At 55.5% G+C, this 114062-nt stretch overlaps 6 protein-coding genes and 1 long non-coding RNA gene across 19 annotated transcripts; 4 read left to right on the forward strand and 3 right to left on the reverse strand.

The window, feature by feature from the left end:
• Positions 1–7781: 7781 nt before the first annotated feature.
• Positions 7782–26420, reverse strand: SF3A1 (splicing factor 3a subunit 1). The gene is made up of 16 exons (XM_069557259.1): positions 26193–26420; positions 22468–22589; positions 18252–18459; positions 16903–17160; positions 15815–15889; positions 14641–14791; positions 14098–14291; positions 13139–13256; positions 12690–12875; positions 11872–11993; positions 11531–11776; positions 10811–11018; positions 10149–10303; positions 9122–9223; positions 8939–9010; positions 7782–8288 (listed from the first exon to the last, which is right to left on the reverse strand). Exons 1-16 carry the CDS (start codon positions 26253–26255, stop codon positions 8187–8189), a joined length of 2382 nt encoding a protein of 793 aa, XP_069413360.1. The 5' UTR covers positions 26256–26420; the 3' UTR covers positions 7782–8186.
• On the forward strand, positions 26098–39787 carry CCDC157 (coiled-coil domain containing 157). 4 transcript variants are annotated; one of them, XM_069557262.1, is made up of 13 exons: positions 26112–26585; positions 29551–29682; positions 30684–30942; positions 32636–32807; positions 33690–34314; positions 34963–35040; positions 35411–35601; positions 35953–36129; positions 36221–36389; positions 37452–37591; positions 38043–38131; positions 38232–38496; positions 39700–39787. In XM_069557262.1, the coding sequence occupies exons 3-12, from the start codon at positions 30695–30697 to the stop codon at positions 38479–38481; spliced, it is 2139 nt and encodes a 712-aa protein (XP_069413363.1). In that variant the 5' UTR covers positions 26112–26585; positions 29551–29682; positions 30684–30694; the 3' UTR covers positions 38482–38496; positions 39700–39787. The 4 variants fall into 4 exon arrangements, with proteins under 4 accessions (XP_069413362.1, XP_069413363.1, XP_069413361.1 ...); XM_069557260.1 differs by lacking the exon at positions 39700–39787 and having other exon boundaries at positions 38232–38565; XM_069557263.1 differs by lacking the exon at positions 39700–39787 and having other exon boundaries at positions 34963–35019; positions 38232–38565.
• A 629-nt stretch (positions 39788–40416) lies between these two features.
• Positions 40417–44583, reverse strand: RNF215 (ring finger protein 215). 4 transcript variants are annotated; one of them, XM_069557266.1, is made up of 9 exons: positions 44180–44583; positions 43795–43938; positions 43208–43279; positions 43042–43127; positions 42440–42596; positions 41917–42036; positions 41680–41823; positions 41336–41438; positions 40417–41246 (listed from the first exon to the last, which is right to left on the reverse strand). In XM_069557266.1, the coding sequence occupies exons 1-9, from the start codon at positions 44468–44470 to the stop codon at positions 41224–41226; spliced, it is 1140 nt and encodes a 379-aa protein (XP_069413367.1). In that variant the 5' UTR covers positions 44471–44583; the 3' UTR covers positions 40417–41223. The 4 variants fall into 4 exon arrangements, with proteins under 4 accessions (XP_069413367.1, XP_069413369.1, XP_069413366.1 ...); XM_069557268.1 differs by having other exon boundaries at positions 44237–44579; XM_069557265.1 differs by having other exon boundaries at positions 41680–42036; positions 44237–44555.
• A 4817-nt stretch (positions 44584–49400) lies between these two features.
• LOC138422392 (uncharacterized) lies at positions 49401–53726 on the forward strand. The gene is made up of 4 exons (XR_011249859.1): positions 49401–49929; positions 51006–51147; positions 51655–51760; positions 52144–53726. It is a non-coding gene; the product is annotated as an uncharacterized lncRNA (long non-coding RNA).
• Positions 53727–57818: 4092 nt separating this feature from the next.
• SEC14L2 (SEC14 like lipid binding 2) lies at positions 57819–83568 on the forward strand. Of its 6 annotated transcripts, none has more exons than XM_069557248.1 (12): positions 57819–59766; positions 61904–61979; positions 66776–66819; positions 67167–67226; positions 67767–67955; positions 71173–71268; positions 71406–71466; positions 71875–71958; positions 75837–75943; positions 76031–76170; positions 76318–76487; positions 81979–83568. In XM_069557248.1, exons 1-12 carry the CDS (start codon positions 59713–59715, stop codon positions 82107–82109), a joined length of 1212 nt encoding a protein of 403 aa, XP_069413349.1. In that variant the 5' UTR covers positions 57819–59712; the 3' UTR covers positions 82110–83568. The 6 variants fall into 6 exon arrangements, with proteins under 6 accessions (XP_069413349.1, XP_069413350.1, XP_069413352.1 ...); XM_069557249.1 differs by lacking the exon at positions 81979–83568 and adding an exon at positions 81399–81531 and having other exon boundaries at positions 59574–59766; XM_069557250.1 differs by lacking the exon at positions 57819–59766 and adding an exon at positions 59827–60060.
• A 1413-nt stretch (positions 83569–84981) lies between these two features.
• MTFP1 (mitochondrial fission process 1) lies at positions 84982–88692 on the forward strand. 2 transcript variants are annotated; one of them, XM_069557257.1, is made up of 4 exons: positions 84982–85652; positions 86413–86540; positions 86972–87135; positions 88081–88692. In XM_069557257.1, the coding sequence occupies exons 1-4, from the start codon at positions 85586–85588 to the stop codon at positions 88151–88153; spliced, it is 432 nt and encodes a 143-aa protein (XP_069413358.1). In that variant the 5' UTR covers positions 84982–85585; the 3' UTR covers positions 88154–88692. The 2 variants fall into 2 exon arrangements, with proteins under 2 accessions (XP_069413358.1, XP_069413357.1); XM_069557256.1 differs by having other exon boundaries at positions 85259–85652; positions 86903–87135.
• A 4582-nt stretch (positions 88693–93274) lies between these two features.
• LOC138422396 (SEC14-like protein 3) lies at positions 93275–102925 on the reverse strand. The gene is made up of 12 exons (XM_069557255.1): positions 102717–102925; positions 101770–101845; positions 101460–101503; positions 101294–101353; positions 99893–100081; positions 98931–99026; positions 97999–98059; positions 96761–96844; positions 95828–95934; positions 95296–95435; positions 95024–95193; positions 93275–94161 (listed from the first exon to the last, which is right to left on the reverse strand). Exons 1-12 carry the CDS (start codon positions 102768–102770, stop codon positions 94040–94042), a joined length of 1203 nt encoding a protein of 400 aa, XP_069413356.1. The 5' UTR covers positions 102771–102925; the 3' UTR covers positions 93275–94039.
• Positions 102926–114062: the final 11137 nt, after the last annotated feature.

A 114062-nucleotide genomic window follows, 5' to 3' on the forward strand; every position in this document is an offset into this window, starting at 1 on the left:
AATCGCCCATTTAAAGTATATAATTGTGTTTTAAGTATATTTGTATTGTTGTGCAGCCATCACCGTAACCTAATTTTAGAACGTTTTCATCACTCCAAAAAGAAATTCATTCCTATCCTTACCAGTCACTCCCCATCATTCCTCCCCCAGTCCCTGGCAACAGCTAATCTGTCTCCATAGGTTTGCTTTTTCTGGACATTTCATATAAATGGAATCATACAGTATGTGGCCTTGTGTCTGGTTTCTTTCACCTCAGATGTTTTCAAGGTTCATCCATTTTCATTTCTCTTGGGTAGATAGCTAGGAGTGGGAACTGCTAGGTCTTTAACCTTTTGAGGAACTGGCAAACTGTTTTCCAAATTGTTCACACCATCACACCATCTCTTGCAATCTTTCAGCAAGGAGGTAAATACTATTTTTAGGTTTCGCTGGTGGCTCAGTGGTAAAGAATCTGCCTGTTAATGCAGGAGACTCAAGTTCAATCCCTGGGTCTTGAAAATTCCCTGGAGAAATAAATGGCAACCCGCTCCAGTGTTCCTGCCTGGGAAATGCCATGGATGGGCTACAGTCCATGGGGTCACAAAAGAGTCCAGCATGACTTACCGACTAAACAACAACAGAGACTATTTAGTCCCATTTTACAATTAAAGAAACTGAGGTGCAGGGAAGTGATATCAGCTGCCTGAAGTCTCAGAACTAGCTTGTGGCAGAGCCAGGATTTGAATCTAGCTCTTACCAACAGCATTGTTGGCAGCAGATATTCTTGCCTGGAGAATCCCATGGACAGAGGAGCCTGGCGGGCCAGAGTCCACGGGGTCGCAAAGAGTCGGACACAACTGAGTGACTAACACTACTACCACTACTACTTACCAACAGCTTCTATTGGGAAGCACAGGCTAATAGTATTTATATAGACTCAGCTCCTGGCAGCCAACCTCTTACCCCAGGGATTATCAACTCGTAGAATCGTAATGGTAACTCCTCACCTCAGTCCAGTACTTTATGGCTCATAAGTCACAACCATATTGTCATGACATTTTCCTGCAGACCTACTGGGAGACAGACTTAGAGAGGAGAAGGGACCAGAAGACCCAAGCCTGAGTTGCAGAGCCTGGGACAGGCTGCTAAGGGGCCCAAAGCAGCCCCAAGAAGGAAGGTCTTAAGCCATGTCTTCACCAGCCATTTCCTTAATGCCGTGTGGCTCAGACATTCTTGAAGACTTCACTGTGCAGTCTTGACATTCCATAGGCTTCTGGTTTTCCATAAACAGGGCAATAACAGATACAGGGGTGAGCACATGCTATTTTGGTCTTAAACTCTCAATCTGGGAGGATGTGTTCCACCTCTCTAGCAGTTCCAGAGTGGTGAGCTCTTAGTCCCTGCTCCCAGGAAGGGCAGAGTACACCTGGCCAGAGGATGAGGGCCTATCCCAAGGGAGGGAGAAAGAGTCACATGCCTGGATCAAATGTGCAGCCCAGGTCTGGCAAAGTATCCACAGCCCTTTGACTGCAGTTCTGGTTCTACACTCATATCCCAAACACGCTCAGCTCTATGAGGCGCCTGTACAGTTCACTTCAGGGGCATTTGGTGGGGGGGGGCGGGGGCGGCGGGGGCAGGTTAGAAGCATCCAGTGTCCTTCCTTAGGAGACTGGAAGATGTTGATCTCAAGTTAAGGCCTTGAGGCTCTAGCTTCTAATTTTCTTACATAAGACCATCCAAGGGAGCTCCCTGGTGTTCCAGTGGTTATGATGGCACTTTCACTGCCGAGGGCACGGATTCCATGCCTGGGCAGGGAACTGGGATCCCGCAAGCCACAAAGGGATGGCAAAAAAAAAGGACCACCCTTGATTCGAATCTGCTGTCACTGTGTGAACTTGAGCAAATCACTTCTCTCTGAACCCATGTCCTTACCTGTAAAATGTAAATAAATGAAAAAATGTCTCCTTGGAGTTGTTATCCCTGAGACTTTTAGTGTGATAGTATGTGGTAAGCATCTGGCACATGGAAATACCCAGTCAATGGGAGCCAGGAGTGGTGGCATCTGTAGTTTTCCAAACATTTGCAAATTCATTACTGTCTTGAGTGTCTCCCACCACAGTCTGTGGCTGCAGCAGGGGAGTTTTCCTAATTTTTGGCTTGGGAGACTTCGCTTCATAGCTGTGCCCCTTGGTAACTGGATGTTCTCATGCAAAATTGCTTAGCTTGGGACTTGGCTGGTGGTCCAGTGGATAAGACTGAACTTCCATTGCAGGAGGCAGGTGGGTTCGATCCCTGGTCAGGGAACTGAGATCCCACATGCCCTGCATTGTGGCCAAAATTTAAAAAAATAAAATAAAATTGCTTAGCTTCTCAGATCCTGTTTCCTCTTCTAAAAAATAGGAATGTCAGTCATTACTGGTGAAGAGTTGGTGGACCATCTCTGAAGCCTTCAGCATACAGTAGATAATAAGTAAACGTTACAGTTCTTTACTTCCGACTCCAGAGCTCTAACTTATCTGATGTTACTCTAGTAACTCTGGGGAAGGGCTGGGGAGAAGTGGAGGCAGAAGGAAATGAGGAAGTCTCTCTGCAGTGCTCTGGGAGAACAGTGTGCAGCGAGCACAAAGGCCCTGAAAGGGAAGCAGGTTCAGAGACGGTGTAGTTGAGTGGAGTAAGAAAGCAGAAGTGAATGAATGGATGGTTCAAAGGAATGCCCTGCACAGCCACGTGGTTCACTGGAGCACAAAATAGGAGGCCTTTGGCAAGATTGTGAAATACCCTGGTAGACAAGCTGCAGTATTCTTTAAAGGATAAGAGGTGCATGGCCAGGCCTACCGGAATGTGTTGAAAACCTACGAGTCTCATCTTACTGGCGTCATAAGTAGGAGTGTATGAGGCCCTGACACAGGCCTCCAGTCAGCACCCTGACCTGGATCCTGGAATATGCTCAGGAAATGTCAGTGTTCGCCAGGAGCAAACAGATGTCCAGATACCATAGTCTTTATCTATAATGAGAGCAGAGCTGACGTTTGTAAAGTAGATAGCTGGTGCCCAGGAGCCTATGAAGAGCAAACAAACTATAAAACCTCTTCATCCCTTCGGTTCAGTTCAGTTGCTCAGCTGTGCCGACTCTTTGCAACCCATGGACTGCAGCACGCCAGGTTTCCCTGTCCATCACCAACTCCGGAGGCTTACTCAAACTCATGTCCATAGAGTTGGTGATGCCATCCAACAGTTTCACCCTCTGTTGTCCCCTTCTCCTCCTGCCTTCGATCTTTCCCAGCATCAGGGACTTTTCCAATGAATCAGTTCTTTGCATCAGGTGGTCAAAGTATTGGGAGTTTCAGCTTCAGCATCAGTCCTTCCAGTGAATATTCAGGAGTGATTTTCTTTAGGATGGACTGGTTGGATCTCCTTGCAGTCCAAGGGACTCTCAAGTGTTCTCCAACACCACAGTTCAAAAGCATCAATTCTTTCAGCGCTCAGCTTTCTTTATAGTCCAGCTCTCACATCCATACATGACTACTGGAAAAACCATAGCTTTTTAGTTAATAAAGTCTCTCACTCTTTCCATTGTTTCCCCATCTATTTGCCATGAAGTGATGGGACTGGATGCCATGATCTTACCTTTCTGAATGTTGAGTTTTAAGCCAACTTTTCCACTCTTCTCTTCCCCTTTCATCAAGAGGCTCTTTACCCCTACACTGAGGATAACAGTTAAGACTGTTTTGGCAGACAACACAAATGGGGTTAGCATAAAAGTGCAGTTAGTAGGTCCCACAGCTTAAAAACATTCACTTTTTTGTATATAAGCTTCAGGAGCAGTTTGATTCAAAGGTTGTCACCAAGAATGTCAGCCTTGTTTCCCCCTTTTCTCTTTGTCCTCCTTCCTCTGGTCACTTCATCCTCAAGCTAGAACTCCTCATGGTAGCAGCTCCAGGCTCACATGCTTCCTCCATCCATCCATCCAGTGGATGACTCTTCTGGTAGCTTCTGTTCAATGGTGGGAAAGGAGTACGACAAGGCTGTATATTGTCACCCTGCTTATTTAACTTATATGCAGAGTACATCATGCGAAATGCCGGGCTGGATGAAGCACAAGCTGGAATCAAGTTTGCTGGGAGAAATATCAATAACCTCAGATATACAGATGACACCACCCTTACGGCAGAAAGCAAAGAGGGAACTACAGAGCCTCTTAATGAAAGTGAAAGAGGAGAATGAAAAAGCTAGCTTAAAACTCAACATTCAAAAAACTAAGATCATGACATCTGGTCCCAACACTTCATAGCAAATAGATGGGGAAACAATGGAAATAGTGAGACTATTTTCTTGGACTCCAAAATCACTGTAGATGGTGACTTCAGCCATGAAATTAAGACACTTGCTCCCTGGAAGAAAAGCTATGACCAACATATTAAAAAGCAGAGACATTACTTTGCCAATAAAGATCCGTCTAGTCAACGGCAACCCACTCCAGTACTCTTGCCGGGAAGGTCCCATGGATGGAGGAGCCTGGTAGGCTGCAGTCCTTGGGATCGCTAGGAGTCGGAAACGACTTCACTTTCACTTTCATGTGTTGGAGAAGGAAATGGCAACCCACTCCAGTATTCTTGCCTGGAGAATCCCAGGGACTGGAGAGCTGGGTGGGCTGCCGTCTATGGGGTCGCACAGAGTCGGACACGACTGAAGCCACTTAGCAGTAGCAGCAGTCAAAGATATGGTTTTTCCAGTAATCATGTATGGATGTGAGGGTTGGACCATAAAGAAGGCTGAGCAATGAAGAACTGATGCTTTTGCACTCTGGTGTTGGAGAAGACTCTTGAGAGTCCCTTGGACTGCAAGATCAAACCAGTCAACCCTAAAGGAAATCAGTCCTGAGTATTAATTGGAAGGACTGATGCTGAAGCAGAAGCTCCAATACTTTGGCCACCTCATGTGAAGAACTGACTCCTTAGAAAAGACCCTGAAGCTGGGAAAGATTGAAGGCAGAAGGGGACGACAGAGGAGATGGCTGGATGGCATCACTGACTCAGTGGATGAGTTTGAGCAAGCTCCAGGAGTTGGTGATGGACAGGGAAGCCTGGCGTGCTGCAGTCCACAGGGTTGCAGAGTCAGACATGACTGAGCAACTGACTTGACTGACTGTATTCCTTCATTCTGTACTAGGACACAGGTCTCTCTAATTTAATCATCGCCACAGCTCAGAGATAGGGAGCACCAACTTGTTTAGTTGACCTCAGCCTAAGACAACAGCAGTGTCCTCTCTTTTCCAATGCTGTAGTCCATGGGGTCACAGAGTCAGACACGACTCAGTGACGGAACCGAACTGAACTGAGTAACTTCTCTACACTACGATAAGGAATAAGAGTGTGTCCTGTCGTGCATCGTGGATTGTATGACTTGGGTATCAGAATTGTTCACTTACATGTATTTTAAAAATAAAACAACATTCACAGTTAAGATCAAATCCCCATATCAGATAGTTAATAATCTTAAGAACTTACATTTCACTTTTATTTTAAAGAAGTAAACTTTTTAAAATCTTACATACTAATTCATGGACTTTTAAATGAGCTATATTGTTTTTTTGCCTTTTTGATTTCTGCATTATAGGAATAAATGGAATATTACCTATAAGGATGGCTGTAATTACAGTGTACTGCATATTTCAAGTATTCTAATTTTTGTACACATTCTCTTAATACATAGTTTTAGAACGTGAAATGGGTCTAATCATTAGTGGCCTCCAATGGGCTACATGGTTTTCATTTCAAGCAGCTGGTGGAACTAAATTTCCTTAGTGTCTACTACTCATAGAATCCTCTTCTTGCAAGTCTTCAAAATCAGTGAGGCTGAAAGCACCGCGCCAGGCTGTTTTCCCAGAAATCTCACAGCAGGAGCATTTCTCCCCATTTCACAGTCCGGCAAGGTGTGCGGATGCTGTGGTCCCCAGGAACACAAGAGCAGCTTTAGCCTTCCAGAGCCCTTGCTGGCCTCGGGGTATCCATCCTATCTAGAAAATGGGCCAGATAATCCCCAGAGGAATGCAAGTGAGGTCAGAAAATCTGTGCAAGCAAGGGGCTGCCTACACGCTGCAGCTCCACACAAGAAGCACAGAGCTGGGCTGCACACTGGGCCTGCGGCCACTGGCGACCACAGGGCCGCCTGGTCAATGGGCCTTCTGCAACTGAGTGAGCCAGAACAGATGTTCATTCAGGAGCTCCGGGAAGCTGAGATCGGGCCCTGGAGGGCGGCTCAAAGGACCCATTCACGGACATTCCGCCAGCAGCATTCCGAACATCCAGGCGCAGCCTCAGTCACGGAAGGCCTGTGAGATCTGCCCATCTGTGGAGAGGCTGGTCCCAGAGCCATACAGGGAAGAGAGGAGAGCTTGGAGTGTGGGACTCCCCCAGCTCTACTAACCCCCTTCCCTCCTGGAACAAGACCCAGGGACTGTCCAGGGGGATTTCTGGCGTTGGTCATGGAAAAGCAACCAACAGCTGGCTTACTTCTGGCACCCAAACCTTGGCGCTTCAGGAAGCCACATTTCAGTCCTGGCCCCTGGGGGAAATTTCTAGCTACCAGGTGGGAAGTAAATGTCAGAGTGAGGAATAACATCCCACTGACCAAGTTACAAACGTGAGCAGTTTGTAATGGAGCCACATAACAGGCAGTCGAAGGGCCACTTGAGCCCAAGGTCTAGAGCTGGAAACTGAGCTTGGCGAGGCAGCAGAGAGAATGGTGACTAGAACTCTGTGACTTCAGGGATGCCTTCACCCCTCTGGGCCTGGGAAATGACTTCTCAGGATGAAATGGAAGCACTGAAAGGAAAAGGCACTGGGAACTCTCGGGGGGAAAGACACGAGATCTTCAGAATGAAATCAACAGGAGGTTTAAAAGCAGGAAACGGTTATCAACAGGCTCTCACCTTCCTCCCTGGGAACACCCACGCACAGCAGCGCCTGCCTCCCTGTGACAGCACAACTTCAGAAATACCCGCCTGAGCCTGGCCTCACGAGGGGCGAGGGCTGTGGCAAGTGCTCTGCACACACTCTCTATCTTCTCACTGTGCGACAGTGGGCATGTGATTCAGCCTCTGTGCCCAGTTCATCCACGTGTAAAACACATCGGGAACGCCCACATCAGGATCACGTGACTCCGGGAGTTCCCTGGTGGCCTGGTGGTTAGGGTTCTGGGCTCTCACTGCCTTGGCCCTGGTTCAATCCCTGGCCAGGAGCCAGGGTCCTGCAAGCCACACAGCACTTACCTGATTAAAATTGATCAAGTGCTTGAAACAGTAAGGAGTAGTTGGATAATTTTATAGTTTAACAAAAACGGTTCATGGCCTTGGAACAATAGTTTTAAAATAAACACATTTTTGGAAAAAAAAAAAACCTCATCATATACTTTTGCTCACTCCGCATAAGCCACTTGCTCAAGGTCACTTATCAGGTGATGAGTGAGCCCTGGCCTGGGAAACCGCCACCCTCTGGTCTCATCTGCGTGCTGCCCACTGACCCAGGAACTGCAGCCCAGTGCTCTGTTCTGGGGTCCTGGCATGTTGAAGGTGTTCCGCGTTAGTCTGTTATATGCACAGGGCTATGCCTTTTGAAGATCCGTGTGTTTCAAAAGGGCAATAAAAACATACCTAAGAAAGAGTCATGGAAAACTTGACGGAGGCAAGAATTCAGTTAGAAGCCCAGCATTTCTCAGTGCAGAAGAGGAGCCACAGGCAGCGTGCCGTACTCCTAGACCCAGACAGGGCACGGGTGGCCGGGAGGCAAGTCTCACGCCACTGATTTCACAAGAGGGGTTGGAGAGGTTTATTAGCCCACGGCAAAATACAAAATGATCGACGATGACGAGAGCCACACCTATGAGCCACTTGGCACTGTGGTCACATCCTACAGGACATCCCTGGTTTCACGTTTCCTAACAGGCTGCCTGAAGAAGTGAATGCTCTCAAACCAAGACCCGAGCACAAAGGGATTCCAGGGACCACTGGGGAGGAGAGAGCCTGAGAAAGCCCTCTGCGATCAAGGTTGGGGGATGGGGGTGGGGAACTCTGCCAGCCAATTTGAATTTCCAAACTTGGTAAGTAAGAGGGACACAAATGTGCAAGTCAGGGTCTCCCGGCTCGGGGCCAGGGGGTGGGGGGCAGGAGAGGCAAAGCCGCAGTGGCAGGACCTGACAGCAAGTTTCTCCTACTTCTTCCTTCCGCCTCTCTCCTTGAGCGCCAGGTGGATGACGGCACCGTTGGCCATGTTGTAGTAAGCCAGCGAGTTGGAATCCTTGATGAAAATGCCCTAGGAAACAGAAGGAATGCCTCAGCCCGGGGCAGTGTGAGCACAGTGAGCTGCCTCACAGCTCCCAACACTCTTAGCAAACACAGGGGCTTGAAGGCAGGAGGGGCAGGAACGGGAGTGGCGCAGGGCGGGAGTGAAACACTCCCAAGAATCTGGCCCCTGATCAACCTAGGAATGCTGACTCTCAAATCGTAAGATCTTGAGAGGCCAGCTACTCCGAGCCTCATTTTACAGAGGAGGAAACTGAGGCCTGGAGTAGGGATCAAAGTCCAAAAAGGGCGAACACAGCAGCCCCTGATCTGGCAGCACCAGGGTGGCTGGGCCGCCACCTGTGTCCCAGCACAAAGCCGGGCTGCCCGAGGCCACGCTCGCTGGGGTGGCGCCACCCCCGGGGCAGGAACCTGCCAGAGCAGCCCAAGTCTTGTCCCCAGATGTCACTGAGATGTCCAGACCCCACACAAGACTGCTGTGACCCTGCCAGAGCCTCACTCACCCTGTCAGACTAACCTGCCCCAGCACCCGGCACCAGCAGCATGGCTTCTAGGATGGACTCACAGGGCCACAACCAGGCGTCTCCCCACTCCTGATCCCACAAATGACTTAGCTTCTGGGACAACAGAGAGGACAAGGGCGGCTGACACCCAACTCACCTCGTACTGCAGCTTCTGTTTCCCTGCTGGCATGCCTGTGGCTTCGTGAATCTTCACCTTGATGACAGAGACCTGTGGGACGGAGGAGTGGTCAGTCACCCCTCGCTAAGGTCAGCTGGAGAAAGTGTCCCCGAGGCCTTGGTGGCCCTGCGCCTGAGGCCAGTTGGGGGCAGCAACTCTTACCTGGTCTGTGAGGGGGAGGGTGAAGACCAGCACCTGTCCGTTCAGTTTCCATTCTGTCTTATCCTGCATGTTGGGCACCTGGACTTTGATAGACACTGGACCCTGCAAATCAGGAGTGGCCATTACACCCGGGAAGTCCTGGGTCAACCAGGAACTACGCTCTCTAGTCCTGGGCCCTCGAGACAATGTCACTTGCCCATCGGGACTCCTGGACTCTGGCCTGATTCACTACTGACACCAGCTGTGACATCGAGCAACTCACTCCCCTTTTCAAGAACTGATCTCTTTCTTTAGAATGATCCCTAACCTGCCTAACAGTGAGGCTGGAGCTGAAGAAGGGACATGCAAGTGCTCTGCAAGCCTCAAGAAGAACCACAGGGGCAAGAACATGAACTGTGAGGTCAGAAGACCTGGGTTCCCAACTCGGTGAAGCGGCTGATCACAACTGCTGGCCGGTGAGGCTGCGAGCCTTCAGTAAAAGGTGTGGTTCTATCCCAGCACTTGAGTAGGTACTCAAGAAATGGAAACTACTGTCAGAAATGAAAAAAAAAAAAAAAAGATCTGCTCAAATGCCCTGGGGCAGTGGGGCTGGGACTGTTTCTGCCTCCTCACTAGAGCCTGCCAGCTTCCCCAGGCCCCGGAAGTGCCGAGGTTCCCAGCTCTTGTTCCTAGTACCCCAACAGGATCCCTACAAGACTCCTGAGGGCGGCAACTGGAGGCAAAGGTCACAAAGAAACGAAGAACTGTCCCCAGGATTTCCTCCTGCGTCCTGAGCCCCATTCATACTGGAGTCCGGCTGCCTGTGCAGCTGGGTCCAGGGGGGCCGCTGACAGCTGACGGCTGACCCCACATTAGGCATGCTGGGCACTTGGAAGCCTCAGAAGCCTCCTGGGCCTCCAGCAGCTGACCTAGGTCCCAGCAGCCAAAACCACGGGAGCAGCTCAGGGTGGGCCAAGGCGTGTAACGGGCAGGATGGTTCCGCCGACCTGTCTGGACACTGCAGTGTGGGCAACTCTGGGTCACATGCCTTGTTTCTGCGCAGAAACTCCTCCTCGGGCATGAGGCTGTCCTCGGTCTTCAGTTTCTTAGACGCAGGCTCGTCTTCCATGGGAGGCGGGGGGTGGACAGGCGGCATGGGGGCTGGAGCAGGGACAGGCGCCACAGGCGGGGCGGGCACAAAAGCTGCAGGGCAGGAGCGAGCAGCCACATGAATGGGAGGAAGGCGCCCAGGACCCTGGGGGCTGACGGTGAGGGGAGACTGCACAGGTTTCCACCTTCTCCCCGTCAGAGGCGTGAAAGACCACTCCTGGCTGAGTCTGGCAGCCAGTGAGCTCCCCGGCAGAGGACCTGGGCACCTGCCCAGACTGGGTAGCAGGAAGCTGGAGGAAGGGCGGGACTGATGGAAGGAGCAGGGGCTGCCCACAGGATCCATCGTCAGGCCTCAGCGCCCGTCCAGGCCTGACCCCACTGGGCACACATACCCCAGCTCTGCCTCATCAGCCTATCTCCCCCAGGAGCCAGGAGCCCAAGCCCCTGCACCCCAGGGATCTCTCACAGAGCTAAGCTAAGGCTCTCCTCTGGGCTGGAGCCACAGCTGGAACAGCTGGTGCTCCCCTTAGCCACTGCCCTGCTCAGGGCTTGCCCTGTAGCACCGACCCAGTGGCCTGGAAAGCGACATGAGACACTGACCTGTCGGCACAATCATGGGTGGTGGGCGAGGTGCCATGATAGGAGGGGCCGAGGGAGGCATGGGCACCACGTTGATCCTGGGTGCATGGATGATCGGCGGCATGGGGGCGATCACCGAGCCTGGGGGCAGCCGGACAACGGACGCCATCGGGGGCCGGGGCATGACGGGTACCGCGGACACAACCGTGGTGCGGACGGGAGGCGGCATCTGCGGGCGGAAGGGACCCACGGGTCACAGGAAGCCAAGGCTACACCCCAGGGCACACCAGCCGGCAGCTGACCCCCTGCAGCCTCTGGGGATGGCGCTGGATAGCCTGGAGCTGAGAGCGCAGCCTCACATGGGGCTCTGACAGAACCACACGGAGAGAGACCCAGGGCGACACTCTTGCCACTTGGGACTCCACCCACAAGAGAGAAACTGAAGATGCCCTTGACTCAGTCCACTGGACTCAGGCCAGCGGTCCTCCAAGGCCCCTTCAGTCCTCCTGGCCTCCCTGACCCAAGCCTGCTTCTCACATTTGCCACCCGCCTCCTTCCCAGTTCCAGCCCTCCCACACAAATGGAAGGCCAGGTTGGAGGTTCCCACTTCTAACTAAAAGGTTCTTTTCTCGACTTGACCCATTCTGCCCTCGGGCTCCTGTGAGACCACTGCCCTGGGCTGGCACCATCCAACCCAGGGAACCCAACTTCAGGGGCCCGTCGGGGTGGCTGCGGGCTAACCGCGGGCGGCCGGGGCACCGACGTAATAGGCGGGGCCGAGCTGGGGATGTTGGTGGCTGAGGACGGCGGTGGCGGCTGCTGGGGGATCTCGCTGGGCTTGCTAGGGCCAATCTTCTCTTTGGTGTCATCCTCTGGCACCAGGCCCTTCGCCTTGTGGATGGCCTCAATCTGCTCCTGGAGGGTGATGTTGGCCTGGGCGGCCTGCTGGGTCCGGGCCATGCTGCCAGAGTGGCCGTCCCAGGTCACCTGCACGGGAAGCAAGGCCACACTGGTCAGGGCTCCTGGAACTGAGCGTGAGTGGGGTGCTGGCAGGAAAGGCGGAGGCAGTCACCGAGCCGCACCTTCTCTTCCGGCTTCTGGATCTCCTCCTCGCCAATCTTCTTACCGATGGCTGTTTCCTCCACACCAAAGATGTCTGTACGCCGCTCAGCCAGCTGCTTCAAGCTGCTCTCAATATCCAGACCTGGATAGAATCAGGGAACAGAGAGGAAAACTAAACCCGGTGCCAGTCCAACAAGATGGCGGCTCAGTTGGTGCAGGTGGAGGCTGTTCTTACGGGACACAGCTGTCTGTGGGTGCCAGGGCCTCGCGCCGGCCCTCTGAGCCTGGGGAAGGCCGACGACCACTAGGCCTGGAAACCAGGGCGTGTCCAACCCCCACTTGATGAAAGGCATCCGAGCGGACAGGGCCACATGAGCAGCGTGGCAAGGGGGAGAGTGCGGACTCTGGGAGGGGCCTCCAGCCTCCGGGACAGTCCCTCCCTCCCTGCAGGGCTGCTCCTCACAGTCAAGGGGCCAGTGTGTCTCAGTTCAAGATGCTCAGCGCCCTCCAGCCGCCACAGCCTCTACTCTAAGACGGCCTGGGAGTGAGCACCCCTCCTGGCTGCAGTCAGATCCTGCTCCAGGATGCCGATGGGCACACGCCACCCACCTTGGGTGCCCTCCTCTGCAGGAATCCTCTGCAGGGTTTCTAGGAAGCGGGCGGTTCTTTTGTGGCTTCCTAGACCACACCTATCCTCAAAAGCTCCTGGTGACCTCAAAGCTTTCTACGTTTGATTAAAGCGTGTTGACTATTAACTTAAGAGATCCCAATGGGCCAAAGTGAGTTAGGGCTGAGTCAAAGGAGGAGTGTGGTCCGAGTGGGGAACACCCCGCCTTACCTGGCGCGTACACCTCGTCATCGCTCTGCTTCTCACGGATGGAGCGATCCCGCTGCTCCAGCCAACGGGGGTCGAGAAGCCCAATGCGCATGTGCTCCTGCATCTTGCTGGCAGGGATCTTCTCCCCAGTGATGGGGGACACAAGATACTCATCGGGAGCGGGGGCCGGAGGCAGCGGCTTGGAAGCTGAAAGGCGACAGAGATGGCCGAGTGAGAACCCGGGTGGCAGCCTGGGTTGAGAGGGTGCTGCTTTATCCCTCCACTGCCCACGCAGTGCCATGCTTTAACAGGCCCTGTGTGCTGAGCCAGGGCACCACAGATGACCAAGTCCCACGCCCTGCCGTGAGGCCCACAACACAGGGGCTCTCAGTGCCTATGACAAGCCCCCGCTAGCCATCCTGGAAACAAACACAGGTCTGAGAGACACAAGGCATAAAAACGGAACCCACCTTTTGGGTCATAGTCCTTCCGGACAATGACCTGGTCTGGAGTTGGGGGCAGAGGAGGTGGCATGGGTGTCTCCGGGGGGGGCGGCACTTTCTGCCCTTCCTCTTCATCATCCGAACCCTGAAAAGCAAGGCAGTAGTGTGACTCAGGGCAGGAACGAGAAGCCACCTCCCTGCAGCTGAGCCCGGCAGCTCGCAGGGCGGCAAGCAGCCGAGGCCCCTGCCGGCCAGCATCCCTGTGCTAAGCTCCCCGGGCAGCCGGGGCCAGCCGGCAGCAGGCCAAGCAGCTTCCTCACAGCATGAATGGCAGTGCTGGGGGCTGTGGTGCTGACACTCTGCCCAGGCATTTCCAGCAGCTGGCACCAAGCAGTCCCAGGAGGCCAAGGGCACTTAACGTGCTGGGGAGGGCCACAGAGGGCGAGTCAGCGCTCAATGGGAGCCACGCAAGGAGCAATGCTGGGAGGGAGAGAAAAAGTCAATTCCCACAGACACGTGGGCCTTTCTTCTCAGGCTGCACACAAATTCTTTCCGAGAGGAGGAAAGTGGCTTGGCTCTGGAGACTCTAAGCCTGTGGGGAGGCCTGGCTCAAAGGGGCAGAGGCACCCAGAGGAAGCACAAGCTACAGTCAGAAAAGCTCTGGAAACTGCTAATCATTTGGACCTAGGCTCAAAACATCCAAGTATCCGGGACAGAGGGTTCCCTAAGGAAAGCCAGCCTGGGGGGAATAGCGAGCGGGACCTCTGGGCAGAGGAGGACGGTCACCAAACAAGCCGACGCGGCTCGTGGACCCTTGCCTATGAAGGAATCTTTGTTGCCCGAGCTGGAAAAAGGGGCGCCTTACTCAGGACCCAGGTCTGCTCTCAGGGTTCACGAGGGGGCTGGCACACTCAGTCTGATGGAGGAGCGCACCCCTTTGCCCTTGGCTCCAGGGAAGAGTCACCCCAGACCCCCCAGGAGCACACCTCGTCCATGTCTTGTACTTGGGTGTCCTGGTCCAGCTGGGACGGAGGCTCCTCCGCCTTCTCCTGTTTCTCATCCTCCTCATCGGACTCGACCTCCATCTCGACCTCCTCGCTCTCCCCAAACTTCTCGTAGCGCTCCTGAATGAGGATCCGGGCCCCCAGCTCCTCCGGGGTGGTAGGCGGGGGGAAGTTTCCTGGCAGAGGGTGAGCAGGAGTCAAGGGAGGGCTCCACAGACACTCCTGTCAGAGGCCCGTCAGGCGGCCTGCCCCACGCCGTTGGCTCTCACGGCTGGGGCCGCCTGGTCTCTCTCCCACACCCAGAGGCCCACCCAGGGCCGGGCACAATGCTATCTGTTGAACTGCGAGTAACTGGGGCAGCGGGAGGACCGAAGTCCTCTGGAAACAAGGAGGAGACAGAAGCCTCACTGGGATCCTCCCGCTCCCCGGGGATAGCCTGGCCTGCTCCCCAGGAACAGCTTGGCCCACTCCCCCAGGACGATGGCGCCAAGCTCCTGGCTCCGCCAACAGGAGTCATAGACCAACCTTGCTCGTTGGGTTGGAAGTCCACTGTCTCCACCACCACGAAGTCATGCCAGTCGATCTGAGCATAGGCGACCCGCTCCTTCTCCTTCTCCTCCTCTTCCTTCTTCCTCTCACGCTCCTGGAACTTGGCCCACTCCACGCGGTAACACACCTGAAGGGAGGAGAACGGCGCGATGCTGAGCTGAAATCAGGGTTGGCTCCCAAGGAGGCTGTCACCTCCAGGGCCTTCACCAGAGTCAGCGTCTCCTTCAGAACAGGAGGCTGCTCTGCCCACCAGGGGGACTTCCTGGAACAGACTATGGAACCTGCATCTGGTTTTAGCCAGGCCCAGAGTCTGGACAGGATGAAAATCTGAATGCCAGAGACCTTTGTCTGGGCCCCAAGGGCAGCTCTCTGTTAGAACCTCAAAGTTTTCTGCTTGTGTTGGCGGGTGGCGAGCAAACTCCTCCCTCCCAGGAAGTCTGTGTGACAACCATGTGCCCATAGGAGCTGCGGCAGCCTGACCGCCTGCACAACAGAAGGCTTCAAGCAGCCTCCCAGAACTGCCAGCATCAACACACCTGGTCTCCTGACTCTGAAAACCGGACTTCAAAACCGGACTTGGGCAATTGTCGCCCAAGAACCCATTCAAAAGCTGGCTTCTAGCAAGAGAAGAAAACCGGAGACCGACAGAAGTGAAAAGGAGAGTGGCAAGTTAGGGACCAGGGAACCCAGGTCTCTCTGGTCTTTGCAGCCTCAGTGCCCTTCTTCCCTCCAAGACTAAGGTGTCGATTCAGAGGCCATCTGCAGACACACAGCAGGACCCACACGCTGGGACCTGTGCTGTCAGTAACTGGCCGTAAAAAATGCAGTTTAGGACTTCCCTGGCGGCACACCTGCCAACGCAGGGCACGTGGGTTGGAACCCTGATCTGGGATGATTCCTCATGCCTCAGAGCAGCTAAGCCCGAGCACTGGAGGGCCCATGTGCTGTACCTGCTGAAGCCCACGCGTCCAGAGCCTGTGCTCCGCAACACGGGAAGCCCCCACGCTGCACCAAAGAGCAGCCCCCACGCCGCACCAAAGAGCAGCCCCCGCTCACCACAAGCAGAGGCAGCCGCACCAAGTGACGGGACCCAGCACAGGCACAAAGAACAAGACGGTCAGAAAAGAAGAAAGGAAGACGGTCAGCCTACCTGGTCCAAAACTTCCCGGGGGTTCTCTGCCTCTTTCTTGAGTTTGGTAAATAAGCCTTTGGGTGGAATCAAGATCTGAAACACAGAAAAGGTGAAGCAGCTGTCAGTGCAGCACAACCCGGGACAGAGTGGCCTGTGGAGGAGAAGGGAGAGCACGGGCTCACGGGGCCAACCTCCTTAGCTGGGCAACGCCAGGCACGTGCCTTTACCTCTGTGACTTGGCTCGCTTCTACAAAACGGTGACACCGCCACTTAAAGGTGGCACTGTCAACTTAAAAGGCTGCGAGGATTCGCAGGGAGAAAGCAAAAGCATCTGCAGATCACCACGCACACCGTCAGCATGCAGTGACTGCCCCCGGGGCGGGTCTGCCTTTCTGCTTCTGCACACGCCCCCCAGGATCCCCAGCGACCTTGCTGAAGACTGCAGCCCACAGGTTCCCCCTCCCTGGACTTCCACGCCCTGCTTTCTCTGGAGCATTTTATCCACGGTGTTTATCACCCCTGGACACACACTAATGGTGCACTTGCATGTTGCCCCCTCACTAGACCAGTCTCCACAAAGACAAGAGATTTCTGTCTTCAGTTCACTGCTGCATACCCAGAGCTTGGAACAGGGCCTGGCACGCAGAGCTTTTTTGCTGAGACAGCAAATGGTGGCCTCATGTAAAAGAGCTACTCTTTCCAACCAGCCCAACCGTACCCACGCTCACTGGCAAAGCGGCTCAGCCCCACTCCACCCTCCTTGTCCCCCTTCCCCAGAACCACATCTGTTCCTGGAATTCCCGAGTCCAGAGCCACATCAGCACCCTCAGGTTAGAGTGCTAAAGGTCCATACCCACGCTCTGCGGCAGAAGGACCAGGAGTCACCCCTGGAAGCACCCTGCTAGGGCTGGGTGTTAACCCAGCAAGCACCCAGCTAGCCCTGGAAGTTAACCCAGGGCTCGCTTAAAATTGACACTGTAATCCTAATAACCCTCGGGTCTGGTGACCTGAATGACTGTTCAAGGCCCTACCCAGGAGCGGGCCCCCTGCAGGCGGCGTGGACGGCGCGCTGGCAGCAGTGTGCGCGCCCCCTGGCCCCCAGGCACCTTGGTGTACTGCTCCACCAGCTTCGTGAAGTAGTTGAAGAGGCTGTGCTGCGGGCGCAGGAAGTCAAACTGGTAGTTGCGCTGCTCTTTCTGCATCAGCTGGGTCAGAAACTGGCGCCCATTCCTGGCCACAAACTGAGCCGTCAGCTTCACCACGTCCAGGTCGAAGGCTGAGATGGAAGGGGGGTCTGCGATGAACTCAAACTCGGGAGGGGGCTCTTTGGGCACAATGGTCTCTTGTATCACTTGGGCTTGAACCTAAGATGCAAAGGGAATGTGAGGCGAGAGGCAAGGGGTGGACTGGCTCCAGAGACGGGGCACGCACGCACCACCGGAGGATGGCATGGCCCCCTACTCCTCTGTCAATCACACGCATGCCCCAGCACGTGGCGGGAAGAGAAGCCCAACTCAAAGAGCGTCGATGTCTCGGCCAAGTGTGGCCTCGACTCCCTGATGGCTTTCTGAGTGAGAACCGTGTCTCTCTGCGTGTCCATTGCTGCCCTGAAACTGAGGACCGAAACTGGGTGGCAGAAGATCCAACAGGGATGGTTTATTAAATCCCACGCAAAGGGGCAGAGGATGTAGGAAGCCCTACACGTGTGCAGAGGACCTCCCCTTCTGGCCTCCACACGAACCATGAGGTGGCCACAAGTACTGTGAATTCTTTCTATACAGGAGCAAACTGAGGTTGCCTGAGGCACCAGGAGTAATCAACTGCAAAGTACGGTCTCAGAACCTTCTCCAACCTTTCCTTCCCACCGTCACACAAGGGGCAGCCTTTGCCACCACGGCTCGGGAGGCAGCAAAGAGAAAGGCCCAGTTCAGGTCTACACAGGAGGCAAAATGTGTCCTCACTGACGGCCCGAGCCACCCGCAGTGCTCCGAGGGCATGCCACACACAGGGGCCCGGGAGGCAAGACAGGGGCGAGGGACACGCAAGAAGGGGCCCACAAGCCACGCCGTGGCACTGCCCGGACGCCACGGCCAAGGCAAGGAGCAGGGGCTGGGAGCCTGGGCTGCAGGGTCGTGACTCCGCGGCCCTGGGTAAATTGGGCTTCCCTGGGCCTCAGAGTCCTCGTCTGAAAAAGGGTCATTTTACTGGCTTCCTCCCGCAGCCCCTGAGAGGCACCAGTCAGACAAGGCCGCCAAAGCTCTGCACACAGAGCTGGACAGGCCCTCAGCCAACGCCAACTGTCAGCAACCCTCTGCTGAGACAGCCTCAGCACGCACCTCTGTAAGATGCAGACAGAGGCCTCACGTTTCTACCCACGTGGCTGTGGGGTGTGGACAGCAGGTCATCGTCTCCCTCCCTCACCCCTGGGGCAGCGAGGCACAGGGCCGGTTCCCACCTTCTGGGGCAGCTGCTGCTGGGAGGCCTGCTGCTGCTGCTGCATGACCTTGGGGATGGCGGCCGAGGGCTCCTGAGCCTTGCCCTCCTTGAACTCGCTGACCTTGTGCCGGTAGTAGGCATGGTAAGGGTCGTTGGGGTTCAGGAAGTTGAACTTGGGGTTGTTGATCTCATTCTGTCGTATCCTCGCTTCAAATTCAGGTCCATTTCTAGTAAAAGAGAAAAAAGAGAAGCATCGATACTGCAGCCCTCTCAAGTGCTTGGACCAGAATACGGCTCACTCAAGTCCCGTTCTTGCCACCACCTACCACTCAAACGGGCCCCTCCCTTGGCTGGCACAGCAGACCACCTCCCCGAGACTCCTGGCATCAGCGGCCAGCGCCCCCGCCTCCTGCAGCCCATGCAGGCCCCAGCGACCCCAGGGCCTCAGACCTCCGTCATTCCTGCAGCACCTCCGCCAGTCTCACCCTCTCCAAAATCATCTCGTTATCGCTCTTCTAATAAAATGTATTCACTTCAAAGAAAAGTACTTTAAAAGGAAGGCATGGGAATCCCCTGACGTCTAGGGGTTAGAACCCCATGCACTCTCACTGCACTGCAGAGGGCTCCGGGGGGGGTGGGCAGTGGGGGTGCTGCGGGGGGAGGGGGCAACAGGGGGAGGAAGGTGTATGTCACTACTTCAAATAAAAGTCGTTATGGCTTTGCTGACAAAAGGCAGCCACACCAGGCAATACAATGAGAGCAATGCAGCATGGTTCAAGTTCAGTTCAAAGTTTGCTGAGACTGAAAGCAGTTCTTAGTCAAAAAGCAGGATGACTGAGTGCTTGGGAGGCATCAAGGGTGTGTTAACGCTAAACTGAGATACTGTCCTCTAACTAGCAAGAATGGGGAAAAAAAAGACAATGTGAACAGGATTTAACACCTTGGACAAGTATTGGCTGTAATCATCTCCTTTACTACTGGGTGGGACTCATACAGGAAACACTGCTCTCCAGGCCCGGGGGCTGAGCTGCAGCATAAAGCACGCTCACCGGACAGCGACGTGACGTCAGGGAGGCCCCTGTCTCTCTGTATCTGGAGGAGTTTCCCACACGCACCCTATGTCCCCAGTGTGTATGCCTTTAAACCCTCAGAATGAAAAACGTCCTTCTCATGATGTATAGGGAACCCTGATTTTTTAATAAAGAGTCCCAACAGTAACATTTCAAGGTGTCACACATCCACAATACCCGTATCAGTCAGAAAGTGCACTCACCTTAAAGACACAAGATATGGACGTGTTCAAGTTTTGGGTTCACTGCTGACTTACCAAGTTACTGAACGTCTTTTTGACCCAACTTCCCATGGTAAAATACGGCTAAATACCACCCTCTCTCTCTACTCTGAAGTATTGAGAGAACTGATTAGTGAATGAGAAGCCAAAGTCTATTGAACCGCACAGGCCTGAACACCCCAGGGCCTGTTGCTGCTCTGAAGGCTGGAAGGGGCTGCCCTATGAACAGGAGAGGTGACTTGGGAGCCGGGAGACGTCTGCGGGGCCTCCCTCACTCCTCTGGCCAGAGCCCTGCTCTCAAGAGCGCCCCGGACACATCAAGGGGTGGCTCCAGAGGCCGGGGCAGCCAGGCCGGCCCCCGTCCTCAGACTTGCACGCCCTGGCCTGGTCAGCTGAAGAGAAGGCAGGCCGCAGGCAGCGCTGCACCCCACCTGAGCCGCCGTCATCAACACCCTGGCCAGCTCCTCTGCAAGTGCTGGTCACGCTCGGCGGCGTGACTAACATCGCGAGGTCTGGGTGTGACCGTGTGCTGGTCCAGCTGAAACCCCATGCTCGAGGAAGGGTTCCCCCACCTTAAAATAATGTGAACCACACAAGGTCGATGTCCACTTAAATACGGCTAAACCAGGCCGCCACCCAAAGGGCTGCTAAAAAAGGGGCTCTGGGTGTCTCCTCTACCACCGCCTCCTACGCCATAACCTCACACCTGCTAACAATCCGAAATATAAAATGACGAGAGGACAGGCATGCTTATTCCAAGCTACTCTGTCGCTTTAAATTAGCTAAATGCTATGTTTAGAATTGTATTCTCCAACATAAGGAACAGATTTCAGCAGGAAAAAAAACCATGAGTCTGACTCAACCCAGCTGGTGGGGCTTTTTAAGGGTGATTTCCACTCCAGTTTCTTGACAGGAAAATGCAGGGAAGGGAAGACCAAACCTAGAGAGAAAAAACTCCTTTTTGAAAACCACACTGGGCTGGTGAATTTCACTCACTCAATACATGCGAACCCCACACAAGTAAAGCCGAGGGTCCTGCATGCATGCTTTAACCCAGCCTGAGAAACTGATCCGTCCCTTCACTGAAACACTAACGAAAGCAAGTTCAGAGATTTCAGAAATGCTTACAAGGCCATCGGGGCTTCGCAGGTGGCAAGGTGGTAAAGAATCCATCTGCAATGTAGGAGACAGGGCAGGAGCCATGGGTTCAACCCCTGGTTCAGGAAGGTCCCCTGGAGGAGGGCATGGCAACCTGCTCCAGTACTCTTGCCTGGAAAATCCCATGGACAGAGGAGCCTGGTGGGCTATAGTCCAGGGGGTCACCAAGAGTCAGACACGAGTCCAAGTCAAGATCTAGAGATGCGGACGTACAGATTTATTATTAAGGGAACTTGGAAAGAATTCTTATTTCTGTGGCTGGCACAAAATGACTGGAAAGCTGTTTGGCAAAATGTTTAAGAAATCTTTAAAAATGCTCTTTCGGCCAGCAATGTGCCACACAGAGTTTTCTTCTAGGAAAACATCGAAAAAGGGAATGAAAATACTCAGACTTCCTCCCAGCTTTATGCGCCAAACTGAAATGCTGGAACAACCTCCAAGGAAGACACAGAGCAGTGGGCCAGGCCAAGGAAGGCCAACGCCGCAACATGGTGTGTCTTCTCCAGAGGGGGCCATGCAGCAGACCAGGGGCGACCCAGGAACACGCGCACAGCACAGGCAAGTGGGAAAAAGCAGGGTGTGACAGCACCTCTACCAGTACAAGAGCCTAAAAAGAATGCCCGGAGGAAACAGGAAAAAGTGAAAGCAGCTGGGAGAATCTACTCTGGTTGTGAGACTGGCGATTCGTCCTCTAACACTTTCTTCCTGTTTATTGTCTTCAGAACATCCGGGGAAAAGGGGAAGAATGAGTGTTGCTATCAGATATTAAAGTTATGCACGCAATACCTGCTGCCCTAAATCGGACATGGCCCGATAACGTTTAACCAGGCTCAGAGCCGTTTTAACCCAGTGTCCAGGTTAATCAAAGCCTTGGAAATGTGGAAGGCTAATCTATACGGAGCCTGACACAGTGAAAGACGTCAACCAGAGGAACCTCTTTCTATGTTTCATTTCATAAGAAGAACCCATCTACTCAATGATGTTCTTGCCTTAACCAAAGCTAGCCCACTCCTAGACGGGGACACTGTCCCGGGGTCAAGGTGCAGTTCCCTGGAGAGCGCCGGCCTGACTGCGGGCAGCGCTCTGCTCGAGGCCGGCTACCGGTTCCATGCAAGCAACCGTCCAATTCAGCAGCAGCCAGAAATCCAGACTTACGGTGCAATCTCATTTCTAAACAGTGACAACCAGTTCAAAAGTTAATGCCCTAAACCAGGGATGGTTGACCTTTGGAGTCAAGTGGCCATCAAGGAGACTCCATCTGAGGAGGCATGGGTGTGCTCAAGTATAATGGAGAGGGACAAGAGGAAATCCAGCTGACTCCCATGCCATCTGGGCCGACAGCCACACGATGCACCCGACTGCACCTGGGCCCCTCTCTCCGGCCTCGCGGTAACTCTGCGAGGGGCATGTTATTCCATTCCGCAGCTGGGTCGGGAACGCAGTCCTTGCTCATGAGACGGTCCACTCCCTGTTCTGTCTTCCTCAGGCCAGCAGCTCAGACACGGACACACATCTCTGACAGAACAGTCTTCCAGGCACTTCTTCAGGCCTGGTTAGGAAGCACAGGTTCTTGGTGACGCTGGAGCTGGGTGGGCCTGTCCTCTGCCACTGCCAGACCGTGTTAGAGATGCCAGTTCTGCCCACAGCCGACCTTACATCACACTGTGGTCTCCAATGAGCTGACAGGCCTAAGCCGATGCCACTCTAAAAACCCAGGTGTTACCCTCGTGAGAATTCAGTTCTGTGCTAAAACTGTGACCCACGCGAGCAGGAGCAGCTACGTTACCTGGCCACGAAGCTGGCAGTCTTGTCAACGATGTTCCTGACCTCCGGAGGAGGATAAATAATACCCACCACGGGCTTGGAAGGGGTAGAATCCTCCTTTGAAGATGCTTCTTCTTCTGTGGGCTGTGAAAACAGGAAAAGGAAGGCCTTGAAGTTTCTGGTTTAGTGTCGGATGCCCACAGTTAAACTCCTCCAGGATGTTACTGAGAACACAGACTTTCTCCAGCTCAATTCATCACGACTTCCTGAGTTAGGAACCTCTGCTCCAGAAGAACCATTTCTCTCAACTGCTCTGGGCCTGCATGGGACTCTCCCAGGGACCAATGAAAAGAGCAGCCTCCCTGGCTCCCCCTCGCTGGACTATCTCTGTGACACCGGGAGTCTGCATTTTCACCAAGCGTCCAGGTGATTCACATGTGTGGGCAGGGGAATGATGGGACATGGATCTGACCACATTCTGAGAAACCAGAATCCAGAAGGCCATGTCTGTATCCCCACATCCTTGGATATGCCTAATATAGGATATTTCACCACCGTCTGCTGAATAAAGAAATGGGAAACTCCTTGCTAGCCACTCCTGCCTTGAATGCCCTTTCCCTCTACACCCATTCCACGGTCTAAACCACCATTCAACATTCAAGAGGTGAAACCATTGGAATGCTCAGCGTTAACTGCCCTGTAAGTTCCAATCCTCTTTCCTCACCAGCTTCTTCCTCTAACAAAGGGTCAAGCCTCTCATGTTAGAAAGTTCCTCCGCCGCCCTCACGTTCCTGACTGCCACCACCTTCCCCCCGCCTTCCTCTGGTAGCTCAACAGCCCGTGTGCCCTCAGTCTTGTCGCCCCCACTTCCTCACCTCCCATCTGATCCCCATTCCTATCAAGGGCTCTTGCCAAAGTCAAGAAAGACAGCCTATGGCCAGCTATTGTGGTTATCTGGCCGTGAGACCAGTGACCACCCCATCACAAGAGCCTCACCTCCCAGGCCCTATCCTCACCTGTCTCTCTTGCCCACCATTCCACCCAAGTCTCCCTCCTGGCTCTTGTTTCACCCCCTGACCTATATTGTGAGTGTCCCCCAAATTCTGTCCTCTTTTCAGACTCACACTGTCCTCAGTAGGCACTGACAGCGCATCCTCCACTTCCCCAGCACCTCTAGGCCACACCATCCTGCCCACACCAATGCCCCCCGTCACTCTCATGTGGCCACAGAGCTGTAAGAGCCCACGGTCCCGGGCACTTTCATCTCTAACCACCCTCCTCATGGACGGCCAACCGTGCCTCCAGTCATCCAGGGCAGAAACGTGGGTCTCTTCTCCTTTCCTCAACCTCCACTTTCAGTGATAAGGAACACTTCTCAAGCACAGAGTAGGTTCTACATCCTTCTCTGAGCACCTGAAGCAGATTACATCTATAAGCCTTACGGGCCCGCGACGTTAAGCATTCTCACTACTGTCATTCTACAGAGGACAAGCTAAGAAACGGAGACCCCTCCCTGAGGAAGCCCACGTGGCAGAACCAGGATCCCAGCGCATCAGTTCAGAGGGAGAGCTTGCACATCAGCCCTTCCGTGCCGTCAGCGTGCCGGCGCCCTCTGCCCCACGCCCCAGCCACAGTGTAGGCCAGGCCCTCAACGTCTTTCAAATAACATGACCAATCTTTCCTCCGAGCAATTCTCCACATCACTGTCTACCTCCATTTCTGCAACACAAACACGTCAGTCTCCAGCTTACATCCCGCTCTTCTCCCAAAAGCCTGCTAGGAAGAGTTCAAATCGCCAGTAATACAGCTCTTAAGTACCACTTTCCCAACTCCATGCTTTAACCTTCTTTACCCTTGACCAGAAGCACTGTCTGACTCAGACCTCGGTACCTCTGCACTTAGGTGGCTTTACCTGGCTTATTTTTCCACGAATACTGGGAAAATGCCAGGGTTACAGAGGTACTTGCAGTGGTCAACAGATAGGATATGCTCAATAAATAAATTTGCTGAATGAATAAAGAATGGTATTTGCCTGCCCCATCACCTACCTGGTGAACTGACTCATCCTTCTAAACACAACTTAGCTTACATCCCATGGGCCTCGCCTACCTTAAGCTCTCCTCTAGCCCATAAAAGCGACGTGGATTAGAATTGCTGCCTCCACTGTTTAAAATAGCCAAGATGTGGAAGGGCTTCCCTGGGAGCTCAGCTGGTAAGGAATCCGCCTGCAATGCAGGAGACCCCAGTTTGACTCCTGGGTCAGGAAGATCCCCTGGAGAAAGGATAGGCTACCCACTCCAGTATTCCTGGGCTTCCCTGGTGGCTCAGACAGTAAAGAATCCACCTGCAATGCAAAAGACCTGGGTTCAGCCCCTGGAGGAGGGCATGGCAACCCACTTCAGTACTGCATGGAGAATCCCCATGGACAAAGAAGCCTGGCGGACTACAGTGCATGGGGTTGCAAAGAGTCAGACACAACTGAGCAACTAAGCACAGCACACAGCACAGGACATGGAAGCAAGCCAAATATCCATCGACAGATGAATGGATAAAGATGTGGTACGTATATGTGATGGAATATTATTCAGCCACTAAAAAGAATGAAATGATGCCATTTGCAGCAACATGGACGGACTCAGAGTGTCATGCTGAGTGAAATAAGTCAGACAAAGAAGGGGAAATACCATATGGCCTCCCTTATATGTGGAATCCAAAATGAAATGACACAAATGGACTTACAAAACAAAAGGAGACTAACAGACTTCGAAAACAAATGTATGGTTACCGGGGGGAGGAATAGTTGGGGAGTTTGGGAAGGTCATGTACACGTTGCTATATTCCAAATGGATAACCAACAAGGACTTACTGTCTGTCACAAGGAACCCTACTCAAAGTTATGTGGTAGCCTGCGTGGGCGTGGGATGTGGGGGAGGACAACTGCGTGGATATGCATGGCTGAGTCCTTTGCTTTTCAGCTGAAACTACCACAACACTGATAATCAGCTATATTCCGATACAAAATAAAAAGTTTAACGTTTAAAAAAGAATTCCTGCCTCATTCCTAATACCCTGCAATTATCACTGCAATTATTGACCCCGTCCCTCTTCCTCAGCTGAATCTTTTTAAGGGCTGTCTGAAACAGTATCATTTGTGGTGACTGAGACGATATTTACTAGTATTCTCTCATATCTGTCTCCCCACTAGTCCCTGAGCTCCCTAAATAAAGCACGAATTGTGCTTCACTCATTTGGCTAATATCGTAGCCTGGCACGGTGCCGGGCTTACGGTAAGCAGAAAACAAACGCTGAGAGTTAACATTCAAAGATGTACCCTGCAAGCTGGGTAATTAGGGACTCCAGAGCAAAGGCTGGGGGCCGGTGGGCCCAATTAACCACACGAGACCGGAGGATGCGCTAGAACAGGGCTTCTCAAACGTTAATGAATCACCGTGGGATCTTATTAAAAACGCAAATTCTGATTTTAGAAGATCTGGGGTGGGAAATCAGCATTTCTAATCAACTCCCATTTGCTGCTGGTCCGCGGACCTCAGTTTGAGATCCACGGCACTAATAAGGCTTCTTCCGCTACCCGAAGGCAGGCGGGAAGCGCGCTGCCTCCTGGGACTTGGAGTCCCCCCAAATCCTCCTAAACGGCAGCTCCTTCCTGCACGAGTTAGGAGCGCCCGCGTCGGAGGCGAGGGCCCAGGCCTGCTCAAGCGGCCGGTGGAGGTGCAGAACTCGCCGTACCTGTTTGGGCTCGGTGGCCGCGGGCGGCGGCGGGGGCACCGCCTGCACGGGTCCGGCCGGCATGACTGCGACGCTCAGGGCTGCCAGTCCGCCTCGGTGTAGGTGAGCGGTGCGGCGTCAAAGCGCCTTACCGCACCAACAGTACGACAAGCTCTCAAGATGGCGGCGGCCGACCGAGTTGTCGCCGAGGGGGCGAGGCTGACGCACGTCCGGGCCCGCCCCTTCTCCGTGACATCACTTCCTGCCCTTCCCACGAGCGAGACGCCGTTGCCATGGCAGCGGCAGGGCAGCGGGGCTAGGTTTTGCACCGGATCCCCGGAGCTGCAGGAGCGCCTGGGGGCAGTTCCAAGAACCCGCCAGACACAGGGGCTGAGGCTGCGACGCCGGAGACTGGTGAGACTTTTTACATCTTCCGCCCCGACGCCCGGATCCCCCTCTCCTTTACTCTGCCAGGCCATTTCCCCTCTCCCTCCGACCCCCGCCTTCTAAATCCCGGGTTCTCTCCCACTGGGCTCCCACTTTGGCCAGATCTCCGCCTGCCTGTTCTTCCAAGCCCTTCTATACTTCAGGTCCACATCCTCCAGACCCCTTCCCAAGTCTCAATCCCTAATTCCCACTGGTCCCTTTTCCCGCGGTCCTGTCTTTTCCAGTTCCACCCCCGCCTTCCATAGTCCCGCCCTCCAACCGGGTGGACCCACTCAGATCTAGGTTTCTTCTTTAGGCTCCACCCCTCACGTCCGCAGGTTGGTCCCGGCGGGCCACTTCCCCGCCCCCTGGCACACCCAGATCCCCCTCTTTTCGCTTCTCCTCCTGGGGGCTTCTCTTCCCTTTCCCCTCTCCCCTCCCTCCTAACTCCAGAATGTGTCTGGCTCTGAAGCCTTGCCTGGACTTCAGTTTCTTCACCGATGAAATGGGGGTGTGGCGGGGGGAGTGATAGGAAAAGATGCCCTCCCAAGTCTCCTCCCGTGTCTCTTTCTCGCACCATAGCTGATTGATGTTAGTGTTACTATTAACGTTGAATTATAACGATAGTTAGGATTTGTTGAACATGTACCATGAGCCAGACTCTGTCCCAAACACTACATGCATTCCATCATTTGTTTCCCAGAGCAACTCATTTACAGATCTTCAGTTTACATGGTGGAGTGGGAATCCAAACCCAGGCCTTTCTTACTGTTCTACTGGTGCGCTTACTTGGTTACTTGCTTTGTCTTCACTGGATTCCTTCAGTATCCCCCCGGGGTATCCAGGCAGTTAGCAATCCTGAGTCAGAGACTGACGCTGCTATATAGATGGGTTTAGAGTTTCCAAAGCATTTCCATGGGTGCACTGGTCAGGATATGTGAAATCGCTCAGTCGTGTCTGACTCTTTGCAACCCCACGGACTGTAGCATACCAGGCTCCTCCGTCCATGGGATTTTCCAGGCAAGAGTACTGGAGTGGGTTGCCATTTCCTTCTCCAGGGGGTCTTCCTGACCCAGGGATCGAACCCAGGTCTCCCTCATTGGAAGCAGATGTCTGAGCCACCAGGGAAGCCCACTGGTCAGGAGGTAGGCATAATCTTTACCTGAAGGGTAGGGTCCCAGGGCTTAAGACAAAGAAGGGACTTGAATGTTGAACAGAAGCGAAGGAAAGGTTCCTTCACTCCTTTGTGGGTTAAAATCCACCTTGGGCTGAGGGACCTATGGAGAGGCAAGGTTACCAGCTGCTCCCACCCCAGGCTAGTGGTGGCTCAGTTAGTGCCATCACTTGTATGACCTCAGAAGCAGTGCAGGGCTGGAAGCTTCAGGCTAAGGATTCTACTCAAGACCCAGGAACGATGGAGAAAGCTTGTGTCCAATGCTCCTTCACTTGACACACACACACACGTGGTTCTCAAACCAGGCTTATATGTGCAAATTCCCGCTGTTCGGAAGAAACGATGCAGGGTAACCTCGGATGTCTTCTCAGTGTTGTGTTCTCCTCTTGTATATTCTTGCGGCTTTGGCATTTGCTGCTGCTCATCAGGATCAGAATCTGGGGCCTTCCCTGGTGGTCCAGTGGTTAAAAATCCACCTTCCAGTTCAAGGGTTGCAGGTTTAATCCCTGGTGGGGGAACTAAGATTCCACATACCAAGGGGCTAACTAGGCCCACCCACCACAGCTACTGAGCCCAAAGGCCACAACTAGAGAGTCAAAAATAAATAAAATTTTTTTAAAAGAACCATAATCTAACATCTGGCCCCAGAGGGCCACTGTAGTTATTTGAGGGCAAACAGGTTATTGTGTCTTTGCGTCTACACAAGCAAGCTCCTGAGTTCCAGGTCCTGTACCTCCTGAGAACCCCTCCTCCCAGGGTGGGATTTCTTGTTTGCTTTATGTATTTCCTTCTTGCAGTTCCAGGAGGGAAACCCAGAATGTTTCAGGCGGTTTTTGCATTTCTTTCTGCCTCATCCTTTGGGGACATAACATCTCACGGGTGACATCTCAGGAGACGTCATCACTGGGGCAACATATGTACGTGAGACGTTGACCTGTGTGTGTTTGTGACCTGTGTGCGTTTCCACCCATATCACCCCAGCTGTGGGTGGAACTGCTGTACTGACACAGCCATGACTTACTTCCTGCAGAGACCCTCAGCCAGAGGTGGTGCTTGCTGGTGGCCTGGGCTGTGTGCCCTGCTCTGTCCCTATTCTTTAAAGACAGTGCCCAGCACATAGTAGCTACTCAGTCACCTTTATTTATTTTTTTTTTTTGCTTACTGAACACTGGATCTGACCCCCGCCCCCTGCTCTGTCCAGTGCAGTGGCCACCAGCCCATGTGGTACTGTATTTGAAAGTGGTGGCTGGCCCAAATTGGGATGTGCTATGCATGTCACATAGACATTGGATTTTTAAGACAATATCTTTATACTGATTTCACATTGAAGAGATATTTTCAGTATAGTAAGCTAAATAATATATGTTATTAAAATTAATTTACCTCTTTTTACTTTTTTTTTTTTAATGTGGTGAGTATAGAATTTTCAGTCCCGAATGTGGCTCACATTGTATTTCTTTTAGACAGTGCTGCTCTAGAAGTAGCACTGCCTGAAGTCAGAGCAGAGATGTTGGACACAAGAATGCCAGCTCCCTGAGTGACCTCGGCCTAGCCCCCTAACTTCCCAGAGCCTCAGTTCCCTCATCTGTTTAAAGGAGGTGGATTTGGGGAGTGACACCCAGCAGGTCTCGTGGTCAGAGCCAGCGGCGCCCCGAGCTCAAGGCCAGCAGCCCTCACTGCTCCTCCCGCTTGGGGTAGCCCACTTCTTCCATGGCAACCTCCTCCCAAGAAGCCCTCCCAGAGTGCACACTCCCTCACTCTCCCTTAATCTACTCCCAGGGACTGAAGGGCTGGACCCGGGAAGCCAGGCAGCTGGCTGAGCATCTGACCTTGAGCCCCAGAGCCTGCAGGCAAGTCTGAGAGCCGGGCACACTCAGATGTCCAGCTCCACGGACAGACACCTATAGAGAGGTGAGGAGAGGGCCAGCCCTCTGGGAGGCTGGCTGGCCCTCAGGAACTACCCTGGGGCCCTCTGGGTTTCCCTGCCTCTGTGGGTACAGGCAGGCCCTAGGGTCCCTGCCCAGGTGGCCAGGTCACACTGCAGTGGGGGAGGTGTGACCCAGAGGAAACAGATGGGCACAGTTTCAGAAACGAGTGCCCGCATGGGAGCTGCTGCTTGTAGCTGACGGTGTGCGGAGTGGAGGGGACAGGGGAGCGGAGAGAGGACAAGGGGAGGGGTGTACTGAGGGGCAGCCTTTCTCCCCAGGGCCAGAGAGAGTCCCAGGGGGCTGTCAGCCAGTGTAATGTGGTCAGATAGGCTTGGCCCAGATCTCCATAGCAGATGTGGATCAGATTCCAGCGGGTAGGCCAGTGGCCCAGCTGGCAGCTGCAGCAGCGGCCCAAGCAGGAGGCGACAGTGGCCAGGGGTGGCCCAGCGCTCCCCGTCATGCTGTAGCTACAGCTCTCTCTTAGTTGTCAGCGGCCTGTCCAGGGTTTTGCTCAGAGAGGGGTGGCCAGCAGGTACATCCTCCTGCACAGCTGTATAAATAAATAAAAATAAACGGGCTTCCCCGGTGGCCCAGAGGTAAAGAATCCACCTACGATGCAGGAGACACAAGAGACAGGCTCGATCTCTGGGTTGGGGAGATCCCCTGGAGGAGGAAATGGCAACCCACTCCAGTGTTCTTGCCTGGGAACACAGCTGTTAGGCACCCAGCATTTAGCAGGGGCCTGGCACACAGGTCCTCAGAGGAGCTGTGGACCAATGGACTCGGCCACGTGGGCATGGGGTGGGGTGGATAAGAGGGAGGCTGGTGAGGTCACCCACAAGCAGGTCCCGAGGGGGCCAGGCAACAGTCTTCTCCCCGCTGTCAAGGTTAGATTTTAGCAGGTTTTCTTGGGCTTCCAGAAGCTTCCCCCAGCAGCAGCCACATGGCTTTGGCTCATGGGGGGCCCTCTCTGCCCCACCCCAGGAGCCACGAGGATGGCGCACCTACTGGGCAGCCCGGCCTGCATGGACAGCCTGCGCAAGGACCTTACCGACCTGCAGGGTGCCATCGTCGACGTGTTCTCCCGTGCCGGGCCCGTGCGCTTCCCCTCCTGGAAGTTCCCCGACCGCGCGGCCTGTGACCTGGATATGGTGGCCCTGCTGGAGCATTATGACCACGTGCCGGGCGACCCCGAGTTCACGCAGCTGGCCCACGCTGTGCTGCTGGAGCTGGTCATCGATAGGTGAGGGCCTCACCCGAACCCGCTCACCGCAGGATGCCAGCCCCCACCCCTCAAACCCCAGCAGCAGCCCTGGGACCCCCCTCCAGCACCGGCGGTGACAGCCATCACCTTTGAGTGCATGCCGTCCAGGGCTAGGTCAGCTCAGGCCCCTCAAGGCGCCCGCTTCTCGTGCCATGTCGCGCCGTGTCTCACCATCCATCTTCAGGGAGTTGCCGGCCACCCCGTTGGTGCATGTGGCACCGCGGCTCTGCCACCTGCTTCTCCAGCTGCCTCTTAGGGTTTCTGCACGCCGAGGATGCTACATCTGCTGCTCAGAGTCTCCACCGCAGGCTCTATCCTGTCCCTTCTCTGTGTCGTGGGACCAGACACGGGGTGCACTTGTCCACACCCTGGCCCTGCTGGGAAGAGGTCACTGGACTCCCCTCCTGCAGCACCATCGCTTTTATAGCGTCATTCATGTTAGCAGGGTCATCAGCCTCCACTCCCTGGGGACCGCAGCCCAGGCTCCAAACCTTGCATGCTAATGAGGTCACGGGGCCCAACAGGCGGGGACCCCAGGGGCTTGGGGATGACCTGCCTGGGGACAAAGAGGCCTGGGGTAACTAACCACTCAGAGGCCTAGAGGAGCTGTAGGCGGGAAAGTGCTTCTGGGACCCTATGAGGGGCGGAAGGGGTGTGAGCCCAGAACACACTCTCCTTCCTTCGCTGCTGCACCCTCTCCCAGGAAGGCCCCACACACTCCCTTCTGGTCTGGCCAAGGCCCACCCGCCCGGCACAGCCCAGTCTACCCATGGCCTTCTAGGAAGCTGATGCTGACATGTCTTCCCAGCCCTCGCCTGGCCGCTCTGTCCAGGCCACCCTCCACCCACCCCACCCCACCCCCACGCTGCTCATTCATTGTCACAATTCACAGAAGAGGACACCTCGGCCAGAGAGGGGCAGGGCTGGGAGGCGCTCAGCACCCTCTCCCCCAGGCCCTGTCTGCCCAAGGCCCTGGGGGGTTTGGACAGCCCTCCTGTACCTGCAGCAACTAAAAGTCACTTTTCTGCCTGGTCTGTCTTATAAACACAGTTCTTTCGTCTTCTTTTAAAACAGCCAGGTTCCCATGCAAATGCCTGTGTCTCTCCCCAACACCCCTTTACCTTAAAATTAGCCCCCTCACTCAGGGGAGGAGAGGGACCTACCTCTCTCCCTCCAGCCTCTGCTGTCACAGAAGCAGCCCGTCACACAGGAGAAGTTCCCCCCCACCCCCCGCAACACACATACACACACCTAGAATCAGGAAACCACAGGGCGCACTGCCCCGCACCCTTGCCCTGAGGCGTGTGCGGCCTCCCCCATGCGCGGCTTCATTGGTGTCCTCTGTGAGGTAAAGATTCTGAGCCCTGTGACGGAAGGTGGCCACTCAGCCAGCACGTCCTGAGCATCCAGCCTCCCAGAGCCTCCCAGTCCAGTGGGGAACAGCCAGGCAGAAGTGCTACCACCTAGGAGGCCCCAGAGAGGCCCCAAGCTTAGCCTTCAGAGAAGGCTTCCTGGAGGAAGTGGCTCTTGGGTTGTGCAGAGCATATTGTGAGATGCTCCGAGCCCCTGAGGCCCAGGCCAGCCTCACTGGCCGAAGGCCACTGGACTTGTGGTGCCAGGGTGCGTTGGCACCAGGCTCTGCCCCAGTCGACCCTACCGTCTCCGCCTGCAGGCTCCTGCTGCTGCTCCAGAGCTGTGCGAGCTACCTGGAGAACCTGACCTTGGAGCAGATAGTGCCCCCGGCCCGGGCTGCAGGGCCCTGCATGTCTGTGGGGCTCACAGTACGACGCTTCTGGAACAGTCTGCTGAGGCTGGGCATGCTTAGCCAGCAGGCGGCCCTCCAGGTGCGTCCACCACTCCCCTTCCCAGCTGCGGTCACCCTCACGCCAGCCCATCAGCCCCAGCTGCCTCGTCCACCACATGAGCACCGTGCCCGCTGCTGGCTCCACTCTGGAAGTTAGCAATGCAGGCCTTGAGGGTCACGCTGGGGCCTCCCGGCTCTGTAGTGTACACCTTGGGACTCTGGAAAACTCCTGCCCACTCTGAACCTCAGTTTGTTCATCTGTGCAGTGGGAGTGACGACAGTCCTTACCTCCCAGGGCGTGTTTGAGTAATGGGGATTATGAAAGTGTTAGTCACTCAGTCATTTTTGACTCTCTGCGACCCCATAGACTATAGCCCACCAGGCTCCTCTCTCCATGGGAATTCTCCAGGCACGAATACTGGAGTGGGTAGCCATTCCCTTCTCCAGGGGAATCTTCCAGACCCAGGGATGGAACCCGGGTCTCCCACATTGCAGGCAGATGCTTTACCATCCGAGTCCCCAGGGAAGCCCCGATGGGGTTTACGATGAGCCCCGTTTGTCCCGGGCCGCCCCGTCACCCTGACAACCACCTGTGGGCAGGACCACTGTCACCATAACGGGAAGGAAGCCAAAACCGAGAGTGGCTTCGGTGACACACGGGCAGATGGGTCCACTCAGCAAGGGCCCCGCGCCCGGCAGCTGTGTCTGTCACCGTGTCACTCTCCCAGTGCCAGGCGGGTACCTGCATTGACCTGGGCTTGGTAACGGAGGCAGCAGAGAGAGGCGCGCTCCCATGCACGCTGCTGCCATATCCCAGTGCTTGAGCATCGGGCGAGGCTGCTGTCACAGAAATCCCCGGGGAGCCGGTCACCACCCAGGCCTGTCTCCCTCACCTGCCTTCCCTTTCTTTCCCTGACCACAGAAAAGGGCAAATCAAGGAGAGACCCTCACCTCCAAGCCCACAGCCAAGGGCGAGCCTGCCAGGAGCCCGGAACTGGGGACCACCCAGCTTGTCAAGGCACCCTCCCCAGTGCCAGGCCTGCCCCAGGCCTGCCCAGAGCAGGACAGCCTCCCTGTCAGCGTCTCGCTGCAGCGTCCAGGCGGGACGGCCGAGAACACCAGGAGTGTCCACTCCCAGACTGTAGAGACGGCCCTGGTGCCCTGTGACGCGTGCACCAGCGTCCAGGGCAGCCTGCGGGAGGTGGGCAAGGTGGTCATCAACCTGTGTCAGAGCCAGAACCTGCCCTCGTCACTGGGCCGCTTCCAGCAGCTGGTGCAGGACAGCATGGGGCACAGGCCACTGCCGGCTGCCACCGTGGGCCTCTGGGTGGCCGAGCAGAGCAAAGACCTGGCGCGCCTCGGCAAGCTCATGGGGCCCCTCAGGGCCCAGCTGGAGGAGGCCGAGGGCCAGAAGGACGGGCTGAGGAGGCAGGTGGGCGAGCTGGAGCAGGCCCTGCAGCAGGAGGGGGCAGCGCGGCAGCGGCAGGCCGAGGAGGCCGAGCAGCGCCGGGCCCAGTGGGAGCGCGAGAGGCAGCAGCTGCTCGCAGGTCAGCCCCCGAAGCCGGGCCCTGGCGCCCTCCGAGCGCGGGCTCCCCCAGGAGCCAACCCTGCAACAAGGGGGTGGAAGAAACCTGGGCTGGAGACTCAGGGTACAGAAGGCAGGGAAAGGGGTGCGCTCGCCAGGCTGGTTACCCTGCCGGCAGCCTGAGCCCCATCCCGCTGGGGAACGCAGGAGCGTAGAGAACAGGAGTCGTCCCACCAGAGGGGCGAGGGGGCCGGGGGATTCACACACTCCTTTGGGTCACTGAAGGGAACTCATGGGAGCTCACCCCACTCTGGTACCCCCAGCCAGCAGAGGCGCCCCTCTGACCTCCGCAGAAGCTGTCAGGCAGAGAGACATGGCCTTGAGCCTCGCAGCGGGCCAGCCCCCGTGGAGGTCGTGAAGCCTGAGGGAGCTGGGGCGAGCTGCCGCCCTTTCTGAACAACCCTGTCGCCCCCCGGGAGGACATGGAGGCCCAGAGAGGTGCAGACACGTGGCAGCGCCCAAGAGAAAGCAGGGTGGAGGGGCCAGGCCTGCCAGCACCTCCCCAGAGCCCCTCCCAAGTGTCCCACCATGGCGTGGGGCGCACTAGGCATGAAACCCCCACCAGGCCCTGGGGAGCCTCTGAAGGGCCTCTCTCTTGCGGCTGCCACAGAAACAAGTGATCTCAAGACGAAGGTGGCCACCCTGGAGGGGGAGCTGAAGCAGCAGCGTGAGTCCACGCAGGCCGTGGGTGAGGAGTCCCGCCGTGGAGCCCGGCGCCTGAGCCCTTCGCTCAGTGGCCAGACCACCATCCCCCAGTCTCTGTCTCCCGGGCTTCGGGGGCAAAGCCAAGGGAACCACAGAGGAGGCTGGGACTGACCGGCCACACCGCTGGGTGATGCCACCTCCCACCCAGAGAGGGCCTTCTGTTTCCAGCACCCATCTTCGGGCAGGGCTTGGAGCCCCACTCTGTGGCTGAGGACAAACACCGAGGCCCAGAGACGTGCTGTGACAGTACCCCCCCACCCCCCTTCCCAGGTCCCATCCTGGGTCAGAGGCCGTGCAGGGAGTCCCCAGTGCTCCCGGGCCCTGCCCCTTCCCACACGCGCTCCTTCCTGCAGAGAGCAAAGCCCAGCAGCTGCAGGCAGAGGCTGAGCACCGGTTGGAGGCCGAGCGGCAGGTGCGGCAGCTGGAGCAGCAGGTGGAGCTGCTGGCGGGGCGGCTGGAAGGGGCCAGCCAGCAGATCCGCTGGGCCAGCACGGAGCTGGACAAGGAGAAGGCCCGCGTGGATAGCATGGTCCGCCACCAGGAGGTGAGGCTGGGCCCTCCTCCGCGCCTGGGCTCCCACAACAAAGGGTCCGGAGAGACAAAACTCCACCGAGGGGGGACATGCCGGTGACCTCAGAATTCCTGAGTGGAGATCACGACTCGAAAGAAGTGGGCGGAGCCAGGCTGGCGGGAGTCAGCCAACTGCTTTCCAGGGGGCGGGGTCTGCAAGCCTAGGGGCCTGGCCTTGCCCGGGGCTGTGATTCGGCTCGCTTCGGCCCTCCACGCCTCCCGCTGCACGCAGGTGCACAGACGGGATGCAGCACAAGGGGGTGGGCTTGGGGACGGTCGCCTCCCGTGTCCCTCACGGCCTGCCTCTCGCCCACCCCCGGCTCAGTCCCTGCAGGCCAAACAGCGAGCCCTGCTGCAGCAGCTGGACAGCCTGGACCAGGAGCGCGAGGAGCTGCGGGGCAGCCTGGACGAGGCCGAGGCCCAGCGGGCCCACGTGGAGGAGCAGCTGCAGAGCGTGCAGGGCGAGAGAGAGCAGGGGCAGTGCCAGCTCCAGGCCCAGCAGGTGGGGGGCGGGGCGGGGCGGGGCGGGGCCGGCTCCTCCCGGGGGCGGGGCTGCGAGCGGGTCCTCAGCTCGGAGCCTGCCCCGCCCCCAGGAGCTGCTACAGAGCCTGCAGCGGGAAAAGCAAGGCCTGGAGCAGGCGACCACGGACCTGCGGCTGACCATCTCGGAGCTGGAACGGGAGCTCGTGGACCTGAGGGAGCGGGAAAGGCTGCTGGTGGCCTTCCCGGACCTGCACAGGCCCGCGGAAGCCCAGATCCAAAGTAGGGCCCCGGGCTTGGTGCAGAGGACACGCTGGGGCCTGGGGCAGGCGGGCGGCTGGGGGCTCGTCTGGGCAGGACACTGGGGCCTGCAGCGAGGGTGGTGGGGGTGCAGCCGTGTGGCCTCCAGAGCCCCCGTGACACCCGGGTGCTTTGTGTTGTCCACTCCTGGTGTGGACAGGGACACAGAGGCCCAGCAGTGAGGTGACTGCTCAGAGTCACACAGCGGAGTCCAGACACCGGTCTGGCTGCCTCTGTAGCCTGTGCCCTGTCACATGCCAGCCCTGGCTCAGCTTCCGTGTCCCCATCCCGGCATCTCCCCAAACCACACCATGGGGCCAGCTCCAAGGGCGCAATGACCCCAACTGTCCAATGTCTGGGACCCCATGGCATGGGAGCGCTAGAGACCCAGCTCAGAAGACCGGCTGCCAGGCCACCTGGGTCCTCCAGCCCCTAGAGCTCTGGGTGAATCTGGTGCAGAGCTGGCAGGATGATCCACTGCGATCTAGCTGGTCACGTAGGTCATCAGTTCTGAGTGCTGGGCCTCGTGATGCCCTGTCGACCGACCCACAGGCAGGTGACGAACCAGGAAACGGATACCGAGCGGCAGCAGCTTGCCTGGTTCAGTCAGTGGGGATTACCCATCCCCCAGCAGTGGGAAGGAACATCCTCGCTGAATTCCTGGCCCTCAAACCCAGGAGCTGGCCATGACTTTGGGAGAGTCACCGTCTCTCGGGCCCTCCAAAAACAGGTAGCCTTGGAAGAGCTTCACTTCCTTGCCTATTTGCTAAATCTTCAGTGAGCTCCAGTTCCCCCACCCCCACCCCAGCTCTCAAATTCTGCAAGGCTGCGGTCACCTCCCAGCAGGCAGGGGGCTACGGAGCAGGGGCAAAGCCTCAGGAGAAGGAAGGTGCGGGAGGCCCAGAGCACCGACCCCGCCCACTTCCCCGTGCCTGTGGGGCCACACGGCCCAAGGCACAGTGCATCTGCCCTCGGAAGTGCTGTCCCGCTGGGCACAAGAGGGCGACCTGCTGGGTGTGCGGTGCCAGGCGTGCGTCCCCATAGGCTCTGGCAACGTCACGGATGACATGGAGAGGCAGGTGCAGGCCAACGACATCCGCATCCGGGTCCTGCAGGAGGAGAACGGGCGGCTGCGGTCCATGCTGTCCAAGATCCGGGAGGTGGCCCAGCAGGGGGGCCTCAAGGTGGGCAGCATGGCTCCCCAGCCCGAGAGAGGCCAGCCCCTGGGGACTCGGAAGAGGTCCCCCCAACCCAGCGGAGGTCTTGGGCTTCCCCGGGGAACCCACCACCAGCCCTGCTCCTGGCACCTGAGGCCCTCCCGGCAGTTGGTTTTAGCTGTGCCTGCTGTGAAGACTCCCAAGATTCAGCCAGGCATGAGGGTGTCTACATGTCCTCCCCCTCCAAGCCCCCTCCAGCCCTTTGAGCCTTTATTTCAAGTGCACCAGGAGCCTCATCCAAAAGCAAACCTTCCCACACTTAAGAGCTGATAGGCCCCAGGAGGCTTCCCAAACCTGGCCCTCAGAGGAAGGTGTGGACCACAGGTGCAAGCCCTCCCCCCAACCCTGCCCTCTATGGCACCCTCTCTGGTGGGTGTAGAGGGCCCCTGGGCCTTGCTGAGCTCAGTTTTCTTTGCAGCTGATCCCGGAGGACCAGCTCTGGGCCCCTCGCGGCAAGGGAATCCAGGGAGCAGAGCCCCCAGCGCAGACCCCAAGGACATGCCTGGGGTGAGTGAGGCTTTGTCAGAGGCGGGGCGCGTGGCAGGGGTGGGGGGAGCCCGGTCACTTGCTCGCTCACGGGGGATCTTGCCGTCTGGTCTTCCCTCAGGGTCCCGGGCAGGCGGCACTCGCCGGGCAGCAGGCCAGCCAGTGCAGGCAGGGCCCTGCCGGGCCAGCCCCAGGCATCCCCGCCACTGCGGCCCCACAGCCGGCCCGGCAAGTCCTCCCCGGAGGACGTGACCTCCCCGACCAACTGCACCCAGAGCCCCATCCGCGCCTTGGCCAGGCTGAGGAGGAGACTGTCACCAAGCAGGGGCCGGGCCAGCCCTGCACACCAGCCCCAGGAGCGGCCCACGTAACCTGCCAGTTGGGGGGTAGGCTGCAGGGCAGGCAGCTGGCAACCCACCAGGTGTAATAAAGCCCAGGCCACCTGCCCACGGCAACCTTGGCCTTACTGCCTTCCTCCCTGTTCCTGAGTCCCCAGCCCTGAGGGTCACTGGCTGGCAGAGGCCTGGCACACCACATGCCCTCCGTGGAGGGGAAACTCCTGCCTCCCTCCTGATGGGCAACAGAGGACAAGGACACGCTGAGGGCAGAAAGAAGCTTCTAGCACCTGGGCCACCCGAAAGGCAGTCTTTTGATTCGCCACCCCCCCACCCCCCCCCACCCCCCAGAGCAAAGGCTAAGGGATAATGTAGACACACTGGCCCCGCCAACTAAGAGCAGGGTCAGAGTCAGGGGTGTGCAGGCAAAGGGGGATGGCCTGGTGAGGAACCCGAGGCAAGGAAGGGGTCAGAGGCAGGCAGGGGCCACCCAGCTGCGCACCCGGGGGTGGGGACACTAAGGACCCCAGAGTCAGCCTTCCTTTCACTGAGGAATGCCTCACCTTCAGGACACACGAGTGACGAAGGCTTTCTCTAAATCCAGGAGGTTAGTTCCACACGAGGCCACTGGAGGCGGGGCAAGGCTTTACCTAGCCAGAGGGGCCACCCCCGCCAGCCTGGCTGTCCCAGGCCTGTCCCGTGGGGCCCCAGCACCGAGGCCTCCAGGCTCGCCAGCCCTCAGGAGTCCGGTTTTCTTCACAAAAAGGGCCTGCCCTGAGCCCCCTCACCTCTGAAGGGCAGGCGCTAAGGCCTTGCTGAGGACTTCCGGGGGTGGGGGTGGGGGTGGGGGGGCTCTTGGCTTTCTGGGACAGTTTTTCGCGGCCAGGATGCCAACAGAGCACCTCTGTTTACAGAGAAAGGTCAAGAGGGGGCATGTGTGGTCAGGGTGTGGTTGGGGTGAGCCCAAGTCCTCCTTCTGTGGAGCCCGGGGGGCTCGCTGAACTAGGCCCTTCACAGGGCGGCTCGCTGAGGCAGGAGCCTGAAAGCCAGGGGCAAACCTGTCAGCCCGGCTCCGCTCTGCACCCGTTCAGCAGTTCACAGGTCCATAAGTCAGACATCCGAGCCCCACACGGCTGGGTTCTCTGCTCAGGGCCTTAGAATCAGGCCGAAATGAAAGCATCTGCCAGGCTGCATTCCTTTTGCGAGGGACTGGGGCAGATTCCAGGCTCCTTCTGACTGCTGGCCGCATTCCAGCTCCTGCAGCTGCCGAACAGAGGTCCGTTTCCTCGCTGGCCACCGCCAGGGCCGCTCTTGGCTCCGAGAGGCTGTCTAACTTCTCGCCACGTGGCTCCTCCATCTTCGAGTCAGCAACAGAGAATATCTCAGGCTCCGATCCCCTCTACACTTCAAATTCCTGACTTCCTCTTCCTCTACCAACTGGGGGAAGCGCTCTGCTTTTAATGGGCTCCCCTGGTTAGGTCAGGCCTCCCTGGACACCTGCCTTCCCACACATTAAGGTCAGCCATGCCATACAGCACAACCTGATCACGGGAGTAGAGTCCATCAGTGTCCCAGTTCCAGGGTCACACAGGGTGTGTTCATGGGGGCCGGGGGCATCCTAGGGGCTGTTTCATTTTTTGGCTGCACTGGGTCTTCCTTGCTGTGTGGGGGCTTTCTCCAGTTGTGGCGAGCAGGGGCGACTCTCCAGTTGCAACGCAAGGCCTTCTCACCGTGGTGGCTTCTTTCGTTGCAGAGCATGGTCTCTAGGGCGCGCCACCTTAGTCGCCCCGAGGCACGTGGAATCTCCCTGGACCAGGGATTGAACCTGTGTCCCCTGCACTGGAGGTGGTTCTTAACCACTGGGTCACCAGGGAAGTCCCCTTCGGAGGCATTTTAGAGTCCTCCACCTCCCACAGGCAGTAGACCCCGAAGGTGACTTGTTTATCTTAAAACATCCACACATTTTACATCTTATATTAAAATATATCCATGTTTATTTTAATACTAAACCTCTTTGAGCCCCAATTATTTTTTTAATAAAAATGGATGACCCTGGAAAATGTACCACATTTACTCTGTGGCTTCAAGTATCCTGGTCAGCAACCTGTAGCCCCACGGAGCAGCACAGGGCTAGATGGTTTCTAAGGCCTCTGGTCCCAGCCAGGCCCCAGATGGGAGCCCAGCTGGACAGGCCCTGGGACCCACGGCCCCAAGTGCCCAAAGGCCCAATGCCAGCAGGCAGCAGGGGCCTCTAGGTTCAACATCATAGCCTTGACCAAGGTGTGTCCACAAGATGGTCAGGCTAGGGTGCCTCCAAGGCCAGATGGCGCCTCCCCTGACCCACCCCCCAATAAATATGCACAGAACCTGGCCACTGCAGCCTCAGCCCTCAAGGATGCCCTGCCAGCCAGGCCAGGGAGCTCCCAGAGCTCTGGGAACAGGGGCACTGCCCACACCCTCTTCCCCAGATGCCTGGCGGGGGTCCTGGGAGCTGCCTTTGAGGAGGCAGACAGAGACATCCCAGGATGGCAGACAAGGGCCCCAAAGCTGCCTCTCTTCCTGCCAGGTCCGAGCCGTGCATCCTCAGGCTGGGGATGGTGGTCCCTCCCTCCTGGTGTGGATGTGGGTGGGGGACACCTTGCCCCTGAGCAGGGAGGCCCCATCCCTCCCCCCACCCCAGGGCTTTCTGTCCTGCCCCCCGCTGCTGTCCTGTTCCAGGCGTCCAGAACGTAGGCAGGCGGGGCCCCTTCCCCGCGTACAGATACCCCGCCGGGGCAGCTAATCATCAGAGTAGTGGTTCCCTGCAGGAGAGGAGGAGAAACGACAAGGAGCGAGGCGTCAGGTGGGAACCAGGTGGAGCCAGCCAAGAGCCCCCACCCTCGGTGCTCACCCAGGACGTTGAATTTGCACAGCGGGCAGGTCTGCTGGAGCATCAGCCAGGGGTCCACGCAGTCTCGGTGGAACTCATGCTTACAGGGCAGCACCCGGAGCCACTGCAGGGGTGGGGGGCGTGGGCTCAGGCCACAGGGAAGGCCTCCGGTGGGGGTGCCAGGCCCCATGCCCTCACCTGAGCTGGAAACCAAAACCCCTGTGGCCCGACACGCCCCCTCCCCAACCCGTTCTGCTTCCCAGATCTCTGGTGGGGCAGGAAGAAGGCCGGTGGGGGCTCTTCCCAGGTGTGTCGGAAGCACGGCAGGCATCATAGCCCCGCTGCCCTCTGCCCAGGGCACCAACCTGCTTGTTGCAGAAATAGTCCAGACACACAGCGCATGTCTCAGCACCAGGCTCCGGGGAACTCTGTGCTGCCCGGCCCAACCGGCACCTCCGGGTCTTGAGGGATGCCAGCCTCTGCACCACCCGGCGCTTGAGCAGCTCCACCTTGGGGGGGGGGGCAGGGAAAGGGCAGCACAGTTGCCAGTGCTGGGGACACGGGCCCCCCTCCCATGGGTCCCCCCAAGGGCTGGCTCCCACCTGGCCTCCGGGCTCCCGCCGGCTCTGCCGGGATGCCTGCCGCTGAGCCTGCACCACGAGGCCTGTGCACAGGAGCATGGCCACCAGCAGGATGGCATTCCACAGCTGCTGCAGCGGCTTCTGGGGAGGGGAGCCAGGTGTCAGGGCCCCTGGGGCCGCCCCACCCCCCTTCATCCCCCAGTAAATCCACCCTGAGGACCAGGCAGGTGAGGTCCACGGGCATCATGACCCTGGAGGCACCTGGCTTCATCTTCTGAAGACTCTGTCCTTCCTGGCTTTCACAGGAGAAACCGTGAAACCCAGGTGAGGAGTCCGAAGGGGAGTCAAGGCTTTCAAGAGACAAACGGATGTGACAAGAGCAGCAGCTAATGCTGACTGCGTGACCCCGGGTCAGGCACCCACCCAGCCCCTGAACCCTCAGAGCAGCCCTGGGAGGTGCAAGAGGTGGTCTCCCTACCTGGGGAGGAGGAAGCCACAGGACTTGAGACAAGGCATGTGTGTACCCGGCCCCCCAAGAACCCACCTGCTCCTGGGCCCGACTGCCTCCCAGGCACACCAAGTCCTGCCATCCTCCGTAGCCATCCTTAGAGAGGCCACAGGTAGTCCACAGGGTCAGCTTCCACTCGATGTTGGCCGACAGGGACTCTCCACTGGTGATCTCAGCCGTGGCCTGGGTCCTCCTGGGAGGGGAAGCCAGAGGCACTGGACGGAAGGACTCGGGAGGAGAGGCTCAGGTCCACCCGCCCCAGCCTTCTGGGAAGAGGATCCCCTGAGTATCCTGAGTATCACCCCACAGTAGCCCTTCTGCTTTGGCCTCCAGGCCTGTCACAGCCACTGGTTTCTCCAGGTCTTGTGACAGCCGGCCAAGGAGGCCCACAAGCTCAGGGAGGAGCCCATCAGGAGCTGGCTTCCTCCATGTGGAGACCAATCCCCTCTGCCGAGAAAGCAGCCTCCTCACTCCACGCCCTGGCACCTCGCTCCGGTCTCTCCACCCATTTCTCAGGCCAAGAGACTACAGGCTCAGATGAACAGGGAAGGGCCCAGTCCCAAGACCCCTGAGCTCATGGAAGAGCCAGGGAGCCTAGCGCCCAAGCCCCGTCCTTTGGAGCCCATGCCCCAACTCACTGCAGCAGCGCCTCCAACAGCTTGGTGACGTTGGAGGAATAATGCAGGACGATCACTGGCCTGAGCAGAAGCTGGGAAATGTCCAGCTGGAGGGGGACAGGGAGGTCAGGCAGCCCGGGTCACCGTCCCCCCAGCCCTGCCCCGCCCCCAGCCTGACTCGTTTTACCTCTCGGACCACGTTGTGGTTCAGAACAAGGAGCAGCAGGGCTGAGGCTCCCAGGAAGAGTGCCCTCCGCATCTGCAGGGCAGAGCCAGAGGTCAGCACACAGCCTGCCCACACGCCCACCCCACCACCAACAGCCACAGTTGTTCTTGGCTCCTGGTGAGCACTTCCCCTGGACAGACCAGCTGTAAGCAACTTGAGGTCAAGGACAGAAACCCTTATTCCTCCCACCCCCACCTCCAGATGCCCTGTGGGACCCAAACAGCCTGTGCCTTCCCTGGTCCAAGCAGAGCAAGCCTGCCCACCGCACACCCCCCCGCCCCCCGCAGAACTCCCCATCGGATACTCTCAGAGCCTGGTCAAGCTTCTGGACTCTCTCTGGTCTCCTGCCACCTCCCTGCTGCCAAACACCCTGACCCTCGTCTACACCTGGGGGTCCCTTGCCCCACACAGGCCCAGGGCTTCTCTGGAAGGTCCTTAGAGGCCCATCGGGTAGTCTGGCCCTAGTAATTGCCTTGAAAACCCTTCCTCCAGCCCGTCTTCCACATACCACCACCCCTGCTACCCCCCACCCCTCACCCACCCCGCACCTGCTGAACCAGAGCCTTGGGATAGGCCTGCGGGCCAGCGCCCTGACTCTCCTGGTGAATCTGGGCCTCCTGCTCTTTGCCCACGTATGCCACCGCAATCCAGCCTTCTACGGGCGCATCCTGCTCAGCGTCCACGATGTCCATCTGTGGGGCGAGAAGCCGTGGGTAGAGGGAGGGCGGGGAGGAAGGGGATCGGACGCAGAGCGGATGCAAGGCCAGGGTCTGGGAACGAGTTTGCAAGAGAAAGCACCCGATCTCCGGTTCTGGAAACCGGAGGGCTGGGAGCCTGGGCAGTCTAGGGGAAGGGGCGCTGGGCTGCCAGGGCTTGGTCCAGGATGAAGACCAGATGTGGGTGCAGGGTCTGCGGCGGCTCAGCGGCGCTCACCAGCAGCAAGCGGCCGCCCAGCGGGGGCGCCGGGTCGGCCTCGGGGCCGATCCTCACCCCCTGCAGCACCAGCGCGTCCTGCCGCGGCAGCCTCACGTCCACCCGCACGGCGCGGGCCCCGCCCCGCCCCGCCCCGGCCGCGGGCTCGCCGCCGTCCGCCGCGGCCCCGGGCCCCGCCAGGCCCAGCCAGAGCGGCAGTAGGGGCAGCAGCAGCAGCAGTGGCGACGGCGGCGGCGGCGGAGGAGGCGGCGGCGGCGGCGACCTCAGCGCGGGGCGAGCGGCGGGGCCCATGGCGGGACCCGGGGAACAGACGACGCGGGGACGCCGGGGCGGGGGTGGTGTCCTGGGCGTGGGGGGGAGAGGGGGAGCGGCGGGAGCGAGGGCGCAGCCGGACAAGGCGGGGCGCGGAGGGGCGGGGGCGTGGCTGCAGCCGGACGGGGCGGGGCGCTGAGGGGCGGGGCGGGGCTGCAGCCGGACGGGGCGGGGCGCCGGGAGGCGGGGCGCCGGGAGGCGGGGCGGCCCCTCGGCGCCGCCAGCACCCAGGCTGGGCCTCGCGCGCCCCCTGGTGGCCTCGGAGAACTCGGAGCGACGGCAGCCACGCGGAGGTGGGAAGTCAGAGAGCCTGCGCTCGCAGTTTTCCTTTGTCCGATGGCAAAGACCAGAGGAAAGGACCCCGACAGAGATAGGTGAAAAATAGTCGGTGACTCGGGGAGGCCGAGGCACGCCGAGGGGCCCGAGGCACGCCGAGGGGCCCAGAGGGCAGCAGCAAGGAACTTCTGGGGGTCTGGACACTGATACTTGCTCTTAAGCGGCCTGGCCTGCCGGTCACAAGGTCGGCCTGGTTCTCCAGTTCTCTACCAGACTGAACTCCCGGAGGCGGACCAGGGACTGGTCTGGCAGGCGGGTGGGTGATGGAGAGGGGGAACTTGAGACAAGAGTGTTGGAGGGGCAGAGAGAGGTGCCAGGCGTTCCCGGCCCCAGGGGCCCAGTGCCTCAGAGGGGCCCTGAGGCTGGGTCTTCAGGCGGGTCACTTTCCTGGGCTTCGAAACAGGCACGGTAGAAGACCAGCACCGTCGCACCCCTGACCAGTCATCTCTTGATGCCTGCAGCAATCTGAAAATTATGTGAATGGTCCCAAAACTTGTCCTTAACTCCCAGGGGTTGCTGCTGCTGGGAGCTGGCTCAGTCTAAAAACTGGGCCTTTAGAAAAACTGTATTGTGATAAAAGAACAAAGCCCTAAAGAGGCATGACATTTTATTTTGAAAGTTTTATTTTGAAAGATTTCAAGCATGCAGAAAAATGGAAAGAATATTGCAGGGGACACCTGTGTAACCACCAACACTGAACCACCAAGATGCTCCTGAAGAATTAGTTGGAGAGAATAACACATATAATAAAGGTGCAGTAATCAAAAACAGCATGGGAAAGATAGACATATAGACACGCGGAATAGAATTGGGAGTCCAGAAATAAACCCAGAGATCCACAGGCAGTTGATTTTCAACAAGGGCACCAAGACCATTCAGTGAGGGCAAGAACATTCTCTTCCACAAATGGTGCTGGGACAACTGGCTATCACATGCAAAAGAATGGGACTCCTACCTCACACTGTATACAAAAATTAACTCAAAATGGACTAACAGTGGAAATGCAAAATGGTGTTGCTGCTGTGGAAATCAGGATGGTGGTTCCTCAAAAACAAACAAACATAGAATTACCCTCTGATCCACTTCTTGGTATATCCAAAAGAATTGAAAGCAAGAACTCAGACAGATGTTGGTACACCAGCATTCATAGCGGCATTATTCACAACAGCCAAAAGATGGAAACAGGTTTGTTTTGCTTGTTGCACAAGGTGAAACGCTGAGACGCTGAGGTCTGCCGCAAAAACAGCCAGGCGAGGAAGTAGGAGAACAAGCCTTGAGTCTGCCTCCCCGAAGGCCAGGGGCTCAGGGTATTTATGGCATGAAAATCAAGCAGCAGGGTGGTCTGGGGGTGGGGGAGCCCAGGGAAAGGTGACTGAGGAAAGGTGAGGCAGTCTTCATTCTGCGCAGGCGCAACTAAGCTACAAGCCTCTGCAGGTTCATCGCATAATCTGAGGGAGGAATTATCGGCTCTCTGAAATCAAAAGGTTTCGAAGCACAAACCCAGCATGTGCCCAGGTGGAGGGTCAGTGGTCCTATCCAGTCTTAACCAGCTTAGCTCAAACTCGACACGGCTGACTCCATTTCTAGAAAACAACTCGGGTGAACATCTTATTGTTTACACCATGTGCTGCTTAGAAGACATGCATCTCAAAATGACCTTGGTTAGTGAAGGCTGGTGAAATGGATTGACTCATCACCCTCAGTTTCACAACTGAAATGTCCATCAGTGGATAAATGGGTAAACCTCAGATATGCAGATGACACCACTCTTACGGCAGAAAGCGAAGAGAAACTAAAGAGCCTCTTGATGAAAGTGAAAGAGGAGAGTGAAAAAGTTGGCTTAAAACTCAACATTCAGAAAACTAAGATCATGGGATCTGGTTCCATCACTTCATGGAAAATAGATGGGGAAACAGTGGAAACAGTGACAGACTTATTTTTCTGGGCTCCAAAATCACTGCAGATGGTGACTGCTGTCATGAAATTAAAAGATGCTTGCTCCTTGGAAGAAAAACTATGACCAATCTAGACAGCATATTAAAAAGCAGAGACATTACTTTGCCAACAAAGGTCTGTAGAGTCAAAGCCTTGGTTTTTCCAGTGGTCATGTATGAATGTGAAAGTTGGACTATAAAGAAAGCTGAGCGCTGAAGAACTGATGCTTTAGAACTGTGGTGTTGGAGACTCTTGAGAGTCCCTTGGACAGCAAGGAGATCCAACCAGTCAATCCTAAGAGAGAATATTCACTGGAAGGACTGATGCTGAAGGTGAAACTGCAATACTTTGGCCACCTGATGCCAAGAACTGACTCATTTGAAAAGACCCTGATGCTGGGAAGGATTGAGGGTGGGAGAAGGGGGCAACAGAGGATGAGATGATTGGATGGCATCACTGATTCAATGGAGATGAGTTTGAGTGAACTCCAGGAGTTGGTGATGGACAGGGAAGCCTGGTGTGCTGCAGTCCATGGGGTCACAAAGAGTCGGACACGACTGAGCGACTGAACCGAACTGAGTTTTAATATGTCGGTATCATGGAATATTATTTAGTCACAAATAGGAATGGGGCTTCCCGGGTGGCACAGTGGTAAAGAGTCCACCTGCCAGTGCAGGAGATGCAAGAGGCTCAGGTTCAATCCCTGGAATGGGAAAATCCCCTAAAGTAGGAAATGACGGCCTGCTCCAGTATTCTTGCTTGGAAAATCCCATGGACACAGGAGCCTGGTGGGCTTCAGTCCGCAGGGTCAAAAAGAGTCGGACACAACTCGCAGTCATGAGCCACTGAGCACAGCACGAATAGGAATGAGGTACTGACATCCATGACAACATGATGACCCGTGACGACATTATGCTAAGTGAGAGAAGCCGGACGCGAGAGGCCATGTGTTAATATTATTGTGTAATGTGTCCAGAATAGATAAATCAGATGGGAAGCAGATGAATGGATGCAGGGAGGGGGAAATGGCATGTGACTGCTTCATGGTTCAGGGCTTCCCTCGGGTGACAGAAAGGTTTTGAAACTGAATAGAGAAGCTGGTTGCCCACCATTGTGAATATACTCAATACCACTGAAATTTTTACTTTTTTGATTTTTTTTTAAGATGTCAGTTATTTTGCCAATAATCTTTTTTTCAATAGTATTTATTTACTTACTTACTTTAATTTTTGGCCTCATCGTGGGGCATGCAGGATCTTAGTTCCTTGACCAAGATCGAGCCCAGGCCCCCTGCATTGGGAATGAGAAGTCTGAGCCACTGGATCACCGAGGAAATCCCTGAATTTCTTTTTTACTTTAAAGTGGTTAATTTTAGGTTGTGTGAATTTCATTTCCATGAACAAAATAATGCAGGCCTGGCTGTATAGTAACAAAACTCTAAAAATCAAGCAAATGAGAAACAGGAAGCTCAGATTGCCAGCGTGGAGTTTTATTGTGAAGGCCGGGTCCCCGCAGTCTCAGTGCTGTGTTTCTAAGTCACTTGATTGTTATATCATCCTGCTTTGCATAGGTTACTAACCTTCTTTTGTAAGGTATCATTCTTCCTAAATTGCACAGTGCCCTGGGGAGGCCCTGTGCGGTCCATGGAGAGTCTTGCTTCTCCAATTCTGTGAATGTCACAGCCTGTCTGTCAGTCCCAGTGACAAGGTTGCAAGGACAGAGCCTGCAGTCAGCCAGGCTGTTGGCTCCACTGCCTCCCTGTCCATGTTCCCACCACTGACTCCCTGCTCCCACACTTATTCCCAAGGCAGGGGGTCCTCACAGCCCCCCAACACACACACACCTCCCAGATGCAGACCTTAGCTCACACCCGTCCCCACCTGGAACACACCTCTGCTTCCCTACCAGTGTCCATATCCTAGCCTCCATCTGAGGGAGCCTGAGGGCTGCTGTAAACATGGCGAGCCGTCACTGCCTGTGGTCTCTCCTCCCATGGGCAGCCCTGGCGATCCTGGGAGAGACAGAGGCCTGAAGATACAGTCTTAATGTGGGAGAGTGTAGCCCAGGCCAGGCCAGCCCAGTCCAGGTCCTTCTGCTGCTGGGTGGGGTGGAGCTGGGGGCTGTGGGGGAGCAGTCGAGATCAGCTTTCTTGCCCTGGGTCCCCAAATGGGAGTTGGACTAAACAGTTGTTGGCGGGTAGGGGAGTTCCTTTCATCAGGCGCACTGTGATCCCAAACGGCTTGTGTCTTGGTGTAGAAGGTCTCCTGGCCCTGGGCTGGGCTGTGAACTGTGTGGAAGAGGCCTCTGTGTCCCTCACCTTTCCTCACCCCTGCTAAAGTTGCAAGGGGACAGAGGAAGAAATGAAGCTGTTAACGAAAGTGTGAGGTGCGTGGGGTGTTTTGCCCAATGCGCTAATGGGGTGGGGGCAGGGAAATGATTTAGACCTGGTACCAGGAATGGAGTATGTGGGGGGGCGGTGGCTGGCACGGGCTGCTCTTCCTCTGCTGTGAAATGAATTCTTCAGTGTGACTCCAGGCTGTGCATATAATGGGCAAGCATCCCGCGAGTCCAGGGATGGGAGTGCCGGCAGGATATGGAGAGGGCAAACCCATGTTCAGAATACAAGTTGGCCCCAGTGAGCAGGAACCTTGGCCCCTGTGATGGAGACGCGGCAATGTGCCGAGGCTACCACTAGGTGGCAGGTTCATCCCCACGGAGCGCCTCTGGGGGTGGGGGTGGGGCACACTGGGCCCGGTGTTGGTCTCTGCTGTGTTTACAAAGTGGGGCCTTCAGGAAGGCTTCCGCGGGCGGCACCGTGGTAAAGACTCCACCTGCCAATGCAGGAGACGCGGGTTGGATCCCTGGGTCGGGACGATCCCCTGGTGGAGGAAATAGCAACCCACTCCAGTATTCTAGCCTGGGAAATCCCGTGGACAGAGGAGCCTGGCGGGCTACAGTTTAGGGGATGGCAAACGAGTTGGACACGACCTCGTGACTGATCCCTCCAGGAGGGCAAAGCCTTGCTCACAGGGACTCATCACCCGCGGGATGAGGATACACAGGCTGCTGGCCCCAGATCCTCGAGGTGCAGATCAAAGGAATGATTCCAGCGAGCCCAGACTTGCATCTTCCCAGACACAGAAAAGTGCTAAGTCCCTTAACTCGAGGTATCCAGTTTCTTTTATTAACAGCAATCTTCTGATGTTCCAACTGCCCGGGCTTTGTCACAAAAGCTCCTATCCCTCTTGGCTCCCCACTGCTTCCTCTTTGAAGAATTATCTGAGATGCTGTGTTCTGGGCTTAAGCCCTTAGATTTGACCACCAATTTAAACATAAATTTTAGGTTGTGCTTTTTTTTCCCCTCCCCTAGTTGACAGGGGCTTCAAAGCCAGTTGCAACAAGAGAAGGCTAGATGGTGGCAGGGAGGGCTGTATTTTCAGAACTCTGAGGTCCTTGAGGTCTCCACGTTACAGGCACGAGCCCCAGAACACACACCGAATCATCTCAGCAAAATCTTAGGCTGTCCCTCAGTTGCCTCGTGTCTTTGCCACCTCCCTCCACTCATCCAGATGCCCAGTGAGGGGTGATGACTCACGTGAGGTCACGCCAGGCAGGTGAAGGGTGGCCATGTAAGTGTGAGGTGGCAAGGGGAGGGGCTGCAGCGTGGGGGGCGGCCAGCATGCTCAGGGTCCAGTCCTCGGGGGACAGAGTATTGGGTCATGCCCACAAATGGATGGCCACCCCACTGGGGTTTGAGGCACTGGGCGTGTAGCTGTGACCGTGACCAGCCGTGGCTCCTGCCCTCAAGAAGAGATGGTCAAACATAACCACTTATCTCATACCGTGGTAAGTGCCACAGAAGGAGAGAAAATGGCATTAGAGTGTGACCAGGGCTGGGGGGCCACTTCAGCTTCAGTGCCAGGGAAAGAGGCCTCTCCAAGAGGGGGGTGGTGAGGGTTAAGACCTGAATGGCAGCGGCTTCCCTGCTGATCCAGTGGCTAACATTCCGCTTTCCCAGTGCAAGGGGCCTGGGTTCGGTCCCTGGTCAGGAAACTAGGTCCCACATGCTGAAACTAAAAGTCTCGCATGCCACAGGGAAGCTCAAGGCTCCCACATACCATAACTGAGGGCTGGTGCAGCTAAATAAACGTGTAAAAAACTTTAAAGACCCGAATGGCAAAAATATCTGGGAGAAGAAGCAGGAAGTTCAAGTAAAACAACTGATACATTTCCTATGTTCCAGGCCCTGTTCAAGAGAATTGCATGAGCTCACTCTAATCTCATCAGCACCACATGGGTAGGAAGATTGTCGCCGCCATCTGTGAGGGAAACTGAGGCACCAAGGTCAATAACCCCAGTCGGTAATGGACCCTACCTGAACCCAGGTAGTCTGGCTGCAGAACAGGCTGCTCCACTTCTCAAAAGCATTGGCAGGGAGTGAACGAGCCTGGTGGTGGAACCTGGGTGCAGGGGTGTGGGTAGAAATGGCAGACCACTCGTCCTTAGGGAAGCCTCCAGGCTTGCGCCAGCTGGCGCCAGAGCCGGGCAGGGTCTCCAGGACCCCCTCCTGCCCTCCCCTCCTCACCCCTCCCCTCTGGGAGCCCTGAAATGCCTGCTCCCTGCCCCCAGCCTCTCGGTTCACAGCTAACTGGGCCACCTCCTTCTAAAGGGATTTGACTCCTGGAGAAAACAGGAGACTGGTGAGAAAGGGTTTAGGGATTAGACAGCGATACCCGGGAAGGTAAGGGACTTAATTAGGGGGGCTCGGGTGTGGGAAGTGGGGCGGGGAGAGGATTTGTGTCTTCGTAAAGCCCGGGTGGACTGCGGAAGTGAGGAGGAAGGGGGGTCCTGGGGAGGGCGGGCTGGGTTTCTCACATTCTGTGTGCCTTCAGGAATAATACAGGAGAGATCAGAGCACTAAGAAGCCCTCCTCTGTGTGCACCCACCGCTGTTCCAGCCATTATTTTGCTCGGAATTCTCAGCAACCCTGGGAGCAAGGTGAGGATTAGCTTTCTCCCCAGGTGACTGACACCCAGAGAGGGCCGGCGACTTTGCTGCCGGCAGAGCTGCATTTGGCTACCGGGCTCCTCACTGCTGCTCTGGTCTGCTGCCTCTGCTCTCGAAGCATCAGTGCAGGGCGGGAGGCAGCGAGGCACGTCCAGGGGACAGCAGGGGGTGGTGGAGAGCAAACCGTGAGGGGACTGACACGTTGCCATCCTGTACTCTGGGCTGGACCCTGAGGGCTCCTCAGCCCACCCCCTCCCTGATATGCACCCCTCCCCCCAAGGGAAATCCCTGTGCAGCCCTCTGACCTTCGAAGGCGCTCTTGTCCACAGTCTGAACTCAGCCTGTCGGATATTCCACTCTCATCGAACCTCCAGGATACCCCAGGTCTGAGATGGAGAAAGACCAGCCACCCCCGCCCAGCTCAAGGATTTCAGAATAGCTCCTTCCCCCCTCTGGGTAACAGAGGATGAGATGATTGGATGGCATCACTGATGCAATGGACATGAACTTGGGCAAACTCCGGGAGATGGTGAGGGACAGGGAAGCCTGGCATGCTGCAGTCCATGGGGTCACAAAGAGTCGGACACAACTGGACAACACCGCTCAAGGGTCCTTCCCAACAGCCGGCAGCCGGCCCTCCTACCGCCATGCCCCCCAAGCCCTGACTCTTTATGTGGCCCCCACGCCCTACACACTTCTCCACAGCCTGATCTCAGTCTGGGCATGCCCTTCTCCAACACTGTAAGTTGCCCGAAGGCATCTTTTTACTTCACAATTAGCACAGTGCTCAGTTAAATATGTACCAGATGCGTGAATGAACGGGGCTTCCCAGGTGGCACAGTGGTACAGAATCCGCCTGCCAGAGCAGGAGACGCAGGTTCAGTCCCTGGGTCCGGAAGATCCCCTGGAGAAGGAAGTGGCGACCCACTCCAGTATTCTTCCCAAGATAATCCCATGGACAGAGGAGCCTGGTAGGCTGTAGTCCGTAGGGTCACAAAAGAGTCGGATGCGACTGAGCGCACAGACATGACTGAGTGCGTGAATGGATGAAAGAAAGGTCTCCAGACCTCCTCTGTTCCCTCCTGTCTGGCCGACTCCTGCTCAGCCATGGGGGCTCTGGGGAATCTAGGATGTCCCCACCCCCTGACTGGACAGGGACCCTCCCGTCTGCACCTGCTAAGGCGGCGCTGACCACTCTGTACTGAAGGGCCTGTGGCCTTGGCCATCTCCCTGTGGGTCAGGAACTCCCCGGAGGGCAGGACCTCTGACGTGTCCCCCGCCTGGCCCCACTCCTGCCGCCTATGTGCTTGTGGAGCCGAGGTATGACAGGCGCTCAGGCTCTGCGCTCCACTCGGGAGCCTGGGCCGCCTGGATGGGGCGGGCGGGTAGTGGAGCAAGACCCTCATCGAAGTGGCCTCCGCCTGCCGCTGTCCCTTCCGCTGTCCCGGGCGGTGCAGATCTGTTTATTCTTCCCCCACTTGTGTCAGAAGAAAACTTGAGGCAGCACGTGGCAGGGCTGGAAGAGGCTCAGAGTCTGGGCCTTTCTGCATGGCCTCCCACAAACACAAGGGCTTTCCGGAGAGTTCCAGCTGCCCCAGCCCCCTGCAAGTAGAGCGTTGCACAAATATTTGTTGAAGGGTTTAAAGGACTGTTCTCTCTGACTCTCGAATCGCCATGCCAATCTCCGCACCACCCCTTGCCCGTTGGCACCACAGAACCAGAGGGGAGGGCACCCTGGGGCCTCTGACCTCCTGGTCAAGGCCCTTGTTTCAGAGAAGCCCAGAGGTCAAGGGCGGAGGCCCCCTGCTGAATGGTCACTGTGCGCATCCACAGTTCTAAATGAAAAGGCGCATAAACGATATACATAAGTGTATAACTGAGCTCCTTTGCTGTACAGTGGAGACTGGTACAACATTGTGAATCAGCTATACTTCAGTTAAAAACAAACAAGGAAACATGACTTCCCTGCTGGTCCCGTGGTTAAGAATCTGCCTGTCAGTGCGGGAGACTCGGGTTCGATCCCGGGTCCCGTAAGATCCCACACGCTGAGGGGCAGCTACTGAGCCACAGTGGCCGAGACCACTCGCCGCAAGCGTGGGCTCTGAAGTGTGGACCGCCGAAGCCTGCGTGCCTAGAGCCTGCGCTCCACAGTGAAGAGTAGCCCCCACTCACGGCACCTAGAGAAAGCCCGCATGCAGCAATGAAGACCCGGCACGGCCAAAAATAAGTAAATAAAAACCAAAACAAAACTAACAAAACATAAAAAAGCCCAGGGTCTGGACTCCCGGTCCAGGGCTCCTGCCTGGGTTCAGAACCGCCTCCCAGAGGACTCTCCAGCTCTGGGTATTACCTCTCGAGACTAAAACTGTTACCGCACACCTCCTCAGGCTCTGGGTCCCAGCAGCCTTCTTTGTTACCGCACACCTCCTCAGGCTCTGGGTCCCAGCAGCCTTCTTTTCAGCGGTCTGCACACCCATGCCGGCGGGATGCCCTGGGAACAGCGCACCCATCACAGAGGTGGCAAGAGGCAGGGCCTGGATCGTGCTCGGGCCTGCCTGCCCCGCGAGGCTGGGCTCTTTCTGTAGGGCCGGGCTGTGCCTCATCGCCACCACTACAGTACACAGCGGTCAGCGCCAAGGCAGGCACAGAGCGGGGCTACTGGTTAGCAGAGGCCATGCTGGGCTGGGAGGATCCGGGCGAGGTTGCTGGAAACAAGATTGGATCAGGCTTTGAAGGCTGGGGAGGGCCTGGCAGGAGGAAAACAACTCTGAAGAGGCGGGAGGGCAAATCTGAGCAGCCTGGGGCTTCTCTGACGGAGACGACAGTGCCCAGCAGGGAGGAGCGGCCCTCGAGGCCACGGGACGCCGCGTGAGCTGCGGGTAAGGCCCTGAGTTGCACTCAGGGAGGCTGGGCTGACCCCTGCAGAAGGCACCAGGGAGCCATTGCGGGTTCTTGAGCAGGGGAGCCACATACTCAGACGGGGCTCGGGGGGTGGAGAAAAGGTGGGGACGTGGAGGAGCGAGTCTCACTAAGTAACCAGCCTGGAGGAGTTTCATTTTTGTAGATAATAAAAAGCAGAGACATCACTTAGCTGACAAAGGTCCATCTAGTCAAGGCTATGGTTTTTCCAGTGGTCATGTATGGATGTGAGAGTAGGACCATTAAGAAGGCTGAGTGCCGAAGAATTGATGCTTTCAAACTGTGGTATTGGAGGAAACTCTTGAGAGTCCCTTGGACTGCAAGGAGATCCAACCAGTCCATTCTGAAGAAGATCAGCCCTGGGATTTCTTTGGAAGGAATGATGCTAAAGCTGAAACTCCAGTACTTTGGCCACCTCATGTGAAGAGTTGACTCATTGGAAAAGACTCTGATGCTGGGAGGGCTTGGGGGCAGGAGGAGAAGGGGACGACCAAGGATGAGATGGCTGGATGGCATCACTGACTCGATGGACATGAGCCTGAGCAAGCTCTGGGAGTTGGTGATGGACAGGGAAGCCTGGCGTGCTGCAGTCCATGGGATCACAGAGTCAGACACGACTGAGCGACTGAACAGCAACAAAATATATAATAAATAAATATACAATCTAGATTTTGATTCCAGGACTTACATGATCAGATTGGCCATCCCATTGGGCTGGAGATAGGTAAGTTTCAGTGGACAAAGGAGAAACAGGCACCCCCAAGGCTTGGGAAGGATACTTCATCTAGGCCTTCATAGTAGGTAACTCCAGATACCCTGAGAGAGAGGGGTTGGTTGGGGCTGGAGACTGCTGCTGAAAAGTAAAAATGTTAGTCGCTCAGTCGTGTCCAACTCTTTGCAACTCCATGGACTGTAGCCCACCAGGCTTCTCTGTCACCGAATTTTCGAGGCAAGACCACTGGAATAGGTTGCCGTTTCCTCCTCCAGGAGATCTTCCCGACCCAGGGATCGAACCCGGGGCTCCCACATTGTGGGTAGATTCTTTACCACCTGAGTCATGTTTGCTGCTGGGGTAAATGTTTTCCTTGTGCTTTCCTGGGCAGTCTCTCCAGGAAGCTCCCAGGGTAGTCCACGTTCATGGGCACCTGGGAGCATTTGGCCCAGAAGCCGAGGACTTGGGTTCAAGTCACAACTGTAGACACTCTCATGTGACCAGATTTCCCCCTCGGGTTCCTCAAGAAGTCACCTAATCTACCCACCTTAGAGGGTCATCATGGGCTTAAATGACAAGGCAGCTCTGAGAGAGCCTGTCGTCTGTAGAGAGCTGAACCCACATGAGCGGTTGTTCCAGTTTCCTTTGAGTAGGCCCTTCACTGAAAAGTTCACCTTGCACCTGAAAGGGTCTTAAAGAAAGATCTCAGCCAGGCACGCAGCAAGACAGGTGGTTGTGCCTTGCCTGGAGCCAAAGCTGATGAGTCTGTAGCCAGGGCAGAACTGCAGGGGATCTCGGGTTGGCCTCAGCCTGCGATGACATGGAGCGGGGCTTGGGTTCCCAGCTGGGTCTCTGCGGTGAAAGTGCCAGATCCTAGGTGCTAAGCCAGTGGTCAGTGACAAGAGCCCTGGCCCTTTGGCTTTGCAGAAAAGAATTCTCACAGAGACGGGAAGTGGTGAAACAATGAAGTATTAAGAGGGGGAAAAAAAGTGCATTACATTTAGATAGACATATGGGCCGACTCAGAGAGAGTCCCTGAGTTATACCCTCGAGGCACTTTGAATTACTTTTATGGGGGCACTTCTTCCCGGTTTCCTTTGATGAGTCATTTTAATTTGCCTGGTTCACAGTTCATATTGGTATATCTCAGGATCCGCCCACGTGTGTGCACGCATCTCTTAGCCAAGATGGATTCTACCGAAAAGGGGTCTGGGTAGAACATCCTTTGACACAACTCCCCTTTGGCCTCCAGGGAGCCTTTCTGCACATGTGTGGTCAGGGAGGTCTCCTGTCTTCAAGAACGAGAAATATGTGGTCTGGGCAGGGTCCAGCCCCCTCGCTTTAATTGTCCCGCTATTCTGGTCTTGGAGTTTCAGTCAATAGGGAATGAATCTCCAACTTCTTTACCCTGGGGGGAGGGGAGGCCCGTTTACCTCCTGCCCCACTCGGACTGCCTGAAAACGCCTTGCAGGGGTGGGGATGGGGGCCTCTCAGCCGCCAGGCTGGATGCAAGACCTTCACCTTGTGCCCAGCTGCACACCTCCACAGCGGAGGCCATGCCAGGCGCAGAGCGAAGTCCTCCCACGCATCTTTCGGAAGCATTCTGCAGTCTGCCTCTGCCTTCTAACCCAGAGAGCCGGGGGCTGTTTGCTTCCCACTCTCCCGGAGACAGCTCAGAGGTGGCAGGGCCTGGCTCTGGGCCCCTCTCTGCGTGAATTCCAGCCAGCAAAGGGAGGGTGCCAGGCAGCGGGCAAAGCTCTCCTCATCAGTCACGCCACTGATGCCTTTGGGGGCAGGCCACGGCCTTTTCGGGCCTCAGTTTCCACAGCTGTTACGTAAGGTGAGTTACTTGCTTGATCCTTGAATGATCTATGTTTAAGGCTGCATCCCCGGGCTCCCAGCTCGGTGCCCATGAGAATGTTCCCTGCACTCACTCATTCGCTCTCAGTATTCATTCATGGAGCAGCTCCCGTGTGCAGTATGCTGTGCGGGGGAAGGGGCTTGTGGGGATTCAGGGGTGAGTAAAACGGTCCTGTTCCCAAGAACTCATGGTCTAACGGCACAGATGCCCCTGAGCAAGGCCACATCAAGGTCCTGCTGGGCTTCCCAGTTCATGCCTTCTCTCCTCTCCTGTCTGGTTGTAGCCATGCTTCCTACCTACCACCAAAACTTTGTTCGTGCCATTATGCCAGCATGGAATGAATCTCCTTTCCATTTCCTTCCACCCGGGGTCTTCTCTTAACTTAAAAGTTTAATTATTTGGCTGTGTCAGGTCCCGGTCGCGGCACGTGGGGATTTCATTGTGGCACGTGGGCTCTCTAGTCGTGGCGCACGGGCCCTGGCGCTCACGAGCTTAGTTGCTCACACGGCACATGGGATCTTCGTTTCCCTACCAGGGATAGAACCCAAGTCCCCTGCATTGCAAGGCAGAGTCTCAACCACTGGACTGCCAGGGAAGTCCCCCACCCCAGGTTTTTAGGGCCCAGTCCAATGTTGCTTCCTCCATGAAGACTTTGAGGATGCTTCCAACCCAAAGTCAGGCACTTGCTGGCTCTCTTTGGGACATTTATCTCGTCCTCGTATTCTAGTTCCTTAAGGGAGCCTGAGTATTAGTGATCCATGGCCCAGAAGATAGGCTCAAGTGCTAGACATCAGGGTGTGCGTGTGTGCGTGCTAAGTCACTTCAATTTTGTCAGAGTCTGTGCAACCCTATGGACCATCGCCCGCCAGGCTCTTCTGTCCATGGGATTCTCCAGCAAGAATACTGGAGTGGGCCGCCATGCCCTCCTGCAGGGAATCTTCCTGATGCAGGGATCGAACCTGGGACTCTGGTGTCTTCTGCACTGGCAGGCAGGTTCTCTACCACTACCGCCTCTATTGCCTGTGTGTCATTTTGGGGAGTGCAGGATGGCACCCTACTCATTTCAGCATCCCCAGAACAGCACCAGGGCCTGGCATGCAGTAGGGGGAAAGAATGGCTGTGGCATGTGACCCGCTGCTACCCTGGCGGTAGGGTTAGTGTGGGGGAGGGGGAACCCGGGCAGAGAGGGAGGTCTGGTGAGCTTGGAAAGTAGGAATGGCTTCAGTGCATGGGGAGGGGACACGGCAGGATGGTCAGATGGCTTCTGTCCCACAAGTCAGGCTTGCAACTACCGGGGGAACCCACAGCTCTGGCCTCTGGGTGTGGGTGGGGGAAGCAGATAAGCTTTCACTGGGCCATCGGCTTTCACTGTCGCTTCCTCCATGTCCACCCTGTATCCCCACCCCGAGGCCAAAGCCTGGCCAGGCAGGCATCAAAGGCAGGCTGAGTAGAGAGGACGAGGGCGGTGGTCACAGAGGGGACCCCTGGGCTAAGCACTGCGCTCAGGGCATTATGTACGTTAGCTGGCTTTATCCTCTCCTGCTGACCCGAGGTCCAGATCATCCGAATCCATTTAGTGAACGAAGAGGCTTGGATTCAGAGGTGAACTTGCTCCCCGAAGTCTCATAAAAAGAAGGGGAAGATTTAGGATTCAAACCCAAGATCTGATTCCCAGAGAGGAAGCACTCCTCCATGCCAGCGGAGGGTGCCAGCACCTTGTGAGCCTCTCGGAGACCTGAGAAGGTCAGGAGCAGAGGACAGTGCCCTGGGTGGGGAGATGAGGTCTGGGCTTCCCTACCCTTCAGACTGCCTGCCCCACAGCAGGAAGCAGAAAGGCTGTTAACTCCTGCAAGGCCCCCAGTTGGGTTGGCAGCAGTGGCCCCAAATCCATGGCAGGACAGGAGGCGGGCAAGGACCCCAGAGAGAAAAAGCCACTGTCCTGGAGGTGATGGCTAGTCTTAGGGGACCTGGCCCCCCGAGACAAGGGCATCAGGCAAGCTCCCTCCCGGGTTGGCGGGAGAAGTCTGGCACCCTGGGGACCTGATCTTACAAGAAATCATTAGATAGTACTCAGATGCGGTCACAGGGCCCAGAGAGCTCAGGTGTCTCCTCCAAGGTCACACCGAGAGCTAAAGGTAAATTTGGGACTGCAACCCAGACTTCCTGCCCCACTGCGGTCCACCGGCCTCGGCCCCGGGTGGGCACTCGCGCGCACCCTTCCCGCCCAGGTCTCCGCTTCAGGAGGGCGGAGGGGACCCGCCTCGGAGGCTCCCGCGCCCGGCGCATCGCTCCCTACTCCGCCCCTTGGGATTCTTTAAGAGGCGGGGCTTGGCCGCCACACGCGGCCCGGGCAAAAGGCTGGGACTCGACTCCGGCGGCGGCGGCGGCGGCGGAGAACGCGTCGGTGCTCCATCTGCTGCGGCAACCGCCGCGCCCCGAGCCTGAGCCACGATGAGCGGCAGGGTCGGCGACCTGAGCCCCAAGCAGAAGGAGGCGCTGGCCAAGGTGAGCCTCGCCCCGGCTCGGGCGCCGATGGCCGGCTCCGCCTCCGGCGGCGGCGGGGGCCCGGGGAAGGGGCCGGGCGGGGGGCGAGCGCGCGTCCGCGGGCGGCCGGCGGAGGGAGCGGCGGCCGCCGCGCCGAGCTGCCCACGGCCGCCGACCCCGCGCTCCCTGGCTCCCTCCGCCGGCCGAGGGGACCCCGGGGAAGTTTGGCCGCCCCGGCCCCATCCCCGGGCGAGTGCTCGGCGCTGCCACCTGGGAAAGAAGTGGTTGCTGGGGAGCCCACGGAGCCAGCTGGAGGTGGGGGCACAAAGGCAACGCTGATCCGCAGGCACTGGCAGCCGGGCCCCGGGGGCAGGGGCAGGGCCCCAGGTTCCCTTCCATTTCCGGGAGGCTTTCCTCTGGCAGAGAGGGGCAGTGAGTGGCACATGGAAGGGGCCTCCTCCCGAGGGCTCCTTGGGAGACTTGGATGGTTTCTGCTCTGGCCCCGAGACTGTCTGCGACCTTGGGCACAAGCGGTCCTTCTCTGCTCCTCCTTGAGGGAAGATATTGAGGAGTTTGCACCTGCTGGTGCAAAGCCCGGGATCCTACCAGGGCCAGACTGAGTTGGGGTTAGTTTGAGCTGAGACCAGCTCCTCACCCTTCACCCCAACTCCCCTGTCCTGCCACCCAGCCCCCCGCCCCCCCCCCCCGTCCCTCCGCCCCCCGCGCCGGCTGGGGACTCCGGCTGATGCTTTTCAGGAGGCAAGGAGGTAAGCCAGGCTTTGCCTTGGTGCCTGGGCAGAGGAAGGGAACAGCAGTTTCGGAGCCCCACCCTCTCCCACCAGCTGCCCTTGGGGAGGGGAGAGAGGGCCATTCTTGGGACCGACTGGGTCCAGCCTTAAGGGCTGGAGGCTCCACAGCTGGGCACTTTTCCACTGCTGAGAAACTGGGGGAGGAGGGTTGGCAGGTGCCTCCTGCCAGTAATAGTGGGGCCGCGGCATCAGCCCCATGAAGGTGTTGCCACGGGCCGGGCCTCCCCATCCCAGGAGGCTAGGGGGTAGGGAGGTTTCAGATATTACTGCTGACCTGCAGGGGAAACCAGGCAGAGAAGGGATTAGGTGGTGATTAAGCTAGGAACCGGGGGCTGGGGAGGGTCCTTGGTAAGGGGTGGCGGCACGCCAGAGTCCCTGGGGTTCTGGGAGCTGTCTGGGGGCTGGGATGGTTTCAGTCCCCGGCTGACCCCAGCAAGGGGCAGAGGTGGTGGGTCCTCATTGGTTCCTCTGTGGCTGCCCCATAGGTCAGTGACTGGGAGCAGGAGGCCTGGGGACAGAACAGGACGAGGGGGCGTGCTCACAGGGTTGAGAGAGGTGGGACGTGGGCGTGGCCATCCTTGGGGTCACTGTCCAGCTCTTGTTTGGCCCTCGCTGCCCTTTCCCCCTTTGTGGCTTCTGCCTGGAACTGCTCCCTCCACCCGGATTCCTGCCTCTGGAGTCCTTCAAGCTCAAATGCCATTATTATATGAAGTCATATGAGACCACCCCCCGCTTCCTGGCCCCAGTCAGAATCTAACTCTACCCTCTGCCCCCAGCAGGTTGCTCAGCATTCCATCGCTAAAGGGGGAGACCATGGTGGACAGAGTGCCTGCTCTGGCCTGGGACAGACTGGGGGGTTTGCTTACCAGCTCTGCTGATTACTAGCTGTTGACCTTGGGGCCGTCACTTAACCTCTCTGGGATCTAATTCCTTCCTCTGTAAAATGGGAGCAGTTATAACCTCTAGGGACTCTGAGTGAAGCGTGAATCAGTGCCAAGTTCAGTGCTGGGTGCACCAGAAATGCTTGGTAAACAGATGCCTACGGTGGCACACCCCAGGCTGTCTGCTGTGACAGTTATCTAGGGACATGTCTGCCCATCGGCCATGAAGGAGTGCGTAAGTGCCTGCGGTCAGGCCGGGGCGGTGTCGTACTTCCTGCCCACCTCCTCCTGCTACCTACCTCCCACCAGCACAACCCACACAGGGTCCCGAGCCGCCCAGGTGCTCAGCCTGTGTCTGCAGAGTTGCCCTGTACTGAGCAGAGGCCCAGCGAAAGCCTCTATGGAGAGCCCCGGGCAGAGGGTGGTCAGGGTGGGACCTTCCGCTCACCTAGCTGCCTCTCGATTCAGTTTCGGGAGAATGTCCAGGATGTGCTGCCCGCCCTGCCGAATCCAGATGACTATTTTCTCCTGCGCTGGCTCCGAGGTGAGGGGAGAGGGGCTGCAGGAGGGAGGCTGGGCGAGATGCTTGCTCTGGGTCACAGAAATGGCACCCTCTGGGAACCCTGCCCCTGGCGTGCTCAGAATCTGGAGGACTCAGCCTTTAGAACCAAAAGGGTTCTTGGCTATTAGATAATTTCAGCTCTCCTGTTGGATAGTATTGGGTAGATAATGACACTGAGGCTCAGAGAGGTGGAGGTCACTTGCCCCAGGTCGCACAGTGCTGAGCTGCAGGCAGAGGACCAGAGCCCAGGTCGGCTGGCTCCCAGCCCTGTGCCCTCTCTGTCCGCTGGATGAACACACTCTGCCGATGGATGTGGGGAGGCAGGTTGAGGAAACGCCGAGAAAGGCCCCACGCTGGTGGGAAGTTGGAGGCAGAGCCAAGTTCGGAACCAGAGTCTTGGCCATGGGAACGGCAGGCCGCCTGCTGCCAGAGGTTCGCGTGTCATGAGGGAGGGGCAGAGTGTGTGGGGAAATACCATGGGTGGCATTCAGCCTGACTTAGGTTTACAAAACTCCCCTCAAGCCACCGTCTGGTTCCAAAGCCCTGAGATCTCTTCTGGCTCTGCCTGGCCTGTACCTGGGCCAGGGGTGAACCTCCTCCTCAGCTCCTGTGTGGGAGAGCGGGACGAGATCGGGTGTCCCGCCCGCTGCAGGGTGGGACATGTGGTGCTGTGCAGGCGGTGGGGAAATGTACACGTTTCCACTAGCTTTGGAGTCCAGCTCAACCCCACGCTGCAACTCCTGAAAGCTTTTCTTTCTTTTCCTCTTCTGTGATTCAAGTCAGGTGCCACCCTCTCTCTCAATTCTTGTGACATATTTTTCTTTTTCTGCCTTTGTAGAAATTTTATCGCCAGACATAGAAATAATAGAGAACATTTCTCTGGGTTATTTTAGCGGAGATTAAATCGGGACCCAGAATCATGGTGGTTTAGTTGCTAAGTCGTGTTCGACTCTTGTGACCCCACGGACTACAGCCCGCCAGGCTCCTCTGTCCATGGGATTCTCCAGGCAAGAATACTGGAGTGGGGATACAGAGTCATAGCCCCCAGTATTAAAGTTAAGTCCTGGCCGATTAGTTGTTCATAGACACAGGCACATACATCCCCTACGAGTCTTGGGACAGGCGGAGAGACATGTTTTTCTGTTTCAGTCCAAGAACTGAATAGCTGGGGCACTCTGGAGAGGCTGCTGGCAGGCCTCCCCGCCCCGGACAAGTGCCATCAGGAGAGCCCCCTGTGCTTCAGAAAGTGCCCCTTGCCCTCCCCCGCAAAAAAGCTGTGAACCGCCCCCTACCTGCGCCCACTCAGACGGGGTGGGGGCCAGCGAGGGGGGGTGGCAGTGGAGTCAGTCCAGAGTGGGAGGATATTCTGGCCCAGCCTTTACTGAAGGGCTGCAGCTAGAAGGGGGCGGGTGGGGAGAGTGGGCCGGCAGCCTTTACTGAAGGGCCAGCTGCTCGAGGATCAGACACACCTCCCAGCTACCTTGAGGGGCGGAGATTGTGGTTTCAGAGAGCCGTTGAGGTGAACAGCATCGCAGCTCTCTTTTATCTAAGAGAAGCCAGCAGCTGGTTTCCCAGGCACCCCAACCCCCCAGTCCTGGGACAGCTCCTGTCCCTCTCTTTGCAGAAATAGAGGAGTGCAGTCATCCTCAGTTGCCAGATGAGAAAACTGAGGCTCAGAGAGGGGAGGGCGCTTACCTGAGGGCACACGGAAAACGTGAAGCAGAATCAGGGCAGCAACCCCAGCCCCTGGTCCCCAGGCCAGCACCCTCTTGGGCCAGCCCTCCTCTCTGCCCGGCCAAGCTCAAGCTCCGCCTCTTCAAACGCAGGACGCATCTCCTCTGCACATCATTCGTGCCCCACATTTTCCTGGGCAGGAGCTCAGGCCTGGTCAGACTCTACTGTGAATTTCAACTAGGGTTTTTTTGTCCCCTTGTTTTTCTTTTCCTTTTTGGCTGTGCTGTGCAGCATGCAAGGATCTCAGTTCCCTGACCAGTAATCGAACCCGAGCCCTTGGCAGTGAAAGCTCAGAGTCCTAATCACTGGACTGCCAGGGAATTCCCCCCCCACCCCACCTTTTTTAAAAAAACCTTTTTTCTTTCTCCTTTTCATTCTAAAGAAAACATTTGCAAGGCCCCTGCCAGCCAGATGTCTTTCTCTAACCTTAGGTGTGAGAGGGCTTCCCCGCCAGGGCTCAGCTTTCTGCTGGCCCTCAGACCCTCACACATCACTCTCTCCCCTGCCACCCACCCTCCCCTCCCCAGTTCTGGGCACCTAGTGAGGAGGAGGGTCAGATGGCAAGATAAAACCAGGAGGTGGAGGAAACCTGTGAGCCCGGCAGGGCAGGGCTGAGCCTCCTTGTTTCCCAGGACTAGGAAGGGATGAAATAAGAACCTAGGACTCCGGCTCCCAGGCCCATCTTTCTGGCAGTGCCCTAAGCCATGCCCTGAGCTGCCCCCTGACCAGGGAGCAGAAGCCCCGGGGAGGCCTCAGGCCCGTACTGCCAGAGGCAGTGGCAGCCTGGGGAGGGCCCTCAAAGACCCTGAATATTGGGCCTGAGCCACTAAGGGTTAACTGGAGAGCTTCACTGGGATAAGGGGCTCACAAGTCACTACCACTCCTGTTCCCCAGGAAGATGACTTCACAGTTGGGGGTTCCCTCCCTTGCCTGGAGGATTCCCACTTTTGGGTCCGACTGCATCCCCCCGTCATGACAGCGTGGTGCCTTGTGTCTTCCAAGTGCTTTTTAGCTCATTGGGTGATTCGGCCAGAGATGCTGCGATATCTTGTCCAAGGTCAAACAGGAAGAAGGCGGAAGGGCTGAGATGCAAACCCAGATCGTATTCCTCTGATAGCTGCCCACCCCCTACTGCCATGACGGCACGTGTAAGGGGACCACGAGCGGGAACTTCCCCAGAGCCAAGGCTGCTCATTTCTGCAGGCGCATGTCTGGCCCAAGTGACGGGCGTGGCTTTGGGCATATCTCTTGTTGCATCCTTTGGGTGCAGGAGAGTGGACTGTGTTTCAGGGCAGCAGAGTCAGGGAATGTGCCCGGCCGCTCCCGGAGAGCAGCGATTAAGGGGCCGGTGGCGGTCCAGAGGGCAGCCTGTCTGGCCCAGGTCCCGGGGCTGTCAGCAGATCTGAATGTCGATGTGACCCACAGAGGACATCGAGCTGGGAGGGGCAGTTCATAGGCCACATGGCAAAATTGCTCACAGTGTGGCTCTCAGAAGCTCTTTAAGAAATGCAACGTGGCTGACCATAACAAGATGAAATCTGATAGGGAGAGATCCAGAAAACCGCCTCTCAGCCTGTGGGATAGAGGCTTCTCAGTAGCCCAGGTGAAAAGGATTTGGGGGTTTCAGTTGACAGGAAGCTTCGCTTGAGTTAAGTACCTGGCCTCTTGCTGAGGAAGTTCTTAGGCTTAATTGGAGAAGGGTAGGTAACGCCTGTGCTCTGGCCCACACACACTAGGAGAGGCGCTGGGAAACTGGAAAACCTCCAAAGGGAAGTGGATGGACTTGACACCAAGCTGTGCCAGATGGTTAAAGGATCCATGATGGGCAGCATGTTGGCAGGCGGAGATTCAGGATGGCAGAACAGAATTTGCTTGGAAGGGTTGTCACGTGGCTGAGGAAGTTCCCCCTCCTCTCTGAGGGTCTCTGCAGAAGGGTCTCTGCTCAAAACAACAGTGAGGGCCAAGTGCATGTGGCTGCCCGGATTGTCTGGGAGCAGGTGGCCTTGGTGGGCAGAGAGGGGTTTATGTTGAACCGTGAGCAGGATAGCATGTCGAGGTTTGTGCGTGAGATAGAGTTGACCCAGTTCAGTTCAGTTCAGTCATTCAGTCGTGTCCGACTCTTTGTGACCCCATGGACTGCAGCACACCAGGCTTCCCTGTCCATCACCAACTCCCCGAGCTTGCTCAAGCTCATGTCCATTGAATCAATGATGCCATTCAACCATCTCATCCTTTGTCATCCCTTTCTCCTCCTGCCCTCAGTCTTTCTCAGCATCAGGGTCTTTTCCAGTGAGTCAGTTCTTCTCATCAGGTGGCCAAAGTATCGGAGCTTCAGCTTCAGCAGCAGTCTTTCCAATGAATATTCAGGTCTGATCGCCTTTAGGATAGACTGGTTGGATCTCCTTGCTGTCCAAGGGACTCTCAAGAGTCTTCTCCAACAGCACAGTTCAAAAGCATCAGTTCTTCAGTGCTGAACCGTTGACCCAGGGGAACTCTGATTCTGAAACTTTCTGGGAATCCTGGGAGGAGGAGGGTCTTCTGTCCCCATGGGGTATGCGTGGGTCTTTTGATGACTGGAGGCTCATCACCACCACCCCCATCCTACTGGAATGGACTGCCAGTCCTGCCCCATATTACTGGGCAGCTGTGTTCATCTTTGAACCCAAGGTCAAGTTCTTACCACTGAGTGTTAGACCCTGCGGGAGATTAGCTTTTTGGAAGGAGAAGGCTAAATGATAAGGGAGTCCAGGGTTCACTTTTCCTGAGAGGAGATAAGATTCTTCACTTGATTGCATCCACTAGGAGAGAACTCTTCTGACCCTCAACTTGCAGGGCTGCTCCCATCTGCCCTGAGCCTTGACCTGCTCTCCCTGCAAGCCCAGGGGTCGAGGCGCTCCCCAAACCCTCAGTGAATGTCCTCACGCCACCTCCGCATGCGGGGTGATCTAAGAGTCCCCCGGGCCCCAGCACAGGAGCAGGACAGTCTCTCGGTCTTCAGTGCCCAGGCTACTGGCCTAACCGTTGTTCACGTTTCCCTGTTGCAGCAAGAAACTTCAACCTGCAGAAATCCGAGGCCATGCTCCGGAAGGTGAGGCCCATTTGTTTCTTCCATTCCTGCCCCGTCGGAATCACACCGTTCCTGGACTTCTGTCCAGCCCTCCCACCCTGATCACAGCCTGTACTGTCTTATCCTGAGAGACAAAGTGCAGTCCCTTCCCGAGAAGCAGAGCTTTCATAGTTCTGGGCCAACCAAGAATTACAGTCTGTGCTGCTGAGACCTTGGAGAGAGGCTCCGCCTTCTCTTCCTGCCAGTGGCTTTCTCTTGACTTACCTGTGGCCCGTGGTCTGCTCGCGCTGTCACCGTTGCCAGATGCCTATTACAGGCGGCCCTCTCCCCTGGCCCACGTTTTTAAAGTCCCAATTATGTGTTTGCAGCACGTGGAGTTCCGGAAGCAAAAGGACATTGACAACATCATGAGCTGGCAGCCTCCAGAGGTGAGGACACATTATCCCGCCCCACCCCATGTGAGGAGGCCGGTTACAGCCATAGCCTGTATCTTGCGTCCACGGGGCTGGGACCCTCAGACGAAAGGTCTGACGAGGCTGAAAGCTGACCGATGGCTCAGCGTGTGAAGAATCCGCCTGCACTGCAGGCGACAAAAGGAGACTCGGGTTCTGTCCCTGGGTGGGGCAGATCCGCTGGAGGAGGAAATGGCAGCCGCCTCCAGTATTCTTGCATGGAGAATGCCATGGACAGAGGAGCCTGGTGAGCTATAGTCCATGGGTTGCGAAGAGTGGGACACACCTGAGGGACTGCTGTAGGACAGTACAGTTCCCCACGTGAGGGCTGTTAGGGCCACAGTCCTGGGACCGGGGGCCTGGGGCCTTCAGAGGAAGGGTCTGAAGATGCCGAGTCACTGAATGAGTTTCCACTGGCACCCAGGGGAGGATGAACCCAGAGGAAGGCCCTGGACACGGGGAAGGGGTGGCTGCCCTGGGCCTGCTGACCAGGCGGCCCCCTCTGTCTTGGCCCAGGTGGTCCAGCAGTACCTGTCAGGGGGCATGTGCGGCTACGACTTGGAAGGCTCCCCCATCTGGTACGACATCATTGGTCCCCTGGACGCCAAGGGCCTGCTCCTCTCGGCCAGCAAGCAGGACTTGTTCAAGACCAAGATGCGGGACTGCGAGCTGCTGCTGCAGGAATGTGTCCGCCAGAGCGAAAAGGTGGGGGCCAGCATGGCCGCAGAGGGGTTTGCCCGGTGGAGTCAGTCACGCCGGAGCGGGGATGTCACCTGTGGCGTGAAGCACAGCCTCAGGGCTCAGGCCCTGATGTGTGGATTTCATTGACCAGTGAAATTACAGAGTTTTAGGGACTGACCTGTGTTGCCAGATTTCACTTTTTTCCCAAGGAAGGACTGAGAAAACACTTAGCAGCTATTATTGCCATAATTAAGCCCCAAACTATAGGGAGGGTGTTGTCTCAGAACAGAGGGTAGAACTTCAGGACTTGCCTGGCAGTCCAGTGGTTAAGACTCCCTGCTTCTACTTCAGGGGGTGGGGGTTCGATCCCTGGTCAGGGAAGTTCAGCATGGTGCAGTGAGGGAAAAAAAAGAGACAGTCCTTTTATTTATTTTTCTTTCTTTCTCACTTTTTAAATTATGAAAGTATGGTGATACATTTACAGGAGACTTGGAAAGTACAGAACAAAGTCACCTACAGTTTCACTGTATATTGCAATTATTGTTGTAAGGAGATAAATTAAGATTTTTAGTTAGAATTTCAATATCAGTTCAGTTCAGTTCAGTCGCTCAGTCGTGCCCAGCTCTTTGTGACCCCATGAATCGCAGCATACCAGGCCTCCCTGTCCATCACCAACTCCCGGAGTTCACTCAGACTCACGTCCATTGAGTCAGTGATGCCATCCAGCCATCTCATCCTCGGTCGTCCCCTTCTCCTCCTGCCCCCAATCCTTCCCAGCATCAGAGTCTTCCAATGAGTCAACTCTTCGCATGAGGTGGCCAAAGTACTGGAGTTTCAGCTTTAGCATCATTCCTTCCAAAGAAATCCCAGGGCTGATCTCCTTCAGAATGGACTGGTTGGATCTCCTTACAGTCCAAGGGACTCTCAGGAGTCTTCTCCAACACCACAGTTCAAACGCATCAATTCTTCGGCTCTCAGCCTTCTTCACAGTCCAACTCTCACATCCATACATGACCACAGGAAAAACCATAACCTTGACTAGACGGACCTTTGTTGACAAATTAATGTCTCTGCTTTTGAATATGCTATCTATGTTGGTCATAACTTTCCTTCCAAGGAGTATGCGTCTTTTAATTTCATGGCTGCAGTCACCATCTGCAGTGATTTTGGAGCCCCCCAAAATAAAGTCTGACACTGTTTCCACTGTTTCCCCATCTATTTCCCATGAAATGATGGGACCAGATGCCATGATCTTCGTTTTCTGAATGTTAAGCTTTAAGCCAACTTTTTCGCTCTCCTCTTTCACTTTCATCAAGAGGCTTTTTAGCTCCTCTTCACTTCTGCCATAAGGGTGGTGTCATCTGCATATCTGAGGTTATTGATATTTCTCCCGGCAATCTTGATTCCAGCTTGTGTTTCTTCTAGTCCAGCGTTTCTCATGATGTACTCTGCATATAAGTTAAATAAGCGGGGTGACAATATACAGCCTTGACGTACTCCTTTTCCTATTTGAAACCAGTCTGTTGTTCCATGTCCAGTTCTAACTGTTGCTTCCTGACCTGCATACAGATTTCTCAAGAGGCAGGTCAGGTGCTCTGGTATTCCCATCTCTTTCAGAATTGTCCACAGTTTATTGTGATCTACACAGTCAAAGGCTTTGGCATAGACAATAAAGCAGAAATAGATATTTTTCTGGAACTCTCTTGCTTTTTCCATGATCCAGTGGATGTTGGCAATTTGATCTCTGGTTCCTCTGCCTTTTCTAAACCCAGCTTGAACATCAGGAAGTTCACAGTTCACGTACTGCTGAAGCCTGGCTTGGAGAATTTTGAGCATTACTTTACTAGCATGTGAGATGAGTGCAATTGTGCGGTAGTATGAGCATTCTTTGGCATTGCCTTTCTTTGGGATTGGAATGAAAACTGACCTTTTCCAGTCCTGTGGCCACTGCTGAGTTTTCCAAATTTGCTGCCATATTGAGTGCAGCACTTTCACAGCATCATCTTTCAGGATTTGAAATAACTCCACTGGAATTCCATCACCTCCACTAGCTTTGTTCGTAGTGATGCTTTCTAAGGCCCACTTGACTTCACCTTCCAGGATGTCTGGCTCTAGATGAGTGCTCACACCATCGTGATTATCTGGGTCGTGAAGATCTTCAATATCAGACTCTTCAAAAACTAATAGAATGAATAGAAAAGTAGAAGGATATGGGTGAAGTGGATGGTTTAGTCGCTAAGTCGCATCCGACTCTTGCGATCCCATAGGCTGCAGCCGCCAGGCTCCTCTGCCCATGGGATTCTCCAGGCAAGAATACTGGAGTGGGGCGCCATTGCCTTCTCCGCTGGTCTCTTAACACTGTGGAATTATGTTAGAAATCAATATCAAAAAAGATTTGGAAATAACCCACATATTTTCAGGTGCAATGTGACCTTCATCATGAGAGATCTTTGACTCAGCCATTGAAAGAAGAGGCAGTCCTTTAAACTGAGTGAAGTTCAGCCTTGTAAAAACATTCTATGTTATCGTTGCTTTTCTCCTGTTGCCCTGGGCACCAGTGGAGTCTTTGTCGGGACCACCCTATCCTTGGACGATTATCTGGGTGCCGCTGGTGTCTGTGAGCTCAGATTCTGTGCTCGTCTAACTCAATTCAGACAGAGAGAAGGACAGCTGACTCTCTTATGGGAAAAAGACTGAAGAGCAAGCTGGGGCCGCCACGGTCTTCTCTCTTCCCCTCCTCCTCAGCTGTTGTAAACATGCAGTCAAACGATGTGATAGGTTTGGGGACATTCCAACAGTGTCATCCACAGTCACTGAGCACCTAGTGTGTGCCGAGGCGTGGAGAGAGGCGTTAGATGGGGATGCCCCTTTAGGGCTCCCGTTGGCCAGAGAGCATCCGTGCCTGCAAGCTACGTGGCCGCGTGGAGCGCAGAGGAAAGGGGGCAGCCACCAGGTCAAACTGCAGAACAGAAGGGGCCTCAGATGTCATCTCCATCTACCCAGTCATTTACTGGACGAGAGCAGGGCGATCTAGACGGGAAGGGGCCCTTGTCTAGGCCACAGTTCTGGCCTGGGGGTAATTATCTTGATTTGGAAAACTCTAGGTCTGGCCCTGCCCAGATCTGGTTGCAGTGTGGGTGCAAGGCACAATCAGTGTCTCCCCTGAACCAGGCTGGCCTTCGGTGTGTGTTTCTGGGGGCGGGGCCGCGTGATGTGACTTTCTGCTCTTGTGCCCCTGCAGATGGGGAAGAAGATAGAGACCACCACCCTGATCTATGACTGCGAGGGCCTGGGTCTCAAGCATCTCTGGAAGCCAGCCGTGGAGGCCTATGGAGAGGTGAGGGCCAGGGCTGGGGTGGGGTGGGAGGGTGAGAGATCGGGGTGCTCGGAGGCCCTGTGCAGTGGGGGAGGCTGGAGGAAGCAGAGCCTCTCTCCTTGGCACAGAGTTCTGAGCCTGCTGAATTCTTTCCACAGTTTCTTTGCATGTTTGAGGAAAATTATCCCGAAACGCTGAAGCGTCTTTTTATTGTTAAAGGTAACTTGGGAACTACCTGTGATGAAGTCAAATGGAAAGGAGGGGCCAAAAATGGTCCTGGGACAAATTCGGGGGAGAATAAAATCAGAATGAGCCAAAGGTTGGGTGGTGGTCTTGGGACACGTTTCAAAGACTGACCTGTGCCTGCGCAGACGGCTTCATAATTGGCACAGTTTTCAGTGTTTACGTCCTTGGAGCCTCCCAGCCTGGTGAGGAAGTTGGAGTATTCCCCCCGGTACAGACGGGCCAGCCGAACCTCACACAGGCGGCCTACGTGGGCTCCAGGGTCCCGGGAGCGCATGGCCCGACGCTGGGGGCCGTGATGGACGTGGTTAGGGATGCGGGGGGTCCTCACGAGGCCATGGTTAGGGATGCTTTGGGGCTCACATGGCCTGGTCTCCATTGCAGCCCCCAAGCTGTTCCCTGTGGCCTACAATCTCGTCAAACCCTTCCTGAGTGAGGACACTCGTAAGAAGATCCAGGTCCTGGGAGGTGAGTAGCCCAGACTCTCTGAGCCCTGGCTGCGTGGCAGCAGCCCCGCCAGGGATGGCGTCGCAGGGAAGGCCTGAGCCGCCAGGGCCAAGGCTCCCTCTTCTGGCTGGGGCGCAGTGGGACCCCGGGAGCAGGCTGGGCCCTGGCAAGGGGCTTCTTCCTCTCTGTTTTCATGAGAACTCTTCCTGTAACACTCTGGGGAAAATCAAAGGCGAATGAAATGCCAGCCCTCATTCTCAGTGAGCTTGCAATGAAACAGGAGAGGGCCCTTTAAGAGAAAGCTGGGACACAAGCTGGAAGAGGCTCTGGACGCGGCCGAGCAGGGGGTCCCAGGAGCAGAGCTGGCCGCATTGCACGGGCGCCTGCTGTGTGCCCGGCCCTGGACTCGGTAGGTGTCAAGGCCACAGAAGGAAGACAGAGTCCCTTAAAGAGCTGGTGGTCTCTCGAGAAAGGGAGACACAAACAGCTGTATCAAGCGTGAGCATGCGTGTGTGCTGAACTGTGTCTAACTCTGTGAGACCCCATGAACCACAGCCCACCAGGCTCCTCTGTCCGTGGGATTCTCCAGGCAAGAATACTGGAGTGGGTTGCCACTTCCTTGTCCAGGGGATCTTCCCAACCCAGGGATTGAATCCACATCTCCTGCCTCTCTGGCATTGGCAGGTGGATTCTTTACCGCTGAGCCACCTGGGTAAAACCGCAGCAGTGTATGACGTTACATGTAAAAGGGAGGGGTCCATGGGAACACTGAGTGGGGCACTCAGCCCACCCAGCCTGGGTAGGGGGCGATGCCTCCCTTGGCGGCAAGCTATGGAGTGAGTCGGGTGGCTGGATAAAGCGAGGCAGCAGGCCGTTGGGCAGAGAGAAGGGCACTTAGCAAAGACTTTGTACACTGTGGCAAGGGTGGTTATAGCGTGCACCACAGGGTGTGGCAAGAGATAATATAGGGAGGGAGCCGGGTGCCAGGAGCTGGGTGGCAGAGAACCCAGGGCACTGTGCTGGGAAGCTGGGTCTGACTGCAGGCTCCTGGGCACTGGAGAGGAGTCTGATCAGGGGGCGGGGTAGGTGCCAAGATCTGATTCTCTGTTGATTGTGAGGGACGAGATACCATTTTTGCACACCACAGCCAAAGTCCACATACCTGGAGTTGAAAGGCTGAGCAGGGCCGGGGGCAGTAGGGACAGAGAGGAGAGGATGGATTTCAGACTTCTGTAGGAGGTGGAACTCAATTGCCGGGAGGTAGGAAGGGAGAAAGATAAACCTGCAATAGCTCCCTGGGGTCTGGCACAAGTGACTGAGCATTGCAGTCCCTTCCACTGGGGAATAGTACAACCAGAAGGAAAAGCTCCAGGTTGAATTTGAGGAGACTGTGAGATGTACAGATGTTGGGGAGGCCTGGGCCTGAAGCCTAGGGGCAGACTCCAGTCAGGAGTTCTGGGACTTTTCAGAAAGAGGGTCAACCCTGAAGGAAATCAACCCTGAATATTCACTGGAAGGACTGATGTTAAAGCTCCAATACTCTGGCCATCTAATCCGAAGAGCTAACTCATTGGAAAAGACCCTGATGCTGGTAAAGATTGAAGTCAAAAGAAGGGGGTGACAGATGATGAGATGGTTAAATAGCATCACCGATCCAATGGACATGAACCTGAGCAAACTCTGGGAGATGGTGGAGGACAGGGAAGCCAGGTGTGCGGCAGTCCACGGGGTTGCAAAGAGTTGGACATGACATAGTGATGGAAGAACAACAAAGATAAAGGTAGATAAGACCTTGAGAAGGAGATGAGACTGCCCGCAGAACAGAGGGTGACGCGTGGTGTATGTCCAGGCTCGAGGGCAGGCAGAGAAAGAGGAGCCCGCCAGGGAGATGAAGAAGTGGTTGGCAGGGAAGCCGGTGGACGTCAGGGGCCAAGGGAAAGTCAAGAGGGAAGATGCTCGGAAATCAAGGCAGCCAGGGACAAGCAGGGGGCAAGTCTGGCTGGAGCATGACGTGGAGTGGTGGGAGAAAAGCCTTGAAAAACAGATCGGCTTCATGGGTGGCGTAAGGCTACCTGTAGAGTTGAATTTGCTGCTGCTGCTGCTGCTGCTAAAGCGCGTCAGTCGTGTCCGACTCTTTGCGACCCCATGGATGGCAGCCCACCAGGCTCCCACGACCCTGGGATTCTCCAGGCAAGAACACTGGAGTGGGTTGCCATTGCCTTCTCCAATGCGTGAAAGTGAAAAGTGAAAGTGAAGTCGCTCAGTCGTGTCTGACGCTTGGCGACCCCATAGACTGCAGCCCACCAGGCTCCTCTGTCCGTGGGATTTTTCCAGGCGAGAGTACTGGAGTGGGGTGCCATCACCATCTCCAGAGTTGAACCTGGGGAAAGGGGAATTCTGAAGGCTTCTGAATGCTCACCTTCAGGCACCACGTTGAACATGGAGGTTTTGCAAATGTGCTGAGGCCTGGGTGTGGCACAGAGCAGTCTGGAGGGCACAGGGCCGCTGGCTTTTGCTGCTGGCTCTGGCTCAATGAATGCTGTCCTTGTTGCCACAGTTCCTGTCTGTAAGATGGGAAGAATCCTCCTGGCCGGATTCCAGCCCTCCAGCTGAGCTGGGGGAAGAAGCAGTCTGAGCGAAAGGCTCTCGATGAGTTTTGGCTTTTCTGTGGCTGCCGCCCACCACACGTGTGAGCCCAGTTCGGTTTCCTGGCAGCAGGGCCGTGGAGGAGGTTCAGTATGTCTCCCACCCACGCCTGAAACCTTTCAATCGAACCCGCCTTGGGCAGGGAAGGCACGGATCGTCAACAGAGAGGAGGCAGAAATTCACCCTGGGCTGCAGCTTAGCACAGATGGAAGCACCCTGAGACAGGGCACATGTCCCTGGAGTCACTTGGTCACAAGTCTCTTGATCCCTGCAGGCTGGGAGCCCCTAGACTGTGCTCGTGGGTTTCCAGGCAGCACTGGCCACACAGGATGCTGCAGGTACCCTGTGACTCGGAGCTGCTGCCTGTGTCTGTAGTCAGCACAGAGAGGTTCCCAGGGTCAAAACACTGTCCTTTGGCTGACACTCGTTTAGGAATCTGAAATGGCAGAGAAGTGGATCTCAGCCTTGGTTGCACTTGAGGCCAACTCTTCTAGCCAGGAAAGGGTTTGATTACTAACATAAGAGAAAAAAAAAAAAAAACCCAAATCACCGGTTGCCAGACAGCCTAAACAAGAGCAGAAGTGAAAGTGTGTCTGGGGATAAAGCCAAGGGAGCTCTCTTAAGAGGTTAGTCTGCAGTGACGCGTTCATTCAGTCGTGACTGAGCACAGTGGGTGATGGGGCACAGGACCCCCGGTCGGGCCCTCACATCGGTCTAACCAGGGCAGAGCGCGTTGACGCGGGCCCTCTTGCCTGGCGCACATGCCGTGCCCTCTGCATGGAATGCCCTTCCTTTTCTTTGTTCCTTCCTGCTTGCACTTCAGACGTTTGTATCCCTTTCCTGGGAGTGATAATACGCTCTCCTAAGGATAGGGCACTTAACAGTTTAGGACAAACACCTCCTCGAGTGCTTAGTTCACTTCCCTCCCACCATGATCTTGCAAGGCGGCAGGAGGACGTAGGCTCAGAGCAGAGTGGCTTGCCTCAGGTTGACCAGCTGGCCAGAGGCCATGGGGACATGACTCTGCTCTAGTTTCCTGGTACAGCGTAGGGCAGTCCTCTGGGTGACAGCCCCTCTCGACCGCCCTGCAGAGCTGTGTGCATGTCCTGTGGTCCCAAGGCCCGTGCTTGGTGTGCGGGGGTGCACGGGTTTTGTTCTGCCTCTTGTGTGTAGACTGCCAGGGCTGTGATGAAATCCTGCCTAGTGCTGATCCTTTTTTTTTTTTTTCCCTCCTTCCTTCCCTTTCCTGCCAGCAAACTGGAAGGAGGTTTTGCTGAAATATATCAGCCCCGACCAGTTGCCTGTGGAGTACGGGGGCACCATGACTGACCCTGATGGAAATCCCAAATGTAAATCCAAGGTACGAGCTTCCCCGGGGGGACCGGAGGTGACCGGGGAGCGCCTGGCTCCAGTGCTTGTTCCAGCGCATTCCGTGCCCCGCTTCTAGATCAACTACGGGGGTGACATCCCCAAGAAGTATTACGTGCGGGACCGGGTGAAGCAGCAGTATGAGCACAGCGTGCAGATTTCCCGGGGCTCCTCCCACCAAGTGGAGTACGAGATCCTCTTCCCGGGCTGTGTCCTCAGGTAAGGGCCTGGGCCCTCCCGGGAGACTGGAGCCTGCCGCCCTTGGTGCCGGTCGGCAGGCTGGGGCGAGAGACGCCTCGGTGACAGGACCCTAGAGCGGGCACGTGTAGACGGAATCATGTCTGAGTGGGTGGTTGTCCCCTGCAGGTGGCAGTTCATGTCGGATGGTTCGGACATTGGTTTTGGGATTTTCCTGAAGACCAAGATGGGGGAACGGCAGCGGGCTGGGGAGATGAAGGAGGTGCTGCCCAACCAGAGGTACAACGCTCATCTGGTGCCCGAGGATGGGACCCTCACCTGCAGCGATCCTGGCATCTGTAAGTCTCTCAAAGCCCCTGCTCTAGCTGTCTGCCTGTGAGCTCCCTCTTTCTCCCTGGATTTAAGCTCACAGACGGTTAGCGCTAGAAGCAGAACTCCATCAGTTCCACCCTCTCTTGCATAAGTGAGGAAACCTAGGATGGAGGGGTGAGAGGGCAGGCTCAGGGTGACCCAGCTGGTTAACAGCAGGGTAGGACTCTGACCTGATGCTCCCAGGTAAAGGTGAGTCACAGTGCTAGGTGACTGCAAGGGTTCAGAACGCCTCCTCTCTGGTTCCAGGTCTCCCTGGGACTGTGACTGCCGCTATCAGACGTTTCCAGGGGATGCCCTTTCCCCAGACGTCAGAGAGGCAGAACAGGCTGGGCAGGTGCAGGGATCACAGGGTGAGCAGAACCCAGCCTAGACTCTGCTGAGCTTCACTCATCTCCAGCTTGATCAAAAAGTGACCACAGAACATGAACAGGAACTTTACTCGAGGAATAAAAATGGTAACTTGGCACGGGAACAGGTGCTTAACCTCACTTAGCTTTATAATATTGATCAAATTCCCTTTGACTCAGCAACTCTACATCTGAAAATTTATCCTACAGAAATATTTATACAAGGACACAAAGATATAGGTACACAGGTGTTCCTAGCAGTTTGGTATACTGACAGTAAGTTAAATGGCTTTATTAAATAAATTATGGTCCATAAATGGCAACCCACTCCAGTATTCTTGCCTGGAGAATCCCATGGACAGAGGAGCCTGGCGGGCTATAGTCCACGGGGTCGCAAAGAGTCGGACACAACTGAGCGACTTCACTTCATTTCACTTCATACAGTAGAATACAGTATCACATTAAAGAGAATAAAGTGACATATAAGATATCTGAAACTGAAAGTGAAGTCACTCAGTCGTGTCCGACTCTTTGCAACCCCATGGGAGCCTGTAGCCCACCAGGCTCCTCTGTTCATGGGATTTTCCAGGCAAGAGTGGGTTGCCATTTCCTTCTCCAGGGGATCTTCCCGACCCAGGGATTGAACCCAGGTCTCCTCCATTGCAGGCAGACTCTTAACATGTTAAAAAAAATAACGGATGAAACATTCCATATATGGTATATCCTCACTTTGACTAAAAAAAAAAAAAAGTCAAAAGAATTCTGCGGATTCTATGCTAACGCTAGTGGTGGTTATCTCTGGGAACTTAAAAAAACTTATAGAGAGCTTTTGTTTTTTCTATACTGGTTCTGCAAATACAGTTTATGTTACAAAGAACATGTACTATATTTCTAGGCAGAAAAGTCACACATACACACACAGAAAATCCCCCTCAAATCTCGTTTCCTCTCTGAGCCGAGGGGCCAGGCATGGAAAATCAGTAACAGTAAGGGCTTTGTCATCAAGCTGCAATAGACTTGACCACTGACTAGTCCTTAGGCCAGTGACTTGGCCTCCCTGAGCTTCAGTCCCGATTGCTACAATGGGGACCAGATTCTCTACCTCATGGGGACCCCTGCTGATGAAACGTGATCAGGTCTGTCCAGCACTTAGCATCATGCCTGCTGTACAGCACTCAGCACGCCCTGGCCACCATTGTTATTCATTAGGGCGAGACCCAGAGGAGATAGTGCCGGAGAGGGGAGAAGCCCCGCACCCTGTTTCCATGGCAGCACCACCTGTTCTGAACTAGTCCCACAGATGTCTCTGTCTCTGTACTTGTCCACACCACCGCCCCAAACCTCAGATCCTGTGTCCTCCCCCGCAGCCCAGGCAACCTCAGTCTCTACCGCCCCCTCCTCACAGATGCTCTGTGGTCTGGCTCCCCGGGGAGGAGAGCTGTGCTTGTTAGCGAGCTGCCGGGTCCTGAGGGAGAAGGCGGTATACCTTGTGCTGCAGCAGGCATCAGGTGTAGCGCCAGCCCAGACACTGTCGTCCTCGGGGCATAAAGCACTTTGTCCATGCAGGCCTGAGTTTCTTTATTTTAAAGGACAGGGAAGCTGAGGTATAGAGAGGTATACTGTCCCACAGTGTAGCGTGCGTAGACACCAAGAGTCAGATATAGGCAAGAAATGGGGCAGGATCTCGTGACCACAGTCTGCCCTAGAGACGGTCACATGACAGAGGAGAGAGCATGGTCCCCGACCCAGGAAGTCATTGGCCCAGGAGCAGAGCCCAGCCCATTTTCCATTACTGCCCACTGCCTCTCTGTAGTACCACGTAGGACCATGAACTCTTTAACATAATCAGGCTTAGGTTTGCAAATCCCAGATTTTAGTTCCTTGTGGATACGTTGTCAGATGGAGTGTTTACCTGCCTGCGGGGCCTTGACTGGGAGCTTTTTATCATCCGTTCTCAGGAGGCACAGAGCCCCAGCATCCATGCCCCCTGCCCAGGTTTAAAGACAGCGAGGTGAGGTCAGCTGTTGCCTGGGCCATGGCCGAGGTTAGAGCTGAGCCTATGAGAACCCAATGTTAGGTTACAAGCTCACCTGTGGGAGGTGATGCCTTGGGGGAACCAGGCAACCCTCTGTAAAGTAAGAGCATAACCACCCAGTGGAGAAATTACAGCTCTGAGTCCAATGGTAGGAGCCCATGAACCCTCCTGGGCTGTGCCGGTTATTTCCCAAGTATACTCAAAGTTTGCACTAATTCCACTTTGTTTTCCTCCCAACTAATATATCCTGAGGCCCTGAGTGTAGAGTACTTGTCTAGGAAAGAATAAGATTCAGAAAAAAAAAAAAAAAGATCTGAACTCTGTCTGCTGGGAGTGTGCAGTGTGGTCAGAGATCTGAAACGTAGGGAGGTTAAACAGCCCAGCTGGGCACCAGGGGACCTGGTTTCTGAGTCCAGCTTTTCAAGTAACCCTCCAGGTGTTTTGAGCAACTGCTTCTAAGTAATTAGATTTTGCTCTTTTTTCCCTTAAAATGAGGGGGGTAGGCTAGAGCAGGAGATCTTAATCGGGTCTGTGGCTCCCCAGAGCAGTGCTTTTAAATCTGAAAGACCAACCATCTCCCTTTTATAATAGTATCTAATGTCTCCCCTACTATCCTGAAATGAAATTCATACATATTATAACCCACCTACACACATAACTAAAAATGTAATACACTCTCCTATCTGGAATATAGGGCTTCCCTGGTGGCCCAGACATTAAAGAGAGACCGTCTGCAATGCAGTAGACCTGGGTTCGATCCCTGGGTTGGAAAGATCCCCTGGAGAAGAGAATGGCTACCCACTCCAGTATTCTTGCCTGGAGAATTCTACGGGCAGAGGAGCCTAGTGGGCTACAGTCTATGGGGTTGTATAGAATTGGACATGACTGAGCACCTAACACTGTCACTTTAATCTGGACTATAAAAGAGAAATTAAAGGACACTAATTGAGACTCTTTCACGAATGAGAGGGCACGGTTACCCCCAGCACCTCTCTTCAGAATGGTCACTTTCCTCCTGGGAACCACTGCCCCAAAAGGTCCATGATGGGCTCCGTGGGATCTGAAATTGTATGCTGTCAGATTCTCAAGGGGATCAGTTCCCCTACAAAAGTGAAGAAGCCCTAGCCTGGAGGATCTCTGGGGCCTCTACGAGTCCGTGAGTACATAATTAGTGTCAAAATGAACCACTGCAATTCATGACCTCCGCTCCCCTCAGGCCTGGGCCTAAGAACAGCCCTTGCCTTGTTTCTGAGGGCAGAATGTCATGCTAGGCAGAGTCGTCTCAGCCCTGGTGCTTGGTCCAAGGAGCTCAAAGACCTCTCCTCTAGCATGACTGACTCTGGCTGCTAAGGCTCTGTCATCCAGGGCAGAGAGGACGTTTCCTTCTTTCCGGAGGCACCATTGGTCCTGAAGAACTCTGGCACAGAGAGAAAATTGATGGCTGTTATTACTCAGCCCATACCATGAAGAAAAGGGTGGGTAGTATGTCTGCCCTTGGTCTAAACTACGCATTTTATCCAGGGTCAGAAAAGGGGAAGATTGCATCTCAGGATTAAATACACAGGGTATGTTTTGGCTGGGAAAAGTGAGAGAAGACAAGATGCAGAAAGAGCAGAGCTAGTGTTTTGTTTTCCCACCCTGTTCTCTGGAAGGGGTGTTTGACTGGAATGGAACAACTCAAAAAAAGACGGGTTAGATTAAAAGCAGTCTGTTCGTTGGCCAAGGCTTGGAAGCCTTCTCCGCCAACTGCATGCCCATTTTCTCTCTCCCAAGGAAATCACTAACAGGTCTTGTGAGTTATCCTACCAAATATTTTCCATCCCTTTAGGAGCATTACATGTCTCCATAATATACAGGACATGTGCCCACACATACACATTCATAGGAATTAACATCTGTCATTCAGTGTATATTTGATGGAGTTTTGACACTGTAAAACTTGTCAGTGTAGGTGGGCCAAATAACAAAGACAAAAAAGAAATTTTTTTTTGGTCATACTAACAAAAGGGGCTTCCCCAGTGGCTCAGCGGTAACAAATCCACCTGCAATGCAGGAGACATGGGTTCAGTCCCTGGGTTGGGAAGATCCCTTGGAGGAGGGCATGGCAGCCCACTCCAATAATCCTGCCTGGAGAATCCCATGGACTGAGGAGCCTGGTGGGCTACAGTCCATAGGGTCGCAGAGTTGGATATTAACAAAAATGTTGTAAACCGTCTACAGACTATTCTCCAGTTTGCTTTTTTGGCCTAAGGATATATCATCAACAGTTTCCCTGGTTAATTCTCATGAAGCTCACTTCCTCCTTTTTATCCAGTATAGTATTTCAATAAAAACTTTTAAAGCAGTTCTTCTTTGAACATTTTAGTTTTCCTCATCTTTTATGATTACAAATAGGGGTGCATTGAGCATCTTTGTCCACTTATCTTTCTGTGGGATAACTTTCTGGTTCAAAAAGTTTGCCTAAAAAAAAGGTTGCCTCTTTTACTTTTTTTCAGAAACTGAACAGGATTGGGCTTTCCAGGGCCCAAGTGAGGCAGCAGTGCAGACCAGAGGGAAATTCCAGCTCCATCCCTTCCTCACTGTGTGCATAGTGACTTCCTTTTTCTATAAAACAAAACTAATGTTGAACTCAAGAGTTATCATGAATAATATAGATTGCCAACCCTTTCCTGAGTCACAGGAATAGCCGTTGTTACCGTTACTATCACTATACCATTACTATTAAGTATTGCTGCTACTGACTCTGTTCCCCCCTTTCAAGACCCAGTTCACCTCTAACTCCTTTAAAAAGTCTTTCTCATGGTTTCAGTCGATAGGGCCCCCTCCTTCCAAGCTGTTAACAGATGTGACTGTCTCTGCCACTTACCTGGCACTTGGCATGTTCTTTTTTTTTTTTTTCCCTCTTCATGAACATCTTGTAACCCACCTAGACTGGGTTTCAGAAGGTTAAGGACCATTGCTAATGCCACCTTCATCCTCATTACCTTACCACACTGACTTGCTCAGTCAACAAAAATCGCTGTCTCTAAGCCCTGTGGGGACTGCCTGAATGTCTGTCTTTTTGCCTCCCCTCAGATGTCCTGCGGTTTGACAACACCTACAGTTTCATTCACGCAAAGAAGGTCAGTTTCACTGTGGAGGTCCTGCTTCCAGACAAAGCCTCAGAAGAGAAGATGCAACAGCTGGGGGCGGTCACCCCAAAGTAATGCCTCCCCCCCCAGGAGGCTTGGCTCCCTCAGTGTTTCCCCCTCAGTTTATGCCCCTTGTAATGGTCATTTCCCCAGCATTCAGACACCCAGAAAAACTGGGCTAGAAGGACCTTGGGGCTGGATCTGGGGAGCCTTCATTTGAGAATAAGAAAGACTGGGAGCGTAGCTGCAGTGGGTCTCCTTGCCTCTCATATTACTAAGGAGTCCCAGGGGTTGGGCACCGAGATAGTATCTGCCTTGTAAACTGTGCCAACTTCACCTGTCCAGTGTCAGCTGAGGCAGGAAGGCAGGTGCCATGGGGTGGCGGGGAAGAAATCAGGAAAAAGGGGAGAGATTGAGACCTAACACTTCAGGGAAGCCAGCTGCAGGGGGTGGGAACTTGCTCCCAAATGAACATGTAAATCTAGATGGTAATGAGGAATAGCAAGGTAGCCAGTTCCCAGAGTTGCGGTGGGGTTCTGAGGCTCTTCTGCCCTTTGTCTCCAAGGCTGGGCTCTTTTGGCTTTTCCCAGGTCTTGGAAAGTGGCCTGAATCAGCACAGATCTTCCCCTTTAAGGGTGAGAGGCAGGCCTCTCCCTCACCTCGAGGAATTCAGCAACCCCTGGGTCCCGCTGGCTGCCTCTTTGATTACTAATGATTGTCAGTGACTCAGAGCTTCCTGGGACGGTGTGCTTTGGTACCCAGCCACTGTCCTCCGATGAAAACAGAGCGCAGGGACGTCACCTCCCGAGATCCCAGCTCCGGGAAGGGCCAGAGAGGCTGGTGGTGGGTGCGAATTCTGAGGCTTCCACCCCTATTTTTAGAGCCGCCAGGCTTTCATCAAGTAACTCTCCATTTGAGCACCCCAGCCAAAACTGACAGATGGGATCGAGGCAGTGAGGGCGCTGAATCTCCCAGGGTGCCCGACAGCCCACTTCCTGACTGACCTGAGCGAGGCCTTAGCAGTCCCGTCTCTGGGAGGCACATGGTGGGTGCCGCGGGTTCTCGGTGCCTACTGGGGAGGCTTCCACGGCAGGGGCTCAGGGCAGCCACAGATGGCCTCGCGGGCCCCCACCCCCTCCGCCCACTGTGACGAGCAGGGATGGTCACGGTGGGTAGGGGGCGGTTAGGAGTGGCGGGTCGGCGACCAGGGGCTGCAGGCCACAGGCTCTGCGGGCAATCACGACCCTTAACGCAGTCCCTCGTCTTCCAAACGAAGGCCAGGCCCTGGGATGCACAGAGCCGGGGAAGGCTCACTGCCTGGGGCATTCCTTCCCCTCAGAAACCCAGGCCCTGGGCCAGCCTGGGGAGATGGTCTGGCCGAGCTGAGGGAGCAGGAGTAGGGCGGAGGCTGGCGCCGACAGGAGGCCCGAGGCCGCACAGGCCCCAGCCAGACCCCTCAGGAGGACATCCCGACCTTTGTTTACAACGCTCTGTTAGGAAAAGTAACCGATGAATAAAGAACGTTCAGCGCGCAGAGCGTGGACGTCTGCGCCCTCTGTCTCGCTCCTCACACTCCCTCACTAGGGCCAACTTCCGCCTCTGGACCCTAGCGTCTACCCGCCAACAAGCGGGGCGCATGCGCAGCAGCCACCTGCTACCCTCGTGTGAGCGCCCCCACGGCCAGCTCGTCCCCAGATTGGCCCGGCCGGTGGGCTGTCTTCCGCCATCTTTGCTAAGGGCACTAATGGTCCTCCTGATTGCCTTCACGGTCCGGGCGGAGGCCCCGCCTTGCTCCGCGCCGGCTTCTCCAAGCAGCTACCTAGTGCGGGTCCGGCGAGCGCGCGCAGAGCTTGTGGTGGGCCTGGATTGGGAGGGTGGCAGAGAAGCGACGATCACGTGGCGTTAGGGACCGTCGCCTAATTCCGTGCAGGCACTACCAGTGTTTCCGGGGCCGGGGATCGCCTTTGGGTCCCGAGCCCAGCTTCCTGCAAGATCCCGCTGACCTGGCTGCCCTGCACGATCCTACAATGATAAAGCCTCCCAGGGCTGAAAACAGGGCTCTCAATGGGAGGCTGTGCTCTTTATTTGAAAATAATAAAGCTAATTCTTTAATGAGCGCACGATCCTACAATGATAAAGCCTCCCAGGGCTGAAAACAGGGCTCTCAATGGGAGGCTGTGCTCTTTATTTGAAAATAATAAAGCTAATTCTTTAATGAGCATTTCCTGGGTACCAGGCCACAGCCCTGTGCTTACCTCTTAGCGTTACTGCAAGGTTCAAGGAAACAATAATAGATGCAGAGGGCTTAGAAAGCCTGATACAAGTGTACGCTCAGTAAATGTTGGCTGCTTTTCATTTCTTACGGACCTGGCTGACAGTTCATAGGTGGCACAACTGGGATTTGAACCCAGGAGTGCCTATGTTTAAAGGCTATGCCTTTGGTGATACCTAACCCCGCTCCCCAAGGGATTCACAGAGCTTTAGTGAAGTGCACTTACTCCTCACGTAGGTAAACTGAGGTTCAGGTGGCGAAGAGTTTCCTCTTCAGTGATCAGTTACCCCATGTCCTGTCATTCTGTTCCGCTCATTTCCCTGAAGTCTTGTACCCCAACTCTTGTTTCCCTGGCCTCATTCCTTGATTGTTCATTCGAGGTCCTGCCCGGAAGGAGGGAAGCCCAGGGAGACCCCGGTGCTTGAGAGCACGGCCCCTGCGGGAAGGGTCCCCAGTACGAGTTCAAGCAGTGACTTTGCTGGGGGCCCAGTGGTTAAAACTCTGCCACACTTCCAATGTAGGGACGTGGGTCCCGTTCCTGGTTGTGCAACTAAGATCCCACATTCCCCGACACAGAAAAAAAAAGTCCAAACATCCACCTCAGTGGGGTTCTCACTGTTCATCTGCCCTGCCTTAGGACCATGGGAACTGGAGCCGCGCTGCCTGGAATCAAATGCTGGCTTCACTACTCAGCAGTTTTTTGTCCTAGGGAAGTGATCTATTTTTCTGTCTCTATTCCTCACCTGTAAAATGGAGTGGGGTGGGGGTGGGGGAGGCTGGTGGGAAGGTTTAAAAGAAGCAATTCATCTACTCTTTAGCCAACCGTCTGGCCGGTAGTAAACTCAGCCAGCGATGACTGTAATTAATCCTGGAAATCGTCCCAAGAATAAACCTGCCCTGTTCCTCATGTAACAAATGAATAAAGCGAGGCTCAGAGAGGTTACAGGCTCTTGCCCAAAGTCACACAGCTGTGCAGCGCAGCATCCCGTATTTGAATCGCCTTTCTTTGGCTCCAACACCACAGTCAGTGGTGGAAGAGGATGGTGCCAATCTCTCAACTCCAGAGAAAACCGTGAAGAAAATTAATCTGTAAAACCCAAGCCAGGGAGAGGGGCTGCGGTGTGCGGGGGAATTTGCAGACGCTCCCTGCTGGCGGGGACAGCACGACCTGTCCTTCAGTCCGGGACCTTCGGCCGCTCCCGCCGCGGCGAACGGGAGAGCTGGTGGAAGCCGACGCGGTAGGACCTGCAGCAGCGGTTGAGACCCTGGCGGAAGCGCCATGTCCGAGCCGCCCTCGCGGGGGGCCGAGCGCGACCTTTTCCGGGACACGTGGGTGCGGTACCTGGGTGAGCTCCGGGCAAGGGGCACAGCGACCCCCACACCACGTGGCTAGGGAAGCAGGAATTGCTAGAGGCCGGTGAGGGACCTGGAGATGGTGGGAGGATCTTAGTTAGTTCTCTTTGAGCCGGGGGCAGAGACTGGGCTCTGAACTTGCGCAGAGTCACACAGCGCTGGTCTGCCCAGCCCTGCCCTTGGGGTTTCTGCTGGTCAGTCTCCCAGCTGGAAGCTGCAGTCCAGCTCGGAGGCCGCGTGAGCGAGCTCCCCTCTCTGGCATGCCCCCCACGGGCTGTGGAGCCAGGGCGTTAGGGCCCCCATCTTGGCCCCTCACTGGCTCATCTGAGCCTGTGTCCTCCTCAGGGTAAAGCGGTGAACAGTGGGTCTCTCTCATTGCCTGGTAGTTGTGAGTGTAGAATGAGAGAAGGTACAGAAAGGCCGGGCGTGTGGTGAGTGCCTGGTCAGTGGGGTGGCCCTTAGTCTCTCTCACTGCCTCTGTACCCACCAGCTCAAATGCTTCTAGAACCCAGGCTGTGAGGCAGCTGAGTGATGAGAAAGGTGTCTGTGCTCAGCTCTTCCACAAGAGGACAGCGGGGGTGGGCATCATGGGTGCCATTTTATAGGCTGGGAAACGGCAGCTCACAGGGGTAAGATCCCCAGGCTATCTACAGTCACCCAGCCGCTCCTCAGTGGGCTGAGAACCAGCTGGCTCCAGTGCCCCCTTGTGGAACAACCCAAGGGCTCAGGAACTGACTAGCCTCTCCCCACCAGGCTACGCCAATGAGGTGGGGGAGGCCTTCCGCTCCCTGGTGCCAGCAGCTGTCGTGTGGTTGAGCTACGGCGTGTCCAGCTCCTACGTGCTGGCCGATGCCATTGACAAGGGCAAGAAAGCCAGAGATGTGAGTGTTAACTGCCCCTCAACCCCTCACCCTGGCCTGCGCTCCCTTGTGGTCAGTCCGCAGCCTTGCACATGGTTGAGTCCCTTGTAGGACAGTCCAGTCCCCACAACCTGGCCTGGTACCCTCTCCTTTGTAGGGTAGTGACCCCCGGCCGCAGTCCTGCGGGTGACATAGTCCATACCCTGGTCCTGGATGTGAGTCCACACTCAGCCCTGAATTGGGAGAGTCCAGAACCCAACGCTGATGTGGCTCCATCCCCGCCCCCGCTTCCCTTCGGTCTCCCTGGTCCAGTCTCATGCCCCCTGTCCGCAGGGTTTCCCGCCTCTGCCCCTGCTGGGTTAAGTGTCCCTTGTGCCCACCAGGTACCGGGCCCTGAGGCAGGCCGCAGCAGCAGGGTGACCGTGGCCGTGGTGGACACCTTTGTGTGGCAGGCTCTGGCCTCTGTGGCCATCCCAGGCTTCACTATCAACCGCGTGTGTGCGGCCTCCCTCTACATCCTGAGCTCTGCCACCCGCTGGCCTCTGGCCGTCCGCAAGTGGACCACCACCGCGCTGGGGCTGCTCGCCATCCCCGTCATCATCCACCCCATCGACAGGTGGGTGCGCCCCCCAGCCCCAGGGGTCGCCCATTCCCGGCAGAGCTGAGCTTTGGGAGGGGTGGAGTGTAATGCCTGCGGCAGAGGCAGCGCTGCACTTGCGGCTCCTGAGGTGGAAAGGGCGGTCTAGGCCCTTGTCATGTGGTCGGGCAGGTACGTCGGCAGTAAAGGGAGGAGGTGCCATGAGAGTACAGGACTTGGGGCAATTGAGTTCCCAGAAAGAAAACTCAGAAAACAACCAGAGGTAGGCAGGGACAGGTGCACCCCGGAAGGGATGGGTTTTGAGGAGTTTTGGTGACAGAAGTCCATCTGAAACTGGGTTAAGTAAAATAGGAATTGATTGTTTCATGGAACTGAACAGGTCAGGGTTATGCTGCTTGGGACCAAGAAACCAACTGATGCTCTTAGGCGTGTAGGTCTCTCTGCTGGTCTTCTCCCCACCCTACCCGTGTTGGCTTTAGTCACTTTCCCTTCCTAGGAGCAGAGATGGCTCCCAGCAACCCCTAGCTCCCCTCCCACCAGCTTAGCAAGCCCATAGGAGGCGTCTTAATAGTGACAACAAAAATCCCAGGGAAGGCTGCCATTGGTCCATCCCAGACTGGGTGCCCACCCCTGAGCCAGTTTCCATTTTCTGATTGGCCAGGCTTGGGTCATGTGTCTGCCCTTAGACTCAGAGAGGGGACCAACGGAACCAAACCAACATGGAGTGGGAGGAAGAGTCTTTCCCCACGGGAACAGAGCTGACCCTGAGGCCCTGCGTGAATCTTTTACCTTTTTGGGGTTTCAGTTTTCCCAGCTGGGTAAGGAAGAGGGTGATGGCTGCCACCTGGATGGCACTTGTGCCCTGTGTCCAGGAGTCCCTTTCCTAGCCCTGGTCTCCTGCCTCCCGCTCCCCCATTAGCATCCCTTGGTCAGCTTGGGTCATGACCCCGCACTGCCCCACAGGTCGGTGGACTTCCTCCTGGACTCGAGCCTGCGCAAGCTCTACCCCTCGGTGGAGAAGCCCAGCTCCTCCTGACCTCCCCCGCCATCCCTGGCCTGTGGGCCGGCCCATTCCCTGCTCGTTCCCACTCCCTCCTCCTGCCAGGGGATGCGGACGCCTGGCTCTCGGGTCTGAGGCCCTGGCACCTGAGTGGGTTTAAGCTGCTCGGAACCCGAAAGACAAAGACCTCAGAGTGGCAGCTGCAGTGACCCACAAACAGGACTTGACACCCATCCGCTTCCATGGAATCTGTGATACTGAGCCAGACTGGACTGAGTGGGCCCAGCCCTGTCCCTTGACAGGACAATAGCATCCTCCCATGGAGGGTAAAGCACCTGAGGCCCGGACAAGGCGAGGAGCATGGCCAAGACCACTTAGCAAGCTGGGGACCCAGAACTCCCAAAGGCTCAGCCAGGTCACCCCGATGGTGGAGCAGCAAGTCACTCAGAGAAACACGGGATTACACCCGCGGGGACCCTGAGGACGGATTCTCTGCCCCTTCCTGGTGCAAGGCCTGCTGGGGCCTGGCTGGACAGCATGCCAGCTCTCAGTCCAATAAATCCTCAAGACGTTGAGTTTTCTCCTTTTCTGTTGGGGATGAGCAGCGACATGGTGAGAGGGGGCAGGGCAGGGGCCTCAGAGGTGGAGGCTCGTGTCTCTGGAACGCACCGCTCACAGTGGCCAGCAGGGGGCCTGTCTGGTACCTCCGGGCCCACCAGTGGTCCCCTGCATGTGCCTGGAATTCCACCTTGGTGCTGCCAGCCTCCTCTGGGATGGGCCTTGTGCTTTTTCTGCAAGTCTCCTAAGATACATACTAGGAGGGGAGTCTGTTGGGCAGATACCACCTGAGCCTGACTTCAGCCCAGTCTTCCCTCGGTTCACCCCCTCAAGATAACCTGTCTCCGGAGCCTCCTCTGGGCTCCCTCCACTGCTGTGCTTATAGCCCCGCCCCACCCCATGTGAGTCCCTAGGGCCAGTTCATCTGTCCTAGAAGCTGCAGCCCCAGTGCTCCCCTAGGTCCCTGCACACATCAGCTCTGTGCCTTCGAGCCAGTGGGGGTTTCAGTGGCCCCAGCGCACGCGTACCTGCTCAGTTGTGTCTGACTCTGCCACCCCATGGACTGTAGCCCACCAGGCTCCTCTGTCCATGGGATTTTCCAGTCCAGAATACTAGAGCAGGTTGCCACTTCCTTCTCCAAGGGATCTTCCCGACTCAGAGATCGAACCTGAGTCTCTTGAGTCTTCTGCACTGGCAGATGGGGCTCTTTACCAGCTGAGCCACCAGGGAAGCCCCCCTCGGTGAGCTAGGGTTAGCAGACTCCTACCAGTTTGTGAGAGCTGACCTGGGAGGCCCAGAGCACCTGGCACAGAATGGGCCGTTGCCCCTCCTGGTTCTGCTCTGAATGCTGCAGGGTAGGGCTGCTGGATATAACAAATGAAGTAACAGGATGCGCCATTAAATTTGTTTAAACAACAAATAAGGCTTTAGTACAAGTATGTCCCTAATATGGTATGGAATGTATATGCACTGAAAAGTGCTTCCTTGTTTATCTGAAATTCAAATTTAACGAGGCATCCTCTACTCATCTGCAACTCTGCTCCGGGGTGGCGGGCATCCATGGAGCTGGAACACCTCCCCCAAGCACCCCAGCCCTCTAGAGGTAGGAAACAGTCTCCAGCTGCCTCTTTCCGGGACAGAGGACAGTTCTTTGTGACTGGACTAACTTGTGTTATCCCATTTGATAGGAAACAGGCAAGAGAGGTCAACAGGACTGGAGGTGGCAGATGCTGGGTGTAATAGGAAATTGATTTCATGGGGCCTGAGAGGATAAGGCAGACCCCAGATGAGGTTGGGGGAGATGTCTTTTCCCACCCGGGGGGCCTGGTGGCCTTTGACCTGGGGCTCGCTGGAACTTAGGTCCCCCAGGGGCCGCTTCATGCAATGCTCAGGACCACCACAAGGAGGCAGCACCTCCCAATCCGCCCACCTTGGCTGGTTCAAACCACTTTCAAGATTACTGAGAAGCAAACATGTTATTGAATCGCCCCAGTAGGCCTGATTCCATGCTAAGTGTTTCCTGTGATGTGGCTTATTTACTCTTTACAACCACATTGTTCTCGGGTCTCTATTTCCTGGAGTGGGAGTCCCTTGAACCCCCCATCTCCCCCATCCCCCTTTCCTACTGCCTTCCAGCCCATGATTCTCTGCAGACTCAGAGGCAGAGCTGACTCACAGGCTGTGTGACCTTGGGCAAGTTACCTAACCTCTCTGAGTCTTGGTTCTCTCACTGTACAATACTCCTTAACGACCCTCTGAAGCTGCTGAGAGGGATACAGGAGAAATGGCTTGCAAATTCGGCCAGAGTGGGTCTCACAGAGGGGGCTATTTAATCAGTATTATGACTACAGCAAGACACATCCGCTTCCAGGACGCACACAGTTGGTGACTGTGCCATCAGATGAGTAATTTAGAGAGCAAGTATGCCAATTGCACGGTTCAGGAACTCCAGTCGTAAGAACTTATTCAGAGGAAATAATTGGATGGTGATTCGAAGATGTGCCTCTGAGGGTGATCGTCGTGGTTTTATTTTTATACGAGAAAGTCTTGGGAACTCCTTAAAGGCCCAGTGAGTAAAGGAGCACTCTTCCAATCTGATCCTGCTTGTTACTGAGTCTCCCCAAGTCCTTTCTGTGTCCTGGTATCTCCTATGACTCCTGGAAGTCCCCGGGATCCAGTCTGAACATCCCAGCCCAGATTTCAGAGCCTCCCCGCTGAGGCAGTCTCATCTCTCACCGTGATACACCCTGCACCTCTGTCCTTGCCTTCGCCTGACCCCTCCAGTCTCAGCCTTTGCTCAGGTCATGCCGCCTGCTGGGAATGCCCTCCCCACCCCCACTTCCCTCTGTTCTCAGCCTTCAAGATCCATCTCTAATGGCACCTGCTCCTTGAACCCTCCCTGTCACCTCCCCTCCTCACCATCATGCAGCTCCCTCTCCTTGGACAAGAATCATCCAATGTCACCCACGGAGAACACAGCTGGGGTGCTTACTACATGCTGGGCGCTGTGTTATGGAGACTCTGTCGTGGCCTTTTCGGTACCTGGTGCCACCGTTATCATCCTACAGATGAGAGAGTGAAGTCCACGTGCGGTGAGCCTTCCGTCAGCAGTTAACTCTCACTAAATCCCACGTGAGTGAGGAGGCTTCAGAGCCTTTTCTAACAGGAGGCGTTGCAGGCAGGTGGATGGGGGGGCCTGGGGTGGGGGAACGTGCACGCGCTCAGCCTGGTCCAGCTCGGCGGGGCCCTGGGCTCCCGTGTGGGCTCCAGATGAGGCTTGTTCCTTCCTCAGCCTCCTCTGGGCCAATTTAAGGAGGCTAGGGAGGGGCACAATGTCTCTTCTCATTATGGCTGCCCCCAGGAGGCTTCTGCAGGTCGCTCAGGTCCTGCTTCTCCGCAAAGTTTGGGTCCCCCCCTTCACACCCAAGGCCTCCGTCTTCCTGCTGCTATGCTGCTCGCTGAAATGGGGGTGCCCACTGGCCAAGGCTAAGCAGGGTCTCTTTCTCTCCCCATTTCACCTCCTGGTCACTCAGAACAAAGCGCCTGGTCCCGGAGTGAGACTGGGCACCCGGAAGCTGGGAGCTGGAGGGCTCCTGCCCGTTGACTGGCTGTGGGCTTGCCATGGCTGGGCATCGGCGGATGCTGAGGGGCACCTTTTGGCTCTTGGCTGCAGCCCTAGCCTAGGCTCTCTGTGCTACCCCTGCCCCCCCCCGTCCTGGTAGCAAGTCCCCGCCTCTGTCCACAGTGGGGTCTGTGAAGTGTGGTCGAGGAGCTGGGACAGATGCAGATAACCTGACAACACAGCAGCCTCGGCCCCAAGGGTGGAAAGGGCCACCCCTTCTTCCTCGGCACCCCTGCTGCCGCCTAGGGTGAGCAAGGGTGAGACCCGATGCTGAGCCTTCCTCCCCCACCACATCCGTGCCCCACCTGCAGACACTGCCACCATCTTCCAAGAGCAGGGATCCATCCGCCTCTTCTCTGCCTACCTCCCCATCCCTTATTTGTAGGGTGGCCAGATAAAATATAGGACACCCAGTTAAATTTTAGTTTCAGATAAATAGCATGTCCCAAGTATTGCTTTTTTTCTTCTTCTAAATCTGACAACCCTTTCTTCTCTTCCTCCTTCCTATCCACCCCTCTCCCAGCCCCCTGCTCAGAGAGTCGGCGGTCTTGTCCTGTTCTGGCAAGTTGCTGCAGCAACGGGAATTAGTGGTGGAAGGGTGGGAGGCAGCAGGTGGGAGGAGGGAGGCTTTGGTTCCAGTCCTATTTCTGCCACCCATGGGCTGAAGAAAACGAGGCCAGTGCTGTTTTTGATCTATAAAATGTATCCCTAAGTGCAGATGGAAAATACCGGCTGCTGCTGCATGTGAGCTTGAATGGTCTCGGACTCAGGCCTCTTCTGCCCGTGGCGGGGCTCACCCCAGCAGGCTGGGCTCTCAGCTCATTCCCAAGGAACCTCAAGTCCTTCGGTCCCCACCCACCCATGTTCTCTGTGGAACTCCTCTCCTCCTGTCAAGAGATGTATCAGGACCTGGGGCTCAAGCCAGCAGCTCCATGTCCCCGGAGCAGAAAGCTCCTGGAGCCGTGATGTCTCCCCATGTCACCCAGGCTCATGGTGGGTGGCAAGAGGCCACGCTTCTCAGTGGTCATGGATGCTGGGCTCTGAAGCACAAGCCCTGCCTGCTCTGCTGTGAGTTTCCTTGGATGACCTGCTTGATCAGCATCGGGGGTTTCCATTGTTCCAACTGCTCAATGGGCATAATCCTCTTCTGCCCACAAACTGGGATTGGAGAGGGTGACATCCAAGACGTTTCCACTGGACAATCTAAGATATTCCTTCTTCTCTGTAAAAGTAGAGTCTTAGGGGGTGGTATTATGGAGCAATTAAGAGCAATGTCTTTGGAGTTAAAAAAAAAAAAACAAAGACCTGGGTCTTGGATGCTGTGTGGTGTCAGGAGAAAGACTTCCCCTCTCTGAGCCTTTGTTTCCTTATGCACATGTGGCTGTGATATGTAACCCCAGGGCAGGCGTGAGCGTGAAGTGAGCTAAACTCATAGAGCACTTGGCACCATCTATGGTACATCGAGAGAACTCACTGAATGACAGCTGTGATTTTTTTTTTTTAATTGTCAGGAAGCAGCTAGAGCCAGATGTGACTTCCTTTGCTTTTAGGGAAGTGCTTGAAACATAAGCTGTGAGTTCCAAGGGGAGGTGGTAAGGGTGGGAGTGAGGGGTTGGGAAAGCTGTGTGTTTTGAGTCAGACAAACCCTTCTATAGACAGCTCCTAACTACCCCAGGGGGCAGCCACTGCCAGAAATCTGGGGGCTGGGTCACGTGAGGCTCAGGAGAGACCATCCCTGCCACAGCCCCTGTCCGAGGTGCTGAAATCTCCCCTTGTAGACTTCTTTTTATCTTGCACACCCATTTGCTCCCTACCTCCATTCAACTTCACATTAGTTGAGCATTTGCTTATATAAGAGGTAGAAGTAAAAAGAATTTAGATACATCTCTGACCCAAGTTGCTGATAACTCATGGGGAAGAAATTCAAGCATATGAATGCCTCAGGAGAAGTGAGGACAAAGGCCGGGAGATTCCTTTTTCTGTTTCTTGGGTTGCAGGGACATCCACCTCTTGTTCTTGCCCTTGCTTCTTCCTCTTCCGCAGCCTCAGCATCTTCCAAAGTGGTGCCTCCCCTACTTTTCCTGATCTGATCACAGCGCCTGAGTTTTCCCCAAGGCAGCCCTTTCTCTTCTGACTAGTGTCAGAGTCAAGAGGACTACTGAACAATGTTTGGAGGGAGGTGGGGAGAAGTATACAGAGACAGAAAGCAAAGGGTCAGGGTCTCTGGGAAATGAGGGAGCTGCCTAGACAGGGGTGAGCTCTTTGTTGTATTTCTGCATGCCCTCATCCGGGAGCAGCACCTCCACTGTGAAGCTGACCTTCTTGGCATGGACAAAGCTATAGGTGTTGTCAAAGCGCAGGACATCTGGGGGGACAGATGGAAAAACGGGTAGTTGGGCCTAACTCCATACTCCCTGCACCCTGCCCCAGCCATGGGGGAGAAGAGGTTGTGTTCTCACCTGTTGTGTTTGCTAAGTGGGCCAAACTCCCCCCACTCTTCCTCTCTCCCTCATGGGAACTACCCCTCCTGAGCAGGGCCTGTAAACAGACCCTGACCTCCCCCTGGCACATGCCCAGCCTGGCTTTAGTTGCACCAACTGGCAGCGAGAACAATGGCCACTGCATCCCGTTGTCTCCACACCTGGACACTCACATGGTGGGGTGTCCTCGGGGGGCAGTTGGGAATGTCAGAGGCCTCCCAGCCCCCGAGGATGAAGCTGGGTGCTGGGCTAGGCCAGCACACACCTCCTGCCTCCCCTACTTACAAACCTCCTTACAAGCACCCTGAGAGGTAGGAGTCGTCCTCTGCTTCACAGGTGAGCAAACCAAGCCTCCAGGTTGGTAACACTTTCAGGATTTTTGCCCAGGGTTATGCTGCCACCACCAGGCTGAGCTAGAACCCTGGCGCCACATGCAGCTGTGTGGCTCTGAAGCTGACTTGCCTCTCAGAGCCCCGGTTTCCTCCTGGGGAAAGCCATCTCCCCTGCTGTCCCTTGCCTGTGACCTGCGACGCTCTCAACCCCTTCAAGGCCTGTGTGGCTCCCTGCACACCGCACGTGCACTGGAGCGTGGGCCGCATGGGTAACTGTGGATGAATGGCACTGACCTAGGCTGTATATCCCTGGCGGGGGCGGGGGGGCGGGCACTGCCTCTCCATTACTTTCTCTAAACCGCGGGACAGGTGGCTCCATCCTGCCAGAGCTGGGGCCCACTCAGGGCGGACTCACAGACGCCGGCTTCCGTGCAGGTGAGGCTCCCGTCCTCCGGCACCATGTGGGCGTTGTAGCGCTGGCTGGCCAGCACTTCCGTCATCTCTGCGGCCCGCTGCCGCTCCCCCATCTTGGTCTTCAGGAAAACCCCGAAGCCGATGTCCCCTCCGTCCGACGCAAACTGCCACCTGTGTTGGGGGGAGGGGAAGGAGCACGGGCTGCTGCCGAGTCTGAGAGACCCCCGAGGGGCGAGGGTCCAGCTGGGGTGTGGGTGGTGGCCTGAGCCTTACCTGAGAACACAGCCTGGGAACAGGATCTCATACTCCACCTGGTGCGAGGAGCCGCGGCTGATCTGCGCTGAGTGCTCGTACTGAGTCTTCACCTGATCCCGCACGTACATGGACTTGGGGATCTCCCCACCATAGTTGATCTGCCGACACAGAGCAGGATGGGCTTGCTCCCCGCTCCCAGCCATTGCATCTTTCAGGCTGTGTCTCCCGCCCAAGACGTTTCCCCATCTTCCGGAAGTATTCTGCTCATCCTGTCCTCCACCACCCCACAGCGGGAAGCCTTCTGTGCCCCACCAGCCTCAGTCAGGGCCTCTTCCAGGAATTTCTCTCCCAGCTCATCCCTCTGGGTCAAAATACACCCCTTTCTCATTTGCCTGAACAGCTGCTGAGAGCTCTGTTGGGGCAGGGCTGGGACTAGCTCAATACCTGGCTCACAGGTGTCTCTCCATAGACACTTGTGGAATGAATGAGTGGATGAGAAAGGAACCCAGCTCGACTCCTCTACCCTCCCCTGTTCTGGGGCTCTTCATACCTTGGTTAAACACTTGGGGTTCCCATCTGGGTCGGTCAGGGTCCCCCCAAACTGGGCAGGCAGTTGCTCAGGACTGATGAGTTTTAGCAATCCTTCCTTCCAGTTGCCTGTGGGCAGAGGGGTTGAAGGGTGACTGTTGAACATGGAGGGGTCCCGTCAGCGCCCCCTATTCCTACCAGGAGGGCCTGCGCTTGGCAGGTGGGGGAAGCCCTACAGGAGCTGGGCTGCCAGGGCTGATTCCCCAGCCTTTCGGGCCTTGGGCTGTAGAAGTGTCTTCCGGCATTGTGTTATTATGGAAACATGTTTTCCCTGGCTGATCGGTTTGCCCATATTTGATGGTCTCCCAGTGATGAGCAGTCAAGATTAATGTTGTCTAATTGCCTTAAGGAGACTTTAAATCCCAGTGAGGTCAAGGACCATGTCGGGGGCCAGGCAGTGTGCAAATGGTCCACACAAGTCAGACCTCTGGCTGGAAGGGGGGCAGCCTGGGGTCTTTGGAAGGACCTCCCCGTCTTGCTGCTTCCTCATCACAATAATAAAACCCATTACTCTTCTTCACGCCCCGTGCAAAGCTCTGTGTTCTGGATTCTCAGGTGTCACATGGCCCCACCCCTATAACCAATCCAAGTTATCCCCCCTACATGGCCATAGAAGGTTAATATAAAGAAACTGAGGCCCGTAGCCCAGGGGTTGACGAGCAACCAAATTGAAACTGATAAGGAGGAAGATGTGGAGGCCTTAGTTGCCAAAAAGGTATGGCAGGGAGTAAGACGGAGGCAACTGGATAGACTCCATGGTGCAAGGCCCACTACACCTTTGAAAAGGAGGAGCCTCTGACTCCAGGTGATGTGTGGACCTCCGGATGGGGGTGATGGAGCAACTTTCTCCAAAGTTCATGAATAGAGTTCAGGGGATGGAGCTGGAACGACTTACTTCCCAACACTACAATTTTCCTGCGCGTGTCCTCACTCAAGAAGGGCTTCATGAGGTTGTATCCCACAGGGAACAGTTTGGTGGCTGGAGAGATATAAGCAAGTATAATGGGGAAAAAATAATTCCATCGGGCCACTCTCTCCAGAGCCAACAGCGTGGAGGAACCATGAGTTACGTTGGCAAGTTTCAATGCCCTGCACCTGACAAGCCATCCAACCAAGCCAACAAGCAGCCAACAACCCACCATCCAACCACCCAATGTATCAAACAGCCAGCAGACCAGCCAACAACCAATCAATTCTCACCAACCCATCAACCAGCCTACCAATCAACTAGCCACCCTACCAAATAATCAAACCCCACCAAACCAATTGACATGTCAGTCGATCAGAAAACCAATCAGTCAGTTAAACAACCAGCTAACTGCCCAACCAACTGCCTTTTCCAGTCAGTCAATCATTCAAATAACCAACCAGCCAACCATCCAAACAACCAGCAGTCAACAATCCACAATCCAGCCAAACCAACTAACCAGTCTGCCAACTAGACACTCACCCTCATAGGCAACCAAAATGCTAACTAGTCACTCAATCAGTCTACCAAACTAACAACTATCCAACCAGCCAATCAGATATGCAATCAACCACCAGGCAGTCAACTAGTCAGCTAACCAACTGGCCAGCTAAACAGACAACAAACTGAGCAATGAATCACCCAGTCCAGTCAACCATCAGCATACAACCATCTTTCCATCAATCCGCCCACCCAAATAAAAACTATCCAAATACTGTTGAGTTCCCACCTGGCCCCAAGCCTGTGAGGGATAAAATAGAAGTGAAGAATCGAAGCCTTTGCCTTCAAGGAGTAGACAACTCAAGGAAAGCAGGATGGATGCATAAGCTAACTGGAGGCTCAGAAGGCAGTAGGCAGGAAAGGCCAGACTGGGCTGCACCGGCTGCCAACGGCAGAGGCAGTTTGAGGAGGGAGAGATAGACGTGGGTAGGAGAGGTGAGGGGGGATTCCTGGACAAGCTGGGGTTGGAGCTGCCTTTTCTCGCAGGAAAACCAGCCGTAGAATTTACCGTTTATGGAGCACTTACTCTGTTCTCGGCACCCTGAGCGATTTGCATGCAGCCAAGCAACCAACCTGCCTCTGCTTCCGGGAAAGGAGGTACTATTACTGTCCCAGAGTTCAGACAGGGGACTGGAGGCAGAGGAGAGCAGCCACCTGCCACACACCTTTCACAATGAGCATGAGCTTCAGGGTCTCCGGGTAATTCTCTTCAAGGAGGCTGAAGAACTGTGGAACAAAGAAAGACCCCGTCAGAGCCCGTACCTCCTCTTCACCTACCCCCGTCCCTTTGCAACCTCCCCTTGGAGGTTTCAGAAAGCTGTGGAGGGATTCCCTTCTTTCCATCACTTCCATGGTCCCTGGAGGAAACCTCTCCACAGACTATTGCGACCACACTCTCGTAACACTTACATAATATTAACCGTCTTTGGAGTAAATCTATGGCAACAGTAGTACAGTGATAATGGTGGCCACTGTTTGCGGCATGTTCACCACTGGGGCTCACGGGTGGCACAGTGGAAAAGAATTCACCTGCCAGTGCAGCAGAGGCAGGAGACGCAGGCTCGATCCCTGCAGTCGGGGCGGTCCCCTGGAGTAGGAAATGGCAACCCATTCCAGCATTCCCATCTGGAGAGCCCCAAGGACTGAGGAGCCTAGCGGGCTACAGTCCATGGGGTCACAGAGAGCCAGTCACGATGGAGCGAGCGAGAAGGCACGCTCGTTTGCCAAGCGCGATGTGTGCAGTTTATGTATCAACCCACAGAAGTGTGGCTATGTCCCTTTGGAGTGCAGACAATCAGTGCCCCCGTTTTGTAGGTGAGGACGATGGAGCATGGAGGGATAGAGTGACTTGGCCGTGTTACAGAGCAGAGGTGACAGGCAGGGGACGGTTTGTTGGAAGCTGGCCCTGCGGCGTCAGTACGTGCTGTTCCCGAGGCCTGGTCTGTGCAGTCTTCAGGAAGCACACTGATGGGGCCTGGGCTGCAGTGGTGGAAAGGCCACCGCTGGCCACTAGATCCCGGTTCTTAGCGAGCAGCCAGGTCACTGCTGGGCAAGCTGGTGGTTAAAGCAAGCAGGGGCGCCCGGGGCCTTTGCTCACCTCCTGGTACACTTCCACCAGGGGTTTCCAGAAGTGCTTCAGCCCCAGCCCCTCGCAGTCGAAAATCATCACGATGGTCTCAATCTTCCTCCCCAGCTGCAAGGACAAGAGCAAGGATCAGGGTGCAGGCTCAGAACTTGGGAGACGGTGCCTCAGCTCGTGACCCCCCAGGGCTCCTCCCAGCTCCCTGCTCTGTCCCAGAGGAATGAGCAAACAAAACAGTGACTGCATTTACCATCCGTCCATCCACGGTCCATCACCCGTTCATCATCCATCCTCCATCTGCCTGTCCACCCATCCATTAATTGACCCACCTATTCACACCCATCCTTCCCTTCATACGGCTGTTCATTTATCCACTCATCCCTCCGTTTGTCCAGCTAATATTTATTAAACACCTCTTTTGAGCCAGGCACTGAGAGTATGGCACATAGCTCAATAATCCGGAGTTCTTATCTTTAGAGTTCACAGTCTGGTTGGGGAGACTGACCAGCAACCGGGTCACCACAGTCCCGAGCTGAGAGCCGCAACTGGAGGCACAGAAGGTGTGGGGACGCGCGTTAACCCAGTGGGGGCCTCAGAGATGGGGACAGTCTGAGCCTTGAAAGATGGATAGGGCAGAGCCAGTGGAGGCGTTGGGGGGGAACGTGTGTGCACTGGGGGTCAGATTATCCCAACAGAAGGAGCAGCAAGGGCAAAGACTCAGAGGGAATCGTAGTAGCTGGCATTGCTGAGAGGCCCCAGGTGCCAGCCACATGCTCACGCTCTCTAACTTCATCTCTGCAACCGTTATTATCGTGTCAGTTTTGGAGGTGAGAAGACAGGCTCAGAGAGGGGTCAGGTGACTTTCCTAGGCAGCACAGCCGGGACGTGTCGGAGCTGGTGTGTGAGCCCAGGGCCCTCTGACCGTGACGCTGAGGGCGCAGGTGTGTTCCTGGGGCTGCGGGCCCGGGCAGCCTCACCCGCTGGGTCTGCAGGGCACACTCGTGCAGGATGCGCTCACAGTCCCTCATCTTGGTCTTGAGCAGGTCCTGCTTGGTGACCGAGAAGAGCAGGCCCTTGGGGTCCAGCGGCCCGATGATGTCGTACCACACGGGGCAGCCATCTCGGTCATAGCCACACAGGCCTCCAGGCATGTACTTCTGGATCACCTGCGTGAGGACGGACACATGGAACTGGGCAGTGTGCAACCTCCCAGAGACGGCCTTGGGCTTCCCTGGTGGAAAAGAATCCGCCTGCAATGCAGGAGACCCTGGTTCGGTCCCTGGACTGGGAAGATCCTCTGGAGGAGGGCATGGCTAAACCACTCCAGTACTCTTGCCTGGAGAATCCCATGGACAGAGGAGCCTGGTGGGGTCGCAAAGAGCTGGACACGAGTGAGCCACCAAGCCCAGAGATCGCCGCCCCCACCCCAGCCCCCTCGCCAAACTAGGCTGCCCTGGGTGGTCTGAGCCTATACACACCGTGGTACAAGCACCTTCCCTTCCCTGGAGGGCTGCCCTACTGTCCAGGTGAGAAAGCTGAGGGGCTTGCAGGGAGTCCCTTGCTCACAGCAGATAGACGGCAAAGGCAGGGCTTAGCCGGGCCTGCCGGAGGCCTCTGGGCTCCTGAGTTCTGCCCGCAAAGTCTCCCGTGCCCCTTTCCATGGAGAGGGGTTGGGTTTAGTGATGAAACCATGGATACTGAAGGTGAACAGGCCTGCTTCAAAAACCAGACGCGGCTGCTTCCCTGCTGAGCACCCTTGAACAAGTGACACCACCTCTCTGAGCCCCATCCCCCCTCCTGCTGGGGAAAGTCCCCAAGATCACACTGGCATAGCAGCCTGCCTGACTCAGAGCTTGTGCCCTGCAAATGAAACCAGGACTGTGGTTTAGCTAAGGCACCACGGTGGGTCTGTTCTTCCCGACTCCTCAGTGGGCGAAGTTTCTTTCCCACCTAGACAGGATGCTTTGAGCAAGGCTCCAGCGGGTAAGGGCTCAGAGCCACGAGCTAACTGTGCTGCTGAAGAGCCTGTGTTTGGAGGCTTGAGCTCAAATCCCAGCTCCACCTAGGGGCTCTGGGACTTTGGGTGGCTGCTTAACCACTGCTGGGCCTCAGGGTCCTCATGTGTACAATGGGCACATCTGTATCCACCTCAGGCGTTTGTGAGGATTAAACGAGTTCATGCAGGTAAAGTCTTAACTCAAGCTTGGCTCTTAATAGGAAATAGTCATAATTATTACAGGAGAGTTGGCTGCAGTTTCCCGGGGGTTCCACAGGCCTCTCAGGCTTGCTGCCCTCTACTCACGGTCCCCAGTGATGCTGAGGCTGTTGGGTGATATGTCTGTCAAAAGCTGGGGGTGTGTGGGGCGCTGTTGGCTCACCTCGGGGGGCTGCCATTCAAGGATGTGGTCAATGTCCATGGTCTTCCGGAACTCCATGTACTGAAAGGGAAATGAGTGGTAAGGAGGGGATGGAGGTAGAGGCTGGAGGCGGGAATTGCCCCCAAAAAACACCCTCACCAAATTTTCTGGGGGGGATACATCTCACCTTGCGGAGCATGGCCTCTGATTTCTGCAGGTCGAAATTCCGAGCTGTGGGAAGATGGAAGGAAGGGGTGAGGTGTGAAACAGACTGCCTTGCAGTCATCTTGTCCTGGTCCTGGGCAGGAGGTGAGGCTATGAGGGGCTCCAGGGGCCTTAGAGGGGACCTTCCTTTCCTGTCCCCTCCCCTCTCCAGGACCTGAATGTGAAGCAAGATGATGTGGTCGGATCCTGCGAGCCATGGGTTCTTCTGGAGCATTTGGTACCAGGTCCCTCTTGCTGCCCCTTGCCCTGACCTCCCCCATGCCCACCCTCACCTCGGAGCCAGCGCAGAAGGAAATAGTCATCCGGGTCGGGCAGGGCGGGCAACACGTCCTGGACATTTTCTCGGAACTGGGAAGAGAGACGGTGGTTGAAGAGGTGTTCACACTGAGCCTTGAGCTCAGACTCAGTGATACTTTTTTTTTTTTTTTCCAGTTTCTTTCCTTCTCTTCCAGTGCAGTCTGGCCTGTGGTTACGGAAGGTGGGTGGGCGGAGGGATGGGGAGGTGAATGGAAGGTTAGATGGGTGAGTAAATAGAAGAAAGGATGGGTGGATGGACGGACGGATAGGACAAAATGAAGAGGACACCAATGAATGGAGAGATGGGGGCGTGAATGGACGGAGGAGGAGAGATTGTTGGGCGGGGCGGGGTGGGAGGAGGAATGAAGGAAAAGATGGCTGGGTGGGTTGGTGGGTAGCTGGGTGGGTTGGTGGGTAGCTGGGTTGAGGGGTGAATATTCTTTGTTCTTTTCATTCGTTAGCCCCCCAAAGCCTCTTTTTTTCCATCCCATTTTCCGTGAAAACATGGCTGGTAATTATGCATCCTTTTCCCCATTGACCGTGGGGATGACATACACACTCTGCCCTGACTCTCAGCTCCTACAGACAGGTAAGAGCTTTCAGGGTCCCGGGGAGTGAAACAGAACAGAGTCCAAGGGCAGAGCCTCAGCATCTTTGGCTCCTACCTACGGGGAGGTGGGGAGGGGGCAGGTCAGATAAAGTTCTCCAGGTCTGGCACCTGCCCTACCGTCTGCAAGCGGTGCTGTTCCCCCCCGCCGCTGCCCTGGACAGGATGGACGTCACAGGGCACCGTAGGACCTGACCCTGGGTGAGGTGACCGCCAAGAGACAGTGTTGAGGACGTGCTGAGCCCAGCACAGGGGGAGGGTTCCGGCCCCCGTGCTCCCTCAGCCCCTCGGCCCTTGCCCCTTGCCTCAGCTCACCTTGGCCAGGGTCTCTGCCTGCTTGGGACTCAGGTCTCCCACTCGGCCGCTCATGGTGCTGGGTGAGGCTGCAGGGACGGGGGCCACTGCAGTCAGAGGTCGAGCCTGCTCCGTGGCCCTGACCAAGCCAGGTCTTTTGCCCCAGCTCCTGGGCGTGGCTCCAGGGCGCCTCCTCCTTGGCTAACCGTCGGATTGCAAATTACATAATTGGGATTAACTGAGGTCCCATGTTTGGCTCTGGACGATTCTGGGGGGTGGGTGGGGAGTAGGTGGGGAAAGCAGGGTGTGTCAGAGGTCCCCTGCCAGGGACAGGAGGCTGGGAGGGAATGAGGCTGGCCTCCCAAGGTGTGGGTGTCCAGCTTGAGTGCCTGTCGAACCCCCTCAGTGCTCCCAGGCCTCCAGGGGAACTTCAGGGGGAAAGAGTACTAATCCGGGTGCTGCTTCGCAGGTGGCAAATACTAACAAATCAATGGGTGTGCTCCCTGCAAGTGCCGTCCTCTCCAACCCTCTCACTGATGAAGAAACCCTGCACCTACAGTCTGGCTAGGATCACCCTCACCCAGCCCTGCTGGCTGGCAGTCTCGTAAATATGTCAGTCATTCTTTCGGGGTGGGAGGCTCGTGGCTTTTTGCAACAAGTGTCCATATTCAAGAGGAGGCAGGCTGGGTAGAAAAAATGGAACTCAAAAGGTGTCCTTGCTAAAGGCTTGTTTTTCTACGGGGCGGGTTACTGCTCTTCCTGTCTTTCAAATTCTCTCCTGCGGTGCCCGTCCTGCGCCTTCAGCCCTGCTGACCTCCCTTCTCATGGCAGAGGTCACGAGGACACAGGAGGCCTTGTCCATGATCCCACATCCCCTGGGTCCTAAGGGGGAGGAGGGGCATGCTGATGCCCGGGAGGCGGTATCGGTGTTCCGCAGGATTTTAAACATCTGATCAGTGAGGGGTGCCCCACCACTCTGCCAGGTGATGAATTAAACCCAGAAGTTTCCCCAGTCCTTTGACTAAGACATGGAGACTGTCAAGGGTGGTGCACCTCTAAGAGATTTATCCTCCAGCTATCGGAAGCGTCTGCTGCAGACCACAGTATAGCTACATGGCTACCTCTTCCAGGCCTTGGGAGGTGGGTCCAAGTGGGCTGAAACTCTCCCCTGGCCTAGCCTCGGACCCAACAGCTGGGCTAGCCCAAGGCCCTGTTCCGAGGGCTCTCCTACCCTCAAGACACTGCAGGTCCCCATGCCTGGGCTATCTTGGGACCGATTTAGCTGAGGCGGGTGAGTGCTGAAACCTCCCTGCTCTGGGCCCTGATAGAGTCGGGTGCGGGAGAAGGGGAGCCGTCCTTGGCCATCTCCCTCGGTCCAGGGCACCTGCTGCATACACTCTGGAGCAGTTAGGTATTTCTCCACCCTCTGGTCCCTCCCCTCTTCACATTCCAGCCTCTTTCTGCCGCCACCCACACCCACTTCCCGCCAGGCAGGCAGCAGGCAGAGATTGGGTTCCTCCACTGCACTCTCATTAGCCCCTAATCCTGCTTGGTTCCCACCAGTCTCCTTTCTCACCCTAATCCTCCTGATGGGAGGGTCTCCGATTACCCCTGGGGACATCAGAGACTGGGCAGGCAGGGCCAGGTGGAGGAGCTGGGGGTCCCCCCAGGAGCTATGCGGAGCAGAGGGGTATTAGAGATACCCTTAAGCACTTTTCCTGACCCAGACCACAAATTCACGTTATCATCATCGTGACTGACAGCACTATGCGATGGAACTTTCTTTAGCGATGGAAATGTTCTGTATCTGGGGGGGTTTCCTAGTGGACATCACTGGTAGCCAGTTGTCACATGTGAAATGCGGTTGTTGTTATTGTTCAATCACTAAGTCGTGTTCGACTCTTCGCAACCCCGTGGACTGCAGCACGCCAGGCTTCCCTGTCCCTCACTATCACCCGGAGTTTGCCCAGACTCATGTCCATTGAGTTGGTGATGCCATCCAGCCATGTCATCCTCTGTCACCTCCTCTTCCTGCCCTGAATCTCTCCCGGCATGCGGTTAGTTTTAATCAACTTAAATTTTGATTAATTTATTATAGATTGTCCCACATGGCTACCATATTAACACAGATCTACAGTGCTTATTGAAGGCTTTGTACATGCCAGGCCCCAGACTAAGTGCATCGCCTCATTTAAACATCACCTTCTGGGTGATGGACAGGGAGGCCTGGCGTGCTGCGATTCATGGGGTCGCAAAGAGTCGGACAGGACTGAGCGACTGAACTGAACTGAACTATCATTAAGTCCAGTTTACAGACAAGCAAACAGAGGTAGAGAGGAAGCTGGTATCCCATCCAGAGAGATGCCCACGCAGTTCATCCCTTTGTTGTCACGCTGGAAGCCACCCCTCAGCCTCAGGTCTGGGGGCTCCACTCCAAACAGGGAGAAGATCCAGGCATGGAAATCACCCCAGTGGGATGCAGGTGACATTGAGCCAGACCTTGAAGAAAGGGCGGATGTCAATTAGTGGAGACTGGGGTAGAGGAAAGGGCAACCCCCGACACCCCGCAGAGGGGACGGCTGAGCCATGGTGTGGAGTGGGGCAGGTGACACCTGGGCTGTCTCGGGAGGGCAGAGCTGGGGAGGTAAACACACTGTCAACACGTGTTTACTGTAAACACGATGGAGCGGGTCCCTGCCTGCATGGAACTCTCAGTCTGCCATTTCTGTGCTGAGAACATTACAACCTTATCAAACCACTTGGAAACAGGTAGGGGTATCCTCGTTTTACAGTTAAGGATATGAAAAACCAGAGAGATTAAGAAACTTTTCTGAAGACTCACAGCCCAGAAATGGGAAGCCAGGATTTGAACCCAAGCCCGTCTGACTCTGAAACCTGTAATGGAGCCATCACCCCTTCCCCGAAAGGGCTCAGAGTTGTACTTGGCCATGTAGGAGGTCACTGGATAAAAGCGAATAATCATCATGTTAGGAAACCTGGATCCACTCACCTCGGGCTGCAGGGTATTCTGAGCCCAGGAGAATAGATTTCCCTACCTCGAAACAGAGACCTCGGTGAAAAAGAATCACCCCGAACCCCCACCCACAGTACCAGCTTCTCCAAGTCCTAGTTTGCCAAGCTCTCAGGGGCCCATGGCAACAACCAGGACCCAAGCAAACAATCGCGGGGGGTAGACAGGGCCACTCCGCACCCTGGACCCCTCCTTCCAGACACTAGTTACTAGGAAATGCGAACTGCCACCGCATCAGAACCAGCTGGGTGAGTACACCAGGGGCCCCGGGGGGTGAGCGAGCCTCGCCATGGGGTGAGCGTTGCTGGGGAAGAGGCCAGGGTGGGTTCAGAACACAGTGGGGTGAGGTGGGGTGGCCTGAAAAGGAGAGGTGGAAGGAGAAGCGCCTTGCCCAGTCCCAGCGGTGGTCTGGGTAGAACCCTGGGATGGTCCACTTTCCTTATTTCCCCTCTGGGCAGTTTCACCTCCTTCTTATTAGAGTGTGAATTCACATGCAAGTTCACCATTCTTAAAGTGTAAAAGTATATTCACAAGGTTGTATAATCTTATACAATCACTGTCTAGTTGCAGAATATTGTCTACAAATATGTATTTTCTATTTGGCTGGGTCGGGTTCCCAGCTTCGGCACACGCAGGGTCCTCTTGGAGCTGGCAGACTTTCTCTAGTTGCGGCACGTGGCTTCCAGAGCACGTGGGCTCTGTAGTTTTCGCAGCGTGGTCTGGGTAGGCATATGGAGTCTTAGTTATCCCACCAGGGATGGGACCTGCCTCTCCTGCACGGGAGGGCTGGATTGTCAGCCGCTAGACTACCAGGGAAGCTCCTAATTGCAGAATACTTCCATTATCCCCGCCTCCAACACCACTGCGCCCTCTATCAGGCATTCCCCATTTCCTGCTAATCCACTTCCTATCTCGATGGATGTTCCTGTTCTGGAAATTTTAGATGAATCGAATCATATAGCATGTGATCTTTTGACTGGCTTCATTAACGTAGCATAATGTGTACAAGGCTCATCCGTACTGGAGCTGGCATCAGTATGTCATTTCTTTTCATAGCTGAATGATAATTTTTTGCATGAATATACCACATTTTGCTTACCCATTCATCAGCTGATGGACATCTGGGTTATTTCTACTTTTTGCTGCTGCTGCTGCTGCTAAGTCGCTTCAGTCGTGTCCAACTCTGTGCGACCCCATAGACGGCAGCCCACCAGGCTCCCCCGTCCCTGGGATTCTCCAGGCAAGAACACTGGAGTGGGTTGCCATTTCCTTCTCCAGTGCATGAAAGTGAAAAGTGAAAGTGAAGTCGCTCAGTCGTGTCTGACCCTCAGCGTCCCCATGGACTGCAGCCCACCAGGCTCCTCTGTCCATGGGATTCTCCAGGCAAGAGTACTAGAGCAGGGTGCCATAAGGCTGCTATGAACATTTTTTGTACAAATTTTTGTGAAAACATGCTTTCACTTCTCTTGGGTGTATCTTTAGGAGTGGAATTGCAGGTAGTAATTCTACGTTCAACCTTTCCTTTTTTTAACATGGACAGTTTTTAAAGTCTTTATTGAACCTGTAACAATATTGCTTCCGTTTTATGTTTTGGTTTTTGGCTGCAAAGCATGTGGGATCTCATGCCTGACCACACCCATATTGCTGACATTGGAAGACCAATTCCCAACCACTGGACTGCCAGGGAAGGCCCAAGATTTAGTTTTAGCTCTTATATTTAGGTCTCTGTTAAAACCATTTTTTTTCTATCGTGGTAAAATATGCCTAATATAAAATTTTCCATTTTTAAGAGTGCATTTGAGTGGGATTAAGTACATTTCCACTGTTGGGGAGCCATCACCACCATCCATCTCCAGAGATTTTTCATCTTCCCAAACTGAAACTCTGTACCCATTAAACATTATCTTTCCATTGCTTCCTCTCCTTAAAGCCCCTGGTGTCATTGGCAAAGCTCAGGAACAATTCTCGGGAAATTAAAATAGAATGTGGGTAATGAAATAAAGTCTAACCTTTTTTCCCTTTTTCCTCTGTGCTTAGTCTAGTTTCAATTGCTAACAGGGGGCTGCATGCAGAGAGCTTGCTTCGGCTCTTCAGACCAGAGTTCCTAGTGCAAAATGGCTGCGGCAAGCCCTCAGCTCAGCGGGCCGTGTGCAGAAGTGTTGCACACGACACTCAATTCAAGATGGCAGCAGCGAGCCGCATGCAGAGATGCTGCACCCGGCCCTGCGATCTGAAGCCGGGAGCAGCGCAGCTCTGCAGAACTCCGGCCTCTCCCCACGATCCTATAAAGCAGCCCTGCCCGTGGCCTGTCAGGAGACCCTGGACTCCAGAGCCTGAGCTTGTACCTCTCCATCCTTTGATGAAAGAAATAAAGCTTTCCCGGGTGGCACAGTGGTACATAATCCACCTGCCGATGCGGGAGATGTGGGAGACATGGGTTGGATCCCTGGGTCGGGAAAATACCCTGGAGTAGGACATGGCAACCCACTCCAGTAATCTTGCCTGGAAAATTCCATGGAAAGAGGAACCTGGCGGGGTTTAGTCCATGTGTTTGCAAAGAGCTGGACTTGACTGAGCATGCGTGCAAACTTCTTCTTTCAAAACTATGTCTCATTCTTTTGACGTGAATGACAACAAGTAGGGGGACCCTTGTTGGGGCCTGACTGGAAAGGTCAGTAACCCTGGCAACCACCATCCTACTTTCTGTCTATACAGATCTGACAACTCCAGGTGCTTCTTGGGAGTAGGGTCATACCGTATTTGTCCTTGTGTCTGGCTTCTCTTGCTCAGTTTAATGTCATTGAAGGTTCATTCAGGTTGTAGCATGTGTCAGAATTTCATTCCTTCTTAAAGGTTAAATAATATTCCATGGTATGAACAGAGTACATTTAGTTTATCCATCCATTTTTTAATGGACACATGGGTTGTCTCCACCTTTTGGCTATTATGAATAAAACTGTTATGAATATCGGTGTACAAACACCTGTTCAAGGCCCCAGGTTGCAGTCCTGCCCAGAAGTAGAATTTCTGGGTCATAACGTAATTCTGTTTAATTTTTTGAGGAGCTATCATACTGTCCTGCACAGTGGCTGCACCATTTTACACTCACCGTAGCCAGGCACAGGCGTTCCAGTTTCTTTACATCCTCGCCAATACTTAGCATTCTCTGTTGTTTGACAACAGCCATCCTCAGGGGTGCGAGGTGGTGTTTCACTGCGGTTTTGCTTTGCTTTCCCTAGTAATCAGTAATGTTCACCATCTTTTCATGAGCTGTTGCCCCTTTGTATATCTTCTTTGGAGAAACATCTATTTAAGTCTTTTATTCATTTTTAAATGGAGTTTGTTGTTATTGTCACTGACTTGTAGGAGTTCTTTATACATTCTGAATGTTAATCTCATCAGCTACATGATTTGCAAATATTTTCTCATTTCATGGGTTGCCTTTTCACTCTGTTGATAGGTCCTTTAAAGCACACACGTTTTAAATTGTAATGAAGTCCAGTTCATCTGTCGTTTCTTCTGTTACTTGTGTGTTTAGTGTCATTTTCAAGAAGTCATTGCTGCCAAATCCAAGGTCATGAAGCCGTCCCCTGTGTTTTCAGCCAACATGCCCTTGCTGTTTACCATAGGAATGGGTTGCTATGGTGATAGGAGCATGGAGTAGGGCTATTAAGGAGGCTGCAAAGTGGAGGAGCTTGTACACTGTCCAGGGCCAGAGCTGGCATACCCCTGCTCATGATACCAGGGGCCACCCTAAGGGCTTGGAGTGTTCCAAGATTATGCCAACCTGGTCTCTGCTTTTATTGACATTCTTGGGGAACCTGGAGTGCCCAAGACTGCTGAGGGGCAGGCTGAGTCTGGGGGTGATTGCAAACAATCACCAGCAGCTGCAGTTCCTCTCCCAACATTGAGCAAATCATCCTCAAATGGTTCAAAAATATATGGTGCTGAAACAGCCGAGTTTGAACCTTGGCTTCCCCTCTAATGTGCTAGGTGAGCTTGAGGGTCAGATTTCTCATCTGTAAATTGGCGCTAATAATATTCCCTTCTTATAAGTTTGCTGGGATGGTTAGAAGAGGCCAGAAAGGCATTTTACCACCTCCCGGCACATGATAAGTGATCAGTAGACCTGGTTTTAATGGTTATGTTTGGGCCGCTCACCCCGCCTGCCCTCAACTCCAGGACACCGACATAGCGAGCCGAGCCCATCCTTTCTGGGTCCTTCTCTGTCTGCGGCTGCCCCACCCAACTCTCTCCTTGGGCCTCTCCAGAGTGCTGAGTCACGCTGCCAGGTTCTGCCCTCCTCCAGCCGTACTCCTGGTATGACCCAATCTCTGAGGGTAGATGGGTGAGGAGGACGCAGGGCTCTGGAGCCTGACATCCCAAATTCCGAGCCTGACACCATCACTGAGCAAATGAACGTGTCTCTCAGCCTTACTTTCCTCCCCTGTAAAGCAGGGAAGACTATGTTTATTTCTCAAAATCAACACAAGATAGTGAGGGTGGGGATCAACAGGAGTCAACACGAGGCAGGTGACAATTCCACTGTGTGATGAGCGCTGGTCCTGTCGCTCCGAGAACACAGAGAAGGCACCTGAACCCTGCTGGGGGTCGGGAAGAGGCCTAGGAAGGCCTCCCAGACGAGGGCTCCGGGAGTCTTGAGGGTGCACGGAGCAAGATCGGGGAGGGATGGACTTCCCCGGTGGTCCAGTGGTTAAGACTGCGCTGCCAATGTAGGCGGCCTGGGTTTCATCCCTGGCCAGGGAACTAAGATCCTGCGTGCTGCATGGTGTGGCCAAAACTTTACAAAAAAGATTGGGGAGGAAGTCCAGGCCGAGCAAAGGCAGGGAGGAAGGAAGGACAGAGCTTGATGAACTGGTGAGTTCAGGTTGTTGGGGTGGGAGGAGATGTGGTTAAGGCCCATTGTGGTCAAGTCCCAGAGGGCCTGGTCAGCCACCACTGAGAATGACCCCTCTTGAGGGGAAACAGGTAGCCAGTGGAGGGCTTATGGAGGGAACCATGGGATCAGATTTTCATTTCAGAGATTTTTTCTGGTTGCCCTGTGGAGTGGGGACAGAAGAGGGCAGGAAGAGGCATAGAGAAATTCACAGGCTCCTTTCTAAACATCCAAGCAAGAGATGCCAGAAGCCCAGACCAGGGCAGTGGCCGTGGTGCTGGGGGTGGAGTCCAGAGGTATTTAGCGAGCAAGCCAGCAAGCTGAGAACCAGGACACGAACCCCGGTCGGACCCCCTCTTTCTGCCTCTGCTGACGGCCCCAGACAGCCCAGGGCCTGCTGAGCTTGGCTTCTTGGGTCTCAAAGGCACTGCATTCCTGAGCGGAGTGCCCAGAGACCCAGTTCCTGCTTCCTCGGGGACAGAGGCCCTGCCGGCCCAACACCGCCCTCTGATGGCCGAAGGCGAGGCTGCCACAGTCACCACAGCACTCCGTCAGCCTAGGCCTGCCGTAGCCGCCTTCTCTCTGAAGCCTCCTGATGCAAAGCCCATCCGCCGAGCGTGCTCAGCAAGCTCCGTGCTGTCTGCACAGATGGCCCTGGGTTCACGTCTCATCTCCTCCTCTTTTTTTTTTTAAATTTATTTAAAAATTAAATTATTTTTGGCTGCTCCAGGTCTTCATTGCTGCATGCAGGCTTTCTCTCTAGTGGCAGAGAGTGGTGGCTTCTCTTGTAGAGCAAGGGCTCTAGGGCGCGGGGGCTTCGGGAGTTGCAGCTTGCCGGCTCCAGAGCTCAGGCTCAGTAGCTGTGGCGCAAGGGCTTAGTTTGCTCCACGGCACGTGGGATCTTCCTGGGCCGGGAATCAAGCCTGTGTCCCCTGCACCTGCAGGTGGGGTTCTTAACCTCTGGGCCACCAGGGAAGTCCTCTCCTCCTCTTCATGTTGTTCATCGACCTGAAAATTCCCTTCCTGCCCTGATCCTCACTTTCCCCAGCTTCTGGAGGCAAAGCTTCAGCCCAGGCCTGGCGCCCAGTCGTGGGGGCAGAGCTGGAGTGGAGTCATGTCCCACTGAGGCACAAATGTACAGGCAGCTTTGTCCAGACCCTGGGCATCTCCGCCCCAACCCCAGGAACCCAGCTGTTTGCCCAGTCCGGCTGTGTGCCCCCTGCCCCAGGCTGGAGCTCCCTGGCCGGGGCCCACCGTCCCACATAGACCCGCCCTTCCCCCGAGAGGCCGGGTGGGGCCGCTGCCGGGAGCTGACGGAAGTTCTGGATCCACCTCTGCCTCTGGACACAAGCTTCTGGCCAAGGCTCTCCCTCTCCCCGAGTCTTGGTTCCCGGACCTGTAAAATGGGCTGTAATTCCTGGGTGCTTCAGAGTTGCATATAAAGGCTCTGTGCAAACTGGAGTGCCATGCCACAGAGCGCTGGTGAAGCTGGCTGTCTCACAGGGATGCCCCCTTCAGCCGGGGCTTTTGGAAGGTGAGTGGACAGCAGTGGAGATGTGACGGGCACGAGAGTCTTTCCAACTACATCCAAAACACCCCTGTAGGCCCCTCGCCTCTATCCCTCCCCTGGCCGCCCCACACCCCCGCCCCCGCCCCCGCCCCGTCAAGGTCTTGCGGCTTTGCAGCCAGGAGGAGGACTGGGACGGCAGGCCCCGCCTCCATTCCCCTGAGCAGGTGAGGCCTGGGAGATTTGCCATCCTTTCCTGACAAACAACAGGGCCGTTTTGCAACCTGCCTTAAAAAATGGTTTTGCTTTGTTAATAACAGCCATATGTGCACACACAGAAATGACAAACATCAGAGAGCCATTAGCAGCGCCGCCCAAGAACCCTTCTGGCTTCCCTCCAGCCTCAAACACCCCACAGGCGCCCTCACCCCATTCCTCCGTCTGGAAGGCCCGTTGCATCTGGCTCCTGCCCCTCTAAGCCCACGTGATGGCGCCCTCCCATCTGATAATCACAGGAGTCACTTCTGCCTCCCTCGCTGTAGGCGGGCTTCCCATTAGCGGAGTCAAATCGGTCCAGGGTCCCCAGGACCCCCACGGCCTGCAGTGCCCGGCACCGGGCACTCAGTAAACATTGATTAATGAGTGAACGAACAAGAAAACAAGCTCCGGGTAAACCAGCTCCTTTCTGGGCTACTTCCTTTTTTTTTTTTCAAAAAGAATTTTTTTTGGCTGCACTGTGCAGCATCCAGGCTCGTAGTTCCCTGACCAGCGATTGAACCCAGGCCTTTGGCTATGAGAGCATGGTGTCCGAACCACTGGGAATTCATCCCCATCCTTTTTTTTTTTTTTTTTTAAGTGTTGAGACACAGGGATGGGGGTTGCTGAAGACATGCTCCCTCTCTAGCTCCTGAGGTGCCTCCTCCAGGTAAGCAGATTCTGCCCTCACGGCTGAACACAAGATGCTCTCGGCCAGCTCTGGGATTCAGAGTCGCCGTGGCAGCACCTGACCCCCACGTCACAACCATGTCTGTGTAAATTCTTTGTGGTCAGGGCTTCGGAAAACCTCTGTGCTTGGGACAGAGCAGTCTTTGCTGCCTGCAAGCAAACCATGTGAGGCAGTGCTGAGGGTTAGGCAGTCGGCTCTGGGTGGTTAGAAAGGCCAGGGTCAGCGTTCATATCCACAAACCAAGGCGAGGGACATGAAGGTGCCAGGAAGGCACTGGGAGTCTCCGTCATGACAGTTGTGCCCAGTGAAACCTGGCACAGGGTCCCCCTGCCGCCGCTGGCTGTGCCCTCCACAGCCTGCCATGGGCGGTGGGAAGATGGCCCTGGGAAGCCAGGACCCCGCGGGCTCTAGAGGTCCCTTCAAGTGGGAGGCTGCACAGAGGATGACCTGTGCAACTGGGGTGATGGGAAAGCCTACCACATCCGGGATGTGAGAGTGCTCTTGGACATGAGATGCTGTGTGACTTTTCTCCTGATGGCCCCAGGCTCCCCCCTTGGTATGGTTAGGCAGTTTTGTTTTTTTTTTAATTTTCTTGCCTAATGATTAACACTCCTTTGAACCAGAGTGCCTTGCAGCGTTGGCTTGTGACATTCAGTTTCTTTCCTTTTTTTTTTTTTTTGATTTTAATTTTTTATTTAGATTAGAGCTCTTCTAGTAGTTTATCAAATTTACATCAAAATATTTTCTGTATTTTAATGTTTTTTTTTTAGTTTTTTATTTTTTAAATTTTAAAATCTTTAATTCTTACATGCATTCCCAAACATGAACCCCCCTCCCACCTCCCTCCCCATAACATCTTTCTGGGTCATCCCCATGCACCAGCCCCAAGCATGCTGCATCCTGCGTCAGACATAGACTGGCGATTCTATTCACATGATAGTATACATGTTAGAATGTCATTCTCCCAAATCATCCCACCCTCTCCC

This window comes from Ovis canadensis, chromosome 17, assembly GCF_042477335.2.
Source record: "Ovis canadensis isolate MfBH-ARS-UI-01 breed Bighorn chromosome 17, ARS-UI_OviCan_v2, whole genome shotgun sequence".
NCBI lineage: Eukaryota > Metazoa > Chordata > Mammalia > Artiodactyla > Bovidae > Ovis > Ovis canadensis.

Coding starts and splice junctions, on each gene's coding strand:
- SF3A1 (XM_069557259.1), bottom strand. CDS start 26,255: ATGCCGGCCGGACCCGTGCAGGCGGTGCCCCCGCCGCCGCCCGCGGCC. Junction 14,792..15,814: donor CCCGGGAAGTTTTGGACCAG/GTAGGCTGACCG, acceptor TCCTCCCTTCAG/GTGTGTTACCGCGTGGAGTG. Junction 8,289..8,938: donor AACAGAAGCTGCAGTACGAG/GTGAGTTGGGTG, acceptor TCTGTTTCCTAG/GGCATTTTCATCAAGGATTC.
- CCDC157 (XM_069557261.1), top strand. CDS start 30,695: ATGGCGCACCTACTGGGCAGCCCGGCCTGCATGGACAGCCTGCGCAAG. Junction 36,390..37,451: donor CGCGGAAGCCCAGATCCAAA/GTAGGGCCCCGG, acceptor GCGTCCCCATAG/GCTCTGGCAACGTCACGGAT. Junction 37,592..38,042: donor CCCAGCAGGGGGGCCTCAAG/GTGGGCAGCATG, acceptor TTTTCTTTGCAG/CTGATCCCGGAGGACCAGCT.
- RNF215 (XM_069557264.1), bottom strand. CDS start 44,470: ATGGGCCCCGCCGCTCGCCCCGCGCTGAGGTCGCCGCCGCCGCCGCCT. Junction 43,128..43,207: donor ACCACAACGTGGTCCGAGAG/GTAAAACGAGTC, acceptor GTCCCCCTCCAG/CTGGACATTTCCCAGCTTCT. Junction 41,247..41,335: donor GTGCAAATTCAACGTCCTGG/GTGAGCACCGAG, acceptor CCTCTCCTGCAG/GGAACCACTACTCTGATGAT.
- SEC14L2 (XM_069557248.1), top strand. CDS start 59,713: ATGAGCGGCAGGGTCGGCGACCTGAGCCCCAAGCAGAAGGAGGCGCTG. Junction 59,767..61,903: donor AGAAGGAGGCGCTGGCCAAG/GTGAGCCTCGCC, acceptor CTCTCGATTCAG/TTTCGGGAGAATGTCCAGGA. Junction 66,820..67,166: donor CCGAGGCCATGCTCCGGAAG/GTGAGGCCCATT, acceptor ATGTGTTTGCAG/CACGTGGAGTTCCGGAAGCA.
- MTFP1 (XM_069557256.1), top strand. CDS start 85,586: ATGTCCGAGCCGCCCTCGCGGGGGGCCGAGCGCGACCTTTTCCGGGAC. Junction 85,653..86,412: donor CACGTGGGTGCGGTACCTGG/GTGAGCTCCGGG, acceptor TCTCCCCACCAG/GCTACGCCAATGAGGTGGGG. Junction 86,541..86,902: donor AGGGCAAGAAAGCCAGAGAT/GTGAGTGTTAAC, acceptor TGTGCCCACCAG/GTACCGGGCCCTGAGGCAGG.
- LOC138422396 (XM_069557255.1), bottom strand. CDS start 102,770: ATGAGCGGCCGAGTGGGAGACCTGAGTCCCAAGCAGGCAGAGACCCTG. Junction 98,060..98,930: donor TGGTGGAAGTGTACCAGGAG/GTGAGCAAAGGC, acceptor TTTGTTCCACAG/TTCTTCAGCCTCCTTGAAGA. Junction 95,436..95,827: donor ACCCCAAGTGTTTAACCAAG/GTATGAAGAGCC, acceptor CTGTGTCGGCAG/ATCAACTATGGTGGGGAGAT.